The 144,179-nt window shown below is 38.8% G+C and overlaps 2 protein-coding genes and 1 long non-coding RNA gene across 11 annotated transcripts in view; 2 read left to right on the forward strand and 1 right to left on the reverse strand.

Annotated features, from left to right (window-relative positions):
• Positions 1-15,695: 15,695 nt before the first annotated feature.
• On the forward strand, positions 15,696-103,119 carry CPEB4 (cytoplasmic polyadenylation element binding protein 4). Of its 6 annotated transcripts, XM_077137678.1 has the most exons (12): positions 15,696-15,789; positions 26,038-26,267; positions 50,673-50,754; positions 68,131-68,172; positions 69,154-69,204; positions 83,164-83,187; positions 84,918-85,091; positions 91,036-91,125; positions 91,490-91,608; positions 94,145-94,259; positions 95,500-95,681; positions 98,672-103,119. In XM_077137678.1, exons 2-12 carry the CDS (start codon positions 26,205-26,207, stop codon positions 98,897-98,899), a joined length of 1,170 nt encoding a protein of 389 aa, XP_076993793.1. In that variant the 5' UTR covers positions 15,696-15,789; positions 26,038-26,204; the 3' UTR covers positions 98,900-103,119. The 6 variants fall into 6 exon arrangements, with proteins under 6 accessions (XP_076993793.1, XP_076993788.1, XP_076993790.1 ...); XM_077137673.1 differs by lacking the exons at positions 15,696-15,789; positions 26,038-26,267 and adding an exon at positions 30,407-32,963; XM_077137675.1 differs by lacking the exons at positions 15,696-15,789; positions 26,038-26,267; positions 68,131-68,172 and adding an exon at positions 30,407-32,963.
• Positions 16,587-27,670, reverse strand: LOC143664135 (uncharacterized). The gene is made up of 3 exons (XR_013166336.1): positions 27,566-27,670; positions 17,960-18,067; positions 16,587-16,765 (listed from the first exon to the last, which is right to left on the reverse strand). It is a non-coding gene; the product is annotated as an uncharacterized LOC143664135 (long non-coding RNA).
• A 38,018-nt stretch (positions 103,120-141,137) lies between the features above and the next one.
• Positions 141,138-144,179, forward strand: part of C20H5orf47 (chromosome 20 C5orf47 homolog) — a 13,299-nt gene continuing 10,257 nt past the window's right edge. For all 4 annotated transcript variants that reach the window (XM_077137680.1, XM_077137682.1, XM_077137679.1 and 1 more), the window contains exon 1: positions 141,138-141,462. In XM_077137680.1, coding sequence (XP_076993795.1) covers positions 141,153-141,462 — 310 coding nt within the window. In that variant the 5' untranslated portion in view covers positions 141,138-141,152. The remainder of the gene's footprint in view (positions 141,463-144,179) is intronic.

Below are 144,179 nucleotides of genomic sequence, written 5' to 3' on the forward strand. Positions count from 1 at the left end.
AGAGGCTTTGACAAGAAATACAGCCTGAGGGTGTGGGGTAACTGCTTTCAATGGGAGGGATGGGGAATGGAGGGGTGTTCTAGTTTGCTAGCTGCTGGAATGCAAAACACCAGAGAAGGATTGGCTTTCAATAAAAGGGGATTTATTTAGTTAACATACAGTTCTTCAGAGGAAGGGCAGCTAACTTTCAACTGAGGTTCTTTCTTACGTGGGAATACACAGGGTGATCTCTGCTGGCCTTCTCTCCAGGCCTCTGGGTTCCAACAACTTTCCCCAGGGTGATGTCTTTCTGCATCTCCAAAGGCCTGGGCTGAGCTGCGAGTGCTGAGATGAAGTATGCTGAGCTGCTTGGGCTGTGCTACATTGAGCTCTCTCATTTAAGCACCAGCCAATTAAATCAAACATCATTCATTACAGCAGACACACCTTCTAGCCGACTGCAGATGTAATCAGCAATGGATGAGCTTCACATACCATTGGCTCATGTCCACAGCAACAGAACTAGGCACCTTCACCTAGCAAAGTTGATACCTGAATCTAACTACCACAGGGGGTGACATTACATGTATGATATGTAGGAGCCAGATCTAGAAAGATCCAGACTACAGCATTCCAGGAAGAAAGAACACACAGGGCAAGGGTCTGGAGGTGAGAAGTAGCTCATCATGTTTCACAGACTGATTGATGGAAGGGCAGTGTGGCTAGAAGGTTGTGGGTGAGGGAGAAGGGCTCAGGCTGAAGGTAGAGAGAAGTTGGCCACTGGAGATTGATTCGGACACTTGAGTATGGCATGAAGTGACTGAATTTTTTTCTAAGAGTAACACAGAGACATTACAAGTTTTATGCAGGGAAGGAGGTGACATGATCAGATCTGTATGTCAGAGAGATTACTCTTTGCTGCTGTGTGTGTGTTGAGTGGGAGGAAGCCATCCTGGGTGGGGATCACGGAAGTCAGGAAATTCTGCTGTAGTTGCCCAAGTAAGTCTGGACCATAGGAAAGAGCCTGGAGGATGGGGCAGATTAGGGACACACTGAAAAACAAAAATCATCCTGAATTGTCAATGACTTGGAAGTGAGCAGTGAGGGAGAAGAAGGGGTTCAGAAAGGCTCCTGGCTGCAGCATGCAGGTGAAGAATGGGGCTGGCTATTGTCAGGGAGGTTGGAAGAAGACTGTGAAGGCAAGATGCAGTGAAGATCAAGAACCCTGTTGGTTTTGCACACTGGTGTTCATGGTGACAATGGATGGAGGTTGGCCTAAGTATATGACTGAAGAATGGAAGGGGGAACTGTGATGTACAGTGGACTACTGAGTGGCTGCAAGAAGGAATAAAGTTGTGAGGAATGCAACTGGGGGATGAACCTTAAGGAAGATAGGCTGAATGAAATGTCAGAAACAAAAAGACAATTATCTTGTCTCACTCATTTGGGTTAACGATAATATACAAACTCCAAGAATTGAAGTCGAGTGTATAGGTTCTCAGGTTGGAATCAATTGTAAAGGTTTCTGGATTGTAAGCTTTTACAGCAGTCACATATGTTTAGGAGTTGTAATGGATGTTTCTAAATTCTGAGATACTGAGTTATTTGTATTTCTGGTCGTTCCCTGAAACTTTGGGTGTTTATGTAATACCTGAAACTCAAAGTTAGAGCACTGAAGCTATGAAAGTCAGCCTTACCCCATTCAGCAATGGTAAACAAGCTGAAAAAGTGATCAGACTTTGTGTCGAGACACGAATGATACTGATCTGGATAAGACTGAGGTAAATCAGAATACTGGGTAAAGGATGATATGGCCCATATTTTCAAACTTCAACTTCTGTGTGAGGCCAAAGGGAGAGATGTTTATTTGGTGCAAAATTTATTTTTTGAGCAGCACAATATCTAATTTAACTTGTATGGTCAATTTACTTGAACACCATAATTACATAAAATCTTGAATAGGGCATGAGATCTTGTTGGTTTGTACAGGTTAGTGTGATGCCCTGATATATCCCAGAGGAATCTGGGCAGAGAATAAAAAAAGTATTTGCAAAGTCTTTTGGGGGGACTGGAGAGAAAGAAAGAAATATTCAACTTTCCCATCTAGAGAATTCCTGATGTTCCTGCAAGCAGTGGGGACAACCAATTCAACAGGCTGAGCCCTCAATCTTGGGGTTCGCTCCTATGAAGCTTATTCCTGCAAAGGAGAAGCTAAGCCTACTGATAATTATGCTTAAGAGTCACCCCCAGAGAACCTCTTTTGTTACTCAGATGTGGCTTCTCTCTCTAAGCCAACTCAGTAGGTGAACTCATTGCCCTCTCCCCTATGTGGGACATGACTCCCAGGGGTATAAATCTCCCTGGCAATGTGGGACAGAACTCCTGGGATGAACTGGGAGCCAACATCATGGGAATGAGAAAGCCTTCTTGACCAAAAAAGGAATGAGAGAAATGAGACAAAATAAACTCTCAGTGGGTGAGAGATTCCAAACAGAGTTGAGAGGTTATTCTTATGCATTATGTAGATATCCTTTTTTAGTTTATGGTGCATTGGAGTGTCTAGAGGGAAGTACCTGAAACTGTTGAACTGTGCTCCAGTACCCTTGATTCTTGAAGAAGACTGTATAATTATATAGCTTTTACAATGTGACTGTGTGATTGTGAAAAGCTTGTGTCTGATGCTCCTTTTATCCAGGGTATGGACAGATGAATAATAAAAAAAAAGGATAATGCATAAATAAATAATAGAGAGAGATCAAGGGTAAAAATTGGGTAGATTGAAATACAGGTGGTCAATGAGAGGGAGGGGTAAGGGGCATGGGATGTTTGAATTCTTTTTTTCTTCTTTTTATTTCTTTTTCTGGAGTGATGCAAATATTCTAAAAATGATCATGGTGAAGAGTACACAACTTTGTGATGATGTTGTGAGCCACTGATTGTATAATATAGTTGGACTATATATGTGTGGATATATCTCAAGAAAAATATCAAGAAAAAAACAGGAAAAGAAGAACCCTGCTGGGGAGGCTTGTGTCTCAGTCCCTCCCTGCAGTAGCAGCCCTTCCAGCAGCAAGTAGACCCCTCCACCCACAGAGCAGGCAGGTCCCCCAACCAAGATAACAATCCTCCCTCTGCCAGAGCCTTCCGGGAATGCCAGCCAGCCAGCCAGGCCCTGCTGCAGCCAGGACGCTGTGCTCTCTAGATTGGGTTCCTGGAAAAACTGTTCAATTATTGATAAGGAGCCCTTCTGACATCATTGAAAGACGACAAGGCTCTCTCTCTCTCCTCACTTAAGTAATGCCTCGCTGCCTGGCAGATCTGGGTTCTCCAGCTCAGCAGTCAGAATACAGGGGAGGTGAGGGAGAGGACAATGCAACAGTTGAAATACACCCACAAGAAAACACTCAGCACATAGCAATAACGATAATACTGTAATAGCTCACATTTTCTCAACACTTGCTGCTTGCCAGGCAGGGTCCCATGAGTAGGTACACTTGTGAAGAACTCTAAGAGGGATCTGCTATAAGTATTCCCATTTTACAGGTAAGACAACTGAGGCAAAGGAAGGTCATGTATATTGCCACTGGCAAAGCCAGCTTTCAACCCCAAAAATCTGACTCCAGAGTCCATAGTATTTCCTGCTGCTATACATTTTACATATACAGTGTGTATGTGTGTATATGCACATACATATATTTGTGCAGTGAAGTTAGAGAAGTTACTGTGTGCTAACCCAGGTGGGAAATTGGAGCTGGTAGCAGAGAGGGACCTACTTTGCATTTCCTCATTCATTTAAAATGAATTAGTTAGACAGAATGACCTGGAAAAAATTTAACTAAGCCCTTGTCAGGTGCTTTTATCCACCACTTTACTTAATTTGATTTACATAAGCCCCTGTGAAATGAGGGACCACGTCACGCCCATTGTACAGATGAGAAAACTGAGGTAAAGAGAGAAAAGGTTTTATATAAATTGGGCAGCTAGGAAAAGGCAGACCAGAATTTGGACCTTGATCATTTAACTCCAAGGGCAGTGACTTCTTTAACTTCACTGCACATATATGTATGTGTGTGTATATATATATATATACATGTAAAATGTCCAAGTTAATTGAAAAGAATATTGCTGTTTGAACTAGAGTACACACGCTAAGCAGCACAACCGGATGTTGTGACTACCAACTAAACATCTCCATCCCCACAGAAAGCCTAGGGAAAGAGTCACTCTGAAGCTGAAATTAAAGCTGCTTCCCTGTTTCTCTTTCTCTTATCTCAGGTATATGCCTTTCCTTTTGTGATCTTGGAAGAGAGGAAGTTAGAGACCTTGACCCATTTCTTTAATTTCCCAACATTTTGCTGCTTTGAGATTTTCACTTGCTTCTGTTTACTTTCCTGCCTAAAAATGTTTTCACTATTCCTCCTTTTTCATTCAACTGTTCGTTGAGCTCATACTCAGCAGCTGAAATGCTGCAGAAAGCGGGAGTAATCAGGCAGTACACAGAGCCCAGCTCTGCCATCTATTAGCTCTGGGGTCTTGGACAAGTCCTTCCACCCCTCCCAGTCTCAGTGTCTTTGTCTGCAAAATGGACTAATCATATAATTGACTCCACCTGGCACATATAGAGGAAACGTGACCACAGCTGTGAAAGCGTCTGACATGGTGCCTGGCACACAATCTGTGCCCAATAAATATTTGATGGACATTGAGACTTTGGGCTTGTAAGGAGAAAGCAGGACCCGACTCAGACCCTGCCCTCAAGTAGCTCCCTGATAGGAGATATGGCAGAAATTAACAAGGTAGCATGGCAGGGGGTGGAGGGGAGGACATACTGATGGGCAGATAGAGTTCCAAGGGCTACAGGCAGGAGAAATGATCATCATAAAAGTACCTTGAGTTCCGCAGAGCAACCCTAGAAGCACAGTCCTGTCTCTCTCTGAGGGGTCAGGAAGATGTTTTTCTAGGCCAGATCCAAATCTGCCCTGAATCCTCAGTAAAATAGGGCAGAAGGTAATGAGAATGAATCAAGGCGATTCTCCCTGTGGCTGGGGCCAGGGATCTTGGAAGCAGCAGAAAAACACCCTTGGGCTCGTCCTGTCCTATCCGCAGGCAAGAGCCAGGCATCCAGATCTGCCCTCAGTCCCGGCTCAGCCACTTCTAAGCAGTGGCACTTGGAGCAAGTTCCGCCTTCAACCCCCCACCCATCCATCCCTCAACGAAGCCTCAGACCCAACGGCTTTAAAATACAGCTAACAATAGTTACTATCTTCAGAGCCATGGCGAAGACTAATCAACAGCACTAAATGCAAGTTCAAGGGCATATGGAATGTTTATTTCTAAAAGCACCTGTTACCTTTTGCTTTCTTTTTGGTAGGTGGGGATGTGTTTGGGGCTCTTCTAAGACAGATTTTATTGACCGTTTAGAATTTCGGGAGCTTCGTGGTAGAACAATTAAAGGGTAGGCGCCTGGCAATTTTATGTTTTCACTATTCAACAGAGGAAACTGGGAGAAATATGTGTGCCCTGAATTGAGTGGATCAAGCCCAGTGTAAGAAAGCCAGACCCATCCATCAATTTAAAGCTAAGTTCAAGGTTCTGACCGGATTCCACGATGGGTTTTATGTAGCCCGTAAGGGGAGAATATCTGTGAATGTTTAAGTTGGCAGCAGCCATAGAAGCTGGACAAGCTCTGTGAACAGGCCAGCACCATCACAATACATTCAGGGCTTCACAAAGCACACACACACACACACACACACACACACACACACACACACACACACACACAGAGGCTCCACTGGGCTCATTCATGCTGTCAGCTCATGCATATGCATGAAGTAACTGCTAAATGACCAATCAAGTGACGACTTCAGAGGAGGAAAGGAAAAAGTAAGCTCTGCCACTTTCATCTCTCTGAGCCTCAGTTTCCTCAATTGTATGAATGGGGATAATATAATCTGGGTTGTTGGGAATATTAAAATAGAGAAATTGTATGAAAATTTCTTAAGTGGGAGCTTAAGAAATGTCTGCTGAGTTGGAGTCTACTGGGGACAATGGGAGACATAAGATCTACCAAATATTTACTGGTATCCTACAACATGCCAAGGCTTGGTTCAGGTTCTGGGTATACAGAGATGAATAAAACATGTCACAGTGGGTTCTATATATTAGACAGTGGTACAGACATATACAAACATCAGGGAAGACACCTCAGAAGAAGTTAAATTTAAATTGGGTTGGAAGGACTAGAAAGAGTTTGTAGGCAGAGACATTCGTGATTTTGAAAATTTGGCTATTTCTTCCTTTTAATAGTTCAACCATAGAGAAACGTGACATTCACTATGCAGTTCAACTTAGAATTGGCTAGAGATCCCATCCAAAGTGCAGAGGGAAAGAAGGTAATATCTCAGGTTTCCCCTTGGCCAGTCCAAGTCTAGACAATGCCCCACCCAGCCCTCTCTAGCAAGCCCAGAAATATGACATCATCTCTGAGATTCCAAATTTTTCTTTGTCTTCAAATCTCCATCCCCAGAGGGGACAGTAGCCTGACTGTGGTCTCACCTGAGAATCAGGGTACCAGAATCTTCCCTTTGCCATCTAGACTCACATTCTACTCTTCCCCACCTTGACGTGTGCCCTGGGAGGCTGGCCTTGGTGGACTGCATCAGTGGAGGTCCTTTGCACTTTTGCTACTCTGGACGTCTTCAAATAATGGGGAACTGGGCAGGAGATGGGAAGGAGGGAGGAGAGTGAGGACGGGGTATTTATTCCCCTGCTTCTGGCTTGCCAGGTCACTATGGGATGGCTGAGACCCTCAACCGAAGGCCGTAGCACTGGCCCATGGTCCTCTCCACCCAATACTCTTTCTTCCAGGGTTCAGGTCACCTCTCCCTTCAGACCCAGGGGGTGACAGCCCTTGACTATCACCAGCCCCAAGGAAGTGCATGATCCCTTGTGGTTCTCCCACACATTGTCCACACCTCTGTAAATTGCCCTTTTATTAAACTCCTTTCCAATCGCCTAATTTGGGCATGCCATCTGTCTCCTGCTAGACCCCTGACTGACACCTCCAGGTTTTCAGTTTGGAGACTTTTTTTACTCTGTGCATATATTTTTTCTGGGCCAGTGGAAAATAAGCCTGGAAATTTGGCCAGCCCAAATCCTTGTTGTCCCAAATCCTTGCACATCCTCTTTGTTATTTGGTTGGGACCAGCCACAAGAGTCACTTTTCCTCCAAGTTCTTTGGAAAAAGTGGTTTACAGGCCTGATGTGAGATCGGAAACCTCGGAGCTATGAGCGGACATAATTCACATGACACGATAGGGTCTATTCATCTATGACACATGGTGGTTGTCAGGATTAATTTGCAATTACATGCGCCAAGCCCCCAGGAGAACACCTGGCACCCATAGGCACCAGTAACCTTATTTGGTGAAACCTGTGGCTTGGCTTTATTCCCTAATGATTTGCATAGATATGGTCCCAAACATCCACTCTGCTTCATAGCTTTGTCATTTATACATCTGCAATGTGTAAAAGTATAATTCTTGTTTTTCTGAACTCCTACTAGGTACCAGGCACTCATGAGCATATGGTTGGAGGTTGCAGTTGGCTCAGTGCCTAGGAATGCTTACTTCTGCCTTCTATCCATTTACCAGCTATGACCTTGAACCAGTTACTTAACACCCCTGTTAACGCCTCAATTTCCTTATGTGTAAAATGCATATAAACATGGTACCTACCACTTAGAGTTACTATGAGGATTAAATGTGTAAGCACTTATACATGTTTATTATGCTTATGCATATTATCTCATCTTCTACTCATAACAACTCTGGGATGAGTGTGTGTGAGTCGCAGCTTCGGGATCTGCCTGATTCCACAGTCTAATTTCAGCCCACTGTCACTATGGCCTTGGAAGTTATGTTGAGGGCCAGAGTTCAAGAAGGGGTGTAGCAAGTATATGAAAATCAGCCACTGTACACTAGGCCCTTACTATGTACCAGAAACCCTGCTAAGCACTTTACATACAATCTCTTGATTTCAACTCACAATGATGCCTCAAGGAAACAATTACCAACCTCATTTTACAGGAGAAAACTGAGACACCAAGGGTTAAGTTTACAGGCATAGGATCACTCATAGAAAGTGGCTCCTGGCTTCCCTGAATCAGATATATGTGCCGTTAACCACCAGTTAAAGACACAGTCCATGCTTTGCAACTGACAAAATTCAGGGACCCCAGAGAAACCTGTCCAGCTGGGTTCAGCAGTGTAAGCTCCAATGCCATATAAAGCAGGTTGGCATCAGCTGCTGCAGAAGTGAGGAGTTCAGCTTAGCACCGAGGCTGGCAAACACAGCATCTGATGTAATCTATTCCATTACTGAAGGCGCAGTGGCTCATGTTTTTAAAAAAAAAAAAGAAAGAAAGAAGATAAAAAAGACATAGAAATGGTAGGGAGATGGGGTGGTCCACATGCCAGCCAATTGAAAAGCAGCAGTTGGCATCACTGAAGCCATCGGCAGGAAACAGAGGAGGAAGGACCCTAACTTCCCAGGTCATCACTGACCCCAGCCTGCAAGACAACGAAGGGTGAGGCTCTCTTGGACAAGGCCCCCTTCAGCTGAGGTGCTGGACTCCCTCAGCCAGGCCCAGCTGTACAAAGCAGTGTCACTGCTGCAAAGACCATCTGGGTGGCACAACAGCTCCAGTATAGTTTGCCCTGTCTTTGTGTGTGCTCTGTCATGGCCCAGCTCTGCCTCAGTTTGCTGCCCGCACCAGGACAGAGTGACACTTCCTTATACTTCCCTAAAAAGGGTTACCCCAGGAAGAATAGATGAGGCCCGACTTCAATGGGGCGGGGGGAGGGCAATAAAACAATGGGGAAATAAGATTTGATTTCATTCAACACGAAGGTGGGTGGAACAAAGGAGAGCCACGTGTAAAGCCCAGAAAAGTTGATGAGGTAGGGACTCTCCAGAGAGACCGCCAGCAGGCAGTCACCACTGAGGATGTGCTGCAAGCAACTGCTAGAACCAGCTCCATTGTATGTTGACATCTTCTGGCCCCTATGGTTTCAGGGACAGGTGGCCCCGCTGGAATCCATATCCAAGTTCAGTCCCAGGTACTGGCCTACAGCTGCCACGTGCGTACCCTGTGACTCCGCCCCAGCCACGGATGATTGGGCAGGAGGCAGGTCAGCTGACCCAAAATGGACCAATCATAGTCTCACTGGAAGGGACTCACCACAAGGGCAGGGCTCTTTCCTTTGTTTTCCTTATTGTATTCACTCTGTTATCTCAAGTGCTTAAAATAATGCCTGGTGGGTATTAAGTTGATATTTAACTGAATCTTTCTCGATGCTTTGAATCGGAATTTGGCTCCCTGGTCTCTATAGGGCTGGGACTGAGGTTCCCCCAACCCAGGAATTGTGGGGCAGTCTGATCTGCAAAATGGACTGATGGGCAGAGGGAAAAGAAGGAAACCCATGCGGAAGGAGAAATGGAAACAGGAGTGATGGCAGCAGAGAGAGAGTCCCAACAGGCTTCCAGAATACATCCTTGTATCTTTATGATAAGGTTCCCCTTTTCCCTTTAGCTAGCATGAGTGGGTTTTACATATTTGAAATCAAATCATTCTGACCCAAACAGCCTGTCTCCCAGTAAACCTTCTCCAAAGGGACTGGTGAAAATTCCTGTGAACTCCTGAACTATTTTAACTGAGTGCATTTGGAGACCTAAGGGGCAACAGTCTTATCTGGTCCGCCTAATGAGAAATGGAATTCGGCAGGTGGTATGGCTGCCAGCTGGGGAACCTGATCAAGTTCGGGGTCCCAGTTCTCACTCTGGCCCACCCACGGTGCCACCTGGGGCAGTTACCCTTTTGAGCCTTACCTTTTTCCACAAAATGGGCTTATAATAGGATCTACCTCCACTGGTTATTTTGAAAAGGCTAAGTGCTTCTCACAGTTCTTGGAACGTGGTTAGTGTTGGTTAAGTAGAAATAATGTAACCAGTACATTGAACAACCAAGACTCATGACATACAATCATAATGCAACATTATTTTTTTGTCTCCCATTTTCCTTTTAACCTGTTTGGCATGAGCAATCTGCCACCTGCTCCTGAACAAGAAAATAGGGAGGCACGTGACTTTTCTAATCACTTTTAGGTAATAAGAGTCCTGTGGTCACTTTAAGTCAGGAGCATTGCCTCAATTCATTTCTTACACTTTCTCCCCTCTTCTTGTGAGTCTCCCGCCTGCAGGAGCCTGTGGGTCTGCAATTCTGCCCCTCCCTTAACTTGCTAACCTATTTTCTAGTCCATCCAAGGACTAAGTGGGAATAAAGAGGGGTGATAAGGGGAATAAGAAAGTTCTTACTTGGTTGGTAGTGTTAACAGCTGGCTTCTATACTCTCTGAGGCTGACAGAAGTTTTCAGCTGAGTTTCTCTCCTGGATGCTCTGTTGGTTTCTAGAAACACCCCTGCTGGACCAGGTATGATTACAACTCCCTTCATGCAGGTAGCCCTTTCATTTGGCAGGTGGCTTCCCATCCTCCCTTTGGACTCTGCTCTCAGGTGCTTTCTTCTGGAGGAGATGACTTTCACTGCAACCCCTGTGACATTCCTACTGTGGTTCCAAATATGACACCTTCCCCCTCCCCTTTCATCTACCTCTGACCCACCATTATGGGGTCATATCCCTTCTTTTTCCTTTACGCCACCTGTCACAGGAGCTTCCTTGACCATAAACCAGAACCCTGCCCACCATATCCCCCAGCTGCAGGGCTTTCAAAACAAACTCTGAGTGGCCCAGGGGAGCCCCAGTCAGCAGACCAGGGTTGAGCATTGTCCTAGTTTGCTAGCTGCTGGAATGCAATATACCAGAAACAGAATGGCTTTTAAAAAGAGGAATTTAATGAGTTGCTAGTTTATAGTTCTAAGGCCGAGAAAATGTCCCTGTTAAAGCAAGTCTATAGAAATGTCCAATCTAAGGTATACAGGGAAAGATACCTTGGTTCAAGAAGGTTGAGGAAGTTCAGGGTTTCTGTCTCAAGTGGAAGGGCACATGGCGAACACAGTCAGAGTCTCTCTCTCATCTGGAAAGGCACATGGTGAACATGGTCAGGTTTCCTCTCTCATCTGGAAAGGCACATGGCAAACATGGCGTCATCTTCTAGCTTCTTCTCCTGACTTCCTGTTTCATGAAGCTCCCTGGGAGGCATTTTCCTTCTTCATCTGCAAAGGTCTCTGGCTGGTGGACTCTGCTTCTATGACTATGTCATTCTGCTCTCTCTGAATCTCTTTTCTCCAAAACATTTCCTCTTTTATAGGACTCCAATAAACCAATCAAGACCCACCCAAACGGGTGGAGACATGTCATCACCTAATCCAGTTTAACAACCACTCTTGACTAAATCACATCATTCAGGGAGATGATCTGATTACAGTTTCAAACATACAGTATTGAATAGGGATTATTCTACCTTTATGAAATGGGATTTTGATTAAAATGTGGCTTTTCTAGGGGGCATACTTCCTTTCAAATCAGCACAAGGGTGAAGGTGCAAACCCTTTTCCAAATAAGCCTTCCCAGAAACTTCCCTAACTGTCAACACCCCAACCCTTTTCTACTCTCCAAAGAAGTGAAGAGCTTTGAGAAGGGTGCAGCTGGTTTTGGGATTTGTCCTTTGTAACTTCTGCACTTGGTAGAATTTGCCCCTTCTGTGGGATGCTGCAGCTGTGGCTTGCATATTGGTGCTTCAGCAATAGCTTCTCTTTTAGCCTCCTGTCACGTTAACAATAAATTGACATGTACATTTAACCTTTCACAAAATTCACAGAATGTGATCATGTGCCTCATCTCATTTACTCCTTGCAGTAACTCTCTGAGGTGACGGCTCTGCCTTCCCTGTTTTACAGATGAGGAAACTGAGGCCCAGAGAGGTTAAAAAAAGAAAAAAGACCACACAGCTGGTGACTCAGAGCCAGATTCACACCCTGGAGCCTGCCTCCCTCCTTTCCACGACAGCTCATGGCCGGCCAAGGAGGAAGTCACATAGGAGCCTCTGGTTTTTCTCTGCGCTGCCTGGCACTCAGTTCTGGGCCCTTCTGCAGCCCCAGGGACACTTCTGATTCAGAGGATGTCCCAGAGGTCAGCCTGGAACCACACAGCCTCCTTAATCCAGAGCTAAGATATAGATGTGAGACTTCCTTGAAGCTGATCGAGGCAGCCAACCCTGTGACTGGCAGCTGGGTTCAGAAAATCGGCCAAAGAAAAATGCCTTGCTTCCTTTACACATAAAGCATCCATTCTCAGCCATACGCGCTGGCACAGACACTCACAGACCAGACCCTCAAAGGGCCGGACAATGAAACAGACACAGCAAGAGCGAGAGACTTTTTTTTCCTCTCCATATGCAAAACCCAAATAATGCTCAACATTTATACACAATTTTCATAGGAGCTGAAATTTTTCGTAGGAAAGGTAAAAGTTTCTTGTGCCAAAATTAGGAGTGGTGGTGCAGGTGGCTGGGAGGAGGCAATATATAAAGACAAGGTTCTAGCCTGTAGCAACATCCTCATGTGATCAGCACCCGACTGGAAATGCACTAGCCCTCTTTTCACCCCGTCTCTCCTACCATTTTCCTTTCCTTCTTCCTCTCCCTTGGTTATTGGTTTCTTTTAGGGTCCAGCCCTCAGCTAGTTACAGAGATGAGCGATATACAGACCTGCCATCCAGGGGCTCACACTCAAGCAGGGGAGATGGGTAAGGAAAAAACAACAATGAAAATACAGGCTGATAGGACAAAGGTGGAGATATGCACAGAGGGCTGTGGGACCACAAAATGGGCAGGGGGCCAGGGTGTGGGGGGAATCAGAAATGCCTTTCAAAATATTTTACAATGGACAGAGTGATTGTCTGAGCCATCAGGACAAACTCCAGCCTTTACATAGAACTGGGAGAATATCAGTTCACAGTGGAATGAGAGAGAGCTTCCTGGAGGAGGTGTTCCTGAGCTGAGTGATGTAGGGTACCTACATTAGGCAGGAGAGGGAAAGTCCAGGCTGAGGGAGCAGGAAGGGCAGAGGGGCAGGTGAGAGGGTCCAATGGGGGAATTATCTGGATCTCTGTCTCTTATCCTTAAGAGACCAGCAAGGTGCTTGGTTCAGCATGGCCAGCCAACATTTGTTGAATTAATGAAAGAGGGATGAGTGAATGAATGAAGGGAAGGAAGTGTAATAGGGAGTTATAGGCCATGAGGCCAAAAAGCAACAATAAGGCAGTAATATAGTTTCCATTGATTGCAATCTACTTTGTACCAGGTCTTCCCATAGTTTAGATTATTCCATCCTCTCTGTCAGAGGCAGTAAATTACCAAGCTTAGAGGAGTTAAGATATGTAAAACACCTAGAACAGTCCCTGGCCAAAAGTCAGTATTATTTAGGCATTAGCAATTATTATTCCCAAGTTACAGACACACACATTGAAACTCCAAGACACAAGTGAGTACTTTGTAAAGCCAGGTTGGTCTGACACCAAATCCCATCCTCTTAGCCCAATTCCAGCTGCATGGGCACAAGGCCACTTAATTTATGACTTCCACTACTGACACTTGGAGGGGGTGAAAAAAGGTAATTTTTACAACATGGGCCGTTCCTCTCATCAAAATACTCAGTGGCATCTGCTGCCCTGGATGAAATGTGGGACGGAAGCCTGAATCTGACGTTCCCCTTTGGTTGTTTCTATTCTTGTATGCCTTTCATGGGAAAAACATTTCCGCGTGCGGCCAGATTCCTAAATTCAAGCCCACAATTTATTTCATTTGGGGCTTCATCAGAGAAACAGTGACCTGATCCAACAACAGAAATCAAACAGTCATACTCTGCCATGCAAGTCTAATAGGCAAGTAAAGGAATGGTCCAGGATGATTTTTGACCACATATAATGAAGTACCAGGTATCTTTAAAACAGAATACCCCAGTAAGATGCAACTGTGCTGTAGGAAGCTTCCCAGATTAGGAAGTATCAACTGGCCAATGGGTTAAGTCCCTTGGCTAGGCAGCCATCCTTGTGCCCCTTTGTCCTGGGAGGGAGGGCCTGGGGCTTTCTGGGTCTCAGTGGCCAAAGCACGCAGATTTTTATCATAAACACAATTTTCCAGCTTTGGAAACACGGTGCAAATCTAACAGGCCCCACTCTGGTTCTGTAGATACCACCCCTCGTACTCTTCCTAATTTTCTTGCAATTAGGAGCCCAAGACCCTTCTGTACTGAAACGCTGGGCTCCAGAAATGAAGGCTCCATGACAGAAAAGGAAGGTCATCTCCAGTACCAGGAAGGCGTCTCTGAGCTGAGATCTTTTCTCTTGACAATTGTATTGCCAAACTGCGTCGAGTATAGCAGCCATTGCTTGAATCCATATTTGTCAAGTGACCCAGCCTGACAGGCACTAAATAACATCGAAATGTTATCCCACACAGTGTGAAAGAGAGAAAAATATAATCACGCTTCTTCACAATTTGCCTCTCATGAACTCATTTTATGAATATTTTCCTTTAAAAGACTAATCTGCTGAGGATTTATAAAAACGTATTTGTGTGCATTCATTAAGTCTTCAACTTAGAAGCACATTCTGGGACTAATTATTTTCCAACTAACTAATCAGCATGTTTCATTCATAAATTGGGATTTATCAGCATAGCGCATGAAAGGAGAGAACATATTATTATTTTAATTTGGTTAATATGCAAAAACGCACTGTGTTTGTAATGACCTGCTTTCACTGAATAGAGGCAGGCTGAAAATAGTAGCAGCTTCCTCTAATGAGAGTTCTGGCTGCAGCCCCAGCTGTTTAGCAGAAGACACTGTTTTTGCTCCCTGACCTAGCAGTGCCTATGGTCCCCCAGCGAGAAGGCAGGAGCGATTTTCTCACAAGGGGAAGGCCTTGTGTTTATTCTGCAGACAGAACCAGTTACACCCGCTTTGTTAGTGGGAGGCAACAAGCCTATGGTGTGGGGGTGGAGGGCCGTGGCAGTAGCAGGGAGGGTTATTTATTCGCTTTTGCCAGCCCGTACATGTGCACATATACACACACACTCAATCACACCCATTCTCATTACACACACATTCACACGCACTCTCATGTGAACTCACATTCTCACACACACACACTTAGGACACACGGCCACACACACACTTGTGCAGTCACACACTCACACATCCATGCACACACACTGCCTGAACCTGTCAAGACTAAGACCCAACTCCACAAATAAGAGATTCCACTGTAATCTCCTAGTTCTTTTCTTCTCTTGCCCTATTGTGCCCGCTATCCCAAGTGCAGTTTTTCTGCCATGCAAATAAATCCTCTGTTCTGAAGTCCCCTGATAAAGGGATTTATTTATCAGCCCAACCTGCGGATCACATTTTCTCCTGCAGATGAATGGCTCCCTCCTGTCTCTGAATAGTTCTTACTCTGAAAAAGGGCCACAGAGCCAGGTCCCCAGGTCCCCAGCCTGTCAGGGGCCTGGATTATCCCCCCACCACCCTCTCCAAAAACCCAGGCCAGCTTGGAACCAGCATCAGCTTGCCCCTCTGGCCTACAGACTGCTGTGACCTCACTAGACGTGCGGAGGTGGGAGGTGGGGGTGGGGGGGGTGTGGCGCAGGGAGGGGGATGGGGACGAGTCACCGCTGGCCTTTCTGTGACACGCTGGAGCAGGGTCCAGCAGCATTCTTTCTGTCCAGCCCTGGTGCCAGCCTGCCAAGGTCTCTGCCTGGGGACATCCTGATGTGGCACATTCTAGAGCCAGGCACTGCTTTTGTCTTTTAAAGGAGGACATTTCCTCTTCAGTCATTTGTTTGTTTGCTTGTGTTTTTTTGTTGTTGTTGTTTTTGTTTTTTTACTGTAGGAGCTATTTTTAAAATGATAAAAGAAACACACGCATGCTTATTGTGAATAGAATTGATGCCACTGAACTGTACACTTAACATGGTTAAAGAGGCAAATTTTATATATCTTACCACAATTAAAAAAGAACATTAGGACTAGAAAAAAATACATGCATGCTCATTATAGACAATTTAGAAAAAACAGAAAACTATCCATTAAAAATAAAACCGTAATCCCACTACCAAGAGGCAACCAGCACAACAGGGACATTTGGGGTGCTCCCTTTGACCCTTGTTGCCTGTAGTTGAACAGGTCCTCTCACAGGGTGAAAGTAACCTGGGCTTCCCCTATCTGTAAAGCTCTCAGTATAAAGTAATGCTAAAGGGGGACGAAAGCACTGTGCTGTATTTAAAATGTTCACATATAACAATCAGAGTCACAAGATAAATTTGTCAGAGTATCTCTGTGACTCTGTGTAACTGTGTTTGGAATAGTCCTGTGACTATTTGTATGATTGCATTTATAGCTCAGGTCAAAAGTCTGAATTTGAGGCCTTTAAGTGAACAAGAGGCCAAGGTCAAATGGCCCTATTGGTTCTCCACGAGCCTCGTATATTTGCACTCGTATCATATTTGTGATCACACCACCTGCACATTTTATACTCTGACCAGATTAGTTTGTGAACATTTTCAAAAGTCAATAAAGATTCTTCTGTAACATTCTTTTAATGGGCTAACCAGCATTCCAGTATATAAACTTACCATTTATGCTTTCACCCAATTTTGATCATTTCAGACAGTTCCATTCTTTTTCTACTATTATAAATAACACCGCATTGAACATCTTTATATGAAAATCTGTGCGACCATCTGGAGTTGTTGCCTTTGGATGGATTCCTAAAAGGAAAATTCCTAGGTCAAGGGTAGGAACATTTTAGAGTGTTTGTCTCATGTTGCCCAATTTATTTTCAAATAGGTGGTACTGATTTACCCAGAAAGTTAGAACAGTCTCATTGTTTCAATTAATCTTTAATTGCACGTGTTGTTCATGGAATACCCTCTCCCTGTAAAAAAAAAGTAAGGCCTAAATCTCTTTTAATCATCTCCTCTATTCTCTGAACCCCTCAGAGGTAGCCTGTATTCAGTTTAGTAAAAGTCCTCTATGAATACATTTACTTAGTTATCTGTATACATACATAAAATTGTATATTCATGAACCAATAAAAAATTGTATGTCTCTATGACTATAGATAGTATGTTTGAGAGTGGATTTTTTTACATGAATGATGCCATATTATATGTGCATTCTATGATATTTTTTCTTCAGCTGTCTGTCCTGGAGCTCTTCCTGTGTATATATAAATCTACCTTACCCTTTCTAACGTTACACACATTTCCACAGATAGCTGAATGTATTTAGCCATTCCTTAATGCATCGATACTTAGGTTGATTCCAGGATTTTTCATTTTAATATTGTTGCAATATACACCCTTTTACAAAAGCAAGTGATGTGAACAAGTTTTTCTCTACAGTAAAAAGCAAGAAGTAGAATTTCTGGGTCAAAGGATAGGCACATTGTTAATTTTAACAGATATGACCAAACTGTAGAAGACATTTTAAAATGACTTTTATTGAAGAATAGTCTAGAATGCCTTGGATTTAGACTTAAATATCAAGGGTATAGTTCTAAAGTATTCTATTATGTAGGCTGTCACCCAAAATTCTGTTCATGTATTCATTCATTTGACCCTCCATCTCTGTCTCCCCAGTACCCAGCATGGCCCCTGATATGTAGTACACAGTTCATGAATATGGTGAAGTGCTCACCCGTTTAGCAGGCCCCAACCCCGTGGGGCCCCAACCCGACACCTGATTCTTTTCCACACCTGCCAGCACCTGTTCATTTTTCCAGACTGCTCTCAAATTTCCCCTCTTCTTGGACGCTCTCTCTGGAGCCCAGGCTTAGTAACTTAGTCTCAGTTCAGTGTCCCTACAGCACCCTTATTCATTGGCTTGTCATGCAATTCGGTATTTAGTCATCTCTCCCCGTCACACTGTAGAGTCTCAGGGTGCCCAGCATTTGGCATTACCTGATAAATGGTTGTAGACTGTCGACTGAATGATAAGTACACAGGCACGGCTGTCTGTCAGCTTCAAAAGGACGCAGCTTTCTGTATACAAAGTGAAACAGGAAAAGGCTGCAAAAAATTAGAGGTCTAATAATTGACACTTGGTAGTGATTACGATCAGGATTAAAAACAATGAACAATAGGTAAATCGAGTAAATCCCAAAACACCCTTCTATGCAAGAAAAAAAAAAATTGGAACCACATTCACCTTTCTGGAATGTACTTATCACACCCCTCACTTTGATATTTCTTCATGAAATCTAGAAGTCTTTTCATGTAATTTATCTTTTAAAATGCATCCTGGGGAATGACAAACAGCAGCAAGAAAGCTGCTCAAATAGTTGGAATATGGGAGTTTTATTGTCATAAATTTCTGGATAAGATCTCAACTATGAAAATAAATGTATGGAAAAAGACTGACAATAAATATAGCCAAAAGTTTTTGGATTATTTTTTCATGTATATAAACTCACGTTTAATCAGAAAAATATAAACAGCCAAAAACATCTTTAGCAATAAAATTAGAATAAAATTTTAAATACTCCATGATATGTGTACATAAATGGCAGGAGAAAATAATTACAACATGACTAATAATATCAACTATCAGATTAGATACTCGTTCATTCAGTATTAATTGGGTGCCCTGTGATGTACTGAGGATCATATAAGGATCAGAGGATATAGCAGTAATGAGTCAGGTATGTGTCCCGCCCTCATGAAGCTTACAGTCCAGCAGCAACCACAAACTCAAAGAACCACAGAGGCCAGGCAACCAGGAGAAAGTGAAATCCATGAGCAGGCCATGTGCTAACATTTGCTGATCTAGGGAAAGCGTGTAAATAGAGGTCTGCCTATCACAGGTTGAAATATTTACAAGTTATAGATCAGCTAATGAATTTTAGTACTCTATTTTTGTATCTTGACAAATACACCTTTGTAATGACCTGTAATGTAATGTAATGTAATGACCTGTAATGACAGCCAAGTTCACGATTAGAATTCTCAGACTTCTTGGATATCCTTGCCTGAAGATGATGACGTGTGGAGAACTAGTCCTTAGCCCAAGGTTCCCTCACCCACCCACCATCTGCTTCCCTATTTTTCCACACACCTGGCTCCAATTCACACAGCAAGAGGCCTTGCGCAAGTTGGGGGACACCCTGGCCTGTCCATCCAAGTTTCGTTCTCTTCTCCGAACAAAAAACAACCCAGCCTCTCCTTGGCTTCCCTGTCAGGTCCAGGGTGATCACCTGGGCCAGGCTCTGTGCCTTCGGAAGAACTTGCCAAGAAACTTGCATCTGCAGGCTATGGGAGCAGGCTCAGGGCATTTGGGCAAGGAACTCTAGGGGCCCTTCAGTACCATGAGTGTCGTCTAGGAGAGGGAGTGCAGGCTTTGGTTGGGCACGTCCCTTTGTCCTATAGACTGCCCATTGCATGGAGAAGGCCAGAGTGGGGCCCTCTAAAGCATGGAATCTAGGGCAGAGGTCCCACTTGCCTGGGTCGAAAGGCAGTAACATCTGCCATCTGGGAAGGAACGATGTGAACTGGACAGCATATGACTCATCTTAATGAAAGCAGCAGCTACTCAATTCCAGCCCCAAATTGCCACACATGAGAACATGATCCAGATGGCCTCATCTTCCATTTTTTAAAGAGTAGACACAAATCCATGTTTCCATATGAAACCTTTTGGCTTTTACACGTTGGCAAGTAATTTAAAAAATCTGAAATTACTCTGCAGGTCAAACTAAAAATCTCTGAAAACCACCTCTGTGTGACCTTTGTATGGAAGGAAAGAAAATTAAAACTCCACTTACATGTTGCTTGATCAATTGGACCACTGTTTGGTTTTAGAAATATTCATCAATTCATTCATTTCCCTTGCGCCCAAATGGGAGTGATAATATGTATTGTTTCTGCATGTATGTTTGAATATCATGCATCTGTTTCCCAGAAGAAATCCAGTTTTCTTGGTACCTTCCATTACTGATGCATGTCCCCATAAGCCATCAAGAAAGGACTAATGTATGGATCCACGCGTCCTTCTTTCCTGATGCTGACATTCTTTAGGTGTTCCTTCGGTCTGCCATGATCACGTGGGTACAAATCTCTTGCTGCAATTCACATATGCAGTTTTCATTATCTCTTTACATGGCTGCACCCTCAGACTTATCTCTGTATCCCCAGGACCTGCCACAGAACGTGGCACATGGTAGACACTTAGTACATGTTGTTTGATCTTTTCTGAATTTGTTGGTGCTTGTTATTCTGTGCCCACATCATAAATTAATAGTCATCGTAGCTGGCATTTCTTGGGCATTTGCAATAAACTATGCACTGTGCTAAGAGCTTTTAAACAGGTATGATCCCTTTTACTCTGCTCAACACCCTGCTCGGCAATTTTTATCCCCATTTTCAAGATGCAGAAACTGAGGTTCAGAGGTCAAGAAGATCGGCTCACAAGTTATTCAGTTAGTAAATGGCAGGAACAGAGTTTGAACCAATCCTACTTGGCTTGAAAGGTCTGTGACCTTAACTAGTAAGCTAATGTTTCCCAAAATGCATCACTGATAACCCTTGAGATGATTTTAGATAGCACATGGAGGAACTGTCTCTTAATCACTAGGCGTTTGTTTGATTTAATCTGGATTTGAGTGTGTATTAGGAAAAAACAAATGACAGCATCCATTTATGGCGCGTCATATTGATTTTTACATTAGTGATGCAGACTTTTCTTTTTAAACTTACCAAATTCAAAAAAAATTGAGTCCATTTAAAAACAATTTTGGGTAAGGGGAACAAATGTTAAAATAAATTTAATAGATTGAAATGCTAGTGATCAATGAAAGGGAGGGATAAGGGGTATAAAAAAATAGGGAAACAGAATAAAATATATTGCGTAGATGTAAATACTAGCAATCAATGAGAGGGAGGGGTAAGGGGTACTGTATGCATGAGGTTTATTTTTTATTTCTTTTTCTGAATTGATGCAAATGTTCTAAGAAATGATCATGACGATGAATATACAACTATGTGATGATATTGTGAGTTATTGATGATATACCAAGAACAAAATGATCATATGGCAAGTTTTTGTATGTTGCTATGTTTAAAAAAATTAAAAAATTATTTTAAAAAATTAAAAAAATAATTTTGGGTAAATAATAATTACAATAGATTGTACAGTATAGCCAAAATTATGTACCTAAGTACACGGAAAGGACCAAAATTTGAAAAACACAACCTTAAAAACCACCATATATGGATTAAAAAGAAATACACATGCACACACACACTCAAACTAATTTTTACCCTCACAATTGTGCAGAATACTGTTTTAAAAAGTGCAACCCAGACCCTGACTAATGAGGACTCCAAACAGTCTCTAAACTACTAAATTTGAGGCATGTTTATTTCTTTTTCCCCTTTCTATTTTTGGAACTTAAATGGCCGAATGGATTAAAAAAAATTGCCTCTAAATAAAAAATGAGCTAAGGGCCTGGAGCTCTCCTCTGCCTCATTTCAGCTCTGAGCAAACGGTTAGGACTGAATTACAACACCCCTGGACACAGTGGCTCCTAACTACCAAGCTGCCAGGCTTTTAAATAATGGCCGCACAGAAGTGTGGCCATAATGCTACCTATTTTCCTTGCTAAATTATTTATGCATTTATTGTATTTTACATGGGTTGTTGAACATGAAGGTGCTTCTGTGGGGGCCAGGTCATTTCAAGAAGCCCATTACAGAGAATCAACTCAGCTACATTAGAATCTGGCATATCCAATTGTATGGGATATTGCTTATTAATATTATATAATTACTGCCCCTGCAGTTGTTTGGGGGTGGTGATAACTTTGTGTGCATGTGTGTGTGCATGCCATATCATCCAGAGGCTTCAAGGCAATCCACTTCATTAAGAAGCTGTTTAACACTGAGGGTATATCAATAAAGACCAGCCTAATGCAGCGGTGGAACTGCACCTACAATGACTTGGCCAAGTGAAGCTATTACTCTGTGTAATGTGCTTTATGCAAGATTGAAATGGTTTGCTAAGTTTATAAAATTACTCGTCAGGATTTACAGTGACTGATTTGCTATAAGATCAGTGGGGTGGTATAAGTTTTATGCTAACAGTAACTCTGCATATGCTACAAGGAGATTCCTATCTCCTCCCTTTCCCCAAACAAAACAAAACAAACAGCAACAACAAAAATCTAGAGTATCATTTTCAAAATTTTCCAAAGAATGCTTGCTGGTAAATTCAACCTAACATTTATGACTTTGGACTTGCTTGTGACTTGTATATGAGAAAGAAAAAAAGTGGGCTCTTCAACCTTAATTCAACAAACATTCACTAAAAGCCTACCAAACGCTGGGCAGGATGCTGGGTCTTAGGGTTACAAAGGAGAAAAGAAATCCCACTTTAGTGGACAGGATCTAAATAGTCAATTACATAACAGTCAATTATGTGGTCCCAGTGGTTGAGCCAAGCTGGGGGCAGACACCTACTTCTGCGTGGGGGGCAGGAAGGCCAAGAGGATGCTTGAATAGGAGCCTTCCAGGGCAAACAAAGTAGGTGTTTCTGGAAAACAGACTTGGACGGAAAGGCTTACAGAAATTGTGAGGTGAGCATAAAAGATATTTGTTGAGTCCTCTGAAGATGTTCCTTTCTCATTTGCTAGCAGAACACTGATTTGTTCATGTTTCATGATGGGATGCTTGGGTGGCAGGAAAGGTGCGTCCAGTACCTGGTTTGGAACAGGGCATGTAACACAGTTCTGACCAAAAAACATATAACAGGAAGTGTGTTGGAAGGGCCTTTGGGCCCCAATCAGAGGAAAGTTCACTAGAATGTTTCAGTTCTTTGCTGCCCTCTTTTTCTTCCTTGTTCCCAAATGCTGCTATGGGGTAACTGGGGCTGTGGCAGCCCTTGTGCAACCTGAGGAAAAGGTGAAGGACATCTGGAGGCTCCAGACTAAAGTCCTGATATTATTCATCTGCCAATACCAGAAACTGTCCACCTCTAATCCTCTTGGTGTACCAGAAAAATAACCTATAATTGTTTGTTACTGTTACTCAGGCATTCTTTTACTTGGAGCAAATTGCATGCATGACTGTTATAGTTGGACAGTGTCCCCCAAAAAGATAAGTTGAAGTCCTAACCCTCAGTACCTGTAAATGTGACTTTATTTGGAAATAAGGTCATTGCAGATGTAAAGTTTAATATGAGGCCCTGCTGAATTAGGGTGGGCCCTAACCCAATCTGATTGGTGTCCTTTTAAGAAGAGAAGAGACATGGACACCTGGACACTGAGAGAAGACTACATAAAGAAAGAGACACAGGGGAGAAAGCCATGTGAAGAGGGAAGAGGCAGAGATTGGAGTGATGCAGCTATAAGGCATGGAATGCCAAGGATTGTCAGCCATCACAAGAAACTAGGAAGAGGCAAGAAGGATTCTTCTCTAGAGCCACCAAAGAGAGCACGGCCCTGCCAACACCTTGTTTTCAGACTTCTAGCCTCCAGAACTGTGAGAGAATACGTTTCTGTGGTTTCAAGCTACCCAGTTTATGGTACTTTGCTATGGCAGCTCTAGGAAACCAATAAGATGACTGATTTTAAGTTTGTGGAACCTCAATATTTTCAGGATGTCTGGAACAACTCTCCTGGGTAGATGCAAGAGATGACGCTGAAATGTCAGGCAGGTACCAGGTCCTAGAGGGCCCTGGATGCCACATTCAGGAATCTGGCAATGTTATCGAAACAATGGGTCCTTTGAAAATGGGTAAATGAGATGCTTGCAGGTGGCACAAAGCAAAGGGGACAAATAATCTTGAATCACACAATGAGAAATGCACTTGGTTTTCCGATCTCTTTCAGTCTTTCTTATCACATACAGGACTTTCAAAATTGGGCTAATGGATTTTTAACACCTCTCTAACCTTTTTCTTCTTCCTTTTTAACAAAGAAAATAATGCCTCAGACTCAGAGCCTTTGATAAGGATACAATATTTAGGAAAAGTTTAGTCATTATTTTGTTTCCATTGTTTTAATTTTGATAATTCCATTTTGGTTATTGCAAGTGATACTAGGTTATCATTTTGGGTGGTGATATGAATTTCCTTGAAAGTATACTTATTTAAGGGTTCTGAAAAAAATGAGTCAATTGATATGAAAATATTAAGTAATCTATGGTGTAGGAGCTGCACCAATATGGCAAAAATTGGGATGCTGGAACAGAAATTACTCAAGTTTGAAAAACACTGTAAGTGTTTAAACAATGGAGCCATGTACTGAGACCCTCCATTTAGAAATATCTTATGTGCAAGGCCAGGTGTTAGGCCTGAAGACATCTTCTGCAAAAAAATCCAGGTGAAAAATGACCAGGCTTGAACAAAAAGCAAGAGAAGGAGAGAAAGAGGAAAATGCTTAGAAGGGAAAATCAAGAAAACTTGGGGACTATCAACTATAAGAGAATGGAATGATCCTACAAAGAGAATAGATCATGGCACCACTGAGTGAGCTAAAGAAAATGGGAGGAGAACCAAGGCTGGGAGGGAGAGAGATAGGCTCTATTGACCATGTTGAATTGAAAGCCGCTTATTAGGTCTCCCTGGAGATGTCCTGTGGGCCAGTGGTTCTCAGTGTGCTCCTTGCATCAGCATCTCCCATGCACTTGTTAGACATGCAAATTCTGGCATTGAATTGAATCCAATAGTCTGGTCTGTGCTTTAACTAGTCCTTCATGTGATTTCGAGGCATGTTAAAAATTGATTCTCAATTTCTGAGTCAAGATACCTGGGTAAAATAATTTGGTTATTTTAGACAAGGGCTTCCCTGGGCCTCAGTTGCCTCAGCTGTAAAAAGAGAATACTGTTGTGGCTACAAAATCTCAGACAAGCCACTGAACCTCTCTGGGTCTATGTGCTCCACCTCACTAGTGCTAGGGAGGATGAGGTGAAGCAGTGTAACCTGATGGATACAGGTAATGGGTCTGGCAGCCTGGGTTTGGATCCTGATTCTACCCCTGTAGACTGTATGACTTTGAGCAGTTACTTAACTTCCTTGGGCCTCTCTGAGCCTCTCTTTTCTCATTTGATAAATGAATATGACTTAACTCCATGGGATTATTGGAGGATTAACAGAACTCCACATAGAAGTCAATATAACAAGGACTGCTTATTGTTTCCTGAGACCCAATTCCCTCTTCCTTAATAACAGAGCCCCAATTTTTAACTGAGTACATGAGTACTCACAATAAAGACCAGATTTCCCAACCTCTTCTGCCACAGGTATGGCCATGTCGTCAGGTTCGGGAAGGAGAACAGAAATGATGTGTACGTCTTCTGAAAGGTTTCTTCCTTCCTTTGGTCTGGGATATAAACATGATGGCTGGAGCTGGATCAGATATCTTGGATCAAAAGGCAGAAGCCACATTTTGAGGAGGGCAGAACAATGAGAAAGAAGGAATCTGGGTGTCCAATGACATCTTGAAACCATCCTCCTAGACTGACTTTCCCAAATACCTTTTATAGAAGAAATAAGCCTTTTATTTTAGCCATTCTTAATTTTGTGTCCTCTTATATTATTATGAGAAAAACCTCTTTTCCTTATAATTTTACAAGAAAATAGAATCAGGATGTCTTGGGGCAGACCCTGGGAATCTACATTTTGATTGGCTCCCCTGGGCACTGCTGCACACCAAAATCTGAGGACAGACACTTACAGAAACAATTCCTACAATTGCTCTTTAGACCCATATATTTACTCCAGGAACAGGGGAGCAAGAAGTTTGGACAAACAGAGATGACTTTCTTTTGACTTTTTTTGCTGAATGCTTCAGAAACAAAACTCTTTTGGTAGTACAAAATAACGATTGTAAGGAAATTTTGAGACAGCTAGGACCAGTGTCTGTGAGTCCATGCAAAATTGGGGCTAGAATTTTGGTCTCAGATCTTTGGACCTTATGGTATCCTTGCAAGCTTTGTGTGCTCTGCAAAGCAATTCTTTTTCCAGCTTTTTTTTTTTTTTTTGCAGGTGAAAATCCTCCAGCCCAGCCACAGGGTTTGCAGCTGTTCAGCAGCATGGCCACAGTTTTGATACAGGAAGTGAAGTGTGTCCAATCAAAACAGCAAGGGCTAATCTAGGTCAGCAGCCGTCCACATAGGTGGCTGGAGCCACAAAAATATCCCAAGTCATCCCATATGATGCACATCGGGGTTTGGCAAATCAACCCCTTGCTCCAGCTCACCTATATTTTTGCCAAGGTATGGTCGATTTCCAATGAAGCTTGTCTGTGTCCTGCACTTTTCCAAACTATTTATCTGGTAGCAGTGCACTGGAGGAACTGACTTTACTACTCCCCACCAAAATGCTTGTTAACTATAGACTCTATGTTAATGACAATCCCATAAATGGGAAGGAGGGAAGAAACAGTGTTCAAAATGCAGAGGGCCTGCAAAACAATAAATAAAAAGGAGAAAATGTAACTCAGTAATTAACTTAAGAAAAACCATGGTGCTTTCTAAGTAAACATGCACTCTTTCCAATATTGAAACAGGATGAAAGTCAGAGGTGGGGTTTAGTAAAGCGTGCTGTCTAGTTTGCCTTATGGTGATGAGTGTTCAGATATTCTTGGAAAAAAAAAGATACTCCCAAAGTGATTTTACCCTTCTCTCTTCCCCCACCTTCCTAGGACTTGTGTATGAATATTACCATCATGATGATGATTTTCTTAGTTTCATTAAAATACATTCTTCACCAGTACATTAGAATGCTAGTTAATGCTGCCAAAGTAACGGTTGGGTATTAATCTCTCAGGGGCCTGGACCATATTCCTGCCCAGACTTGTCCTTTCATTATAGCTCACCACAACACCAAGGACACTGCGTCCTTCAATTCCATTTCAGAAAGCTCGTGGGCCACCAACGCTAAAAGAACCAGCTGCTTGAAATATTTCTGCATGGAATGAGCATGTGCTCATACAGTTTACTGTAGTATTTGGTGGCTCTTCTGTATGGGTGTCGTATTTGTTTAATGTGCCCCTATATCTCATGGGAATGAATGGAAGCAGGGTCATGAAGTTGCACAACTCCAGGGGGTGTTGTGCAGTCTGTGGAGTCTTATCGAGTGGTGCAGCATAAAACTTGGGCAGCCCTGGGTGGTGGCCCTGATTGCTAAGTGATCAGGCAGGCCCCTGGGGAGTTTGGATGTGGGTTGATGGGAGAGGTCTGACACTATTTGCTTCAAGGGCAGAGGCAGAGGATGTAAGAACCATTTGGGGGCAGAGTTCACCCTATATTATATGGGGTGAGATTTGTATCATCTGCCAAGCTTGGAAAGAGGCTGGTGAAGGAGATATGAAGGCCCTGCTTGCTGGGAAGCTCTGGTTTTGGGGTGTGGTTGACCTCCAACCTCAAAGGGAGTTGTGTGGTAGCCAGCAGGGAACATGCACTCCCTAACCTGCAACTTCTCTGAAGGTGTGTCAGCCCTGGCTGGACAGAGAGGATGTATTTTCTTTCTGCTATTGCCTTTATGTTTGGGCAGAGCTTATTTTCTCTGTTACCAGAAAGCTTCCTGGTGAGCAGGCTTCATGGGAGAGGCTATCTTCTGCCAGCAGTGTTTAAGCCAGCACTCATCTGCAACTGTAGATCCCTTTGGAGTTCCTAACTGGAGCTGCCTAGCTGTTGTCATGGTTACCATGGGGCAGTTTCTGACCAGAATGTTTTCAAGGAGAGCAGGAGTGGGCAGGGTATCTGGGTTTCAGAGTGGGCAACCAACCCAAGAGAATTTCTTCCTCCTTCTGTCTCCCATGCTCCCAGTTCCTAACCAGAAACCTGGCTGATGTCTACAGAGATCATCCTGGTGTTGGTCCAGCCCAAATCTACTGCCCATCCTTGATTTTACCCGGGAAGATGCAGCTGATTTAGCAGCACCCTGACTGTGGCTCTGGGCACACCTCCTTCCTCTATAAACCCAGACAGGTTCCTGGATTCCTTCAGGCACGCAGCTGCTTCCAGGCAAAAGACATCTGTGAAGTATTTTTCTGTTCTTAATATGTTAATAAGGAACTGGCATTTTTGAATATCTCCTGTGAGCCCAGCTCTGCACATGTATCTCCTGTAATTTACACAGACCAACCCAGTCAGGGAGAAAATATCATCCACTTTTTATAGATGAGGAAACAGGGCTTTTGAGGTGGTGCCCAATGCCACACAACTAGGAAACAGCAGAACTGTTCAGAATTGAACTGGGATTCAAATTCAGGTCAAAGACTATGTGTCCTCTTTCCCCCAAGTCATGGCTATGGCTGCCATTTTAGCTACTGAGAACTTGTTAGCTCCAAAACACCCTCCACTATCTACTAAGCCTTGAACATTCATGCAAATTCTTTTTTGCATTTCATAAACAAGTCCTCAATCTGCTCTCTGCCAGACCTCTGCTGGACACTGGGGACACAAAGATAAATCAGACACAACCTCTGCCCTCAAAAACCCACTGATAACTAAAAGTAGTTAAGAAAGAGGAATCCACAAGATGCTAAGGGATCACAGAGGAAGACCACTTATCCTAGCCACTAGGAAGGGGGCATTCAGGGAAGGCATTTTCAAGGCAACGACAACTAACCAAACCAGCTAGATCTCAAGACATGTCCAGCACCCGGGAGAAACAACAGAAGACCTGCTTTCAAGGAACTCACAATCGAGTTGCAGAGAAATGACTGATGTTTGTAATACTATGAAAGAGAGGAGAACAAGGCCCCAGATAGGTGTTCTGCATGGAGGTGTTAAAGGGATTGAGATACTGAGGCATCAGATGTTCTGTAGGCTGGGGCCTTTGGGGCAAGGCTAGAGAAATGAAATGAATGCCACCATTATTTGTAAGATTCTTCTTAAAACTCTTTAATCTCTTCCTCTTTTTTTACCCTCCTAATCTAGCTATAGTCAGTTTTGGCTCTACTCTAATTTCTTTGTTTACATTTTCCATTTCCTGGTAAAGGAAAACATTCACTTGTTCAACATCTTCAGAGACAGTGCTAAGGGCAAAGCATTATCGTGGGGCAGAAGGGTGGTCACAGTGATAGGAATGTACTAAGAGGAACAAGGTCCAGAGTCCTTAAGGAGCAAACAAATAACCAAATGATGAAAATTTGAGCGAACTGAACTCCAAACCAGATGCTATAGGTGCATGAAGAATGAAATAATTAATTCAGACTGGGGAAGGTTCAAGAAAGACTTTACTGTTGCCTGTCTGTTCATTCATTTCTTCAGCATTCCTTCACTGATGCCTCCTATCTCTAAGGTTCTCTCCTCAGAGTCCACAGTGGAATCCAGATCCTGGAGATGGAGCAACCATTACAACGCACTGTGCCAAACAAGAGCAAGATGTTCATGGACTTCGGGGAAGCTCCTCTAAGAGAATTACGGCGACAGAAATGGTGCCTTTGGAGTTGATTCCCTTCCAAGTGGAGAAAAGAGGAAAGGGCATGTAAAAAAAAAAAAAAAAAAAAAAAAGGCTCTGAGGGAATGCACGGAGGAGGTTGGTGTGACACGTTAGGAAAGAGATGAGATGGTAACATAAACTATTCATAAGGAGTTTGACCTTTATCCTCGAGGTAATGGGCAGCCATAGAAGAGATCTAAGCAGGGGAGAACCGTAAGATTTTCATTTTGGAAATGTCCCTCCGTACAGCGTGTCGGGTGGACTAAAAAGGGATGGAGATCGGGGGCTCAGTCACCGACGCCCACAGCAGCTTTATCTTTGTGACTGCGACTACACCAGACAAGAACCTAAGACGAGCTGGGGGAGAGGGATGGACGGAGGGAAGGTATAGGGTGAGTCCCGCGGCAGTTCCGCAAGCCAAGGACAGGGCACACGCACTTTGAAGCACAACACAGCTGCGGGGCAGACCCGTCTCCCCTTCCAGATCCCTCTGGGGCGGAGCTCGGGCCCGAGCACGTGACGCCTTGGAAGCCACCTTTACTGTGGGCAGTCCGCCCGGTCACTTGGGGCTTCACGGGTCCTCACTTCGACGCCCAACACCTTGACTCTTTACCGCAGTGCACGAGGATCCCGTTTTCTTCCGCGAGTCCCCACATGCTCCTCCCGCAAAGCCTGATCAGGGAAGGTAAACATCGATGGAATCCTTTGCCCATACAAAAGATGGCGAACTGCTGCGCTCACTCTGGGTACAGGGAGAGGGTTCCAGGAGCAGGGCCTCACTGGGCGAGGCGTAGACGGAAGGGGCGTCCCTCAAGGTAACTTTTCGACCTTCCTGGGCGGAGACCTGCGCTGAGGGGGTGTGTCCGGGCCTAAACCCTCACAGATGATTGGTCTTCCCGCCGGTGGGTGGGGTGTCCGCAGTACCCCACCCCTCCCTCTTCGAACCGGAAGTGTCTCTCGGTCTATCCAGCTGGTTGTCATTTCACTCGGCTCGGTCCTGAGGAGAAGGACTCAGCCGCGGCTGCGGGACCGGGGCACCGGGAGGCGGTGGCGGCGGCGGCGGTAGCGGCGGCGACAGCCGAGGAGGAAGAAGAGGAAAAAGGAAAGAAAAAGAAGAGCCAGGCGGAGTCCGCAGCAGCGACGGCGGGTACTGCGGAGCGGGGGGGAAAAGCGACCGCGGCGACGACGACGACGGCCCAACAACCGTGAGGAGAAACAAAAGCCTTCTAAATTATAGTTTTTAAAAAATCTGGGGGGAAAGAGAGAGAGAGAGAGAGCAAAAGGGGGAGGTCCTTCTCATTTAGAATAACTGCGGTAGTGGGTGTTCCCCCCCCCCCTTTTTTTTTCTTTTTTCAAAATTTTAATCCCCCTGCGGAGAATCGAACTGAGAGAACTGAACAAACCGCCCCTGGGTCCCATGAGGGAAAAAACACCCGGAGCCGCAGAGAGGGGAAGAGGCAGAAACCGCAGGACCTTCCAGGTCGCCCCCTTGCTCCCCGCACCCGCGGTCCGCCAGCTCGCCCTCGTCGAGTCTCGCTAATCGCTCCTGATCACGAACCGCCCCCAGGAGGGAGAAACGGGTGTTCCCAACCCATTTCATGGGGGAGAGGAGGCCGGGGGCAGCCGAGGATCAGCGACCGCAGCAAGATCTGCACCCGGAGCCTCAGGAACAGCCTCAGAGGCCAAAACTGCACCCTGTGAAAGCAGAAACCTCCCAGCGATCCTCCCTCCATTAGTCAATGTCGATTTCCTCTCCCGCAACCAGGAATTCACCTCCCACCCCAGATAACCTAATATAATCTATATATATAAATATATAATATATAATGTTCTTAAATTATTCCTGATTTTTTAAAACCAAGCTGCCAAGAAAAGAACGTATTTTCCCCTTAGCCCTGTTCTAATTTTTATGTGAGTGAATCTAAACTGCTGAGGAAGACCATATGTGATTGTTAAATTATATATATATATATATTTTTACTCCACGCAATGCTTATTCTTCTACATCCGTAGATGCTTGAGAAGCTGTGCTTTTGTCATTCATGTGCATTTTCCTTTGGAAAAAGAAAGCGCCTATTTTACTAACCAAAGACTTGATTTTTACCCTCTTCATTTTATATTCCCTCTTAGAAATAAGCTCAATTGGATTCATGTCAGTGTTTTAAGAGATTTTTTTAAAATTATTTTTTAGTTTTTTTTTTCTTTCTTTCTTTCCCAGAGACCGGAATTCCAAATCAGAACTGTTTAGGGTGGGGATAAGCTGTGATCTTTGGAGTTAGCTATAAGTAAGACATTTCAAGCAAAACAAAAACAACTTAAATTTTGGGTAGAGGAAAAGAGGTGTGAGAAATCAGGCTGCTGTTTTTATCGTAAGATTCTGATCCTAAAAATAATAAATGGGGGATTACGGGTTTGGAGTGCTAGTGCAAAGCAATACTGGGAATAAATCTGCTTTTCCAGTCAGATTCCATCCACATCTGCAGCCTCCACACCATCACCAAAATGCCACCCCCAGCCCTGCTGCTTTTATAAATAATAACACAGCTGCCAATGGCAGCAGTGCTGGGTCAGCCTGGCTCTTTCCTGCTCCAGCTACCCATAACATTCAGGATGAGATCTTGGGGTCAGAAAAAGCAAAAAGTCAGCAACAGGAACAGCAAGACCCCTTAGAAAAGCAGCAGTTGTCCCCCAGTCCAGGTCAGGAAGCTGGAATACTGCCTGAAACGGAGAAGACAAAATCTGAAGAAAACCAAGGGGACAATTCTTCAGAAAATGGCAACGGGAAAGAAAAAATAAGAATTGAGTCACCAGTGTTGACAGGGTTTGATTACCAAGAAGCCACTGGGCTAGGTACTTCCACTCAACCCTTGACGTCTAGTGCATCGTCTCTTACTGGGTTCAGTAACTGGTCAGCAGCAATAGCGCCTTCTTCTTCTACAATAATCAATGAAGATGCAAGTTTCTTTCACCAGGGAGGGGTCCCTGCTGCTTCAGCTAATAACGGTGCTCTGTTGTTTCAAAATTTCCCCCATCACGTCAGCCCTGGCTTTGGAGGCAGCTTCTCCCCTCAGATCGGGCCCCTTTCGCAGCACCATCCGCATCACCCTCATTTCCAGCATCATCACAGCCAGCATCAGCAGCAAAGGAGGTCTCCTGCCAGTCCCCATCCCCCGCCTTTCACACACAGAAATGCTGCTTTTAACCAGCTGCCTCATTTGGCAAATAATCTTAACAAACCCCCCTCTCCATGGAGCAGCTACCAGAGCCCTTCTCCAACACCGTCTTCTTCCTGGAGCCCGGGAGGGGGCGGATATGGTGGCTGGGGAGGTTCTCAAGGCCGAGATCACCGCAGAGGGCTGAACGGAGGAATAACGCCCCTGAACTCTATCTCGCCTTTGAAGAAAAATTTTGCAAGCAATCATATTCAGCTCCAGAAGTATGCTCGTCCCAGCTCTGCCTTTGCTCCTAAATCCTGGATGGACGATAGCCTGAACAGAGCTGACAATATTTTTCCTTTTCCGGTAAGATTATGTTCCATTTATAGGTTAAGATGAATTAGGAAATAGTCATGGTGTAACCAAGAGATTCCAAATTGTCCTTATTGACTTCAAAGCTCTTAGATAGGAAAGGAGTTAATTACCAGGCATCAGTTTAGCAGCAAAGGAATGGAATTTGGAGCAAAATATTCAGCTCTTTCTTTGACAGTTTGCTGATGGTAGCCTTAATCTTTCCATAGATAATAGTATGAATTGGCCTAACTGTGAGTACCAGGTAGCTGGTAATAGTACCATTATTAACTATATATACCCTTTTGGCCCTTTTGGCCTGGCTAGAGAATTGGGGGATGGTTTATTCATACTTATTTCTGTGATAATAATATAAAAGTATAGATATATTTCCTTGTGGAAACTAATGAACCTTCTATGCCCATCTACAATAACTATGTAATCAAAACAAAAAAGCACTTTTTTTCTCCACTGTTCAGTAGAGATTGGCTGAAAACCAAGATTGAATTAGTTTTCTCATCAGTTAAATTTTAAACCTGGAACCTCCCTGAACCTTAAAGTTTGAACAGTGTGAACTGATCAGTTCAGCACTACCACTTCAGCCTCTTTGCAAATTCTGGCCTGTCTTGTGTTAGTGAGGACTACTAATGAAAGAGAAATCATCTACATCTTCTCTTCATTGCAATTTCTTTTCCAATACTGTGAAACTGGTGATCTGAGAATGACTCTTTTATTATGCCTTTCACCACCCATTTATTTATTTTTCATTGTAAACACTTGGGTATAGAAAATTAAACTGTTCCTAAAAATAGATCCAGGCAAAGATCACTTGCCTGACCTGGGTCACATTGCTTGATGTTTTCGAATTAATGAGCAGTCAGTTTAGTAAGCAGAAACAAGATAGGGAAAATTTTGTGGTTAATTGAATATCACATGACCCACTAAATTTATATATTTTGGGGCCATGAGAATTTTGTAAATGTTTAGGAAATTTATATAGGGTAATGATAGCTATATTGAATCAGTCCTCATAGGGAAGAATTGGTCTTCCCCTTAAGGGAAGAACTATGTTATTAGCCCTATTTTACAGATGAGAAAATTGAGCATTAAAAAGATGAAATAACTTGTCTAAGAGCATATAGCTGCTAAGAGTACAACTCTAGGTTAAAAAAATAAGGATTAAAATACATATGTACGTATGTGTGTTTACATACACGTGTATACCTGTGGTACAGCTATTTTAGAGATCTTTCTGCAAAGGCTAAAGCAGATTACAAAATAGTTGCAATGTTCAAATGTGACGTTGGCACAAGCAGAATTATCTGTCTTAATTAGTTGTTCAGGGAACGTTTGCTAAGAAAACCCTGTATCATTCCTAGGATTTAAATATGTATTCCTTCCCTAAGGATTCAGGTATAGTGGTTAGAATATATGTTCAAGTATTTGGTTAGATTCCATTTTAGTTTTTTTTATATACATTTTTTTCCACAAAAGTAACAAAAAGCTGTTAGCAGTCGTTTTTAGAAAGAGATTTTACTCAAATTGAAGAGCAATTCTTGTGCTTTAGTAGTCAGATTTTTTTTTTACCTGCTTTTGTAGTCAGGTAAAGGCTGTTTAAGACATTGGCAATCCCCGTGAAGTCTCTTATTAAAAAGTTGCTTCTGATATCCCTTTGAACATAAATTTAAAGAAAATTCAGTGTAAAGATGACTCTTATGAATTATTCATATATTGCTAATTTTAAAAATCTAGGATGGCATGCTGTACATTTTAAGTGGATTAAGATATGGCTCAAAATGGAATGCACTTTTCTTTATTTTGCTGCTATACACTGACAGAATGAATTTCTTTTGCCCATTCTCATATTATTGAATTTTGATAAAGGTTTGCTTTGTGGAAAATGAAAATTTTGGAAAAATAAGTAAACCATACTTATTTGCCAATCACTAGTATATGTTTTTTTTCCTCTTGGAGGTAATGGAATGTGTTTTAACGTGTAATCTTTGTGACCAGATAGTATATTTAGAGCATAAACTGATTTATGAAATCAAGTAAGATAGACAAAGATTGATTCTGAAAGATCTTGTTAGAAATTAACTCTTTTTTTTTTTTAGGATTGTTCTGTATTATCCAGAGGTTGGAAAAAGAATGGATTAGTGTATCTGACTTAAATATGATAGGGTTAGGAAAAAAATTGCTGACTTATGCTCCCCACCCTACCCCCAAATTCAGGAATTGAATTCAGGAATTGACGGGCAGGGAGCAGTAGGGGTGGCTTGAAAGTCACGAGACAAATAAGTGATCAGAAAAAAATCTTTTGTGACAAGATGCTCCTAATGCTTTTGAAAAAAATCCTAAGAAGTAAGCTGACTACAGTGGTACTTAATTACATAAATACAATTCTGTTTGTGTGTGTGTTTTAAACAATAATTCTTTTGAATTCCCTTTTTGGCAAAAACTTCCATTTGAGTTGATAAGAGTTACTTGGTTATATTTGAGATGAAAGAATTGAAACAACATTTAACTTGACGGGGAGCCAGGAGGCCTAGGTTGTGGTCTTGGTTCTATCAGTATCATCACCTTGGATCCCCAGTGCTTCATAAAATGTGCAGTGTGGCGTAGGTGATCCCTAAAGTTCCTTGTGATCTTTCAGCAACTGACTGTGAAATTGACTTAAACTGTGACAACCACAATTCACACTCTTCTTTCTAAACACTCTTATGACTTACATTTATTTCCTCAGGAGCTATTAATTTTAGGAAAGAAGGCTTATAGATACCAGCAATTCAATTTCTCTTGCTACTAGAAAGTATTCCTTATAGAGAGCACAGAAATTACAGAACAGAGCTTACATGACTACATGGTAATACTGATGACTTTCAAGCAAAGGCCAACGTGATATTGTATATTAAAAGGAAATAATTTATCTGAAATGTAACTAATTCTGGGCAATGCTTATTTCAATTTTATATGAATCACAGTGATTTTTACATTTGTTTACTGCAGCATTGGGTATATACAGTTGATTGAAATTAATAACACTTTTAATTGAGTTTTTTTTTTTTTTTTTTACATGGGTGGGCACCGGGAATCGAACCTGGGTCCTCGGGCATGGCAGGCAAGCACTCTTACCTGCTGAACCACTATGGCCCGCCCTTTAATTTAGTTTTTTTAGCCAGTTGAAGTTATCTTTACTTAGAGCTTGAATTATATGAATTCAGATGGCATGCCTCAAATCCTGTTTTCAGATACAACTAAAGTAATGAGTATTTAATAATAGCTAACGTGGTTATTGGGTTCTACGTGTTTTACATGTATTAACTCATTTAATTCATTTGATGGCCCCATGAGGTAGAAATTAATATTATTCACATTGTGATATCAAGACACAGATTTGGCTCTTAACCACTGTACTGCACTGCCCTTTCATGTAGACATACACAGCTTAGGGGATGTGGTAAGAAATGCCTCCCAGAAGCACATAAGGCAAGAGAAAAATAATTTTATGGTGAATATTTGATATATGATGATCAAAAACTGATTGTAGGTATTGTTTATGAAGTGGAAAATAGAATATATTTGCTTATCAACTTTAAAAGACTAAACTAACATAATAGTCGATTAAATACCTTTTAAAAATTTTTGAATATATACTCTATTCTAGTCCTGAGGTAGGTGCTTTCACATATGCTATCTCACTTCATATACGAGATTTATCAACCCTGTGAGATTGATAATGCTGTCCTGATTTCAAAATGAAGAAGTAGGGTCCATATTCATGTGGCTAAAGATGTGATTTGATCCAACTATTCCATCAAAGACATCCTGGAATTTGGATGGTCAAACCAAATAACATATTGGGGGACCTGCCAATAACTACATTTGACTCTAGCGCTTTTGGAGGGGTGCCTAGATTTTCTTCTGTCCTTACAGGAAAGTAAAGGAGAATTGCCAAGTATATATGCTGACGCTTTCTTATCTGTAGCTCAATTATGTTACCACCTCCATTAGCTAAGAACTGAGAAGTTAAAAAAAAAAAGGAAAAAAATCTATGTCACAAGAACTGTGTACTAAAACTTATTGATTTGAACTTTAGGTCCTGACTTAGAGCTCTTTTGCTCTTATTTTAGATACTGTCACCACAGATTTGCTAAGTTGTCTTAACTAGGAAAATAATTCATATCACTTTAGTAAGTCTTTTGTTGTCAGTTTATTGATCCTTAAAATTATATGTGGCATCTTATATTTGTCCATAGAAAGTTATTTCATTACTTCAATTCTGAAAGCTGTGGTCAGTTATTAAAAATGATCTAAAATACAACCTCGTTGCATTCATCTCTGAATATAGTCCCAGGAAGGATCTTCGGATAGGAAGCATTTTCTTTTACTTCATATTTATTTATATTAGAAGGAGGAAACTAATTTTTTAACTGTAAAATATGAGTTGAATGGCTCTAGCAGAATTGAGATATTGGAAAAACTTTGGGAAAAGCTACCAGATGCACATTTCCTTCTCTTTGTAAAAAGGCCTTTTAATTAGATTTAATTGCTTTTCTAATGGAATAGAAACTTGAGTGGGGTAGAGTTTTTTTATTTCTATTTTTTATTGTTATTGTCTTCAGAGAAGCCACAGAATATGATCAACACATTGCTACAACATCTTTCAGGAAAAACCTGTTTATTGCAAGCCTAATGAATGTGATCACTGCTAGTTGCAACTAGAAATGTGCTACTTAGTTCATGAATTTAAGCTTTTGAGAGCAATCCTTATTGGCATCCATGAGAAAGAAATAAAGTAGTCTTGTAATTAATAGCTGCCTGGTTGGAATTTTATGTGTATTTTTTTTCCACATAACTTTGATTTATCTCGCTATCAAGAAAATTAGTTTGAATATCCACTATTACATTTTTTCATCTCAGCACTGAATTGTTTTTGGTCTCATCACAGATAAGGTAATGTATATAATATATTTCTTTAAGGCAGGGAGCCTATAACATGAGCAAACATTTTAATTGTTCCCTACAAAAGTCATTTTATTTTATATTTGTTATATTTAAGTACTAGCAGAAATTAAAGTATATTTTTGCCATGATAAATTTAGAGCAATATATAATTTTTTACTTCACATTTACTGTAGATTCTCGTCACATTTTAGATTTTGAAACAGGAGAAGTTCCATTTTCTCATATTCAAAAAAACAAGTGGATGGAAAAGTAAATGTGTAAATCTTATTTTTAATCAGTTTCTGAAGGTGAAGCGTTACTAAAAGTCTATTTAGTAAAAAATACAGTAGAGTGAAGCATAGACTCTGGATCCAGGTAGGCTTAGGTTTGACCATGAACTCTAATTGGCAGTGTGACCTTAAGCAAATCACTGAAATTTGGAAAGACAGTAGTTTATCAGGATAATACCTAACTTGAAGGTTTTTTTGTGAGATACCTTAAGTATGTGGCCAGATTAGGTAACTTAATTATTTTAAAATTTAAAATCTGTTTATCTTCTACATGATTTTTTTGTAAACCAAAAATTTCTCTAATTAAAAAAAATTAAAAATCTAGCTCCCTAATATTGAGTAAATTCATAAAATTAAATTAGTTACAAATATAACTTTGGCCCCTCTGAAAAATTTTGACTAGCCCTTAGTATTGCTTATCTTATTATATAGGCTTTATTTCTTAGGGTATTACCTTTGAACAAGCTGGGTGTAGCCCAGGGCAGATAAAGCATTTACTAATAGAATTACCAATTTTTTTGAAGAGAGGTCTTATAATTGCATGTTTATATATATAGACACACCATTATCAGTAGTTTGTACTTTGAAATGTTATTTTAAGACACGGAATTTAATAGAGATTTTAATTTTAATGAAGAATTTGTGATTTTTTTTTTTGTAAGAGAGAGGAAAAGGTAACCATGGAAATTTGAATTGGGTATATTTTGGTTTTTATCATGGAATTTTTTTGTATTTTAGGTTTTAATATATTTAACATATATTTATTGAGCAACTACTATGTAATGGGCTGGACACAGAGCCAGATATCTCATAAAAATTATTTTGATTTGGTTTATGATGTATTTCTGACCTGGGCTAATAATCTTTGGGTGATACTGAACTTGTAAGAGGGAGTCAGTATATAACTGGTATATGGCAATATGAAGTTAATTTTTTGGGGGGGATACAATGGTCTGAGAGTCGAACCCAGGTCTCCTGCATGAAAGATGAGCCTTCTACCACTGAACCACCCGTGCATCCTGAAGTTGATTTTTAAGTAGAATTTTATAAGCAGACATATCATTTTTTTATTAAAGTCATTGTACATAAATAATATTGTAATCAGGCCAGATGATACTCCCTTTTTCTCAAACACTGCTGAAAAATATTCAGTGATGAACTGATGATATTTTCTCTCTTTTGGTAAAGTTTTTTCCCCATTTCTTTTTAGGTTTTTATACTGGGAAAATGTACACATGTTCAATAGTAGATAAAATTGTGTACTGAACAATTGTCAGCTCATGGACAGTTCTATTTCATTTATACCCCTACCCACTCTCTCCTTTGAGGTTATTTTGAAGAAATTCCCAGATACCATATCATCTGGTTCACTATGTGTTTTCAAAAGACATGGGGACTTTTTTCTCCAAAAATGTTAAAAGTATTTTTCAAGTTGCTTTTTAAAGAAAGTGGTGAGAAGAAGCAAGGTTCCTATTTCTGCTCAGCCTGTTCCACCACTTAACCTGGAGTGATCTCTAAGGAAACCGCTATTGGTCTCATCTCCTTTCTGAGTGGGAGAGAGCGCTGGTGGTCACAAAGGCCACGGAGAATAGAAAAAGAAATGCAACTAATGCACAAAACGTTAGCTAGTGACCAAAGATTTGAGAGTCATTTGTACGGTTTTCCTCAGCCCTCTCCTAGGTTCATGCTTCTGTGGACTTGGGGATAGGACCTCTAGGAGGAGGAATGAGAGAACAGGACAGGGGCTGAGAATTCTTTGGTTGTATTTTGTTTTTGTGTGTGTATTTTTAAAGAGGAATTCAGATGTTTGAGGTCTTTTGAGGGCCTTTGGACTTCATCAAACTTTTTTATTTCTTGGTCTTATTCAACCCACTAATGCTTGATATATTCTGTAGACCATGTGCTGACATTATATGAACAAGGCAGACATGATCCTTCTCCCTATGAAGTGGACAGTCAAGTGACTTTTGTTTTGTGCTGGAGTGTTGTGGAGTGCATTCTGCCTGGGGACGGTGGAAAGCCTAGGAGGGGCATTTTGGGGGGTGGGAGCTGTGAGGGCCCAGGAAGCTGGGGACATGTTGCTTTTAGAGATTGCTGTCATGACTCACAAAAGAGATATCAAGGGTTGCAGGACACAAACCTTAGTTTAGGAGTAACAATTGTGCATTTGAGTCCCTGTTGACTCTGAAACTCTGACAGCCAGCAAGCTGCCAAAGACAGAGGAGTGGCCGGAAGGGTCTTCATGGCTCCATTCCTTAGGGCTGAGTTTTAGTACCGGCTTTCTACTTTATCCTTAAACTAATGACCTCTTGCCCTGAGTAGCTTAGGAGGTATCTTACTTAGCTTTGCAGAGAAGCTCATTCTTATCTCACTGATATTTTGGGGCTCAGAGGCTTTGGGTCATTTTGATTCTTTTTGAAAATGCGCAGAAAATGGTGTGGAACAGCTGAATGATTCAGATACATCCAATTCCTAATTTAAAAGGTTAGTTTTGGGCCATTTTGCCATTGTGCCGGAGAGAGAAGAGGTAGTGGGAGTGTTTATTGAATGGATCTGCTGACTGCCAGGCATTGTGCACATGCTTTCACATTCTTATCTCATTTATCACTCACCACAGTCTTATGAGGGAGGTATTATTATCATCCTCGTTTTGCTCCTACATCCAAGGTTCAAAGATGGCACAGTTTCAAGATCACTTACTTGGAAGTGGTGATTTGAATTCAGGTCTTGTCATAGATTTTAGATTTAATTATTTCTCTCTGCCCAGCAGGGTGAGAATGAACAAATAGTTAACAACAAGAAGTAGGGAGGGGTGGGGGTGGTGTCTGTTGATTTAGTCAAATCTAGAAGGCCTTTTTAGTGTTTTGGATATTTTGAGGTTTTATTTATTTATGTATTTATTTGGATATTTTATTTTTAATACATGTAAAGCAGTGATAAGAAATGCTTATCACCTTAAAGATTTCTAATGCTCAAAATGAGCGTGGCTTATTTAGTGAAGGTGTAATAAAATATGTTTTTCTCTTAAAGGATTTTTGGAGACAGCTGAATCTTTCATTCACGTGAGACCCAAATGGCACTATTGACCCAATTGGGATAATACACTGAAGAAACATTTATTCATTTAGTTATAGTTTATAATTTTATCATTTGGTAGTCTAAATCTGTAAGACGCTTTGCCTTCATTAAAGAGGTCATAATGAGAGAGTAGTAACTGAAGAGGAACCTGCTGAGAAATGTGACATGCTATTAAATGTGGTTCCTCCTACTTCAGATAATTACCTCTTTGACTTCAACCTTTGACACTAGTTCTTTAATCAGGTCATGTATACAATGAAAGATTTCATATCTTGCAGGTGTTACTGGAGTGAATTTTCTAGGTCACGGCAAGACTCATGAAAACTGACCATTTTTCTTAGCTTCTGCTCTGAAATCAGATCTCCGAAGTTTGAATCTCACCTTTCCACTTACTGTGTGACCTTGAGGGCAATTAATTACCTGACTTCTCATAGTTTCATTTGCCAACTGTGGGGTTTATAATAGTATCTGTTCACAAGAAGCTTGTGTGTAGTGAATGTATGTAAATGATGTAATGTATGTAGGGTGCACAATTCAGAGCCAGGAGGAACATTGTAGTAACTTCAGTAATGGTAGTGATGAAGATTATGGGCTTGCTGTGTGCTAAATATATGCTAGAGTCTGTGGCTATGGAGATGAGTGGGTGGAGCTCGCAGTCCGGTGGGGAATAGTTGAAATAGAGGGTGTCAATGTCATGTGGCGTCTCAAAATGCTAGGGGAGCATAGGAGAACAGTGATTGACTGCCTGCGTAGGAATGGGAGGGCCACTTGGATGTAGAATCTTGAAATTTGACTATCTAGTCAACTCTTGATGAATTGTGGGCATAAATATTATCTAATCCAAGAAGAATATTTACATCTTGGCAAATCTTGGATTAAAACTCCCATAGTTACCTTTGATTAATTATGGGCTCTACTGTCATCCCAAACTTCCTGTTTATTTTAGCAGCTGATGCATGGGCATTGACTTTTTTATAACCAAAACATTTTCCTTTCCCTTCTTCACCAAGAAAAGTTTCACCAGAAAGAGAAACTTCTACAGGCTGTTACAGATGCACAGGTCTGAGAGATGACAATCATGGTGATGGATGTTTTTTAAAGAAAGAGAATGAGTGAAGAGTGGAGCTGAATCTTGGCTTTGATTTTTAGTAATGTGATTACATTGAATTTAATTATATTTTGTGTTTTAGATCAGTCTGGTAAAGCCAAAACACACAAACTTCCAAGATAAAAAGACAAGAACCAATTACAGAGTGGTGGTAGAGGTGGGTAGAATGGGGTATACTTCTGATGAGAAAATTAGGCTGAGGAAAGTTACTGCCTCTGAACACAAAATTTAGCTGTAAGCAAGTACAGCAGCCAAGACAAAAATGGCACATAGTGTGTTATGACGCTTTCATTCTCTAAAGAACAAGAGTGAAACCTTTTTTAGAGTAATTTGCCCATGGGTCTTTAACTGTGGGGCATTGATAGATATAATGAATTATCCCTTATAACAGATTTTACAAGAAAATCCATAGATGTTTAACAAATAGCAGATACTTAGTATTTTCTATTTATTAAAATCTGAGCTCAGAGTGCTAAGTTTTAATTCTATAAAGGGAAGCCAACAGGAACCAGAATATACTATATAGGTTTTTGATTATGTAACTTTATAAATAGATAGAATCTTGAGGATTGAGTAATTAGCCTATTCTTTGTTTAGACTTCTTGAATAGAAATGGCCTTCTAGAACTTTTGACCACAGCTTGAAATGGAGGAGACATATCATTAATGAATACCTGAAGAACAGGTATTCTATATTGTTGAATGAAAAGAGATGTATGCTTAAGATACTAGCTATAGAGACATCAAAGGATGATGTTTTGTTGTGAAACTGAAAGCACCAGATATATATTTTGTTTTTAGAGGTGAACCATTCATCTCTTAAGGCTTTTCTCACCGAGCTCTTCTATTTGTAGAAATATTCCAGTTTGATTGAAATCTCTTTCCAAGTTATGCACTTAGAGCTTGAAAGAAAGGGCTTTAATTCAGGGTTTGAGAGCAAAGCCCTTCTCTTCATAAGAAAATCTTAGGGTGGTTCTTGTGGAATTTTTCACTTAAGCTGGATTGCATCACAGCTGATCAACCAGGATGTAGGCCACCAATTACACTCCTAAGTATCTAGTGAAGTTAGTGTTTTAAATGAACTTGCTTAACAAAGTGGTCCTCAAAATGTGGTCCCTGGCTTCACTTGGGAACTTGTTAGAAATGTGAATTCTTGGATCCTTCCCAGACTTACTAAATCAGAAACTTGAGGGGAGGGGGAAGGCAATAATCTGTGCTTTAATAAGACTTCCAGGTGATTCTGGTGCATTCTCAAGTATGAGAACTACTGGGTTATGATTATCTATCTGGGATGTTAAAAAAAACAAAAATCGCCACAAATGATGATTTTGGTTTGTGACTTAAATGACAATTTAGTTGTTCTTCTTGATAGTAATAGACAACAGGTTCATCTGCTTCTGATGGCTGCTTCTGGAATATTATGGAAGGCCATCTCATCAGTAATGGGCTGATACTGGTCTTCCTGTTTTGGCCTGGTAGGCAGATTAGTCAGGTGCATGTTAAAAGGACGGATCCTAGAGCACTGTCCTTTGAAATAGAGATTTGTTTTGTCAGAAGGTTATTTCTGTTAACTTTGATTTTCACAGTATGGTTTTTCCTTTAGAAATTCTCCCATGAAGTAAGCATGACAGAAACTGAAACCACTTACTAACCTGTAACCCAGTATATTAAATATAACAGTTAAGATTACAAACTAAAATGATGTGTAAGCACTGTAATAAAGTTGGCTTTGCGAAGCCTTGAAAATAATTGGTGCTTTTTTCTTTTCATTCATGAGTATTAAGTTCACATGTTTTAGAGTCAGAAGATCTGGATTCAAATTCTGTCTCCTCCATTTACCTGACATTGATTAAGTTATTTGATCACTCTAATCTTTAGTTTCTTCTCTGTAAAATAGGGTAATAACTGAACATACCTAATTGTACAGCATTCTTATGAGGAATAAATGAGATTTATGCAGATAAAGCAGAAGAACTTGATAAATGTTGGCTGATGATACTATTATTATAATTGTTACTATTACTACCACTTCTACCCCTGTAGTAAGCAGACAACCTAGCGATACACCTGGGATAGGCCTCTAATTTGTGTGCCTCACATATCTGTCATCCGAAAGGAAAGAAGGGAGATAAGGCTTCTGTTTCTCTTATGTTTTTCGTATCTCTGACATCATCCTTTAGTACCCTTTATATTTTGTTCATTATTTCATTCATTATATAACATTTGAGTTACTGTTTGCCAGTACAGTCATGCTGTCATGGACCTTAGTGCAGACCGCCTCATTTATTTATATGTATGCCTTAATTCGTGTGGTCTTCTGACTGCCCAGGAATGCATTCTACCCAAGAATGCATCACTTCTTTGGAGTTGGACTTGAGCTTGAGTCCTATGCAGTCACCTGACTATGGAGTAAATGGTGTGGATTTTCCTTAGCCTCAGTTTTTATCATTAAAATGGAAATAGTAAAATCTAATTTGTATGGAAACTTGAGGATTAATTAAAACGGCATGGACATGAAGATTAATTAAAACAGCATTAATAAAGTGCATGGAATAATGTCAGTTACAGTAGATGCCCAATTAAGAGGATTCTGCTTTGCTTACGGTTTCCCTGGCCATAGTGTGTTAAAGCAAATGTTCTCTGTGTGTTTTGCTTTAAATGCGATTCTTTGACTTTTTTAATCTGCTATCAGGACCTCACCCCTGTCCAAAGGAATTGTTTTAAGTAATTTTTTTTCTAAAAAGCGCTTGTATTTTGCATTATGTGTAGATTAATGAAAATGTGGCACTGTCTTAAGACTCTATGGGTCATTGACCCTTGCCTTTTTATGGAAAAAGAATGCTGAGCTTTGGCTAATCATTTTCATTCACAGTTTTGGTTATTGACATAATCAGTGTCATAATTTAAACTATAGCTCTTGGGAAAAGCACATATCTTCTCAGAATAAATAAAGCTAGAATACAAATGTATTTTGGATCTAGGAAAGTGACATGACAGGTCTAAATAAACCCTTCCATTTTACAGATCAGAAAGAGGTCTAGAGAATAAACTAGTCCAAGTTTATTTTACATGGCAGAGTTGGGTTTCCTGGTTTCTAGTGCTCATTCCACTGATTTATGCTGATGTTCATATTTTGGGCATCCACATGAATCCACTCAAAAAATGTTGTCACTTAACCAGGTTTTTATTTTATATTAATTTTCTGGAAAATGGATCCTGAAAAATGGATCATTATTCATAAGTGGTTATGATATTTGGCCCAATTAGCAATCGCAAAGGGAATGATTGAAGAATAAGTATATGGAAATCAAACCATTCCTTTCCACTTGATTTTATACTTTGGTTATTGAGTGGAAAAGCCAGAATTGCTTGTGGTGTTCTAATACCTTGGTTTATTTATTTTGTTCTCCATATCTCTACCTGCTTCCTAATAGCAGAGACACTTGCATTTTAGTTTCTTTTTTTAGATGTTAGAAATGGGCAGAAATGATCATTAACATAGTGAATCAAGAATGATAAACTTTGGACCCTCTCTGAGAATAGATTGTTTACTTGACAAAATATGTAGCTTTTGAACTCCTTGAATTGCCAATGCATTGTACAAAATCAATTGTTAATAAAAATGTAAAGTTGTTTATAATAACTATAATTGCTACTAAGGTTGGGCTTTAGAGAAGAATAAATATTAGAATAGTATTGGCAAGAAAGTGTTACTTGTGCCATTAGCCCTTCTACACTTGGCTGTTACTGTATCTGTCGAGGCACTGTTTCCTCCTGAAGCCGTGAAGAACCTGAGAATCCTCAACACATTGCATCTGAGAGTCAGTACCAATTGAATGAGGTTTATATATTGGTATTTACTTGTTGCTTCTGTATTAAGTCATGACAAAGGAAGAATTACTATCTGTGTAAAAAGATAGAGAGGTTTTTTTTTTACCATTCCACAAATCGTTACTGAAATATTAAAGTTTCATTTGGAATTTTAGTTTTAGTGTACTCTACCAGTTAGATGTCAGTGGTTACTAACTTAGTAAAACAATTTTTGTGTTCCAGGCAATATGCTAGGAGGTTTGAATTCCGGTACCTCATTTGGAAACTTATAGGTAAAATGGAGGCTTTTTGGCTTCCTGGAAGCACTTCTCATGAAGTAAACCAACTAAAACAAAAACATCTGTGTTGTATTCTTTATCAGTTGCTTCTCTTTGTTGCTCTTTTTATTCAGTTATTGGCAAAATGAAAGTTCTAGAAATTCATAGGGTTGCTTACCACCTTTGTTGCATAAGAAAGAATACTAGGCTAAATTTCTTTTTCCCCATTAAGTTGTTTTGGCAAAAGAAAGCCTGCAACTCGGTAACAGGAAAGGGGAAATATAAAAACAAAACTTAAGGAAGTTAAGAGAGAAGAAAATATTTTAAACGTTTTAAAAGTGCTTGAAGGAGTTCATTCATTCATTGATTTAGCAAACATTTGCATGCTTTTTTACCTGCTAGGCCCTGTGTGAGGCTCAGTGATACAGAAATGTAGGACAGTGTTTTTTCAACCTTTTCCACATTGTGGCATACATAGAAAAGGATCATACTGAAACAGACATCATCTGCCAGGAAGCTCCTGCCACAACAGGCCCTTCTGGACAGTATGAGGGCTGAGCGGATGATATCTTGGTTCACTGTAACCTGTCTGAGGCATAGATGTCGGGAACATTTGATGCATGGCATAGTGCCTGCTCTTGGAAATTTCACAATTAGATTACATAGCCAAGTGAATATACAGCAAGAATTAGGGATTCCAAGACTGGTTTTGTTTTGGATGGCCTCATCTAGTTGTGGTTCATAGACTGTTGAAAAAAGAACGAATCCAGATACAATAGAATGAAATATTGTAACTGTTAATTTCTAACCCTTCAAGTTAAGCCTCAAATTCACTTTGCTGTTCCTAAAAATAGGCAATAAGGGTTTTAGTTTAATATAAAGCTTGAGATACGGAAGGATAAAAACAGAACTGTCTCTGTCCTTTTGTGAACACTGACCCTTAGAAAGTCTAATTCTGGCTAGATGTCCTCCTGCCTCTCTATAAATCATGTAGAAGAGATGAGGACAGCCAGGAAAGGAAAGATATTGAGAATAGGTGGGAAAGATGTTCTGGAGTTTGGCAGACCAGTCTTAAGCAGAATAGCATGTTAAAGCATTCTTCCCCAAGTCCCAGATAAAAGCTTGCAATACCCTCTGCTTCTTCCAATATAGGTTTATAACCAAATATAACTGCCCATGACCTCCTCAAGTTGTAAAGGTAGAAAGTTTGTACCATAAAACAACTCATTCAGTGAACTACTGAATATCTCCTGCGGTGGAGTGGGGTCAAGAGGAGTGGTCCCTATTGCCAGGAAAATGGTAATAACACAGGATGGTAAGTAGTATGAAAACACAGAGGAGAGATGCCAGGTTGATTAAAAAAAATGCTTTCAAGTGGTGGAAATGCTCTATCAACCTGAGGATTCTAGAGGTTAGCCAGGAAATTGAAATTCCAACGAGTTTTACAAATGAGATCAAATTAAGAGGTAAAATATTATTAAAAGCCAAAGCTTGAGTTAAAAGTGATGAAACAGAAAATATGATTGAAGGAAAGGTTATATAGCATCCTGCTTGCCAAATTCCTTTGTAAGGTTCTGTTTCTTATACTCTTGCAGTATCTTGCATCTCTATTTCTAACATGGCTTAGAAGCATACATACCTACTTCCTTTCAGAGTTTAATTTTAAAAGATTTTCATCTCCTATTCTTAATTTATCAAGCTAAACTTTAATTTTAGTTCTCTCTAGTAACCTCTATTCAGAACGGCAGAACAGTTTGGACATTGTATATTTTTGGATTCCTCACCCACTGTTTTTTTTTTTAATATTTTTATTGATAAAACAACATACAAATATCAACATTCTCAACATACAAACATTCCATACACGGTGTACAATCAGTGACTCACAATATAATCCCATAGTTGTGTATTCATCAGCATGATCGTTTTTTAGAACATTTGCATTACTCCAGAAAAAGAAATAAAAAGAAAAAAGAAAAAACTCATACACACCATACTCCTTACTCCTCCCTCTCATTGACCAGTAATATTTCCATCTACACAATTTATTTTAACCTTTGTTCCCCCTATTATTTGTTTATTTTTTTAATCCATATTTTTTACTTATCTGTCCATACCCAAGATAAAGGGAGCGCCAGACATGAGGTTTGCACAATCACACAGCACATTGTAAAAGCTATGTACAATCATCTTCAAGAAACAAGGCTACTGGAACACAGCTCTGTAGTTTCAGGTACTTCCCTTTAGCAACTCTGATACACCATAAACTGAAAAGGGATATCTATATAATGTGTAAGAATAACCTCCAGGATAACCTCTCAACTCTGTTTGAAATCTCTCAGCCACTAACACAATTTTTTTCTCACTTCTCTCTTCCCCTTTTTTGGTCAATAAAGTTTTTTCAGTCCCTTAATGCTGGATCCCAGCTCATTCCAGGAGTTCTGTCCCACGTTGACAGGGAGATTTACATCCTTAGGAGTCATGTCCCACGTGGTGGGGGCAGGGTGGGGAGAGCAGTGGGTTTACTAGCCGTGTCTGCTTAGAGAGAGAGGCTACATCTGAGCAACAAAAGAGGTTCTCTGGGGGTGACTCCTAGGCCTAATTTTAAGTAGGCTTGACCTATCCTTTGCAGGAATAAGTTTCATAGGGGTGAACTCCAAGATCGAGGGCTCGGCCTATTGATTTGGCCTATTGATTGCTTGCAAGAGTATCAGAAATTCTCTAAATGGGGAAGTTGAATCTTTCCCCCTTTCTCCCAGTTCTCCTAAGGGGACATTTTAAGTACTTTATTCTCTGTCCAGATCACTCTGGGATTTATCGGGGCATCACACTAACCTGGACAAACCAACAAAATCTCATGCCCTATTCAAGATTCCTTGCACTCATGGTGTTCAGCTAAACTGACCATACATGTTAAATTGGGAAGTGCATGACCCAAAATATAAATTTTGTACCAAATAAACATCTCTCCCTTTATTCTAACATTTAAATTAGAGTTTTAAGATATGGACAATATCATCCTTTACCCAGTCTTCTGATCTGTCCCATCCAGATTAGCTTCATTCATATCTCTACTCGATGTCTGATTACTTTTTCAACTTTTTAAACAGTTCTTGTATGGGGTGCTGCTGACTTTCATAGCTTCAGAGCTCTAACTCTGAGTCTCAGGTGTGACATAAATATCCGAAGTTATGTATTTGTTAATTTTAATAGCAGCAAAATAAAGCCTGACTTTGCAAGTTGAGATTGTAAGAAAGAATCACTGTGTTTGTATATGTATGTATATATGCAAATATATATGTATTTTGTTTGTTTGTTTGTTTTCTCAGCCAGATTCTAACTCTAATCAGTATCCTTTTATCCTTTATTTACCAGAAATAATGATTGGGTTGTTTGAGGACCTACTAACTTGATGCCACGGGAGGGGGATGGGGAATAGAACCTGCTTCATCAGGTTCTCCTGCACTTCATTACTCCAAATTTATTTTTATATTGGGGGGGCGGAATTCACCGGAGGTATTTTTATGTAGATGTTAAGGGGCAAGGAGGGGTTTGTCTACTTTCTATATGGATTATTTGTTTTAAAAATAAATCTTTAGAGAAAATCAATCACTGACCGTCAATGACAGCCTTAGTAGTATAGAGAGGAATAAATCAATGATATATCTTTATTTTTTAAAGAAAGGTTTAATTTGTCTTTGCCGTGATTTCCCAGTGATATTTATTTGGGGATTATTTGGAACTTGGTGTACTTATAAACATTTGATGACTATTTTCAAACCTTGGCTTATAAGAAAATATAACTATTATGACTACTGTGTGTCTGTGCCAATTTAGTAGGTAACTGCTAGAACAAGTTTCGAACGTTTTGCCGGTTATTGCCATCTTAAGTGGCAGGAAAGGATTAAGAATTTTATTTTTACATTTATTAACTAATATAAGAATTAGTTTTAATTATTTCTACTTTACAAATAAAAGTAATGCTTTGGTTGAAATTATTATCATAAATCATTTTCAAATAATACCCTTTGCCGAGCCCTGTGTACTTTTATGGTTTTTGATGTCTTATAGTGAATTGCCACTAAGTAAAAATTATTACTAAGCGATATAAAAAAATTGCTGTATTTTGATCTGTGTCTCATCTAACGCAGCTTATTTTCTTCTTTTATATTTAAATGCTGTTTTAAAAAGTGGTTTGTGACTGTTTGTGTTTACAGGATCGCCCCAGGACATTTGACATGCACTCACTGGAGAGCTCACTCATTGACATAATGAGAGCTGAAAATGATTCGATTAAAGGTAACTTTGTAACTTTAGAAATTCAGTGATTTGCTTTTAGTAAACAGTTAAAAGTGTATATTATTATATAATAAATCTGCTGAATAATTTGAGATATATTATGGATTCATAATATGTGTCCAGTAAGTTCATCAATGTTACCTCTTTTTTATTAAATACTCAAGTATATTTGGACATCCAGAGTAGGCCCATTACAGTGCCGATTAAGAGTATGACGAGAGTATTAATTGCTAAGGATGGACAGTTAACTGGAAAGACATGAACCATACACCTCATTTTTTATCTTAGGCAAACTGCTCAGTGCCCCAAATGTATATGCCTCCCTACCCAGGCCAGTGACTGTAAATTTGGAAGAGCTCATAATGTTGATAGATTTTTTTTTTTTTTTTACCTAGTTTCACATCTCAAAAGTTTCTAAGTTAAAATGAACTTTTGTAATTCTTGAATTTTTTTTATGTTAACAAAAAAGTAATACTATTTCTACTTAGATTATGGTCTCAATCTGTCACTACCTGGGTGTGCTATCTTGAATAAGAATTCAGTCTGACTGAGCCTCCGTTTCCTCACCTTTATAATAAGGGACTTATTATAAATAAGGGATTTATTATGACCTGGAGAGCTTTAAAAATAAAATACAGATGGCTGGGCCCCACCCTGTCCTGGCATAGTATTTTTTAATGTCTCAGGTGATTCTGACATGCAACCAAGGTTGAGAATTACAAGACTAGTGTTTTTTAAAGGCCCTTCCAGCTATGTCATTTTACGATTTTATGAAGGCCCCACAAAACAGAAGTTTTTTCTTCATAAAAATCTCAGTTACTAGAAAGCACTTTTGTTTTTTGTTTTTTTTTTTTAAAAGAAATTGGGAATGCTTGGTATTGTTAATCATCTCACTTCATTCATTCATTCATCATTCATTCAATGTTTATGAACCTGCTTCGTGTCAGACAGAGCTTTGTATTGGGGTCAAACATGACAAGGCAGCCTGTGCTTCAGGTGGTGGCTGGTGTTGCTTAGTTTTCCTTTGAGTTAAATTTACCATATTAGTGATGCAGCAAACTTAAGTATTTTTCAACAGACTAATAGTGCTAACATTTTAATGAGGAAAGCTTTGGGGGATCTGGAAAGATAGGAAATAATCTGTGAAAAAATATGCATCAATTTGATGAGATAACTTTAAAATGAACAAACATTTTAAAGGTCTTTTCTGAATTCCTCATGGAATTCTGATGGATGAGTCTGTAATCCTAATTCTACTGTTTCTGTCGAAAGGTGATGTCTCACTCAGAGTTGACTTTATATATGCCACTTTTAGCACTCTGAATTTAGGTAGTAATTAACCCTTCTTTTTCTCATTAGAAAAAAGGGTTAGAAGTACCAGAAAAACTACACACTGTTCAAAAGTAGCTAGAGGAGAAATCTGAGTAAGGTCTGCAGATGTACCAATGTCATGTCCCAAGTTTTGAACTGTAGTTATATAAGACGTGGGGGCAGTGGGTAAGGTACACGGATCTCTCTATGCTACTTTTTGCAACTTGTTATGAAATTATAATTATTTCAAAATTAAAAGTTAAATGCAAAAAAAGTAAATAAATAACTTAAAAAAATTCCTAATGTATGTTCCTTTCAGCAGTCTTTTTTTTACAGCTTCCTATATGCTAGATACCAGAGATAATAAATAATTAGAATTCATTTTTCATGATAAGTGACTGGTTTTTATCGGAGAAAAATGCAGTTTACAAACAGCAGCAGGTGAAAATGATTTGCTATGTGACTCTTAAGAAAAAAGCCAGTACTTAGGTTAGATACAGTTGTTTATATACATTATTCTGATAGGATTATCAGTAGGGATTCTTTGGTTTATCACTTTTAGAAGGGCATCTCTCTCAGATTTATTTCTTCTATCCTAGTTTGCTTTAAAAATTTCTTCTTACCAAGCTTTACTTAAGTTTCTTTAAGCTGATTCTGTAGGGATGATCAAAAGTTGAGTCTGTCGACAGGAAATATTAAATCTCACTCTCATCTATTGACCCAGACTTAGTCCGGGAATATGAAGGTTTTATAAAACTGTGCGGCAGCATGGCAGAACGGAGTCAGATAAATCTGGATGCAAATTGCCACTGCCACTTAACTTCAGTTTGTGATAGTGTGAGGATTCAGTGATATGATGCATTTATAGCAACCAGCACACTGTCTAGTTCATAGGAGCCATGCAATAAATGATATGTATTATCATTTGGTAGTACATCACTACCAAAAATGTAGTTTTGCTTAGGGGAATACTTCATTTCCTGTCATAAACTCTCTTCTGATTTAAATAAGTGTTTTAGGAACACTATGCTTGATTTTAACAGTGGTTCTATTGTAAGACTTTGTTTAAAGGTGATAATAAAGTTGAATGCCTTAAGAAAGTAATGCATTGTCCTTTTCAAATAAGCATCTAAAATCTGCTTATCCATTTGGAAAATATATAAATAGCCTTTTCATATGCACTGTTTGTCTACAAACAGTTGACAGAAAAAAATGGGCATTAGTTCTGTGAGATTAGTAGAGAACAGTATGCTTTTCAGGGAAAAAAGTATAAAAACTTAATTAAGAGGATGAATTTGAGAGGTTTTTTTTTTTATCTTCCCTCATATGAAGTGAAGGCAACTTATAAAATTTGTTTGGCTTTTGTTTTCCTGTTAAAAATTATTTCATAAAATATACTGAGTGACTCCATTTATTTTTAATCTTTCATTTGCAGTTCTTCACTGATAGGTAGTTTTCTGTTTGTATGTGTTTAAATAATAAAGCCTAAAAATTGATACAAAAACTCCAAGTTGAATAAATTGGCATGGCTACATTATTTATTTACATTTTTAAAAAAGACAAAATTGAATTTACCTTTTCCATTTGGTGGAAAAATAACTTTTAATGTTTAAAAAGTTTATTTTTGCCACCAATAGACAAATGCCTAATATGTCTAGGAACCTTCAAATACAGAGTTTGAGTTTCTTTATGAATAAATGTTTTGCTGATTCCAGCTGGCTTGTTGGAAACCTTTATCTTTTTAAACAAATGCTCAAAAGAATACCTAGACTTCATTTAATAATTTATATATATATGTATTTTTTTCAGTTTATTTTAAAGCTGTTTGCTACAATTTTAAGACTGCTATCATTTTCTTAATGTACTGGGGTTTTCTTATCTTCATGTCCTTTCTCTGGTCAGCTGGCATGTCTGCACGTTATTTCTATCCATGAGATTGTATGTTGTCTTCTCTATAACCAATGTCTATGGCAATCTCAGAAGCTCTTCCCCAGAGACTGATTTCATTTTCTTCACTGCACAGCACACCCAGTTTCTCTCAGGCTCTTGCCTAAGCTAGAGGCTGATTTTGAATTTCCATCTCCCAGGTGGCTACGTGAACATTGCTGTATTATTATTAGGCTTATCAAACATTTTCCTCACCTGGACAGAAAAATCTCCTTTTACTATTGTAGGTGCTGAGATGATTATTTGGGGAATATTGTATCTTATTGTTATTTGTGTTCTTTTCTGGCCTGTGAAATTGGTACTTAATGTTTAGAAGTAGAGCACCATAAAATAGATTAAAACCACGTGCAAATACATCTGTTTTCAGCCTTCTGAAGCACAGGTTGGACACAGTCAAAGGTTCATGAAGTAGTAATGTTCAGTGTATAGTAGGAGAGACCTCTGAAAATTAAAGAGCTTCTTATTTTTTTTCTTTCATAGTTTATGGAATGGTAGGAGAAGGGAGATAGCTCTGGAATAGAGAGACAAAAAATCATGCTTGAAAATTATCATATGTTAGACTGAGTAAACAACCTACAATTCCATAATAGTGGTTGATATTTTAGATCTTATATATGAAAACAATTTAATATCCAACTTGCTTCATTTCATGAGAAAGCGAAAATCGGCCAGTGAGATTATTGAGAAAACGAAGGCACTCTATTAATTGTCAAAATATTGTATTTTTTCAAATATTACCTAACTAAAATGAGTCTAAGTATCATCCTGTTTTTCCTTTGAATATTGTGAAAATGGAATCTTTTCCTCTTAATATTGTAGTCTGTATCTTGCTTTCAATTTTTGAAAGCGGGGTGGGGGGGACTCAACATATCTAGCACAAGCTCTCTATGAGTTTTCAAGCATTTTAAATATTCATTTGAATGTAAGCAGTGATGTCTGCATTCAGAAATGCAAGTTGTTTAAAGTGTCAATCTTTTGCATATCCCCATGATGCCCAGGAAACCTATTGCTAATGTAGAGAAGTAGTGGGAGTATGTTAAAGAAAAAACAAAAACATTATGCCTCACTTGCTTCAAGAATTCATTTAGTAGAATTATTTCAAGTGCTGTGGATCCTCTCCAAAAATGCTGTGTATTTAATTCCTGACTATTGAAGGTGTTGTGACTTTGCATTTTAAAACACTTTTGATGTATTTTTTGTTTCCTTATCTACACATTAAATGTGGGGACTCTCCCCTACTGTTTTTCATTGCTGTGTTTGAATCAAATGCTTAAATGAGTAGTCAAGTGATGATTCCATTTAGCCTCTTTGTGCTAAGCAAATGAATTTATAGTACTCTCTCTAGAAGTAAATCCTTTAACTCAGTTGAAAGTTTAGTTCAGAAATCCTATTTTATTAATTTTATGTAAGATTTTTTAATGTCACTATGAGAGTGGTTATTGAGATAAGTATTTAAATTGTTATCTTTATGGGAAGGAGAAAGTAAATTTAGTGCTACTTTAAAATATTATAATGACGAATAGCCAAGAAACCCTAACTTTTCCTTTGGTACATACACAATGCTTATGGTATTCCTATATTGCAGATTGCAGTCACCCAGTATTCTATGTTAGAGAACATATGTTGTATATGGATATAAGATGTTTTAGAATAGATATTGTATACTGATGGTGACTTTGTGTAGACTTAAAATTCTCTAGAAATCTGCTAGGAGAGTTGCTGGAAATAAGACTAAATATCATGTGATTCACTTATAAATTTGAATTAATTTGAGAATAAATAAAATTTTAAAAATGAAAGGGACTCAAGTTCTGTTGCTAAAAAATTAAAGTGATTTATTTTAATAGACGTGGAGATGCGGTATAATTTCTTACCGCATTTAACCTCTTTTTTCCATTTAAATGAGCTTTCCTTTGGCAATTGGAGAAAGACTACTCTGCAACATGCCCCCCCCCCCCCAGGGTTAGTTGGGCATTTTTCTTTAAGGGACATTTGATGGAGCCTAATACAAAATACAGTAAAGAAAAAATGGATAATGCGAACCAGCTCATTTTACGTGGACTCATAAACAGATTTCTCCTTCCAAGTAAATTACTATTATGTGCTCTCCAGTATCTTCTGGCTAATTGCTGGATCTTTTAACATCATTAGTCTTTAAGATTCAGAGGCAGCCAGGCAGCTACACCGCAGGACTGGTTGGAGTCTTCCTGGTCTGGGCTGGTTCCTTCTTTGTTTGGATGATACCAAGTAGTTCAGAACTGTGTAGAAGGGGAATAGCTCAGGTATCTCGAGATTGAAAAATTGCTTTACTTCTAGAAGCCTCATGAATAATGGTAAGTTACTTAGCAAAGAATACAGTTAAAACTGCCACAGTTAACTTCGTATGTAGAGATTTAGGAATAAAATGTATTTCCCCTCCATCTGTACTCTCCCTTCCTGACGGCTGAAATGGAACATCCTAAACAGTCTTTCTCTTTTCCTTTTGCGTAGTTGTGCCCTATGGTGGGACCTGGGCTTCTGTGTTGAGGTAATTCCTTTTGTGAGGAAGGCAGAGTTGTGGGGTATGATTTTCTTTGTATTATTGGTACAGGGCATATTATTAATCTTGAACAACTGTCTCCTTTCTGGTTTACTTTTGGTCAGGATTTGTGGGATTACTCACGACACTGTGTAGGCAGAGTATCTGAAAGTGTGAGTTTTGAACAGCGTGGCTACATTTTTCAGATAGGGGCTGTTGGTTGCTTTTTTCTTTTTTAATGTGGGGGAGGGGACGGGGAAATGCCTGGGAGAAAAAAATTTCGATGTTTGTGAACACTATTGTTGTGCTCATAGGATTGAAGTGTTCCTTACTTGGCCTCTAAACTGAAACTAATTTAGGTAATACCAATTTAGGTCATACTAAATGCATTCTGGGTGTTGGCCAGATCCCCATCTGCTTTATTTGTTTACATAACATACACTGTTAAGGAGGGAGTAATGATCCCCTGCCCTCTACCCTCCTCACGTTTGTGATAGCATATTTAACTCTTGTTTTTATTTGTGTTGAAAATCATATAAGCTGTTGTCACAAAGGGTAAATTTGTTTTATGCTTTCTGTGATGTGGGTTCTTAATTACTTAAGCAGTCACTTCATCTTAATCCTGAACTTTGAGTACAAGGAATTTTATTTTAGTCCATGAAAATTGTCTAGTCATCTTAAAACATTGTTGCAACTCTTCTACCTGGATGAGAGGTGAGAGTAAAGGGAGGGAGGCAGGGAGTGGGGAAGAGGTGATAGGCCTTTTATGCTATTGGAAAGTTAAAGATGCTAAAAATTTTTTTAAAACTTTATTTTAACTCATAATTTTTTTCTCCTTTCCAATTATGTTAAAACGCACCTATTTTATAGTCATTATGACTTAATTTTGTGTAGACACACTCAGGGATTATTAATGGAATAAACTAGATGTGGCAGTTAAAAATGAGATAAATCAGAAAACAGCAATCAGGAAACGAATCAACAAATCCTTTTCTTTAATGTTTTACATTTTCATGTTAACTATTGTGCACAACTTAATAAGTATAGGTTTTACCATGTGTACAGACAAAATAATATTCTCCATTCAGAAATCTGAATGGCATCTAAGTGGTAAGGTTTTCAGACGTTGTCAACAATTTGTCAGTGATAAATATTAGAGATCTATATGTAGTATAGTATAAAAAGTATAAAGAGGAGAGAGGGGGTCCACAAGATTTATAGAGGTCCATTTTTCTTGTGCTCCACATCCAAATTAATATAATATATTGTGTACCTTTTAATTGTGTCACATTGCTTTCTATTTTCTTTTTCTTCTGTATTGTAAAATTGTATACAGAGCTGACCTGCTATTCTATGTCCTGACAGCTTCTAGGACAGCTCTCTATATAAGTATCTGCTTAACGAAAGACCTTTTGATGATGGAGTAAGACAATAGGGAGTTGTTTCTGAAGGATTTAAGGCCTTCCTTGATCCTGTTATTTAATCCTGGAATATGTTATTTGCTGACTTTGGGGGAGGGGAAGCAACGCCACCTGATTGATAGCTGCAATAAAAATATCCAAGATTCTCTTTGCATACAATTTAGCAATAGGAAGGAGGAAACAGTTACATAATTATGCCACAAAGTTATTACTTCCTGATATGCATGGAATTTCTATCTGAACGCTTTATGCAGTTGATACATTTATCAGCAGTGTAGACTGATTCCTTAAGTTTCTTTACTTAACCTCTCTTTATTTTCCCCCTCATATTGCTGCTATCCTTGCTATTAAAACAAAATGAGGGATAAGAGAGAAAACTTGGTGAATTTGTTGCTGGTTAGCAGTAAAAATTTATAACAGGAACTTTTTAACTAGTTCTAAACCAGTTACTACTCTCTGAATCAGAAATTGAGATGGCCAGACTGCCTTTGGGCTTCATTATTTTGTCTAATTGACTGATTATGAATTCAGTCCCACACCAGTACACTCAGTTCTAAAAGCAAGGCTTTATTTTATTCTGGGTATTACCTGGTAACCAGTCAATTAAGAACATTAGTGGAACTCTGAAGGGAAAGCAGCTCCATGATCTCTTCGGAATCCAGTTGTGTTGATGCCAGTTGCTGTATATTGGGAAAGAGAAGGAGGAATCAGCCAATTAGAAAACCCTTTTTATTCCTGAAAGACCAACAAAAAGTGTACATCTGTAATTCTGAGGCGCCACCATGATTAATTGAAGTATAAAGAGCCTAAAAAAGAAAGCTGACTTGCTGGCCCTAAGTTCTTTTTGCACTTACAATAATACACCAATCCATACTGCCTGGTATGATTGTTTAAAAAGAGCTATTTACTACTCAATCTCATTGTAAACAGAAGTTATTTTACAGTAGATTGACTGAAATGTTAAGAAGTAAAAAAGGAGAGAAACATTTAGGATTGTGTTCAAACCTGGTGTTGCCTGCTGTTTAGTGGCCTTAGGCTAGTCACTTCTCCCTAGGCCTTGACTTACTTAGCTTTAAACAGAGAGGTTGGGCTTAATGATTTTTAAATTGCTGTCTAAAGTTTTTATAGTTTAATGACTGAAAATAGTTACATGAATATCATTTTCATCTGGGTATGGTAGTATTTAATATTTAATGCTTGTAGAAGGGATATAACTAAAGATCATTCAAATTTAGTTGATTGAATGAAGGCTTTTCTTCAGGATTGCATATTTTCTTTTTGAGGTAGGCCAAGAAATAGTATGCAGTTTGTTTAAACATGGCCATGGGAAATATTTCTGTTCTTAACCTGTGAACCGTGGGTCTCTTCAACCTTGGGAATTATTTGATGGGGTCTCTGAACCTGTAGTGATCAGCATTCCAGTTTAATGGTAAAATGCCTCTTATATATGCGTAATTATCTTCCAAATGCCTATGAATGTTGTTATTGCAATTAAAATAGAGTTAAAGATGTTGCTCAATTTATAGTAGCCTTTGTTATTAGGTTTTTTATTGTTTTTCTTGTAGTATTCAGTGGGTAGGAGTTGGGGGCCACAGTTACTATCATGGAGAGGAGCCTGTATGAATTATTTTGACCAAAGTTAGGTCTTAATAATTATGAAAGGTTGTGAACCCTGTCTGCCTTAGAGAGAACTTTTCTAATTGTTTTGCTTCAGGCTCTTGACATCAAAATGTTCCCCATTACCATAAGGTATATAACAAATAGTGAAAAAGAATTTAATAGAGGAAATAGAATGAGTAGGAGGTCAGAGAGAGGAGTGGGGAATTTACTTACCCTATCCTAGATTGCCATCTCCACCAAATAGCGTTTTGGAGCTTCATCTCTGTTATTGGAAACCATCTCTTTGCCCTTTAAAGCAGGGTTAGGAGTGTGGGCTGTTCAGGCTCTATCTTGCACAGTGCCTGGGTCAGGGGCGCCATATGAGGAGAGGTATATACCCCGGAGCTGTTCACATGGCAGCCCTTGTTAGGATGGGGAGACAGGTACAATTAGAGCCTTCTTTAAGCCACAATGGTTTGGAATTATCTTCTTAAGCCACAATGTAAGAATTATCTTACATTTTAGACTTCTGTTTATACACTAGTTCCACAAATATTTGCACATATTCCATGGACCAGGTAGTAAATCACAGAACACATTTGAGGCTGTACTGCACTTTCTCTGTTTGAGGTAGACCTGAATACTTTCTGTATAGAAAGCAGTGTTAACTCCAGTTCCACGAGAAAGTGCCTCTTCTGAGCATTATCTCTAACTCAAATCCTTACTATAACTTTTTATGTGGGTTTTATGATTTCCATTTTACAGTTGAGGAAATTACATTTCAGAGAAAAGCAATAGCTTCTGTAAAGTCACTCAACTAACTGGTATCTCATGGAACAAGATAGGAACACATAGCCTCTGGCTCCTGATTTAATAGATTAGGTATTTATTATCTAGCCTTTAAGGGGGACAAGCATCATAAAAAATCTTTTTGTCTTACTTAGTATGCTTTTGATAAAGGGGTAAGCATTAAAATTTCTACACCGGGTATAGAATATAAATCTATATTTTATCATAATCTATCAAAGATTCAGGTCTCACTCCTGCTGGTTTCCTATTAAGAGTGCCTCTTTTTGGGTGGAGGTCAAAACAGAATCACTGAGGGAACTTTTCCAAGTCGGCTTGTTATCTTCCCTGATTTTGATTCATCAGATTGTCATGGGACTTAAGCATATATGTTCCTTAAGTGAGTCACATTTACAGTTCCCTTCCCTACCCTCATCTTCATTCCATTTTGAGAATGAGTTTAGATATATATGTATAAATTCTAAAGCTCTCTGAGGCCACTCACAAAGCAAATATTGACCATCATCTATGTGTCAAGTGGTATTTTAGGCAATTGGAATACATCTGGGAATGAAATAAAAACAAGGATCCCTCGCCTCAAGCAGCTTGTCCTCCAAATAATTAGTAGATATTTTTGAACAGCCTGTTTATTAAATTCGTTTTGAACGCTGTTAATAGGAATACCCAGCGCTTTAAGTGTATATAGGAAAATATAGTGGTTGAGCCTCCCGAAAAATACAAAAGGTGAAATTCTCAGCAGAGATATGAAATTCAAGCACATTCTTCACTAAGCCTCAATAAAATCATAAGAATTTATTATAAGTAAGTAATGAGAGTTGATGATAGGTATGTATGCAGAAAGCCAACTAGTGCATTTGCTGATTGTTTTGTTTGAATAGGGGGTTGGACTTCAGTAACCAGTTTTGAAGATGACTTTTTATCAGTGTAGTGGGTAGTGTTTGGTTTTTTAAAGTAATGATTATAAGTAAGGGCATTACTCTTGGTTCTTTTTACATTCTACAGTCAGTCATAGAAAAGTCTTTATTATTTTTAGGATATGTATAAATCTGAGAACTTTAAAAGTTCTGTTATTTACAAACAGCTTAGCTTATGGTCCCTAGATATTTGGTAAGTTGTCTTAATATTTTACGTCTATGTTAGTATAGAGAGCTATTTCTCAAAATCACTTTTACCTTGGTGCCATTTCACAATTCTTTGTTTATTCACTGGTTCTTTTAGGAAAATGCACCTCTTATAATGCATGCTTTTTCTTTTCTTTTTTTTACGATTTTTTAATTTTATTTTTTAAATACCAAAAAACAACAAACAAATGCAAACATCCCTATTTTGATCATTCCGTCCTACATATATAATCAGTAATTCACAATATCATCACATAGTTGCATATTCATCATCATGATCATTTCTTGGAACATTTGCATCTATTCAGAAAAAGAAATAAAACAAAAACAAAAAAAATTATACATACCATACCCCCCCCCTTTTTTTTTTTTTTGTTTTTTTACATGGGCAGGCATCAGAAATCAAACCCGGGTCCTCTGGCATGGCAGGCAAGCGTTCTTGCCTGCTGAGCCACCATGGCCCGCCCCATACCATACTCTTTACCCCTCCCTTTCATTGATCACTAGCATTTCAAAGTAAATTTATTTTAACGTTTGTTCCCCCTATTTATTTTTATTCCATATGTTCTACTCGTCTGTTGACAAGGTAGATAAAAGGAGCATCAGACACAAGGTTTTCACAATCACACAGTCACATTGTGAAAGCTGCATCATTATACAATTATCTTCAAGAAACATGGTTACTGGAGCACAGTTCTACATTTTCAGGCAGTTCCCTCCAGCCTCTCCATTACATCTTGAATAACAAGGTGATATCTACTTAATGCGTAAGAATAACCTCCAGGTTAACATGTTGACTCTGGAATCTCTCAGCGATTGACACTTTGTCTCATTTCACTTTTCCCGCTTTTGATTGAGAAGGTTTTCTCGATCCCTTGATGCTGAGTCTCAGCTCATTCTAGGATTTCTGTCCCACGTTAGTGCATGCTTTTTCAACCAAAGTTGCAAGTTAGGAGAATTTTAATTTATTACTTGACTTCTTCCCCCCCACCCTGGATTTTTTCCCTCTAGACTACTTCCCTATGGATAACATTTTTACCACCCATTTGTCTGTTTTTCCATTTTTCTTTCCATGATGTTATCCTTCTTTATTTTATTTTTTGTTAACTGGCTTTGGCTTGGTTTAGTTTGAACAAAAGCTATGTCTAGTTTCTGAAAGCTTAAAAATTGCCATTAATCACTGGTATCATAACATCCTCTTAAGGCATGTTATCTTGTTGCTCTGTCCTCTAAATGTAGTATCTAGAGTCAGAGGCTTCTGGCCTGGATAAAAATAGCTTTCCTGCCTGCTGGTTTGTTGTTAGGTTTACTGGCAGTAGGAAATCTTTTGAATTCCTTAATTAGATCAGCTCCTTGATAGATTTTCTCTAGACATTCCCTTCTGTCTGAAACTTTTAGATCTTCAACTTTGCACCTGCCCTGAGTTATAGTCAACGCAATCCTTCCTTTATATTAAACTGTTGCCAATCTATAGGAATGTATCTCCCATCCACTTTACTCATATTATAGATAAATAATGTTTTTTTTTCTTTTGCCACCATTATAGTCTTTTTCTCAACTGTCATCACAATTAAAAAATTAAATTTGAGTTTTTGATACAGAAGGAAGATCCTCCCTGGTTTATGAAAAGAAAAAAATTTAAGTTGAATTTTCTAAAGTTTTCATATCCTAAAAATCCTTCTGGAACTTTGCCAGTTTGGCTATTATAAAGAAGTTAGGCTTTTCTCTTCTCTCCCCCAGAGAAGAACTACATCTCTGTTTGTGACTCAGGTCTTTTCTCTGAAGCTGAAAAAAAAATTCCCCAGATTGCCTCTCCCTTTCTTTTTCTTGCATTGGAAAATTGTTGACTGTCTCTGGGGGAGGGAAAAGGAGGAAAGAGTTCATATTAATTGAGCATCTACTGTGTACTGGGGGACTTCTCTGTGCATTTTATGAAATGTTATCTTTTGTACTTCTCTCAATAGCCCTATGAAGTAAATAGAGACATCTCTGATTTACTGTGGTACAGAGAAGCTAAGTCATTTGACCTAGGTTACGATTGGGATTGGTCTGACTTTCTGCCCTGTTGTATTTTTAGGGGTAGAGAAGCTACCAGTCACTGGCTTTGTTTCATTCATTCATTCCACAGCTATTTATTGAGGATGTTTTTCTGCTCCAAGCTCTGGGATGAAAAGACCTCAAATCTGTCCTTGAGAGCTTCTTGCCCTAGAGGAAATGATAGCTTAGAAACAATCAATTTAAATACAGTGAAATGCCTGCCATGGCATTTCATAAATGGCATGGCATAAAAAGTTATCTGAATTAGGGAGGGGATCAGAGAGACTGCACATAGGATGTGTGATGTCTAAGGGAATCTACCTGTGTAAAAGGGTAGAGGCCTGTGTGGTAAGACACTGGGACCAAAGAGAGTGAGAAGCATTCCAGAGGAAGTAAGCCTGAAACAAAAGGACATTATGGGCCTGCAGTTTTGAAAGACTGGGGGGCCTATTGGGACAGGGAAAGGCAATGTGGAGAGATGGTGAGAGCAATGAGTTTTATAATTCTGGCTTTTAAACTGAAGGTCATATTTGTCCTAGAGAAGGGTTTTACTTAACCTAAATTACTGTATGTATTTAATGAATTTAAGTGGCTCTTTGGGAGGAAGGCAAGACTCTCCAGTTGATAAAACAGTCCCAGTCAGTTCCTTCTTTGAGATTTGGAAAGAAATGTTTTAAAAGTTGGTTGTGCCACAGATAAGTCAGGGTGGAAAAGAGTGACTGATCTTCCTTGGGGGAGTTATTTTTAGGTCAATGGAATAAATACTTAAAAATAATTACCTTTATGTCACAAAATGATAGAACATATTGAGCAAATTTTTAGTAGTGATATGCATTTGTATAAGTATAAAGTTGATATTCAAAAACTGAATTACTTCTCTTTTTTTTAGCCTAGTTTTTTACATTGTCCAGGTCCCCGCAGTGCCATCTTGCTGCAAGTCTCGGGCAGTGCTGGTAAAAAAGAGCAGATGGAGAGCCTGGAGGAGCACCTCCTTTAAAAAAAAATATGGCAGTATAGCCTTGATTTATTTAGAGATGAACTAATTAAAGTTAATATGAGCAGAGATAGGAGGAGTACCTCCAGGTAAACAACAACAACAAATATATGTATGCATATGAATGTATACTTGGGTGTATATGTGTGTGCATGTATAAATCTTTGACCTGCCTTAGAAATGGGCCTGAACCCATACTCATCTTTCCCTGTTAGAAATTTTCATGGTGTTCACTGAAACATTCCCTCTCCCCTTTTGTGGAATATCTAAGTTTTTATATTGATTCCCTCTCCCCTTTTGTGGAATATCTAAGTTTTTATATTGAGTTGGTCAAATAAAATTTAATTTAAACTTTTATGCTGCTGGTCACTTATAGGGCTGCATGGTTTTATCTTAGACAACTCTGCAGAGTTATCCCCTATTATCATTTCTTGGCTTTTACAAGTCACCAAGAATGCTGGCATGACTGAAAAAGAGAAGGTCATGGCATGACATCTAATAGCATTGTAGAGCATTTGATATTTTTCAGTGTTTGTGTGTTTGAAATGGCAGCCTTTGTTATAACATTTCCTACTGAATCATCAGTAGCGATAAAATTTAGGTGACTTTTTAACAGGAATTTTTATTTTATGTAATTGTGAATACATATACCACTAATATATTGGAATATTTCTTTTTAATCTTTTCAACTTTCATCTCTTTGACTAGGTTACTTTAGTTAGTGCCTTAAAGAAATAGTGATTACTGTTCTTTTGAGTACTTCCTGCCCCCACCAATTCTACCTCAATCTGGTTAGTAAATATCGATTCTCTCCAACTCATAAATGCTTAGTATAGAATTTCCTAGTTGAAAAAAAACAAACCAAAAAAGAATTTCCAAGTTGGAGTATGGATCTTTTCCAGGCTGTAGAATTTGGTAGTCTAGTTCCCCAGAGTCACAGTGTATGTACTAGTTGCCTATATTTGGCTAGATTGAGTCATGTCACCAGATATAGACTATGCCTTCTGCATGATGTGTGCCAGGCTTCTGACTCCAAATGCCACAGCTGGTCCCTAGAGACCACTACTTTCCTTGTCATAATATCCCTTAAGATTAGAGCTCTAATCAGGCAATGTTTCTTTACATTTATAACATAATCAATATCAAGAGCCTTCAAAGATTAAATTTTAACCACAAAATAGGTTCACTTGCTTGAAACCCTAATGCCTTCTTTCTCCCTTGAGGAATTTGATTCTAGGTGTGCCAAAACCTGGGTTATGTTTATAAATAGACGAGTTATCAAAAACCAGACAAAAAGAGAAATCACAAGCACTGGGCTATATTCATATTTCGATACCTTGCCTATTTTTATTTTGCTACACTTTATTCATTTGTAAAATGCTGGTGTTTTAAATTCAGTGGATTGAACTCATTGAATGGTCACCTGGTGCACAAACAGGAAATTCAAGATGCCTAGGTAAAAAAGCTCTAGGTCCTAAATGGGGGCTATTATGTCAAAGTGATAAGGAAGTTGGCAGTAGCTAAAATGATTATGAAAGAAGGTAAGCTATTGGTACCAATAACTAGGAGTAAAATTTGGTGAGTTAATTTTAAATGGTTTTCCTTTTGGGGAAAGATGTCTCAGAAAAAGGTGCATCTGAAAACCAGATTTGAAAAATTCTTTTCACTGTAGATGTGAAAAGAAGGTTGCTGCTTTTAGTGGGGGAGTGTATCTTCTATAAGCTAGCCATGGAACAAAATGCAGAAATATTGGTATAAGCTGGCATCCATGGAGCAGAGAAGATATTAGAGCAGAAATGAGAGGAGAACATGAAAAATGCAGTATAAATCCCATGGCACTGATGATGGCGGCTCTCAGAACATTTCCCGAAAAGAAGTGATATGTGTTATCCCGTAAAAAATGTCATGAATCAGTGACTCTTAGCTGTGAAAAGTATTTACAGAAGAGTAGACAGGTTGGGAAAGCATTATGAAAGCCTTTTTTTTTTTTTTTAAAGTTTCATTGTTTCTGTTTTAAAATGGGAATCGAAAGCAATACTGATTGTTAAACAAAACATCACAGGTGTTTTTACTGCTCAGAGGCCAAACTTAATTCTAGCCATATCACAAAGCCAGGTCAAAAAATTAAGAACAAGTGTCACTTTAACAGAGTTAGCCAGTGAACTTTGCCAATGATTTTTCAATGCTGAATTGTATCTTAGCTGAGATGTAGAATTACAGTGTTCAAAAATCTAAGGACAGAAAAAGGCCAAAGGTCACCTACTTTGTGGGTGAGGTAAGGGGATCTCTTCAGGAGGTTTGTGCTGAGGCAAATTTTAAGAACTGAGTTAGAAGGTTTCTTTGTGCCTGTCAAGTTGAAATATTCTCTCACTCAAAAGACATTTAAAAGGTCAGTTGTGATAACGTGTAACTTTTGTTAAACTGGGCTAGCCCGTTTAGTCATTTGTCTTTTGGGTTCCTGTTAATTATTCTTCCCTAGCATCAAATAAGATATTATAGGTTGTATAAAACAGCAGTGGTTTCAAACCATTAGGATGTGAGCATTAAGAATTTTTAGAATATCTTAGAAATGATAATAGTTTTAATCTTTAACTTCAATTAATATAATTTAATGTTTTTGTTCCTTTATTAACTTGCATCAGTTTTTAAAAATGATTCATGATAAATAAAAGTGCTATGTATATTAGCTCTGTAAGTTCATTTACTAGAAGGTTTACAATTATGAGATTGATATGTAGGTTCTATTACAGAAAATCCACTGCTACTTTGTAAGTTAAGTGATTCAGAAACAGAACTCTTCCATCCCATGTTTTTGACAGTTAAGGTCATGTACTTGTTCCTAGCTTCTTGAGTCTATCCTTTTTAAAAAAATACTTATGATAAGTCATAAGATTCAGTTTTGTAGTTAAAGTAATCACATGAAATTCGTTGGATTTGGATACTTGGCTGTGTACAGTAGCATTAAAGAATGAAGCCAGTTTTTAAGAAGAAAATGAAATATCAGGATTAATTTGCACTTCCTTCTCCATCTCCATTTCTATGCTCATTCTAGACAAGAACAAGTTGAAATTTTAAGAACAGTGACCAGCTTAATTAAAAAAAAAAACTTTGTATTTGGTTTTAAATAGTAGGAAAATTTTACATTCAGATTTTATTTCATATTAGACTCCACAGTTTCAATAAAGATTAATTAAAGCTGCTGGTAGTAGAGAAAAGTTTTTTCTTTTTGTAGTATGAGTTCATTTTTTTTGGAGATTATTTCAAAGAAGCAGGATTCTGAGACATTGAAGGATTGCAGAGGCCTAAGATCTCCTCTTAAAGAGTTGAAAACCTGGGGCTGTTGAATCATTAGGACCACATATAATCTCTGATTCCTGTAGCATTCATTAGAATGAGGTAGAGACATTTTGGAAGGCTTTCCCAAGCCTCAAGGCATAGGAGAACCTTTTTCCATAGCCTTTGAGAGTCTGCAATGGTTCTGTGGGTTTGTAGTTGAGACTGCTGTTTCCTAATAGAATGTGTGTAATTCTGAGTCAGTTTTAAATTCTCACACTACTCCTGTTGTAGAATGCTGGACTACACTAGATAATTAATAATCAAGTTCCTCTATCCATTCCCTAGATGAGCAAGACTTGTTGAGGGTTTTCCACCACTCTTATGAAGGTGGGTGCAGATGGACATGTGGGGTATGGAGACTTAAAAATGTTGCCATAATGATTTTAATAACTTATAGCATAGAACTAGGTACATGGTATGCACTCAGTAAGGATTTGTGGTATGAATACCTCAACTTACATGTAGAAACTTTTCCAAAACAGAAATGTAATTATTGTAAGTTAATGCCTTAAAAATGGAGAAATCCCAGTGCCATTTCCTCCTTATTTCTGGCTACCAATTTGGAAGATGGCTCATCCTTCAAAAATATTAGTACCTTCACGATTCTATTTTGAGAGATATCCTGGGTACAATTAAATTTTGAACCACTTCAAAATTTGAAGGAAACTATTGACCCAGCACTTATTGAGTGCCTACTGTGCTCTGGGCACTGTGCTAAGTGCTTTGCTGTATTTTGTCATGTATAAATACAATGAAATGTTTTTCCTTTATCTTCTGTACTTATTCCCCAAACTGTGAACTTAAACCCATCAGTGTGTCTCTACATGTAGGCATAAGCCTGGTATTTTTGTTATAAATCATATATAAAATATTGTTGCTATTTACTTTGAAGAAGCAACAGAAAGTTACATAAATGAAAAAAATTCATATTTATGGGGCACAAAATAATGGTATTAGATTATGGGTTGCATTATCTATATATGAATATAATGATATGAAGAATACCATGAATATAATGGTATGAAGAAAAGTACTTTAATAGGAATTTGGAAGTTAAAATGACCTATTAGTTAAATATGAGGGATATTTATTTCCCATTTTCAAACTTTCCCTCTTTGAATATTTGTGAACATGTTATGTTGATTGATATGTCCACTGACTCATTGTGTTCATTAGCACAGCAAATTTTTGTCCCATATATTTAAAATACCTTGCCTATTAAAAATGATCAATTTAGCTCTGTTATTGAATACATTTAAGCCATCTATAAAGAAAATAAATTTAGTAACGGCCTTCTTTTACCTTCAGGTCGTCTAAACTATTCATATCCAGGATCCGATAGCTCTCTGCTTATTAATGGTAAGTGCTAATTGATTTTCCCTAGTGAAGTTCACAAAATTAACTTAGTAGTTAGTTCTAGGTGAGAAAATACAGTAGCTTTGCCTTTGACAAGTTGACAAATGACGTTAGTTTGTTCTGTAGTAACTACAAGTAGTTAATAATTTATCAGCTGTTTTAAGAATAATTAATTCTTTTTCCTCTAAATTGTGACAGAAATTTTTTTTAAATTTGAGACCAAATTGATTCTCTGTCCTGAAATTGGTGACAATGAGAATAAATGAGAATCCCGTAATGATGGATAAAAAATGGCTTTCTATAACATTAGCTTCTGTAGAGTGACCTTTGAAATGTCAATATAAAAAACATTTCCATGTAGTGGGAAAAATGTTCCAGGAGAGAAGGAGAGTAATCAGAGAGCTAAAACCAGAAAAAGCAGCCTGAGACCACAGTGCTTGCCATTGCAAAGGACAAGGTTATTTACTCTTTGTTTGCTGTCTAAAGAGAATAAGAAAAATGAAGTTTTAGTGACTATTACAGTGCCTGTGGTAAATTTTCCTTACCTCTTCTAAATATTACTAAGGTGCTGTGGAATTCTCTTTTTATGAACATATGCTGAAGCAAGCTTAATTTCACAGGGAAGGGGGCCATCCATGCAGAGAAGGAATTAAAAAAATTTAAAAGTACCAATTTTTAGTACCATAGTCTACAATAATTGGAGTATAGAAGCCTTGTTTATTTTTTTCTATGCATTTAATGTTGAATGTTTATTTCACTGACTTAGTACGTTGAATTTTGTGTTGATAATGCCTTCCATTTGCCAAAACTCATTTTAAGTCCCACTTCTAAGAAGTATTCTTTTTTTTTTTTTTTTTATTTTTTTTTTTAAGAGAGAGGGAGGAAGGGAAGGAAAGACAGAGAAGGAAGGAAGGATAGAAGGAAGGAAGGGAGGAAGAAAGGGAAACATTTTTAAACATTTTCTTGTTTTATTATATTTTGTTTGTTTGTTTGTTTTTTACATGGGCTGGGGCCGGGAATCGAACCGGGGTCCTCCGGCACGGCAGGCAAGCACTCTTGCCCGCTGAGCCACCGCGGCCCGCCCTAAGAAGTATTCTTAACTAAATAAATATATTCTCTTCATTGCAAAAACAAAACCAATTTTTAGAAGTGTCTACACCTTATTTATGGTATATGGTAAATGGCGAATTTAAAATTATTTTTATGATTGGAGCTCCTTTTGGGTAGTGTTTGAAATCAAAGTGCTGTAGAATATAGGATCATTGAGCCAAGACAAGTTAAGAGAGAAGGAGATTTGATTTATGAGAGAGTTGCTTGGGTATACAAGTTTTACTTGAGACCATAAAGTTTATAAAAACCGCACTCATTCATCAGACTTTGGCCTTTTCATGCTATAGCTGCCAGAAATAATGCCACAATATAATATTCCAGCATAAACGTGTGTAGTTTGTAAACCAAATCCAATGGTGAAAATGGCATGGGGCCAAGGGGATCTAATATATGGGATGCCACATGGCAGGGTTTGCTTTTCCTTTCCTGTGGAACAAATTCCAGATCAAGTCCATGCACTGGAAGTTGTCATGAACCAAGATTCAGAATACTGCTCTGTGATTTTAGGCAAAGTGATCAACTTTTCATTGTCCTATTTCCTCCTGAAGTGGCCGAATTAGTTCAGTAACTCCTGGGACATGTTTGTTGAACTGAGAAAAAACACTCTCTAGTAGATTTTTCTTAAAACTAAATTCACTTAATGAAAAGAAATTTAAAAAACCCTGACCATTGTGAGATAGTCCTTCATTTCTTATATCTTCCTAATGTCCTTTCTTTTATGAATAATTTTGTAATGACCTTACTTGGCCAAAAATCAAAAAATAACTTTTTCTCCTAATACTTATTTTTTGAAATTTTGCTGTACTGTAAACTTTAGAAGTTTACTGTTGCATACGTGGAAATTGTGTTTAGTATAAAGGTATATTGGCTGAGATTAACATTGTCTCAAACTGAAAGATAGAAAGATAAAGACAAAACAAGAAGAGACTTTTCAGAGAGGAAACTTGTGAGCTCCTCAAGCAAGATCCTAGAACATGGGGTTATCACTGCTATAGTCTCAAGTCAGGTATTCAGCTTCATAGAACTCCAGACCTGGGTTTTGTCAGAATTGATCAAATCTTGTTAGTTCATAATGACCAACCAACTAGGACCAGATGCCCCTTTATTCATTTATAGTGAGAAAAAAAATTTCTAGGTAGATCAGATGCTGGAACTAACTGATGTCTCTTCATAACAAAGTCCAGATTATAGCAAGATATGTGTTGTGTGTGTGTGTGTGTGTGCGTGCGCGCGTGCTAGTGCATATGTATGTGAGCAGGTGGGAGGGAGGGATTTTGAGACAATGCATTAGTCACCTTGATTTAGGTGTGGTCATTGCCAGTTCTTTGTAGTCATATTTATGAAACATCTTCTAGGGTGGGTTGTTTCTATAGGTAAATTTATCTCATTCATGTGTTGATTCTTAGTATCTTTGTTCTAGTGCAGGTTTTTACAGGTTCCAGTTGAAAATCTACTATAATGAAGTAATTGTGCTTAAACGGTTTTAAGTTTTGAACGTTCATTTATTCAATCATCATTTATTGAGTACTCAATTACTATGGGCCAGGCAGTATATTAGCACATAAATCTGTGTATAATCTCTATAGACGTTGTAGATTGAAGGGAAAATGTAGAATCCAGAAGGAACCCAAAATGGTGAGTTTTCTGTAGTGTTATCTTTTTATTCATCCTTCCTCAACAGCTCTCTATGTGATTAGAGTGAAAAGTTATTTAAAGTTAATGTAGTAAAGTAGTCATTCCCCATTGAAACTGAATATGGTATAATGCTATACTTTAAGAATGTAATTTCTGTTTTTTTCCCCTAACATTTTTGCTTTTCCTAATTATATACTAAGTTCTCTAGCACTAAATTATCCCTATTAACTAACCTGTTAACAGTCTAACTAAACAAAATCACATCACATATTATTCTTTTAATTGACTTTGGCCCTTTATTTTTTTTTTTTGGCCTTTTTATTTTTTGGATTGCACTTAACTTTCGATGTTAAGCAGAGGAGAGGGACAGTAGCTTTGACTCTGGATTCATCTAGAATGTGGATTCAAATCTTAGTCATATTACTTTTTAGCTGGCTGACCTGGAGAGAGGTACTTAGCCCCTGCCAACCACAGGATCCTCATTTGTAAAATGTGAAAAGGTATATAGCCCATCTAGTAGGTTGTGGTGAAGCTTCAATGTGTATAAATTGCTTAACATAACACTTGGCATATAGTAAACCAAATTAAAATTATTAGGATGTCAATTTTTTTTTGTTACAAATATTAATGCTAAAGACTTGTAGCAGAAAACATAACACCAAACAAGGGATTCTGTTGAGTTTATAAGAGGTTGTCCGTAGCTGTTGAACATGGTTTCTTTGTCTGTTATTAGAATATGTAATTAAAAACTTAATTATATTCACTTTTAAATGCAGTTATTTACATCTTAAATCCATCCAACCTTTTTCTTTTGGAGGGGGGTTGGGGAGACAACCATTCAACCTCTTTTAAAATAACTGCAAATAAAAGCCTAATACATTGTATCATTTTATATTTATTATCCAATTTTAAGAATAAAAGGAAGTATTAGGAGCTGATCTTTGCTGTACATAAATAGTTTATTCAGGCTTTTATGAAAATTTAGAAAAGTAATTATAAGCCATCATTATTTTTTTTCAACTGTAGCTTGTAGGGCTTTTTCTTCCAAATCTCTCTTGAGTTGAAAGCCATTTCTTGTTTTGTTTGGATAAAAGATGAAAGAGCTGTAACATGAACATTGTAACATGAACATTTGAGTTTGACTATGTGATTTTTATTTATAATTTGTTTTGAAATTGTCAAGAAATCACGAAGCTTTTTGGTAAAAGGTAGAGTAGAAATCCTAACAGTATAAAAAAGGAAAAAAAAATTCAGAGTGTTCTGCCAGTTTACAGCATTTATTTTGGAATAATATTGGAATTTGCATAAATAAGGATAAAAAGGGCTTTACTCATTCATGGGACCAAATTACCTTTTTTTTTTTCCTTTGCCATGTGTAGCCATTAGTTTTCATCTTACACAATGACCTTCATATGTCACTTGTGACTTTTAAAGGCAGTGTCAATATAATTCAACAAATAATGACTGATAATTGTGCTAAGAATGTTGTAGTACACATTATTGTGAATTAGTTTATTTCTGCCATACTAGTTGTAGAGATTTTTTTAAGGGGTAGTATTGGGAAATCCTGGGATTTTAAATGTATAAAACCCCAAAGTTTTCAAACTACCTTTGGGATTCCTTTTACTGGTAAATTTAGTGAAATAGGAATATAATTACTATATCCATTTTATGGTTATGAAAAATAAGCCTAAAGTTCACTCAGTTTTTCAGCTGTGCATAACTTTTAGAAGGTAGTGCTAAGTAAAGGCCAAACTTATGTCTCTTTCTTTGGTGTGTCTTGATCAGATAGGCATCAGATTAAAAGACTGATAGGTTTTTGTATATGAAAACTCTATTATGTAACCACTACCACCACCACCTCAAAGTGCTTGTTCATTGAACTTTTTTTTTTTAACCTTCCATTCCACTGTGTTTGCTCTTAAGATTAGGTGCTTCAAAAATGAACCTTTGTGGGGCAGGCCATGGTGGCTCAGCAGGCTGAGTTCTCACCTGCCATGACAGAGACCCAAGTTTGATTCCTGGTACCTGCCCATGCAGAAAAAAAAAAAGAACCTTGTGGCAGGGAAAAATTATAGAACAAAAACATATTATATTTTAACTGAATCATGAATGTATTTTCTTTGCTCTAAGGATACCTGTGCACTTTGAAGCATTAACTAAATATGTGCTTGTCCCAGAGAAGAAATTAGTAAGTGATCTTTTATAGAACAGCATCTCTTAATTATAGTTCTTTGGACTGAACAGAGGAAGATTGTTTGCTTACATGGTGTGGGTGTGGGGCAGAAATCTATAAAAAAGGGTATAATTTTTAGTAGATTATGGTTCTAGTTGCTGCTGGATCGTATAAAGAACATGCAGAAAGATCCCTTCCATGAAAAAGGTCACATGAAGACATAATGTAAACTCTAAAGTGCTCAGCAATTGTTAGCCTTAGAATGGTAATGGAGAGCTGAGAGTTTAATTTTCGAAGACCAACTTAAGAAAACATACATAGGAGTTTGCTTTTGAGGAAGGGAAGAAATTATTTATCACGCATCTGTCTGTCCACACATATTAAAGTATCTTTTGTTATTCTGTCTTCAGCTCCCCATTTTTATTAAATAAGTTAATTGAGGATTAGGGACATTCAGTGACATCTGTCCTTCTCTAATATAGCTTTTACACATAGTAGTATCAATTCTTTATCATGTCTTATCAACATTGTTTGAAATTGTTGTACCAACAGGCTACTATAAACACCAGTCACTGTGACATAGGAAATATCTAAAGTAATTTTATTAACAGTGAGCCCTTTAAAAATACAGAATCTTTTAGCTTCCACTTTTTGATTTATATCCTTTTTAACTGGCTTACCAGTTTGGCTAGTTTCCCCCATGCTGCATTTTTTTTTTCCTGTTTGAAAAGGCAGGAAACTTTTGATAACATCTTTTAATCCTAGCCTTCCCCACCCAGCCCAGATAGAATCACAGTCTGCTTTGTCAACATGGGGGCAAGGAGAAAGAGGTGCAGGTAGATGGAAAGCCTGAGGCAGGCCAGAGCAGCCTATGATCCCTTCTTTCACAGCCTCCCAAAACTGTGTATTTTATCCGTATTCTTCACAGAATTGATTCGATGCTCTCATGTAGGAAAGGATGCTTTTCCTTAATATGTTAATTGTTTGTAATATAAATTCCCAGAAGAAAACCAAAAAGGGTTGATCGACAAGCACAGTAATAAAGCATATTTAATAATAATTAATTCAAATAGTGTAGAAAGGGGTAAAGGAAGATGTAAAAGCCTCTTCCTTTCACCATACCAATTCTTCTCCTAAAGAATTATTGTGGTTGTTTCTGGAAAAAAGTGTCTGTGTGTCCTCACAAATTTTTTTTTATTTTATTTTTAAAATTTACTCAACAGGTATCATTAGTACATACATGTGCCTCACACAAACTGCATCTTAGTGACTTACATATGGGCACGTGAAAACGCACCAGTTTTTCAAGGGCTGCATACTAGATATTTCATTTTATGAATGTACTGTTATTATAGATACTTTGTTCCTTTTTTGACAACTACAAATGCCACAACAACACAAGAAAGATACTTTTTAAGAGATAAATGATATTTCCATTTCTTTGTTTAGTCCTGCCTAGTCTTTCCATACTTCCTTTGAAAGTCTAGTATAGTAGACTAATGGTATATTTTTTACTGGAAGAAATTTGATGACCAGTGTAGGGCTACAAGGATGATACTTGTAAGCAATCCTGTAAAGACATTTTGGAAATAAAGTGTCTGTTAGTCAATCTAATAACTGCATGCATCCAGAGATTATAAAAATTTATAGCCATAATGTTTCACACCCATTTCTAACTTTCTTTAAATCATGTATGTCCTGAATATTAGATTATTGAGGAAATAATAAAAATAAAATTAGATAAACATCTAATATTTTAGATGTTTATATTTTAGATAAAATAGTTAATACTGTTTACTCTGATAGGTATTGGAAGATATTTATTCATTGATAGTAGTGCACATTTCAGCAGACTTAGCTAGAAATGTTCTAAAACATAGATTTCCTTAAACATAATTAAAGCGATTTTTTTTTTGTTTTCCAATTCTTTGGCCATCTTCAGCATTCTCAAACGTCAAAAAACAGACAACATTTGATAGATGAGATTAGAAATGTAATGTTTTTCACTTGAAAGTGATGTTGTTGCAAAATATTTAATCAAATCCTTGGGCAAAGTATAATTTGAAACACATGCCAAATACGTCCCTCATTTTGTGTGGGATAAAATGGTACTATTTAACATTTGTTAAAATCACTTTTACCTGGGTTCTGATTACATAGATATACTCACTCTGTCAATTCATTGAACTGTACGCTTGTGATTTGTGTACTTTTCTGTATATCAAAATTTACATTTAAAAAAATAATATATAGTTAGAAACAGCATTGTAAGTGGAAGTCAAAATTTTAAATATTCTTATTATTCTGTGTTCTAAAATGTCATTTTGCATTATTTGTTTTTTCAGTGTTAATTTACATTAATTTTTCCATTTGGCTGGACATATTTTATTGTTATAAGCACTATATAACTATAACCTGTTTTGAGGCTATAGAAATGAAATGTCTGGAAAATGAAATATGGGAAAATTAATTCAGAATTAATCTTGGAATTTAAACTAGATTCTTTTATAATAACCAAGTTAGTTTTGTGGTATAAAGGTCAGAGTTTAAAAGTTTGAGGGTTTTAGGTTTTACTTCTAGATCTATAGCCTTTTCGTTTTTATCTTAAAATTATTTGTCTTTGAAATAGTGGAAGCTATGAGAATTTTTATGTTAATTTATAGCTTTAAATGTCTTCTGTTTTCAAGTATCTGTTTTCTCAGAAATGCATGCTGCATTAATCAACTTTTTAAGATGGATGGTTCCAAGATTTTCAAACCATTAATTGTTTCCCTAACCTCCCTTGTTTTAAGCAAGTCAGCTTTTGTGGTATCTTTTGTCTTTCTAATCTTTGTCAGATTGATTTAAGAAAATACCTTCCCCACCACCACACTTAAGAACTGTAAAAATGAAAACCTGACCACTGCAGAAGGTTTTATGATTTCTTTTCTTTTTTTTAGGTTTTTATTTGGGAATAATTTCAAACTAATAGAACAATTGAAAAAATAATTCAAAACCAATCTCCATATATTCTGTCAAGATACTCAGAATTACCAGCTTTTAACATTTTGCCAAATTGTCTATCAGTTTTCTGAAGATTTGAGACCAGTTGCATACATCATGCTTTCATGTTCCTTGAACACCAAATACTTCCATATATATTTCCTAAGAACAAGAATATTCATTTATGTAACTTCATTAGTACAATTATTAAGTTCAAGAAATTTAACATTGATAGAGGGTATACAGTCTATATTCCTTTTTCGATTGGCTTAATAATGTTCTTTTTGGCATATTCTCCTCTATTATGAGAGCCATTTAATTGTCTGTTGTCCCTGTAGTATCTCTTTTTTTTTTGTTTGTGGAAGCATATCTACAATATTAAATTTACCATCTGAGCTACTCCCCAAGCATACAATTCAGTGGGATTAATCTATTGTGGTAGGTACCCCCTCACCACCATTTATTACCAATACTTTTTCATTACCCTCAACAGAAATCCTGCACCCATTATGCAATAACTCCCTATTTCCCTCCTATACTCACCCTACCTCTGGCAACCTGTACTCTACTTTCTGTCTATATGAATTTGCATATTCTAGTTATTAATATTATCGAAATCATACAATACCTGTCCTTTTGTGTCTGACTTATTTCACTCAACATAATGTCATCAGTGTTCATCCATATTGTATCATGTATCAAAATTTTATTCCTTTTTATAGCTGAATAATACATCCTTATATGGACAGACCACATTTCATTTATCCATTCATCCATCAGTGGATGCTTGGGGTGCTTCCTGTTTTTGGCAATTGTGATAATGCTGCTATGAGCATTGGTGTACAAATCTCTGTTCAAGTACCTGCTTTCAGTTCTTTGAGGTATGTATCTAGAAGGGGGGTTGTATATGGATCTTATGGCAGTTCCATGTTTAGCTTTGAGGAACCACCAAACTGTTAAATAGCAGCTATACCATATAACATTTTACCAACAATGTACTAAGGTTCCTATTTCTCTTCTTGTCAGCCTCTACCATTTTCTATTTTAAAAATAATGGCCATTCTAAATAAATAAGGTAACCCATTAAGAAAAAATATATAGCCGTTCTAGTGTGTGTGAGGTGGTATCTCATTGTGGTTTTGATTTGCTTTTCCCTGAGGACCTATGATATTAAGCATCTTTTATGTGCTTATTGGCCATTTGTGTATCTTCTTTGGAAAATGTCTGCATGCTTCCTTTGCTCATATTTTAATTGGATTGTCTTTTTGTTGAGTTGTAGTTCTTCAAATATTCTGGATGCTAAGCCTTTATCAGAAATATAGTCTCCAAATATATTCTCCCATTCTCTAAATTATCTTTTCACTTTCTTGATAATGTCCTTTGTTGCGCAGAAGTCCTTAATTTTGATAAAATCCAGTTGATCTTTTTTTTTTGTTGCTCCTGCTTTTGGTGTAATAGTTATGCTATTTTAATCCGTTTGCTTATGTACTTTCATGAAATCCAGTGAGTCTAGTAGTGGTAGAAATGTATTTTGTTATAAGGTATATTTTCGGTTTTAAAACACCTGGCACTTCTGAGTTATATTTGTTTAACATTTATCTAGAGAACTAAGTATTAAAACCCTGACCAGTTTGTGTAGCGACTTCTTACAAGTCCTATACCTTCTAACTCAAAAACCTATCCTAATGCACAAGTGGCTAAAGAAGCTGTGGAATATACATACCATGAAATATTATGTAGCTGTAAGACAGAATAATGTCATGGAGCATGTAATAATGTGGATGAACCTTAAGGACATTATGCTCAGTGAAATTAGCCAGAAACGAAAGGACAAATACTGTATGGTCTCACTAATAAGAACTAACATTAAGGAATGAATTCTGAAAGTTAAAGTTAAGAACAGAGGTTATCAGGAGATACAAAGAGGGTAGAGATTGGGCATTTGGTGCTGAAGGAATACAGGTTGTGCAACAGGACTGTAAAAATTCAGAAATAGCACAATATTCCCTGATGGTAGCACAGTAGTATAAGTACAGAATGAAGCTAAATATGAGTATGGTTGAGGGAGAAGGGCTGGGGGCATATATGAAACCAGAAGGAAGACAGAGAATAAAGACTGAGATAGTATAGCTTAGAAATGCCTAGAGTTGACAATGATGATTGATGGTTAAATGTACAAATATAAAATGTTTTTTGCGTGAGGAAGAACAAATCAATGTCAGTATTGCAAAGTGTTGAAAATGGGAAAAAGTACAATCAGTGCAAGCTAGGGTCTACAGTCATCAGTTACATTGTAATATGCTTCCACTTATGTAACAAAGGCATTATGCCAAAACTGAATGTCAACAGGTAGGGGGCTTAGGGGAGGGGAGTAGATTCTTTGCAGAAGAAAAGGAAATGTCTTCATATAGATTATGTTGGCAAAGGTGTGTCTATTTATGCAGGTTTGATTGTATGATGTATGAATAAAATTGTTTAAAAGTGCTAGAGAAAATGTAGAGAAAGAGATGTGCCTGTTCACTGCTGTTAGAGAAACTGAGAGGTGCAGCCCCTCCAAAGGGCAGTGTGGTGGTTCCACAGGAGGCTAGGGGTGAGGTTGCTGTATGATCTTGCAACCCAGTTGCTAGATATATACCTGCAAGAACTGAGAGTGGGGACACTAATGAACATTTGGACACTGGTATTTATTTGCAATGGATGGAGGTGGCCTAAGGGTACAATGACTGAGGAATGGGAAGGGGAACTGCGATGTTTACATACAATGGACTACTGAGCAGCTACAAGAAGAAATGAAATTGTGAGGCATGCAGTTAGGTAAATGAACCATAAGGACAGTTGAATGAAATGTCAGAAACAAAAAGACAAATATCATCATACCTCACTCATATGGAATAACTATAATATAATAAAGTGGAGAGTATGGGTTATCAGGTTAGAGTCTATTGTAAAGGTTCCTAGATTGTAAACTTTTACAGCAGTCACATATATTTAGGAGTTGTAACTGATATTGCTAAATTCTGAGATACTGAGCTATTTGTATATAACCAGGTTGTTCCCTAAACTTCGGGTATTTATATGACAAGTGAGACTCAGAGTTAGAGCACTGAAGCTATGAAAGTCAACATTACCCCAATCAGCAACTATTAAAAAAGCTGAAAAAAGTGATCAGACTTTGTCTGGAGATAAGAATGAAGCTGATCTGGATAGGACTAAGGTAAATCAGAATACTGGATGATATGGCCTATATTTTCAAATTTTAACTTCTGGGCAAGACCAAAGGGAGAGATGTTTATTTAGTGCAAAATTTATATTTTGGGTAGCACAATATCTAATTTAACTTTTATGGTCCGTTTATTTGAACACCATAATTGTGTGGAATCTTGAATAGGGTGTGAGATCTTTTCATTTTGTACAGGTTAATGTGATGCCTTGACATATCCCAGAGGAATTCGGGCAGAGAATAAAAAAGTCCTTGCAAAGTCCTCTTGGGGGATTGGGGCGAAATAAAGAAATATTCACCTTCTCCAGCTGGGGAATTCTTGATGTTCCCATAAGCAGTGGGGACAATCAGTTCAATAGGCTGAGTCCTCAGTCTTGGGGCTCATCCCTATGAAGCCTATTCCTACAAAGAAGAAGCTAAGCCTACTGGTAATTATGCCTAAGAGTCACCCCCAGAGAACCTCTTTTGTTGCTTAGATGTAGCCTCTCTCTCTAAGCCAACTTGGCAGATGAACTCACTGCCCTCTTCCCCTACATGGGGCATGATTCCCAGAGTTGTAAGTCTCCCTGGCAACAGGGGACCTGACTGCCAGGATGAGCTGGAAACCGGTATTATGGGAATGAGAAAGCCTTCTTGACCAAAAGGGGAAAGAGAGAAATGTGACAAAGTCTCAGTGGCTGAGAGATTTCAGAGAGTTGAGGGGTTAATCCTGGAGGTTATTCTTATGCATTATACAGATATTCCTTTTTAGTTTATGGTGTGTTGGAGTGGCTAGAGAAAAGTACCTGAAACTGCTGAACTGTGTTTCAGTAGCCTTGATTCTTAGAGAGAACTGTGTAACTATGTAGCTTTTTCAGTGTGGTTGTGTGATTGTGAAAAGCCTGTGTCTGATGCTCCTTTTATCCAGGGTATGGACAGATGATTAAAAAAAAAAAGAATAAAATAATAAAGAAATAATTGGGGGAAATAAAGGGTAAAAATTGGGTAGATTGAAATACTGGTGGTTCGTGAGATGGAGGGGTAAGGGATATGGGATTTATGAGTTCTTTTTTTTTTTTCTTTTTACTTCTTTTTCTGGAGTGATGCAAATGTTCTAAAACTGATCATGGTGAAGGATACTTAGCTGTGTCATGATTTTGTGAGCCATTGATCGTATAATATGGTTGGACTGTATGTATGGAGATTTCTTAATAAAAATATTAAACAAAACAAAACACATAATGCTCTAACATAGACCACAAAAGTTTCATGTGCTAAGTTTACTTTCCTGAAAATCTATAACTTATAACCTCCAGAGAGTTCCTAGGCCATATAAGTTCTGAAACCCAGAGGGATTAGCCTCTCCAAAAACATCAACTAATTCTACCCCCTAACCTATATTGTTAACACCCCTTTTCAACATGAAAAAATTAGACTGGGCATAGGCCAAAGATCCTTATAGATTGGGAGTAGAATCAAAGGAGAAGGAGGAATTATAACAGAGGAGATAAGATTTAACAAACAAGGATGACTGCTGAATCACCATGATATTCTTTTAGCTTTCAGTGTTTTGGAGCAACTAGAAGGAAGAATCTGAAAATGTGCAATGTAACCCATAACAAACTTTGAAATCTGTCCTGTAACTACTTGTTAAAATGTACTTTGAAAAAGTGTTGCGTTTTTTTGTATGTATATTTCACAATAGAAAATGTTTGAAACAAACAAACAAACAAAAACCTATCCCATCTTCCTCTTTCAGTCTTATCCCCAGCGCCATCTCTCCGCATATTCCATATGCTTCCATTCTGGGTAGCTTTCCCTGAACATTACAGCTTCCTGAACTGTGGCACTGCCAGGCCTGAAATGCCCTTCCCCTAATTTTTTGTTATAGTCCATATCAAATGCCACACCTTCCTCTCTGACTCTTTAATCAGAACCAGTCATTCTTCTCCATTCATTCCTATTGCCTAATGGGTAACTATCACAGCAATAGGCAGGTTACATTGTCGTTATTCGCTGATGTGGCTCTTTTGCATTTAAAGCTGTGAGTTCTTTGAGGTCAGAGTCATGTCCTATTTATCCATAGTGCTTAAAAAGATCAGGCATTCAGAAATATTTGTTGAGTAGAATTGCGATGTTTGAACAAGCTGAGCTTACACTGTGCCAGTTTGTTTCAGGGAAGATACTTTCTTGAAAGTTTATTGATTTAAAGTTTATACTGTCAGTTCCTGAGTATTCAGGTATATATGTTCCTGGTTTGTTGATTACCTCGTCTTCTCTCCTTGGCTGCAGCCTACTTGGCAATAAAATGCCAAACTTCTTTTCAACATTAGGTGGAAGTTTTGATTAGGGACAAGAAACCATTGGCTAAAAAAAGTTTATAAATTGCCTAAAGATTTCATTTGTTATGGTTTTCTTTTATTAGGGATCAATCAGTAAATACCATAATATTGCTTTTTATCTGGTGGCAGTGAAAAAGTAATGAATTAAATATTGGAATATCTACTAAATTGTGCTTTGGCATGGAATTCTGGGAAAAAATAAGATTGCTATGGTAATAGTTGGCTTTTAGGTCATATTACATACTGCCTTAGTTTCATAATAGTTTGAGCCTTGGGTCACAATTACAGTAAAAGTCTTCTTTAAAGCAAAACAATCAATAAAGCATTACTGTGTCCTTGAAGAAGTTAAAAAAAAATGCATTAAATTGGTCTCTCATCATCCAAATGATTTGTTTTTGAGATACCAGGAAATGAAAAATAAAGCAACATTTTTCAGTTTCAAAAAACTGGTAGATGAAACCACAGTTGATTCTTTTGACAGTGTTTGAAAGGTTGTTTTCTTTTCATTTGACATGCAGCAAGGACATATGGGCGAAGGAGAGGTAACAATTATTATTTCTAATTTATGAATGTGTCAGTTGTATTTGGAGAGGACACCAGTTGGCTGAATTTCTAACCCTTATCCAGGATTGGGAAAAGGGGAATGAAACCTGGTTTTGATCTGTACATGGTTTATGTGTTATAGTTAACATATTAGGCATTCTGATTTGAGGGAGTTAAGGAGCTCGGCAGAAATAATCAGAATGATAAAATTGGTATTTCAGTTAAAATAATTTCTCTATACTTTATTTTAAGCTCAGTGTCTTTGTGTGTACAGATTTGCCTCTTATTTTCCTTTTGGAAAGGAATTTCTTAGAAGAAAAAAAGTTCAGAATCTTTAAAAAGGAAAATACAGTCAAACTCTAGTTCCAAGATAACATTATTTTGGAGGCTCAATTATATTTGAATACCTTATTTCTGCTAAGCATAATACATTTGGTTTAAAATGAGATGAGCTAAATAAATGATTAAGCATATAAATTTCAAACACTGGAGGCAAACTCTGGGAATTTTAGATAATTTTAAAGAATCATTTCTTAGAGGTGCCCAAATTAACCTGAGTTTAAAAGTTTGCCTCCTGTAATAGTTTTGCTCTTTTATAAGAAAGTGAATTAGACAGCCAAATAACTCAAGTTTAAATGTAAGTGATTTTTAAAGATTATTCAGGAAATAACCTCCAATATAGTTACTTTTTATCTTCATTATATAACTCTGAGATGTGCTATTATAGGATAAAATCATAGCACATGTACTGTGTTATTTGTGTTTGGTAATGATTAAGTTTAAAGAAAGATAAATGTGACAACAAAAGGACATTGGAATGTCTCAATAAAGGAATTACACTGGAGATCATATTTCTAAAGGAATCCATTAACAAATTCCTTACATAATACATAAAAGTGAACTGGTAGCCTGAAAAATGACAAAATAGTGCTTGAGAAATTCTACAGTTATTTGTAGCTCTGTGTTGTGCTCATGATTTAGAAGTTCCTATTTTTGCTCTCAGGTAAATATTCCCCACATTGGCATCTCTGGTCTTTTCTACTTATATATTCTGAATGATAAGGTTTTCAAAGAGCAAATTTAATAACTAGTTTTATTATTAGATAGTACCCTCAGCAGACTGATAATTACTCCACTGAAAGAAAACATCTTTAGCATGCTAAAAAACCCTAAATTTTTTATGCCCAGACAACAAAGTTGGATGCAGCATTCAGTGACTTTTGATCACATGCTGTTAGTTGAGGTCAATTAAGATGAGTGCTCACTTTAAAAACTGACTTGTTCATTTCAAATACATTCTTAGAGGAAATTGCACAGACTACATTATTGGATGTTTTAAAAAATTTTCACTGCTCTAAATGTGGCATTTGATAGCCCAGTTTAATATGTAGTGCAACGTCTAGGTTACTAATGGTCTTGGGACTTGCCAGCCAGTGTAGTCTGCTGCCAGCTGCTTTCAGAAGCAGCTCTCTCCTGCTGGACTTCCATTTCACCTTGCTCAAGTTTCTGAATTCCAGTGAGATTTTTGAGCAGCTCTCTATTTAACCATGTACCGTCTCTCGGACCCAGTGGGAATTCAAGAGCGTATCTAAGTAATCTTATTTATTATTTGTTGAGAAAAATAAAAGCAAAAGTTTTATTGAATGTGCATTTTCCTTGTTTCTTATGCATGATAATCAGTATCAAGGAATATTTTCTGTTAGCTTTTTTTTCCTGATTTCAATTCCAGGTCAGTCTTCACTGTTTCCAATGGAAGATGGATTTTTGGATGATGGCCGTGGGGATCAACCTCTTCATAGTGGCCTGGGTTCACCTCACTGCTTCACTCATCAGAATGGAGAAAGAGTGGAACGATATTCTCGCAAGGTGTTTGTGGGTGGATTGCCTCCTGACATTGATGAAGGTATGATGAAGAAAGAACTATTTATAGCACGTTGCCCAGCCTATGACACATATTAGTAACACATAGATAGCAGTTGTGGTTATTAAAGTAACAATCTTATCTGGTTCCAGGTGTTCAGTCTTGATACATTTTTTTTCTTCCTCTTATCTTCCTATCATAGCATATAAGATTACTTCACAGAAGGAAGGGGAACAGGTGAAGTAAGGGATTGGACTAAATGATTTCAATGTGTGTATTTTCCTGTTTCTTTCCTACCTTTTATGAGTGTTCCATAAATGTATAGTTAAATGTTTAAAGTTTAAAATCCTAGATTAAGCATGAACTTCTTAAAAATATAGTGTATAGTTGTACCACAAGACAGGATTATGTCATTTTGTGAGTTTTTTTTCATTTATTAAATATTTATGTGCTTTCCAAAGGCCTGCATTGTTCTTGGGCTTGCTTACAATGATAAACAAGATACAAGGTCCCAGTTGACAAAAACTTTACATTCTAGTGGGAAGTCAAATAAAAAAACAATGCCAGCATGCAAGAAAGTATCAGAATAAGTGTTCAAAAGAAAACAGGGTGATGTGATAGAGAGACTAGGGTTGGTAGATTTGGTTAAGGAAAGCCTTTTAAAGAAGTGATATTTGAGCTGAGACTTGACGATTGTGGTGGAGTCAGCCATACTAAGAATTTTCTTAAGGATATTCAGGTGACCCTAATAAAAATCAAAGTAGCAGACCTTAGAACAGCTGTATATCCTTTGTTGCTTTCTTTTCCTAATTTATTTTGTCTTGGGTTCCAAAATGCAAATTATTCATATTATGGAGAATAAAAGGATTTTTTCTAAGTATGTGTAAGGTCTAAGAATGCAGGATTGGTGTTTAATACTTCCCATTTAGACTGAGATCAAGCTTATTTGAAGGAACTTCATTTTCCTTTAGATGATCAATATCTTGGAGGTTGAGATAAAAGGTTTCAAAAAACCAAAGATTATTAACCATTTGTCCTGATAGCATATACTAAATTATACATATATTCCTATTTAATGTAAAATTCAAACTTCAGTAAATATTTGATTCATGTATTTTTTAAAAGCCAGAAATTGAAATAAACAGGATTTTTGGCCAACATAAAGTGTCTTGCTGAAATTTCAGTCTAGACTGACTCAAATTCCATTCTTTCCTCAGAGTACGTTGCTTATGTATAAGATATTGGACCTGGGCTGCCCCTCTTGGTCACAATATTGTCCACTGTAGTAAGCCTCTGGGTGTGGCCTTCTCCTTTCTTTGCCTGGAATCCTCATTTTATTTACTATTGTGGATTTTAGGTTTTTTGGCCCTTTAAGATCAGATCTTCTGCACTCCTGAGCTCTACATGGTATTTGATGAGTAAATTTTGTGTTTACACACAAAAAACAAAAAGAAGACTGAATTTTCTGTTACCTTGCCTGAGATCAAGTTCTCTGGTCTAGATGGTCTATCTTTTCGGAAAATTAGTGAGCAGTTTTAAATGATATAAAGGATATTTCCTAAAATTCTCAAAGGAACAGACAATTTTGACTAATTTGGCAAAGGTGGTTTAACCTGAAGCAAAATTAGTGATGTGATAGTCTTCTTACTTTTTCCTTAAGACTGAGTATACTAAGTGTGCTGTAATTTAGGTATGTAGGACTTTCTACTCTAATATGAAATATGCATTCTTGTATTCCTATATCCTACAGTATTGTGCACTAAATATTACAGGATTTATCGGGAAAAGAGTGTTAGAGGCAGATCACTTAAAAACTAATGAACTCTGCACCCAAAATGAGAATTGTTACCTTAGAATAACCTAGACAATTCAGGCAAGCAGCTCAGCATGGTAGGAGGCTGCCTCAAGGAATCTTGAGAATGTACAAAGCCAATTGAGTAGAAATGCTGGCTTACATGCTTGAAGACAATGCTGGGGGAAGTGGACCTCTGAGCTCCTGAAGGAGTGCAAATAACCCAGAGATGAGAGTCCTGCAAGGCTAGGTGGATGCCTCTTTGGTAAGGAAGCCTTAGTTGCTGTGTTCATTTTTAATTTTCTTAAAACAGAGCTGAGAGGGCTTTCATCTGTGTACAAGCTGGGGGTTTGTCCTTTACTGATGAAAGTTATAATTCTACGCCCACACCTTGCTTAGGTATAATCATTTATAAACCAGGACAACATCCACGTTATATTGACAGCATTCCTTTATTTACCAACCTCACTTAAGCTGAAAGGTACTGGAGAAACACGTACTGAAGCAGAACATAGTGTTTTGATTTTGTTTCACAGCCTAGGAGAGATGAAAAGAGTTCTATCAGAATGAAATTTGAACATATTCCCTATGTCTCTTTTCTGTCCCTCTGCCCTATACTACTCCCATATCTGGAGTATACATGCTTTCTTATACTTACTCTTCTTGGAACTCTCTTGGAAATTTATTTTCTCATAGTATACTCATTAGTTGTCCAGATACATAATGTAGCATAATTAGTATCATCTAAATTAATAGTAAAATATGCTCAAGCTTTCCCTTCCAATCATTCCTTCCCTTCCCATTTCATCTTACTTTCCTTTTGCTTCTCCACTAGGTTCAGAGATATTGGTGTTTAAGGAAGTGGGTGGGCAAGCGGAAAAGATGTCAAGTGGAAGGAGTATGTATATTTATGTATGTGTAAGGGCCCACTCAGTCCCTTCAGCTATTACATGCACAGTGTCCAAGAAATTAGAGCAGCAAGGGTCTGGACTCAGAGGTAGAGGGTGGGGAAGTCTACCAGGGTAATTGAAAGATTGGTTATTTTGAGCAGATAAATAAATATGTTGAGAATAATAGAAGCCAGGTTTCTCACAGTGAGTAGGGAATTTACAAACAGAGAAAGGGAAAAAGCTAGAAAGAACCCTGAAATTTATCTGTATTAACTCTTTGTCCACACACACACACAGATGTAGGAATAGTTATAAATATATGTGTATGTACATGATTATTCATATATTTCCTACCTTTGTCCACTGAAAGACTTAGAAATAATACGCCTTCATCCAAATCTTAGTTTTTCAATATCTTCTACCACTACAAAGAACTAGGACTTACCGGAAAAAATATGTCTGCTTTTAGGGCTAGTGTAAGGAAAGACAAGATGATACTGAAGTATCTTCTTGGGCCAGAGAATAAGGAAGTGCTTAAAAGATTGATGGGACAAGTCAAAAAGCTAGTATGAAGAGTCCCACTCACCAAATCAGGGACAATTTGAGGGACAGTTTGAGCATCAAGATAAATAAGGAGAGAATCATGTTACAATCTATTAAATAAAATAGGTCCATACTGAAATATATAGGTAAGTGAGTAAGTAGATGTGAGGGAAAGCTCTTCCTTACTGTAGAATACTAGTAAATGTAGAAGGAATGATGGAAATTATCACCACTTTCAGCCGTAGTTGATATAAGCAGGAGTCTTCAGTCAATACCACAGCTGATTGGGAACAGGATATTGGTGTATAAGAGAATATCTACAAACACACACACACACACACCGCCCCTACAGAGTGTGTTAGTTAGATTCAGTTGTCAACTTGGCCAGGTGAGTATACCTAGTCTTGTTGCTGCGGACATAAGCCAATGGTACCTGAACCTCATCTGTTGCTAATTACATCTGCAGTCGGCTAGGAGGTGTGTCTGCTGCAATGAGTGACCTTTGACTTAATTGGCTGGTGCTTAAATGAGAGAGCACAATGTTGCACAGCCTAGCAGCTCAGCATTCCTCATCTCAGCACTAGCAGTTCAGCCCAGGCCTTTGGAGATGCAGAAAGAAGTCACCCTGGGGAAAGTTGTTGGAACCCAGGGGCCTGGAGAGAAGACCAGCAGAGACCATCCTGTGCCTTCCACGTAAGAAAGAACCTCAGTGGAAAGTTAGCTGCCTTTCCTCTGAAGAACCAACAAAATAAATCCCCTTTTATTAAAAGACAATCCGTCTCTGGTGTGTTGCATTCTGGCAGCTAGCAAACTAGAACAAATTTTGGTACCAGGAGTGGGGTGCTGCTGCGGTTTGCATATACCAGACCTGTTGGAACGGTGTTTTGGATGGCTAAGGGGAAGACTTTGGAGGAACTGTGAAGAGATTGATGATGAAGTCCTAGAGTGTTTGAAGAGACTGTTGGTGTAAATGGAACTACTATCAATCTTGACAAAGGAGGACACAAAATGGAAAAAATTGGAGTTTGCAAAGTGAGAACCATAGAAGCTCGGGTCTGAAGCCAAGAAACCTCGGCCAGGAGAGTGGACCCACCCATATCCATGAAGAGGGTGAGTTTACCCTGAAGGGCAAGGATGAGTCTCCCCTGTCATTGCAGTGGAAGAGTTGTGCAGCCTCGGGCCTTGGAAAAGGCGTAGCATGCTCCTTGGGGGACTGGGAAAGCCTGGCTGCCACCATGTGGAGGGGTTGAGCATGTGCCCCAGAAATGACAGAGAGCCCAGGGGTAACCCTGATGCCTGGAGAGAGTGGACCCCAGAGGTGGTCTCCTCGATGTTCCCCGAGGTTGATTTGGAAAGAGGCCGGCCACTGCATAGGCCCTTGGAAGGGGTGGGATTGCCACTTTCTACAGCCAAAGGATAAATGACTTTCAGACTTTGAAATCCAATGGTGTTTGCCTGCAGGTTTTCCTTCCAGTTTCTCCCTATGGATTCTGTGTTTATCCTCCTTTGCATATAGGCACCAGGTAATTTGTTTTGAGATTCACAGGCCCACAGCAAGAAGAGAAGTTTTGCACCTGTTTAAAGTGATTCTTGAAGTTGCCAAGTTGACAAGGGGTGGACATGTGTTAGATAGATTCGGTTGTCAACTTGGCCAGGTGAGCATACCTAGTCTTGTTGCTGCGGCCATAAGCCAATGGTACGTGAATCTCATCTGTTGCTAATTACATCTGCAGTCGGCTAGGAGGTGTGTCTGCTGCAATGAGTGACCTTTGACTTAATTGGCTGGTGCTTAAATGAGAGATCGCAACGTAGCACAGCTAAGCAGCTCGGCATTCCTCATCTCAGCACTTGCAGCTCAGTCCAGGCCTTTGGGGATGCAGAAAGAAGTCACCCCGGGGAAAGTTGTTGGAACCCAGGGGCCTGGAGAGAAGACCAGCAGAGACCATCCTGTGCCTTCCACGTAAGAAAGAACCTCAGTGGAAAGTTAGCTGCCTTTCCTCTGAAGAACCAACAAAATAAATCCCCTTTTATTAAAAGACAATCCGTCTCTGGTGTGTTGCATTCTGGCAGCTAGCAAACTAGAACACAGAGGAAAAACAAGTTTCTTTTTGGTGAAGAAACGGTGACATTCCTGCTAGAAATGCAGTGTGGATCTGATGATGAGGAAACAACAGACCTGTGTTGAGGGTCATCATACAGAATGAATGGCCTGTACCCTTTAAGACTGTTAAGGGCACAAAAGTTAGGAAAGAATGAGGAGCTGTTCCAAGTCAGTAAAGGCTGATGCCCTTGGGCATGACAACTAAACTAACTACAGCATGTGTTCTGGATAGGATTATGGATCAGAAAAGGAAAAAGAGATGTCGAGATGGTTTGAAATTTGAATGGAGTCTGTGCATTGGTTGATGGTGGTGTATCAGTGTTGATTTCCTTCTTGGGAGGGTTTAAATGGCATTATAGGGGAGTGGTCTTGCTTTGAGCAGGAACAAACAGCTGTGTTTTGGGGCTATGGGATGTCATGTCAGAAAAAGATTGATTGATTAATGTATACACACTGAGAGGGAGGAGGGGGATAGAGAGAGAAAGAAGAGCTAAAGGAGCAATGTGAGAAATGTTAGTAGGTGGATCCCAAATGAAGGGGATGCAGGATTCTTTGTATAGATCTTGCAAATGGCAGGTTTGAAACAATTTTTTAAAAACTATTTCTAAAAAAGTAATCATAAAAATATTCCAGTCTACTTTTTTTGTTGTTGTTCATTAGATGAAATCACAGCTAGTTTTCGTCGCTTTGGCCCTTTGATTGTGGATTGGCCTCATAAAGCAGAGAGCAAATCCTATTTTCCTCCTAAAGGTAATTCTCATGTTTCAATATACATGTACTCCTGTCTGTATAAAAACATTGTCTAATATTTAGCCTTTTCATAAATGTTTGTCTTCATTGTGAAACTTTCCATTGTGTTAAACTTAAATTTTCCAAAGGCCTCTTTAACATTTCTGCTTATTATACTTTCAATTCAAATTTAATTTTACACTAAAAGATGTTTCAGTAATATGCTATTATCAAATTTTTTTGTGAATATTGTTTTTTTTTATTTTTGTTTTCATTTTTCCTGCTCCCTTTACCATACTGAGTTTCAGCTTATGCTTCCTTTCTCTGGAAGAATTGCAAAAAAACTTGAAAGCATATAAATAAACTTTTTTTTCTTTTTACTCAGGCTATGCATTCCTGTTATTTCAAGATGAAAGCTCTGTTCAGGCTCTCATTGATGCATGCATAGAAGAAGATGGAAAACTCTATCTGTGTGTATCAAGTCCCACTATCAAGGATAAGCCAGTAAGTAAAGTCTAGTTATAAAATTACTTTTGTTTTTGCCTCCATTCAGCTGCTTTGTTTGAAAAATCCATAAACATCTTGATGTATCTGGTGTACTTAATTGACAACATTTCAAGTAGAATCTAAATGAAAACTTACCAAGTTTATTGTTTTTGTTAAGCTCTTACTGTTGACATTCAATTTATTATATACCCTCCATTTTGAAATTGACTTTTTTACCATTAAACTATTGGTAAATTGTTACTATTAAAAGACTTCACTTATAATGCATTTGGTAAGTAACTGAATTTCCTCTGACAGATAGAACTTAAATCCAGATATGTATGTCGTCTTATGTATGTTCCTCTCTTTGACCAAGATTTTACATAATAGTATCCTTAACTTTTTGTATGTGGTACTGTCCCAAAGTAGAATGAAATATGTGTGTATGTACATGTATAGGTATATTACATACTATAATTTTTTACTTTTGAAGAAAGTTTATCATAAAATTTAGTCTTAAGGAAGAGTAGTACCTGACCTGGTTTGCAGAATCTGGCAAATCAGCAATTTATTATCACTTAGCCAGCACCTAGTGGTGAGGTATAGCACAGAATAGAGTCATCTATGGACATAGTTCAAATCATAATTTGTGGAGTTCCTCTTGGTATTTTAGGGTTATCTAGGTCAGGAACATTCTTTCCAGTGTCTCTATGGACTGTCTCTTTCCACTTCACTTATTTATATTCCCTCCTAGTCCCTATAGATGTTTGAATTTGGGACCTCTGGCCTAGGACTCCATTGGTATGCCAACTGGGAATACCCCATAGCAACTTGTAGACTTTGGGTGTGGTTATTTGTAAAAATGAATAAATAGAAATGATTTGAAATGAGGTTGACTGGACTAATGGAAAGACTGAAGTATGTGTGATAAACAAGACAACTTCTGTAAATATTATCAATATTTATACTTTAAATGCTTTTTTGAACTATGTAACAGATTTGTTAGTTTGGAGAGTATTTTTTATTTCCTGTACGTAGAATGATTGGACACACTACACTAGTTTACGTAGTCCTGTAGACTATTTAGCAGAGGATACCATGCCAAATTTAGATTATGTGGATGTTGGGAAACAGTTGGGTAAGGTAGAGGCACAATTAGCTGAAAAATACCTAATTAGTTTTTAGATAACTAAGTACATGCTGATTGAGTGATTTGACTTATAATAGGCAGTTCATTTGAACTTTCCTCCCTGGTTCAATTTGTTCCTTTAAAGAAACAAAGGATTGGAATACACATTTTTTTGTGTGGCAGTGGGGGGGTGACACATCTTTTCTAGCTTTACAGCTTTATTAATTTATAATAATATGGGTTATTATTCTTAAAAGTAAAATATTTTGCTATAATTTTAAACTCTTTTTCCTATAAATTGTATTGAGAATGATATATTGTTTTTTAACTTTTTTATTGTATAGTATAACATATATACAAAGCAAAGAAATAAAGTCATAGTTTTCAAAAGTGGTTACAGGATAGATCCCAGAGTTTGTCATGGTCTACCATATGATCCTCTCATATTTTTCCTTCTAGCTGCTCCAGAATATAGGAGGCTAGAGGGCTTAAATAATTTTTTATCATCACAGTTGATTTTTTCCTTCTTTTTTTTGTGAAAAATAACATATATACAAAAAAAGAAATAAATTTCCAAGCACAGCACCACAATTAGTTGTAGAGTGTATTTCAGAGTTTGACATGGGTTACAATTTCACAATTTTAGGTTTTTACTTCTAGCTGCTCTAAAATACTGGAGACTAAAAGAGATAAGTTTAATGATTCAGCATTCATATTCATTTGTTAAGTCCTATCTTCTATGTATAATTTCACCATCACCTTTGATCTTTCCATCCCTCTCATTAGGGCTATGGGCTATAGCAATTCTAAATCTTTGATATTGAAAGGGTCTGTCACTAATATGGGTTAGGGAGTTGGAACTAGCTGATGTTCTGGAGAGGCTGGGCTAGGTTTCAGGACTTATCTGGCCCAGGGACCCATCTGGATGTTGTAGTTTTCTGGAAAGTTACTCTAGTGCCTGGAACCCTTGTGGAATCTTATAAATTGCCCTAGGTGTTCTTTGGGATTGGCTGGAATGGTCCTGGTTGGGGGTTGGCAGGTTATGATAGGTAGCAAGGTCTACCTGAAGCTTGTGTAAGAGCAACCTCCAGAGTAGCCACTCGACTCTCTTTGAGCTCTCTCTGCCACTGATACTTTATTAATTATACTTTTTCCCCCATTTGGTGAGGATATAATTGTTGACCCACCATGTCAGTTCTGGATTCATTCTTGGGAGTCATCTCCCATGTTGCCAGGGAGACTGTCACCCTTGGATGTCATGTCCCATGTAGGGGGCGAGGGCAATGATTTCACTTGCAGAGTTGGGCTTAGAGAGACTGAGGCCACATCTGAGCAACAACAGAGGTCCTCCAGAAGTAACTCTTAGGCATGTCTATAGGTAGTCTGAGCTTGAGAATGATACGTTTTGTTTTACACACTCCCTAGGTACAGATTCGACCTTGGAATCTCAGTGACAGTGACTTTGTGATGGATGGTTCACAGCCACTTGATCCACGAAAAACTATATTTGTTGGTGGTGTTCCTCGACCATTACGAGCTGGTATGATTAAACAAACAACCCCCCAAAAAACCTACTTACCTTTTAACGTCAGAAATATAAAAGTTGTCAAAATAAATTCTGCATAAGCATTTGAGTTAATGCCTAAGAGTGAGTTCTAGAATCAGTGTCTGGGTTTGAATTTTTGTTCTCTGCTCCTAGATTATAGTTGAGTGACCTTGGGCAAATTACTTAATTTCTCTAATTCTTCATTTCCTCATCTTTCAAATGGAGTAATGAGTGTATCTACTTCATAGAGTTGTCTTGAGGATTAAATGTGATAACCAGTGCAAAGTACTGAGTGTAGTGTCTTTTAATGCTGATCATCGTCACTTATCATTGTTGGGAAAAAACCTTTCAAGAATAAAAAGATAGTTAGAGAACTACAGATTTATTTTCCATGTCTTCATTTGTTCAACAGCAGTTTACTGAGTTTTGAAATATAATGTCCTCAGGAGTGCATCATGTTTTTTAGAGTAGACTTAGAAGAAATTACAGCCTCAACTTTAAATAATTTGAGATTTAATAATAGAACTGAAGTAAAAAGCATAAAATGAATAAGAATGTAGTTAAGTTCTGTAAAATTTCTTGGAAAAGAGGATCTATTCATTATTTCAAGCATTTATTTGAAAAATTGATAGTTAGACTCTGGGAAATGGTAACAGAAGTTTGATAGAAATAAGCTGGGCAGGCCCCCAAACAGAATCTACCAATCAGTTTTCTTTGGGGTGAGTGAATCGACTTTTGTGTAAAAGAATACAATACTGCTATTCAAATAATTATTTATATTAAACAATACATTGTTAACTCATAAATATCTGGCAGCAGCATGGTATGGAACCAACAAAACTATGGCCAAGCCCACCATTATCACTTAGCAATCTGACCTTGGTCGGATTGAGCATCCTTTCTACAGGTGCCTAAGTTTCCTCAGGATTTTACTACCTACTTCATAGTTGTTTTTGTGGTGATTAGAAGAGACAGTAACTGTAAACCTACAACTTCTCTAACTAAGAAAAAAAATACATGTAAAACACCTAACAGAGCTCCTGCCCATAGTTAAAAGATTAACACAGTGGTCAATGGTTGTGATGATAAGTCTGATTTTAGTATTCATTTTAGTAGTCATCATAATGAAGTGAGCTCAGTGGCAGTACAGATGAACTGCTTTTGATGAACTCTTTGGTAAGCCAGATGAATTTTCCTAATTTCAAATACTCTCTCTGCTCCTTTCTTATTTTAGTGGAGCTTGCAATGATAATGGATCGGCTGTATGGAGGGGTGTGCTATGCCGGGATTGATACTGACCCTGAGTTAAAATACCCAAAAGGAGCTGGGCGAGTTGCATTCTCTAATCAACAGAGTTACATAGCTGCTATCAGTGCCCGCTTTGTTCAGCTGCAGCATGGAGAGATAGATAAACGGGTAAGTTCTAAACTACATACTGGGAAGTTCTAGAAATGGTCCTCTAAATGTATCACTACTGAGATTGGAATGGTGAATTTTATATGAAAGTCAATTGACAGCTGAGAATTATGCATAAATGGCCAAGTATTTGCTCTTTGATTCACACATCCTTTGAATTTCTTCCCTCTCTTAGTCTTTGAATAGCAGTAGCTGTTTTGTTTTGCTAATGCTGCCGCAAATGCAATATACCAGAAATGGGTTGGTTTCTATAAAGGGAATACAGCCATAAAAAAATGTTCAAACTAAGGCATCCAGAAAAAAATATCTTGACTCAAAGGCCAGTGATGTCTGGGGTTTCTCTATTAGCTGGGAAGGTATCTGGTGAAGTCTACTAGCTTTCTCTCCTGGCTTCTCATTTCAAACAGCTTCCCTGGGGCGTTTTCTTTGTGCATCTCCAAATGTCAGCTCTGAAGCTTTTTTTCAAAATGGTTCCTTCTTAAAAGGATTCTAGTAAGTGATTCACCTTGAATGATGGAGATGCACTTCCATAGAAACCACCTAATCAAAAGGTCCCATGCACTGTTGGGTGGGTCACATCCCCATGGAAACAAATGGATCAAGAGATCCCACCCAAAAGTATTGAATGAGGATTTAAAAAAAAGCTTTTCTGGAATACCCAACAGTTTCACACTGGCACAAAAACCTGATAGAACACTATAGTCAATTTACTTAAGGGACAATTAAATTTTTCTTAAGTTATCTCATTCATTCATTCATTCATTCAATCTATCATTCTGTAAATATTTACCAAATCCTTTGTATCATGTTATATTGGGTATACAAACATGCATGCCCTTAGATTTCTTGACCTTTATTTATTTTATTGTGTTATCCTGAACCATCATGAATACTTCAGCAATACCTGTTTTCCAATGTACATAAGATTGAATAAATTCCTTTCCAGGACTGAATCTTTAAGAAATCTTTCATTGAACAGATCAAATAAAAGAGCTCAAAATATTTTCATTGATAAATCTTTTCTACCGGCCAAAATTAGGTGATAATTAGTTAGCATCATTTTCAGTACTTTTAAATTTCTCTTTTAATGGATTTATCCTCTGAATCACAAGGCTAGAGAAAACCCCAAAGACAGACCTTTCCTGTTTCCAAGGTATTGCATTTGAAACTCTATTCCATTATGTGTCTTATTTCTTTGTATTTGCAGATTTATTTCTTCTCTTTGTGTTCCATGCACTCAAAAAATGTTTTAGTGCCTACAACAGACCAGGCGCTTTCGTAGCTTTTAGGGACTAAGACTGAACAAGAAGTCCCTGTCCTCATAAACTTAGGTTTTAGTCGGTAAGAACTGTATCTTATATAGTGCTACTCAAAGTGTGGTGTATGGACCAGTGGCTACATACTGCAAACTGTTTGTTACTAGTTTGTGGTGAGAGGAGAAATTTATACCAGAATATGACCCAACTTCATTACTAAGTACAATGTTTAGTTCAGCTGACTTATTTTTCACAGAAAGACCTTGTTGAAAGAAGCAGTGCGTTGATTTATATTCTGGTGTAAGCTCCGTGTTTCATGGCTGACTGGTACTTTCATTAACACTGACTGTGATTTCCAACACTCTGAGGCATTGTGCTAAAAATATTCTTTATTGATTGATTTCATTCTGCTGTTCTCAATTCAAGATATGGAAACTATCAAGTCAATAGTAGTTTATACTTAACGCTAATGTTTCACATCATGTATATTCTACTTCAGTGGCAGTGAAAAGTTTAAGATCATAGTAGTCATCCTATTATACTCTAAATGTACTAAAATATATTGTATTATAAGCATGTGGTGGGGGAGGCAAGATTACTTGCAGTATACTTTAAGAAGCCTACTTGTTTTTTATTCATTCACACTAAAAAAGTCCACGTGAGTAAAGAGTTCCTTCTGCCTTGCTGCTTCATTCCATCATGTTTCAGAGTAGTGAGGTCAGTCATTAGAAACCCAGACATAATCAGTGTTTCTTACAGTCGAATTATTTGATCAGTGTTCTGGCCACTCTGCAAATGTTATGGAGTTGCCAAGGGGCCAGAAGCCTAGTGCTCTAGTTATCCCCTCTCTTCCTTGGCTTCTGTGTCACTCTTCTCTTTTTATTCCTGGCTAACCTTTGTCAGGACTCCTTGTCAGGATTAGCTGGCATTGGTGATATTGATAGTGGTAGAGGAAGTTTCATCCATGAGTCTCTCCGAGACTAAAAATAACCAACTCTTTTCTAGCTGGTGAACTAATAAGCCAGGTTATTTTTAATGCTTGGGTGGCTCAAGTGACAGGTTGGCCTATTGAACACTGGAACAAGCCCAGTTGTATAAATTCACCTCCAGCTTGTGAACTCAGTAATCCATTCTTAATGAAGGAGAATTAAAGCAGGGTTTTAGATTGTGAGTATATGGCTACATCTTGTTTTACCATAGCCCAAGAACTGCACACTGCAATGGAAACCATAAGCCAGGCTTTATCACTACCCAGAAGCTCATGACACAGAAGTCAAGCATCTACCCACCTTTTAGAATATTGAATTGTGGTATTTTGTGGAACTGGGAAGCTCTTAAGTTCGTTTTATTTAAGTAATAATTTTACTTCTGACAACTCTGATCCGCTAATTTAAATGATGGGGTTTGTGTCTGTGAAAAATCATCTGTGGGCTTAATCTTATAATGTTCTAGTCTAAACAGGTGGCTTAAATCTGTGATTTCTCGTAGAATCCTTTTTTTTCCTCTCCTTGGAAAAGTGTTAACTAAATAAAAAAAAAAAAAAGGTAAAATGATGGGCATAAGAGTTTTACCAGGTCCTTAAAAGATGTATGGTCTCAATTACTGACCCTACCTTTTTGGGCACCTTGACACAGATTCATTTAGACAGGATGGAAAAGTACCCAGACACTAAGAGTTGCTAGGAGATCCAGTCACTGAAAAATGTAAACTCCCTTCTTTTATTTTTGATTGCAGGTGGAAGTTAAGCCATATGTCTTGGATGATCAGCTGTGTGATGAATGTCAGGGGGCCCGTTGTGGGGGAAAATTTGCTCCATTTTTCTGTGCTAATGTTACCTGTCTGCAGTATTACTGTGAATATTGCTGGGCTGCTATCCATTCTCGTGCTGGCAGGGAATTCCACAAGCCCCTGGTGAAGGAAGGCGGTGACCGCCCTCGGCATATTTCATTCCGCTGGAACTAAAGGAGAACTACAGTGCTCATTTTCAGGCCTCAGAATAAGTGCACTCTTCTGTTAATTCTGACCCCTTCCTCAACCTCTTCACGCTGGCATGTCCTTTTGTAGCAAGCTGTAACTTAACAATAGTATAATGAAAAGAATGACCTATAATATAGGTGTTTTGTAGATTCTTGTGTCGCTGAAAACAATATGTATGAACTCCTTTTCGTATTGCCATCATGTTGCATGGAAGTTTTATTCTCTTGTGCTGGAGACCAAGAGGATCCAAACTTCCTACAACATTTTCTTAGAGGAGAGAGAGAAATATTAAAAGAAATGAAACAATAGAGTATTTTGGGTTTTTAATTAAATTATTATTAATAAGATAGCATATAAGAATACTTTTATTAAAATAACCATGCCACAATAACAATAACACTATCAGTCTATCCTGACAGAGTTTTTCCCCAGGGAAGTGCTTTTGCCTTTTCCTTTTTCTTTCTTTTTGTTCCTCTTTTTTGTCCCTCTCTTTTCTCCATCCCCCTTTTTATACTTTTAACAGCAGCAGAGGAAGTTAACAATTATTAACAGGAAAGAGCATGTTAAAGCAAACAAATGCACGAGCAAGATTGAAGCAGCATTATAATTAAATTTAAGGGTTTTGAGGCTGAATCTTCATTATGCCTCAAAGGTACTACCATGTCAGAAAAAAGAAACAGTGAAATAGGCAGAGCTAATTTTATTTTCATTTAAGCAATTTTAAAAACCTAGAATGTAAAAATTGGGTAAAGTTAAGATTGAGGGAGTGTGCGTATATATTTTTAGACTTAACTTATCTGGTCACAGCCCCAGGAAACCTACCAAAGCTAGAATTAAGGTCAACTGGTTGAAAAACTAGCATTTCCTCTCCTGAAGAACAAATGTATACATTTTATTTTTGATGTTCTATATAAAGTCTATACCCTAATTTACTAATGCTCATCAGGTGTCAGCCTTTGCTCTCCATTTTGACATTAAAAAACAGACAACAGATTTGGAGATACCTCAAGGATATCATTTTTTATTTTGCAACATAGTACACTTGAGCCAAAACGGGAAGACAAAACTAATATGCAAATTGGCTGCTGATTGGCTTACTTTTAAATTTAAAGTTACTTTGGGTATCCTGTAATTTAGTTGTAACATAGAAAATGATAAAAATAAAAAGCTTAAAAAAAGTTAAGTAGTTGCAAAGTGTTTTGCACTGTTGAACTAAGTAACTGTGTAAATCTGTGCAAAGGTACGTATGTTTATCTTACTCTTCCTATTAAATAAAATAACATTACAGTTTCAGAATTTAGCATGGGACATAGTCAGTGTTTGAAGTGCCAACTTCATCAAGTAAAATGCATGCTTTATTATAAATAAAATTCTAGCTTTGAAAGGCGTTACTATGTGTTGAACAGTATGCTTCAGGGGTAAATCTAAAATAATCTCTTGAAGGCCTGGCCATGGGAGTAACTTTTATTTTAATTGACATTCTCTTATTAAATGCCCTGTTCATCATTGAAAGGATTATTGTCAGTGTGCAGAACATTAAAAAAAAAAAAAAAAAAAAAGGAAAGAAAAATCCAATGGCAATCTTGCCAGTTGTGCTACCTAACAGTACCATCTTGAATCCTTCAAAACCAAAGACTTGTCCCGGCACTGCTGTGGAACCACCTGGCTGATGACCCCCTACTGATTGTCTTTAGGAAAAGCAGTCCTTTATTTTTAATACAGGCTTTAATGAACTATACCTGTTAAGTTCCAAAGGTCAAAATGGAAGCATTTGCTGTCTAATAGTCAAACACAGAAAGGGAGCTGCTTTTAAAGAATTCCCTGCAAATATCAAAAGCAGTCATGCGAACGGAGGATGCTCTTATGTAGCTGGTCAGGGACTTTTGTTTTCTTTTCTCTTGAACTACATAATTCTAATTGGAATGTTCTTTTGCCTCTTTTATTCTTTTAAATGCTTGTAGGTGGCTTGGGGTGTGCTATTGTGCTGTTCCTACTCAGTAAACAGGTGTGATGAGTTAACATTACCAGAAATAACACTGTTTGAGAACTAGCTTTGAATAATAATTTTTCCCTTTGTACATGACCTGCTGAATTTCGGTACAGTGTTTTTGTAGCTAACTTATTTTGTCATGCACATAATGTATATTTGTTATGCACTACTTTTGTATATCTTGTTTTTCCAACAGTGAACATTTTTAGGCACACTTTTCACTGACGGGATATCTCTTTATGCAATACCTCAATTTTTCATATTGCAAAGAGTAGCTTTTTGTACTTTTATTACTGAGAGATCTTCATATACTTCATTTTTTAATATAAATAATTTTAATAAATTTTATTTTCTTATATTCTGCTTTTTATACATTTCAGTGCTCTGCATACATTTTAAATTATGAATGTTGTGCACTGGCAATGCTATTTTAGAGTCTGCAGAGAAGAGAAAGCATGTTGCTTAAACATCCTATCCCAGCACCAGCTATTGGTGTACCTATAATTTAAGAAATAGCCTATGTAAAATCACAAATTAATGAAAAAAAAAATTCGCATGAAAATGACAGATAACACTGTAGTTCCTAAAAAAATAAAAAAATAAATGCGTAAGTATAGGGTAGAAATTTAAAATAACAAAATTGTCTACAGCTTCTTACTAAGTTTTTAAAATTATTCATAATGCAGACATTTTTGGTGAATGTTTAGCCATTTTTAATATTAATAAATTGATGTTAAGTGTTTGATTCAGAGATGTCTGCTCTTTTAAATTATATATAAAGAAAAAAAATAGCCTGCCGTGGGTCAGGTGTGTAATGTTAGTATGCATGACTAATGTAAGAAATTGTTATTCTACTAATATTTACTTGTGATTGTGTGACAGCGTGTTTACAGATTATTTGGTTACACTTCAATTTACAGGGCATAAACAATTATTAGCTATTACTCTGAACTTTCTTGATTACATGTCCTTCAGATTACATGGGATTGTAGTTGGGAGTTACCATGTAACTCAAAACCTAATTAACATGTAATTAGTTTACAGATTGTAGGGTATCACTTCAATTTACCAAGCATGTAGCTCCAGCGCACTAGCATGGCACTGGCCGTGTACTTACAATGTAGTTACAGAGTAATTACATGGTTATTTTTGCAATGTAAAATAAAGTGTTTCTGATTATTTTCTATGTCAAGGAACCCTCCCCTGGCCCCTTCTGGTCCCCACGCTTTGGTATAATATATCTACTTCTCCATACACAGACCTCTGCAGAATGCAAAATAAAACTTGCAGTGAATGAATTTAGCATTTTATGAGAGTGCTGTTGGAAAGACTTGATAATTCACCCCTTTTGTTTTGAAGAGTTGAATCTTCTGTTAAAAGGTGATTTAAAACTTGAATGTGATGAATTGTGGCAAGTTAACTTCAAGTTATGTGCAATACTTATTTCAAACTTTTGAAAGATCTTTGCAGTGTAATTCTTTGTTTTTAATTGCAGACATTTAAAAATGTCATTTTCTACTGTTAAGAGTAATCCTCTTTCTTGCTGGTGTTTCTAAAGAAAAGAATCATAAATCAATCTTTCTACTAATGTAAATTTGAGATTATTTTTAAAAATGGAATAAAAGAGGTTTTGGTCATTTGCTTTATTTTATTATCTTATTTTAAAGCTACTGTGATTGATAGCATTGTAAGAATTGGGACAATATTGTATTCAACTGTTTTATTTTTTATATTTTTAAAATTTAAAGTATAATTAGTTTTTATAATTTTCATCAGATTTTTGTTATATTTTTTGGAAGTGAAACTTTTAGCAAGTGGGTGTCTAGTTTTTACTAATCCCTAATGTTTTTTTTCCAGTGTATTGCTCATATTATCAGAAGGAAAAGTTATTTAAGTATGTCAGTTAATTGTACTACTTGGCTGAATTTCCATATAGTTTTTACTGTGTATGGGGAGGTTGTAGTATTTATTATAGCATTTTAAATAAGGGTAATTCATTTTTTATTAAAGTCATTTTCACGTTAAGTTCCTATTTTTGTATGTTCTACTCTTAAGTTATATAACACAGTTCCTTTTTTAAGAGTTCATTTGTTGAAGTGCTAGTGGAAAATTAATGTTATTAAATAGTTTGCAAATGACTATTTATACCAGTATGCATATAATTTTTAAATATTTGTAATGTGAGATGTTGAATGAATAAAACTTTTAACTCAGATTTCTTTTAATATATTTGTTTGTTTTCAACATAAGGAATATAATGTTTCAAAAGTATTAGGAATATACTTTTGGGCCAATACAGTACTAATTGATATGAAAAAAATGTAAAAATGTTCAGTCATGTAAGTACTAGTGGCAAATGTGTGTTGCTTCTCGAAGCTTGTAAATGTTGGTAGGCTGCTGTGTCTGTGGCCCAGACTCTTAGTTCACATGCTGCCTGATGGGGTTCTGTTTGTGACCCCTTTCAGTATGTGATGGGGCTTAAGCCCAGGCTCTTGAGTGTTCAGTCATCTGCTTAAGGCCACATGTGGAATAAATGTAAGGGAACAAACGTTTATTTAATAATGAAAGGCAATATCTTGGAGGTTTGGCTTTGGGTCTTTGTCAGTGAAGAGCCTCAGTTTCTGACCACTCCTCGTGAGGATCTTGGTTGACAAGGCTCTTGAGTTTCAACCCCCAGTCCCTCCCTAGATCCAAACTTTGTAGGATGTGGCCTCTGGGATTAGAATCGCTCTAGCATGTGAACTAATTTTTAGTTTTGATTTGGTCTGCTAACTGGATCACTGAGTGCTGTAATGTGTTAATATTTATATTTTCAATTGCATTTTCTAACTTTTAATTTAAGGTTTATTATAACCTAAAATATAATGCTGCCTCAGTAGATCCTGTTTTGTCAAATTCAAATTCTGCTTTTTTTTTTTTTACCATGGTGTAGTGTTCTCAGGACTAGAAGAAGCAGTTCTCGTTCTGAGATACATAGCATATACAGGTCTTTTGCTTCTAAACTGTCCTTCACAATTGCACTGTGTTCAGAAGTGAAGAGAGGGCCAAGCCCCTGAGTAGACTCCAGAAACACTGGAGATATATATGGGTGGCATTTGTTTTTCACCTCCTCAATACCAGTAGGTATTTTGGAATGGTTTTAGTATTTTAAAAGAAAAAGGAGAAAGACAAATAGATTTGCTTTTTTACTGTCCTCATTTCAGGATATATTTATGTAGTCAAATGATAGGTCAAGTATACCATATCTTGAAATACCAATGCTAATATATAACATGTAGGTACAATACTTCAGGTGTTTAAAATCACAGAATGGTGAATCTGGAGACAGTTGTGAGAGGCTATTGGACATGCATTTCCTTGCTTCACTGGCGGTTCACTGAAGTCCACCCAGTAAGAAAAGTTCTCTGCACCATTCTTAACAATCAGGTTATTTCCTAACCTCTTTTGGTAATGGGTTTGCGTCCACACCCAGTTCAGAAATATTCAGAATAATATTTTTAGGGGGCTTTTTTGAAGTTGAGAAGTATTTACTTAAATTCTGATAAAAAGTCATGAAAAAAGTAAACTCCTGATTTAAAAACTAAACATTGAGGATGCTGATGAAATAAGTTAAAAACATTTGAAGGATTTTTTTTTATCTGAATCCTCTAATGACAGAATAACAAATGTGAAGAATCCCCTAATATGCATCTGCCAAATAGTAATCTTCAGGACACAATTTCCACAATAAAGGACAAAAAAATGAAAAAAAGGAAAATGAAAAGTTAAAATTCAGTCTTCAAATACGCTTAGAAAGTGAGGCATCCTGTTTCGTGATGACAAATAGGTTTCTTTCTTAAAAGTCAAACTATGCACATTAACTTACTAAAGCTTTGAGAAGTTCTACAGTGAAAAGTTCCACAGTACTGTTTTAAATACTCCCCTACCCCCGGTTTTTTTTACTACAGACTCACTTGACAGTTAACACAGGAGCCCATGGAACGCCAGTCTAACGTTTTAGAATGTTTGTTCATATCAGGAAGCCTTAGGACTCCAGTTTGCTTTTTGTAATCCGAACATCCATTCTTCTCCAAGCTCTCCTCGGCACTGCCCCATCTTGGTTATATCCAGAGCTGTTTCCATTGTCCATACTTAACTTGCTGGGGTGCTAGCCAATTGCCTAGCCTCTAGCTCCTTTTCCATTTGCTATCCATCTCTTCTGCAATTATTCCTCCCACCCAGAAGAGAAAAAAGAAGTTGTTCTTTAGAATGAGCCATCATTTTCTAAAGCTGCTTTGGTTATGCCACTCACTGACTTATACCAGCCATTATTTCTCATGACTGCCACAATTACCATTTTAGATAAGCCAAGTAACCTGTGCTTTGAATCTGTCATTCAGTGATCTGCTATCTTTTTGATGATTCATTTTGTTTCCTGCCTTCAGAAATTTTCCTTTGAAAACTTCCCTCAGACCCCCCATACCAACTTCCCTACCACTGCCATCCCATGCTCTGAGGATAGGAACTGCAGGCTTTGAATCAACTCTAAGAATTCCAAAAATGAATATTTGTGCCCTAATTTGAACTATCTAGCAGCACCAATTCAGTTTCTCAGAACATTTTGTTTTGGCAGGATATTTTAATCTTGTCAGGATATTTTAAGTTCTAATCTTTTTCTAGTCAAATTAAGTGTCATTGTTGGCTGTCTGGAAAAAAGTGTCTTATGTGATTCAGTGTGGTAATCAGAGCTGGAAAAGTACAGTTTATCTCGAGGAAGATAAAAATGAACAGCAGTGTCCAAATCCAGTGTGTGAGCAAACCACCAGTGCTTTCTATTGCATATAATCTGATGAAGTGTCAGTGAAAATCCATTCCTGGGGAGATGGGGGGTGGAGGGTGGTGAATCAGTGAGTACAAATGCCAAAAGCTAAGCTTGAGCTTTCTTTATCCTTTTCATTGGATTTCCATTTCAGTAAGCAGGGCTTTGATACCATAAAAATGTCAATGTGATCAAGCAAATGTCACCATCACCATTTTAAAGAGATTATTTTCAACTCTTCGCCCACTCTCCTCCAACACCAAAAGAGAAGAAGAAAAACAAACATACCCAAAAATGACTCTCCAGAACCCACTAAAGGCCATAGTGATTTTTTAACTTGTTCTGAAATAAGTGTAGTTACCCAGGAAAATAACTGGAGGGGGAGAGGATATAAATCCGTGAAGCTGCAAAAAAGTTTTTAGGTGGAATTTAGTGCAGACCTGTAGTTTCTTTATTTGAACCCCTCATAATTGAGGGAAAAGTGAAGTGGCCACTAATGTGTGTAACTGCCAGTGGAAGGTTTGATTCTAACTACCAGCAGTGGGGAATGTGGAATGGCCTCATCTATCACATGACTTTTCAGCACTCCTTACTGCAGTGACCCAATGGCTTGCTTCTGAAGAGGAAACGAGTAACTGCCGATGACCTGTTGTTTGCTAGGCACTGAGAGACCTTAGCCAGGTTAGCCCACAACACCCTTTTGAGGTGTTAAACAATGCAGAACTGTTTCCTGGGAGAGCTGACTGACTGGCCCAAGGTAAAGCCTGGATTCTGGTCCTCATTCCCTACATGCCAAATCCCAAATTCTCCCCCTGAACTTCACTGCCACTTGATTGGCAATGGACAGGATTTTAAAACATAGTTGAATTTTGTCCTAAGCCTAATCCTGATGTAAGGTATCATATTTGAAAATAAATAAGGTCAGTGGGGTACAAGGGTAGTTCAGTGGTAGAATTCTTGCCTGCCAGGCAGGAGACATGGACTATGCACCCTGCCTCCCACGAAAAAAAATCAATAAATGGTGCTGTAATAACGGATGCTCACATGGAAAAAGAATGAAATTTGACACCCCCACCCCCCATATAGCATATTACTACTACTACTAATAATAATAATAATTTCAAGAAGCAAGAGAAAAACATAAGTTTTGACTGTGAGTCCTAGAATGAAGTTTCTTTTTTTTAGAATGAAGTTTCTTGCTCCCTAAGAACTGACTGTTGGTTAAGCAATGAGTACGAGGTCATGTGGTTGGTGAGTGGCAGCCAGGTAAGGAGGTCAGGTTCAAGGCTTTCAGTTCTACCAACCCCAGGTGGCGCAGGTCAGCCTTTTTGGCCTGCCTCCCCACCTGGGGCTGTGTCTCAATGGCAAAACCTGGGCATACATTTTCAGGAGTAGTCAGCGCATTTCCATTTCACCTTGCGGTACTACAGACTCAGTGCCTATCCTTTCTCTTTGATTCGACCACCAGGGGAAGCCACACATCAGCTTGGGGTAGGATACAAGGAAAAATGAGGGCTCTTTTTCCCAGTCCTGTGAACCCAAGAATTACTGAAGGAGTTAGTGCCAGGTGTAAAAATAGCAACAACAACAACAATTAGCATTCATGGGAAACTTGCAAAGTCCCAGGCATTGTGCTATAGGCTTCTCCGCTTTTCAACCTCCTCACAACCCTATGAAGTATGTACTGTTATTATGCCCATTTTAAAGTGACCAAGGTTCAGAAGGGTTAACCAGTCTGCAAAGCTAGCATTCAGTCCCAGGCATGCAGACGCCAGGTCCTGTTGCACCTCACTCCTTATAAGTTTCCAAATTAAAAGGATAAATTTCACAAAAATTCAATTTTTCCCCTGCATTGACTAGGAAATCACAAGAAGATATATTGAAAGGACACATATTTTACAAACACAACTAAAAATTATTTACTTTTTTTTTTTAAACAATGATACCCTTAACAATCCTATGATAACCACTCTTAGTGGTAGCTGTGGGTCCCCAGTTGTCAGGTAATTGGTGCCAAGAAAAACGGATGGATGGACAAATAGCTAAAGATGATAGACTGATAAAGATCTAGAGATAGGCAGATAGAAAGAAAGATAGATAGTTACACACACACAAATACATCAGATTTCAAGGAAAATTCTACCAAGGAGAATGCACTTTACTTCTTTTATAGTACCGTAACTGAACATTGAACAGCAGGGTTTATGTAGAAAATCAAACCACTTCTCAGGCTTCTCATCCTTTGATACTCTGCACAGTCTCTTCAATCTCAAAAATAGTCCTGAAATTCAGAGGGAAGGAAGGCTTTCTTTCTGACGTGTCCTGGTGAAGTTTTAAACAGCACTTAAATATTTTGCTTCTGGACTTGGATGTCAGAGCATTAAAATAGATTTCTGCAGAGAATTAATTTTCCTCACACACACACACACGTGCACACACACACACATTTTTAAGAAAGAAAAGGAAGGAGTATTTTTAGAGTGGAACCCAGGAATGCACAGCTTTGATCAGTGTCACAGCCTGAACAGCTGTTCTTGAACAGATGTGATGCTGTACAGCCTGGGAGAACCAACTCAGGATCTTTGAACATTGATTTTCAGCAAAACCTCTTTCTGAGGGAACCACTAAGGCCATGGCCAAATACAGTTATCAGCCACTTCCTTTTCTTTTGTCACTCCCAAATTCGGATCTAGCAAGACTGAACCTGAAATTCTGTTATTCGATGAGATGCAAATGGGGACTCAACTCTAGTCCCCTAAGGTGTCCTACTTAAATCATGATCAGTCGTGCTCCCTAAGGGGTGTCAGAGGCAGGGGTGAGAAGGGAGGGGTGAGGTGGAGTGGAGAGGGTATGGGGAGGGTGGAGGAGAAAAGGCAAGTGGAATTCAATGATCAAATGCAATTGTGTCTGCAAGCCAATAGCCACCTTCCCCCAACAAGGCCTTTCATACACCTGACCCTGGTCCCACCCCCCTTCCCCACAAGGCAAGGCAGTTTTGCAGTGATGAAAAAAGGGAATCTTTCTTGGATTTCCTTATTTTGTGATTTAATGTATCTGCCTTTGAATTACAAATGGAAAATGAAGGGTCACAGTCCTCGGAAGCTGGGGTCTCTACCCCTCTGAATCTGGTTTATGGCTGGGGAGAAGTACCTGGTGATTTTGTAACTATCGTAGCCCTTTCATAATGCCAGGCAGGCGGCAGAGTGGGCCACACGCCAGGGTCCCAGGGTTACGCAGTCACTGCGCCTCGGAGTAGGGACACGCTGATGCCGCTTCCCCTGGTTATTGTCCTCCCGGGTACTCTCACGCGTCCCACCCTTCTCAGCCTCCCACGGTTGCCACGGTGACAGAGACAGCGCTGTGCCTGCCGACTACCGCAGTGCCCCGCTCTCAGGCAGCAGGGGCGCTCCGCCCACGGGGGAGCAGCAGACACTGCCGCAGAACAGAGTTCTGCTTTTTGGAGACTTCTGTTTGAGCCAAGAATCTTTTTCTTTAGGGAAAGAAGCACGGGGTGGGGTGAGGGGGCTGGAAATGAGGCCTTGTGTCCCTCAGCTGACAGTGCAGTTATGCTGCCTTTGAGGAAATATGATTCTCAGTTCCTCAATTGTTTCCCCTTTTGCTTTTATGGACAGTGAACCGCAGGTGAAGGTGGACCCCGGCACTCTGTGCCTTCGTAGCAACTACTTGGGTTTTGGAGTCAGGGAAAGTTGGGCCTAAACCCCAGAACAGGTATCCTTGTAGCTAGGGTTCTGCAGAGAAACAGAATTGACAGGTGTTATATATATTATATTATTATAGGTATTTAATATTATATAATAATATATAAAACATATTATATATACAGGTATATAGATGTGCGTATATATATATAATGAGAGAGATATTTTTGATGAGGAATTGGCTCATAGAACTGTGAGGAATAGAAAGTCCAAACTTTGTAAGCAGGCCTTAAGCTGGAAACTCTGATAAATGTGATTCTGAAGTCTGGCAAGTCTGTATTCCCCAGGGGAAGATGGCAGATTGAAGTTGAGGCAGAAATTATTATTTGGTATCTCTAAAATCCTCAGTTCTGGCGTTTAAGCTTTCTCTCTCAATCAACTAACTGTAGATACAAATCTATCTACAAAATACCCTTGCAGGAACAATCAGGCCAGTGCCTGCTTGACCAAACAACTGGAAATAACCATAACCTGGCCAAGGAGACATAAAAGGTATACCTATGGTGCAAGACTGCCTGGGTTCATGTCCCTGCACCACCCCTAACTGAATGGCCTTGACTCCACTAGGTAATCTCCACGAATCTGTCAGAAGGGGCAAGTGTTAATATCTACATCTGGGGCTGAGATAAGGATTAAATGAGGTAATCATGGGAAAAGATCTAAATAGCCTCTGGCCCTCTAAACAATGGCTCCCAATTATCACTAGCATTATTGTCCCAGATCTGACAGCTGCTGGCCACACTATCTTGGGAAAGCTCCTTCACTTCTCTGAGATGTTACATACATCACCCATCCCCAACCCTGCTCTCTGTACAGAGGGGAGAAGGACACTCACCTCCCAGGATGGGGATGAGGATCAAATTAGGGGACTGCCTTGGACCCTGTCCACCTGGCACCAGAAACCTACGGACCATCATCTGCCTGCCACTCTCACGGGTGGTTGCAATGCCTTCTCCCCCTGGAAGCCAGAGTGAAACACAAATCTGGCCATGCCATTTGCTTGCTAAAACCCTCCAGCAGTTTCTCATTGCCTTGGAAATAAAAGCCTTTAAGGCCCTTCAGGACCTGTCTCCAACCTTCCCCAACTTCCTCTCCTATTCCTCTGTCTCTTGGTCATACCCACCAGCCCCTCCCTGTGGACCTCTTTCAGTTCCTCTAAAGCAAACCTGTGGTGGGGATGCCTCAGAGGCTAATTCCTTGGTGATGCTATCTACCCATCCTTGCTGCACACCCCCTGCCTTTTCCACTCACCTTAAAATGGAGCTGGCTCCCCATGAACTTCCCAGATCACTCTCTCTAAAGCCCACCCTATCATCACAGTTTTTTGTTATCTCAGGACTCCACTGGTTTCTTCCTTACTGGCTCTTATTAAAATGTGCAAATATCTTTATCTATAATTTGTCCACCTGTTTTTTTTTTTAGGGGGGGCAGTTGGTGGTAGCGACAAACATTATCTTGATTTTATGGGTGTCCTTAGGTCCATCATGTGCTCCGCACATAGGAAATGCCTAATAAATATTTGCTGGCTGAGGGACTGATGGGATCTCCATGATCTTTTCCCATACCTCTTCTCAAAATTGCCTCCAAAATTCAAGGGGAGGACCTGGCAGCTAATGGGGCATTTCACAAGCAAAGTAAAGATCAGGGTGCCTGATAAAGGTGGCTAGAAGCACTCAAATACCAACATGCAATACAGATTCCGGTTCAGGAGCTCTGTGAGTGGGGGGCAGAGAAGCTGCATTTCTAACAAGCTCTTAGGTGACGCTGAGACTGCTGGTTGTTGGAACACACTTGAGCAGCCAGAACCATCTTTGGACTGTGGGATAAAAAGAGGACAGGGTCTATCTGATATTTTTCTTTCTGGAGCAATGAACATGGTCTAAAATTGAGTGTGGTGATGATTGTACAGCTCAGTGTTGATTCTGTGAGACACTGTATACTCTGGATGGATTATATGGTATGTGAATATATTTCAATAAAATTTGCAGTTAAAAAAAAAGCTCTGGTTGGGCAGGGACATACAAAGGTACTGAGGCAAAACTGAGCCTGATATATTCAAGGAAAAGTAGCATTGTTGAGCCCAGTGAGCATGGGGGAGGTCCAAGGGGCCAGGTGAGGCAGAGCCTTGTGGGCCAAGGTAGAGACTTTGGGTTCCTTTGTCAGTTAGATGGAGAACTATGAATATATATATATATACATATATAGCTGCAAGACAGGGACACGATCCAATTTGCTAAAATGCATGTTGAATATTTTTGTAGGTGAGAATAGATTGTAGGGGAGCAAGAGTTGAAGCAGAAAAACCAGGCAAGAAGGGATGGCAGTGGTTTTTGTGAGCGATGTTGGAGGCTTGGACCAGGACGGTGGCAGCAGGGTAGGGAGAGGTGGCCATATACGGGCTGCATTTTGGAGGGAATTTAGGAAGCAAGGAAGAAAATCCCTCAGGTTATACCTTGGTTATCAATACAATTTACAAATGAATACTCTTCTTTTTCCCTTGGAGCACTTCAGCAGGCAAAATCTTTGGGAAATCGGGAAGAAACAAGACCTGTTCTGATTCTGCCTAGACACAGAGTCTTCGAAAGGAGGGGATCGATTATAAAGAAAGAGGCGTACCCCAATCCCCTCCCTGTCCTCTGAAGTCTCATTGAAATTCTTTGCTTGCTTGAAAGGGCACAAGGTCCTGCTTTAACAAGTAACGATTCATTGCCTGGTTGTAATTCAGATTAAGCATAACCCTAATTTGGAGGGGGGTTGTAGAAGGAAGATGATGTAGGAGTGATAATGCAGGCAACTTAATACTATTGGAGGTAGGTCTCAGAAAAATGGGTGTGTGTGCTCGTGGTGGTTTAGTGGTCAGAGACAGCAGTAGAGGGGAAAAGTCCTCAATTTTCTTCTACCAGGGCTAGAGAACAGTCTTGCTCATTTCCCCTAGGCATGGGGTCCTTCCATCCATCTGACTTCTGCAAACCAAGTGTTGGGCAGGGCCCCCTGGGGCTCAAGGTCCCTCAATCACACAGGGCCACAAATGGAGACAGATGCCATTCTCTCTCAGTGACATTATGCAATAGCCATAGAGACCCACAGACAGGGACAAGAATAGAACTGATCCACCACAGATACACCTTTAAACATGGACCTCACCATCACAACCCTTGCCTGGAACACAGAAAAAGCCTTATTTTAAAAAGAAGTATAAGCACAAGTTATATTATCTTCTATTTGGAGGTGGGGGGTTGCTTAAAAACATTTGTTTGTTTAATGCAAATATTTTAATGTATCAATTTCTTCATATGAAAAAAACATAGCCCTCCCTCACCCCTGCCCATTGAATTAGTCTGGGCCTCTTTCCTTTTCAGGGGAATCCTGAGGTTAGCTTCTGGAAAGCTTGGGAGGCTTGGGATCAAGCACTGCCCCAGTCTCCCCACCTTCTTGGAATCATTCCCCTTTCACTCTCAGGGAGGAGGTAGAAGCTGCCAGAAGTGTGTGGCAGAAACCGCGCAAGGTGAAGGAGCAGCACTGCGGGCACAGATGAGGTGGGACAGCCCTTTTCTGACAGCCATCCGAGGACATCCCCATGCCTGCTGGGGCTGAATGGAATTCATGACAAGGGATATGTATCCTTGGGGTGGCCTCCCAGTGCCTGCAGCTGCTTAGTGAGGGGTGGGGGAGGGAGGCTGGAATTACGTCCTACACAATTGATCCTGGTTTTCCTATGCCACGTAGCACCCAAGTACTCCCTGCATTTCTCCACACGCCCTGGCACCAGCAGCCCAGATCACTGGTCGCACCGTGCTGAAGGATTTGAAATCCACTTCCTCCAAGTGCCATTTCCAAAAAAACTCAACCAAAGAGTAGTGTTTTGAATTCAGGCTGCTTACTCCTTGGGTAATAATGCAAAGTGAGTTTTTTTTTTTTTCCTTCCTTTCCTGTTTTTGAAGGACAAAACAGGAAAGGGGAAGGGGAAAAAGAGACTAGTTTATCTGGGAGCTGTGACTGCCACCTGGTGGATAATGTTAGCTGAGCAACTAAAAAGCCTCCTTATTTTAAGAGTCGCTCTTCTGTTCAACTGTCTCTGCTCCGGAGACCCTTGGTCTCCGGGAGGGAGAGACGACTACAGAGGCATGTGATAGTGTGATAGATGTTGTGATGCGGCCTGGGTTTGAGTCCCAGCTGCAGGACTTCTCTGCTGTGACCTTGACTGAGTTACTTAACCTTTCCTGTGCCTTGGCTTCCTATTTGTAAAATGAGGTTAGTGACAGAACCCCTTGTCGATTAACAGTCCCTATTTGAGAGGATGGTTGTAAGAATTAAATGATAGGCTCCATGTAAATGCTTAGGGCAGATCAGGTTCACGGAAAGTTAGTGAGTGGTACAGAGGAAAGAATGGGGCTGTCGGGAGACCTCCCACACAAGGGCAGAAATGGAGGCACCTAGAGACAGAGCACCTGGTTCATTCATTTGGTAAATGCTGCTTGAGGACCTACTATGAGCCAGATGCTCTGCTGAGCATTGGGGATATAATGGTGAACAGAAAAAACAAAAACACTGTCCCTGACCTCATCGAGATCAGTGTCTGGAGACAGGTATGAGCAAGTAAACAAAAATATGAAGAGCAAGGAAGACATGGTGCTTGCCTCTCTGGCACTCAGTTCAGTTGGGGGAGTCAGACCTGTAAATGGATGATTATAATTTGTCCTGTGCTATTCCAGGATGCTGTTCAATGCCATGGGAGCACATGGGGGTGGGGGTGGGGGGAGGGATGGAATTACCCCAACTGGGAGAAATAGTATATGGGGCTGGCTTTGGGACAATAAGAAGAGAGTAGTCAGCTAAGGTAAGGAGAAGGTGATTCCAGCCAGGTAGAAGGCTGTTTGCAATGGCTCAAAGATGAAATTAGACGCAACACCTTAAAAGGGTTCAGTAGTGCTGAGGCCAAGGGCAAAACAGGGAGGAGTGGGGAGAAGCAGATAGGGACTAGATCCTCTGAGAGTCCTAAAGGCCCATTAGGAGGCTTTCATTTTGTCCTCAGAGCAATAGAGAGCCATGGAGGGCTTTTCAGTAGCAGGAGGAAGGGCTGGAAGTGGAGAAGGGCCACACAGCATCAGCGGAACAGTGGAGGGCACACACCGGTACTGAGGGTTGGTTACTGGCTGGTGGTAGGAAGAAACGCTGGATATGTAAGTGGTGAGAAGAACCAGTAAGCCCTCTCCCCGCTTTATCGAACAGTAGAGTCAAAAGGAGCCAGTGGGAGCTGATGTGGGGAAACTGGTGCCATCCTGCAGAAACACAGTTAATGTCATGTCTGGTTTCTTTTGAAATGGCACAGCAAGGTGGAAGAAGGGACTGGAGAAGACTTCTTAAAGGTCAGACCCAAACCATGGTAATAGAAGAAAGAGCTGCTTCTCCACAGGAGCATGGCCTATACACAGCCAAAGAAAATTAATATTTACCCTTAGTAGGAGATATAGTAAAGAGAAACAGCTGTGCTGATGGAGAGACCCAGCTGGAACTGGGACATTCACATTTGCCTTCATTCTCTGCACTCACATCCAAACACCACCTGCCCAGCAGTGAGGCCCAGCAGAGAAGGCCTCTGTCTGCCTGGTAAATGCCAAAGGCAAAAGAAGGCACCAAGTGGCAAGTGGGTAAAATTCTCTGAGGGAGAGGATGGGGCCTGAGGAATGTGAGCAAGCGTCCGCACGTGGAGAAGGGATGGAGCTGGGAAGAGTGAAAAGGTCAAGAATGGAGGAAATATGCTTTTTGCAAAGGTCTTGTATGGAAAAGACAGTACTTGTGTGATAGAAGAGATTTCTTTAACCCTTATTCCGTCTACACTTATCCTTTTGTAATTTGTATGGCCATTTATTTATTAGTTCATTTATTTGACAAATGAATGTGGGCTGCTGTGTGTGACAGGGGCCCCATCAGCTGGCAGGGTATATACGGTACAAAACAAAAGGGACAAGGCCCATGCTTTCATGCAGCAATTGTGGGGGTTGGGTGGAAAGGGTGACAATAAACATTAAACCACTAAGTTAAAGAGATCATTTCAAATCATAGAAAGGATGATGTGTGAGGGAGGGACTGGGAACAGGGGTGCTTTGGAGAGAGGAATCCAGGATGGATGTTGGCTCCTTATGTCTCCCCAATCGTGCTCTTGTGGCTAGGGAAGCTAGTTCGTATCAGATTTGCTCTCTTTCCTGCCAAAATAAACTAAAATACTGATTTAAAAAGAAAAAAAAAAAGTTCAAAAGAATTGGACAGCTGCCAAGGTGGTAATACTGTGAAAGGCCAAGATTTCAGAGAGAAAAAAAGCACTGAGGTGACTCAAGTTTCAGCACAGCTTTTCCCTATCAAGCACTGGATGATTTGTGAATGTCAGCCTAGAGGTTGAGGAGTTATCAAAGCTTTAAGCAGTCTTAAGGGGATGAAGGAACTAAAACTGAGTGCAGGGACATCCAAGGAGGGCTCTAGTAAATGCCCCAGACTTTTTACGCTGGGACACTGAAGAGCTGTTCTTTCAGGACTAAGATTAAACAGGATAAATGCCAGCCTTTATATAGACTGAAGCCCAGCTATAAATCAGCTCAATTCTAGATATGCATAAGATGGACCTCCCCTACCTTAACTGCCTGCCAGAAACAAAAGTAGATTTTCTCTGGAGAAAGATAATATCATCCAGTGCCTCAAATAAATCTTTACAATTTTTATCACATAATATCTGGCATTAACTAAAAAAACCTCAACACATTCGAATTAAAAAATGACAAAAACATTGAGAAAAAATATTGCAGTTACTATAAAGGGATTTAAAATAACTCTGATTACTATGTTGCATAAAACATTATGAATTAATTCTGAAGAAAATTCAGCAGAATGGAAATAGAAATCCAAGAAATGAAAAATATAGTAACTGAAATTAAAAACGCAAAAGATGGCAGAGGCTGAGGAACTGAGAGGCAGAAAGCTGGAGCCTGGCGTGGAGGTGCGGAGCCTGAGGGAGTGCATGGACAGGAACCCGGGACTAGGAAGCAAGACAGGCTGCATTCCTGGGCACACTACCCTCACCAGCGCAGCCCTGCGACTGGTGAGTCACCCCACACCCCATGCACATGAACCCTGTCACCTTCTCCCATTCTCTGTGCTCCAAGTGCTCCCACGCCACCAGCCCCCAGTGCAAGTACCTGCCGCACACCCCCACCCCAAGTACAGCCCAGTCCACCTCTCCTGTCCCCGCCCTGAGCACTGCCTCCCTCTTGTTGTTCCCTCCAGGCTGTTGCCAGTGCATAAACGCTGCAGGCACTAACCTCCATACCTAGGCTACCCCTGTCCCCCTACCTATTGTGTTGCACAGCCTCACTCTGCCCCCCTGAGCTCTGCACATCCAATTATGGCACTCCCAAAGCCACACATGTGCATGGATCTCCAATCACGTCATTCAGCTCTGAGAACTGCACTTCACAGCAGTGCTAGAACCAGGCATGCGCACAGCCCTCAGTCTCACTTCCCAGCTCTGAGAAAGGACCGACCTGCGCAGCCAGGTCACATCTGCCCCCAATCCATGAATGCATAATACCAATCTATTGCTGCAGCTCTACACATGCACACAAAGGGCACCATGCCTTAGACCAGCACATTTCAGGGATATATGCACCCTGACCAGTGCACCCGCACAGCTACATCCTCCCTGGCTGCTGGGCGCCTATGTTCACAAGCATTAGCATAACATACCAAACCTGCACCTACACCTGCCCTGAAAAAATTCACTGTACTGAGTGCCCCACCCCTTGTCCTGCTCCCTGCTATACAACCATCCCGCAAACACAAGGCCTTAGACTACTAAAAGAAATCAACTCCCATAGTAAATCAATCAACATATTTACATGCCATGAAAACAGCAAAAGATCACTAAGCGTATCACAATGCAGACAGATATAGCCCTGCCTAATGACCAAATTAAAATGACCCGAGGAGACAGACTTTAGAAAAACTAATCAAAGGTATTCATATAACTATACTAAATAAAATCAAAGGGATGGCTGACAACATAAAGGAGATTACAAAGACAGAAGAAGAGGGCGGGCCACGGTCGCTCAGCAGGCAGAGCTCTCACCTGCCACATCAGAGAACTGGGTTCAATTCCCGGTGCCTGCCCATGGGGGGAAAAAGACAGTAGAAGAGCATAAGGAGGAATTTGAAACTTGAAAGTTGGAACAACTAATCAAAGATGTTTATACAAATCTACTTAGTAAAATAAGTAGGAGAGCAAATGACATGAAAGAGACCAAGAAGACAGCAGAAAAGCACAAAGAGGAATTTGAAAGAATAAATAGAAAAATAGCAGATATCACAGAGATTAAAGATTCTGTTGACCAAATAAAAAACATACTAGAGGCACACAATATCAGATTTGAAGATACAGAAGAAATAATAAGTGATATAGAGGACAGGATAATTGACTTAGAAGACTCAAAACAGTAAATGGCAAAAAAGATGGAAAAAATGGAATTGGAACTCAGGGAAGTAATAGTCAAAACAAAGTGCACAAATATAAGAATTATTGATGTCTCAGAAGGAGAAGAGAGGAATAAAGAGTTAGGAAGAGTAGCTGAGGCTACAATAGGGGAAAATTTCCCACCCTCATTAAGGACATAAATATACAAGTCAAAGAAGCCCAACAAACTCCAAACAGAATAAATCCAAATAGGCCTTCTCCAAGGTACATACTAATCAATCTGTTAAATGTTGAAGAGAAGCAGAAAATCCTGAAAGCAGTAAGAGAAAAATAATCTACTATATACAAGGGAAAACACTTAAAACTGAGTTTGTACTACTCAACAGGCACTATGGAGGCAAGAAGGCAGTGTTATGATATATTTAAGATCATGAAAAAGAAAGACTTCCAGCCAAGAATTATGTACCCAGCCAAACTGTCCTTCAAAATTGAGGGAGAGATTAAAGTTTTCACAGACAAAGAAGTCCTGAAGGAATCTGCCAACAAGAGACCAACCATACAAGAAATACTAAAAGGAGTTCTGCTGGCTGACAAAAAAAGACAGGAGAGGGAGGTCGGGAGGAGGGCACAGAATTGAAGAGTACCACTAAGGGTATTTTAAAGAATATAAAGAGAAAGAGGGTAAAGACTATATAGATCTGGCAAATAAAATAAAAAACATAAGATGGGGGATTCAAGAAACATCTTTTCAGTAATAACTTTGAATGTTAATGGACTAAATTTACCAATTAAAAGATACAGATTGGCAGAATGGATTAAGAAACATAATCCAGCTATATGCTGCTAACAAGAGACTTATTTTAGACACAAGGATACAAATAGATTGAAAGTGAAAGGATGGAAAAAGGTTTTCCATGCAAATTGTAACCAAAAGAAAGCAGAAGTAGCTATACTAATATTGGACAAAATAGACTTTAAATGTAAAGACATCATAAGAGACAAAGAAAGACACTATATACTAATTAAAGGGTCAATTCACCAAGAAGATATAACAGTCATAAATGTTTATGCTCCCAATCAAGGAGCTCCAAAGCACATGAGACAGACATTGGCAAAACTGAAGGGAGTGATAGATGTTTCAACAATAATAGTAGGAGACTTCAATACACCACTCTCCTCTATCGATAGAACAACCAGATAGAAGAGCAACAAGGAAATAGAGAAATTAAATAACTTGATATATCAGTTAGACCTAATAGACATACATAGGTCATTCATTGCATCCCAAAGGACAAGGTTATACATTCTTCTCTAGTGCTCATGGAACATTCTCTAGGTTAGATCATATGCTGGGGCACAAAATAGGTCTTTATAAATTTAAAAATACTGAAATTATTCAAAGCACTTTCTCTGGTCACAATGGGATGAAGCTGGATCTCAATAACCACCAAAGAATGAGAATATCCGCAAATATATGGAGATTAAATAAGATACTCTTAAACAACCAGTGGGTTAAAGAAGACATTGCTAGAGAAATCATAGCTATCTGGAGATGAATGAAAATGAGAATACACCTAATCAGAAGTTATGGGATGTGGCAAAGGATGTACTGCAAGGGAAATTTATTGTCCTGAATGCCTATATTAAAAAACAAGAAAAAGCAAAAATTGAGGGCTTAACAGCAAACCTGGAGGAATTTGAGAAACAACAGAAATATAACTCCAAAGCAAATAGGAGAAGAGAAATAACAAAGATTAAAGCAGAAATAAATGAATAGGAGAACAAAAGAACAATAGAAAGAATCAATAAAACCAAAAGTTGGTTCTTTGAGAAAATCAATAAAATTGATGGGTCACTAGCAAGTCTGACAAAGAAAAGAAGAGTGAGGATGCAAATAAACAAAATCAGAAATGAGAAATCATAAGAGGATACTATGAGCAACTATATGCCAACAAAACAGACAATTTAGATGAAATGGACAAATTCCTGGAGACACACAAACAAGTTATACTGACTCAGGAAGAAATAGAAGATCTCAACAGACCAATCACAAATAAAGAGATTCAATCAGTCATCAAAAATTTTCCTATAAGGAAAAGCCCAGGGCCAGATGGCTTCACAGGGGAATTTTTTCAAATATTCCAGAAAGAACTAACACCAATCCTGCTCAAACTTTTCCAAAAAATTGAGGAAAAATGAACTCTACTTAACTCATTTTATGACGCTAATATCATTTTAATTCTAAAACTGGGTAAAGAGGCTATAAGAAAGGAAAACTATAGACCAATCTCCCTCATGAACATAGATGCAAAAATTCTCAATAAAATACTAGCAAATCAAATCCAACAGCACATTAAAAGAACCATGACCAAGTGAGGTTTATACCAGGAATGCAAGGATGGTTTCAACAAAAGAAAATCAATTAATGTAATACAGCATATTAACAAATTGAAGGGGAAAAATCACATGATCATCTCGATCAATGCTGAAAAAGCAGTCAACAAAATTCAACATCGTTTTCTGATAAAAACACTCCAAAAGATAGGACTCAAAGGTAACTACCTCAATATGATAAAGGGAATATATGAAAAACCAATAGCCAGCATCATATTCAATGGAGAGAGACGGAAAGCCTTTCCCCTAGATCAGGAACAAGACAAGGATGCCCACTGTCACCACTGTTATTCAACATTGTGCTAGAAGTTCTAGCTAGAGGAATAAGGCAGGACAAAGAAATAAAAGGCACCCAAATTGGAAAGGAAGAAGAAAAAATTCTCATTATTTGCAGATGATATGATACTATATCTGGAAGATCCTGAGAAATCTAGAGCAAACTTACTTGAGCTAATAAACAAATTCAGCAAGGTGGTGGGATATAAAATTAATGTGCAAAAATCAGTAACATTTCTATACACAAGCAATGACCTAGATGAGGGGTCAGTTAAGGAAAAAATTCCATTAAAAATAGCAACTAAAGGAATCAAGTACTTAGGAATGAACTTAATTAGGGATGTAAAGGACTTGTACACAGAAAACCACATAACATTGCTAAAAGAAATCAAAGGATCCAGATAGGTGGAAATACATTCCCTGCTTATGGATAGGAAGGCTAAATATAGTTAAGTTGTCAATGCTCCCCAAATTGATCTACAGATTCAACACAGTACCAATCAAAATTCCAACAACCTACTTTGAAGATTTGGAAAAGCTAACTACCAAATTCATCTGGAAGGGAAAGAGACCCTGAATAGCTAAAAACATCCTAAAAAACAAGAATCAAGTGGGAGAATTAACACTCCCTGACTTTAAAACCTATTATAAAGCCACAGTGGTCAAAACAGCTTGGTACTGGCACAAAGATAGAAGCATTGACCAGTGGAATCGAATCAAGAGTGCAGAAATAGAACACCAAATCTATGGTCAACTGATTTTGACAAGGCCCCCAAATCCCCTGAACTGGGACAAAAAAGTCTTTTCAATAATTGGACATGGAGGAACTGGATATCAATAGCCACGAGAATGAAAGAGGACCTCTATCTTACACCCTACACAAGAATTAACTCAAAGTGGATCAAACACCTAAATATAAGAACTAGCACCATAAAGCTTCTAGAAGAAAATTTAAACATCTTCAAGTCCTAGTAATAGGAGATAGCTTCCTAAACTTTACACCCAAAGCACAAGCAACAAAAGAAAAAATAGATAAATGGGAACTTCTCAAAATCAAATGCTTCTGCACTGCAAAAGGCTTTGTCAAAAAGGTGAAGAGGCAGCCAACTCAATGGGAGAAAATATTTGAAAATCGCGTATCAGACAAAGGTTTGATTTCCTGTATATACAAAGAAATCATACAACTCAATGACAAAAGAACAAACAACCCAATTATAAAATGGGCTAAAGATTTGAATAGGCATTTTTCTGAAGAGCAAATACAGATGGCTCAAAAGCACATGAAGAGCCATTCATTTTCATTGGCTATAAGGGAACTACAGATCAAGAGATACCACCTCACACCTATAAGAATGGCTGCTATTAAACAATCAGGAAACTATAAAGTTGGAGAGGATGTGGAGAAACTGGGACACTTATGCACTGCTGGTGGGAATGTATAATGGTGCAGACATTGTGGAAGACTGGCAGTTCCTTAGGAAACTAATACCGAGTTGCGCTATGACCCAGCAATAGCTCTAGGTGGTATATAATAGAAGAGCTGAAAACAATGATGCAAGCAGACATTTGCACACCAACGTTCACAGTAGTATTATTCACAATCACCAAAAGATGGAAACAAACCAAATGCCCATCAATAGATGAGTGGATCAACAAAATGTGGTATATACATACGATGGAATATTATGCAGCAGTAAGACAAAATGACGTCCTAGAAGCACATAAGATGGATGAGCATTGAGGACATATGCTGAGTGAAGTTAGCCAGACTCAAAAGGATAGATAGTGTAAGATTCCACTTTTATGACCAGCATAAAGGTATAATGAGAGGCTTATAATACAGAATATAGGGGACTTAGATATACATAGAAGCTAGACATGAGTGAACCATTAGCTAATGAGGTTGAACTCCAATGTAAAGGAATAGGTAGGAGTGAAGGTGGTTCTCTAGTGGGTAATACAGTAATATTACCATGTTTAAGATGAACAAGATTGAAAGGGGCTGTATAGACTTACATGTCCCACTGATTAACACTAGAAATATGAATTAGTTCTCACAAGAATTACTTGAAAGATATGATTCTTGCATAAAGAGTGCTTTAAGTCCAGGGTACAGGGGAAAAACTGCTATTGCATGCTATGAGCTATGTTCAGAAGGAAAATCAGCACTACTACAGCAACAGCAGAGGCAAATCATGGGGGGAGGGAGAAGAATTAAGAGGAGACTTAGATTTCCTATTTGGCAAGGGTGTGTTTATTGGTTTTCTGTCTTTTGGGAAAAATGAAGTTATCTAAAATTGAGACTGTTGATGGACTGTGGACTTTGGGCCCTCTACATGATGCCCAATGAATGCTGGTGGCTGAAGGATGACTGACAGAGAAGTAGAGAAGTTGATGGACTGACAGAGAAGGCAAATGATGATGTATACTTATGAATGAAGGTTGTGCTGCTACAAAAGCAAACAATGTTGTGAAGCATGCAACCATGTGAATAAACATGTGAGACATTTGGTGGGACAAAATAAGCCAGAAATAAAAGAACAAGAATAGTATGGTCACTTTTAGAAAATGCTTATAGGAAAACAGGGTCCTATATTGTAAGCTTTTAGAGCAGACACATTAAGCCCAGGAGTGGTGATTATTATCTCTGGATTTTGAAAGGGTGTTTTATATATATAACCTGATATTTAGAGATAAGAATGAAGCTGAACAGGTTGGGGTTAAAGTAATTCAGAACGTACGGGTAAGGAAGACAGTATCTATATTGTAGAACCACACATACTCATTGAGACCAATGGAAGAAAGATTTATTTGGTTTGGGACTGAAATTTTCTGTAATGCATAGGCTAATTCAACCTATATGTACAGCTTATTTGAACAACTGAAATACAGAGAGCACAGAATAAGAAAGAGATCTTTTAATCCTGAATAGATTATTGTAATGCCTGGATACATCCTAGAGTATATTAAGCAGATAATCAAAAAAGTATTGGCAAAGTCCCCTGAAGGATAGGAGAAAAATATGGAACTATTAAACCTTACCATCACCCCTGATACTGTGTCATACTTTAGGGACACCTAAATCAATAGGCCATGCCCTCGATCAGCAGGTTTAGTCCTGTGATGCTTATGTAGGTAGTGGAGAAGCTTAGACTACCTATAGGCATGCCTAAGAGTTACTTCTGGAGGACCTCTTTTTTTTTTTTAACAATGATATGACACTTTAATTTGCAGTCCATGTTGCAATTTTTTTCATGGTGTCTTTTTATATCATTTTCCTCTTTTTTTCATTTTTTTTATTAATTAAAAAAGATTAACTAACAAAACATTTAGAAATCATTCCATTCTACATATACAATCAGTACTTCTTAACATCATCACATAGTTGCATATTCATTGTTGCTCAGATGTGGCCTCAATCTCTCTAAGCCCGACTCTGCAAGTGAAGTCAATGCTCTCCCCTCTACATGGGACATGTCATCCAGGGGTGAAAGTCTCCCTGGTGATGTGGTAGATGACTCCCAGGGATGAATCCAGCCCTGGCACCATGTGATAAACAATTCCATCCTGACCAAAAGGGGGAAAAGAAGTGTAATTTAAAAAGCATCAGTGGCAGAGAGAGTTCAAATAGAGTTGAGAGGCTACTCTGGAGGTTGCCCTTACACAAGCTTCAGGTAGACCTTGCTACCTGTCATAACCTGCCAACCCCCAACCAGGACCATTCCAGCCAATCCTAAAGAACAACTAGAGCAATATATAAGATTCCACAAAGGTTCCATGCACTAGAGTAACTTTCCAGAAACCTACAACCTCCAGATGGGTCCCTAGTCCAGATAAGTCCTGAAATCTAGCACAGCCTCTCCAGAACATCAGATAGTTTCATCTCCCTACCCCATATTAGTGACAGACCCTTCCAATATGAGAAATTTAGAATTGCCATAGCCCAAACACCCCTAAAGAGAGGGATGGAAAGATCAAAGGTGATGGTGGAGTTATACATAGAAGATAGGATTTAACAAATGAATATGATTGCTGAATCATTAAATTGATATCTCTTCTAGTCTCCAGTATTTTAGAGCAGCTAGAAGTAAAAAGCTAAAATTGTGAAATTGTAACCCATGTCAGACTCTCAAATATATTCTACAACTAATTGTGGTGCTGTGCTTTGAAATTTATTTCTTTTTTGCATATATTTTATTTTTCACAAAAAAAGGAAGGAAAAAAAGTCAATTGTGATGATAAAAAAAATATTTAAGCCCTCTAGCCTCCTATATTCTGGAGCAACTAGAAGGAAAAATGCGAGAGGATAGTATGTTAGCCCATGACAAATTCTGAGATCTGTCCTGTAACTACTTGTTGAACAGTGCTTTGAAAACTATTGCTTTTTTATTTCTTTGCTTTGTATATATGTTATACTATATAAAAAAAATATGTGCATGAAGATCATGGTGATGAATACACAAGTATGTGACAATATTGTGAGCCACTGATTGTACACCACGTATGGACTGTTTGTGTGTGAAGATTTCTCAATAAAAATATTTTTTAAAAACTCAAATGATAGGTTTAATACCAGATTAGATGGTACCAAGGAGACTTGGTGTAGAGATCAGTAGAAACTAACTAGACAGAAGCATCAAGTGAAATAAGGAAGGAAACTACTGAAAAGAGCATGAGAGATGAATGGAGCAGAGTAAAAAGATTTAGCATATGTGTAGTGGAGTCTCAAAAAAAAAAAGAGAGAAAGAATGGAGTAGAATAAATAAGTGAAGAAATAATGGCTTAGGGTATACCAGAACTAACAAGTGATATCAAGTCACACATTCCAAAAGCACTATAAAGCCAAGCAGGATAGATGCAAAGAAAAACATAGTTATATCCTGGTGAAATCATGAAAAAACAAAGACATAATGAAAATATGAAAAACAGAAAAAAAGATGCATTATTTAAAAGGGAAACTAATATAACTGAGAGCTAATTTCTCCAAGTCAAAAAAAAAAAGATATATTAGATAAACAAAAACTAAGAGAATTCATCTTGGTGGGATCCATATTACAGTAAAAAGTAAAAGCTCTTCTTCAGGTAGAGAGAAAATTATCCCACCTGGAAGCATGGATATATAGGATGAATGAAAGTAACGGAAAGGATAAATATGTCAGCAAATTTAAATCAACATTGGTTATATAAAACAATAATAATATTGATGCCTCATGGTGCTTAAATATTATAAAATTGCAGAAAAATGTATTGCTGATTGCTTAGGAGTGAAGTCACCAAGATGACAGAGTAAGATACTCTGAGTTTCCATCCCCCTACAGAATTTTTTTAAACAATAAGCAAAACCTGGCAGAACATTTTACTCAGGTTCCAGAAAACAGTAAAGGGTTACAGTAACTGGGAGAGCACCGAATCAAGAAAAAGGCAACTTAAAAACAGTAGGAAAACCTTATGGCACTTTGCTGGCCTTTTCCCCACAACCTATCCAGCCTGGTTTGTGGCAGGCCCACACTCCCAGTGCAGGACCCTGGTCCTGGCTCTGGAGGGAGCAGAACATTCCTTAAGTGCATACTGGGGGGCATGCATATCTGTACCATTCTGCCAATTGGCAAATAAAACACTGAATCAGGATAGTTGTTTCTAACCCACCAACCCAGAACTTGCTCTGTACATAGAAGCAGTTCACTGTGAATCTGAAACAGTATATGAAATCTATCAAATTGGAACTACCTGGGGGAAAGGATTATTGGCTTTAAGACATACAATATATTGTCTGAGACTGGGATGAAAGACTATTTCTTATAGGAAGAAGGACATTTGGATCAGTGTAAATGGGCAGTTCATAAGGTCATGTGCACATAAGATAGGATAAAACACATGTTCAGCAAGGACAGGAGAGGGTCCTGGGCTTTTATCTCAAACTGTTCATTAGGCTCATCATTAGTCTTGCTAAAATATAAAGGAGAGCCATAGACTTGGGATCTCTGAAAATCAGATTCAGAATCTTATTGTTAGAATAGCAACTTTACAACATAAATGGAAATCTCAGTCTTGCATAGTGTCTGCCATTAAAGTGAGAGCATTGATTTTGAAAGGAGTGGGACCCTGAAAAATGGGATGGTGGCATATGAATTGATATTGATAATGATGTCTGTGGGGAGGCTGAGAACCTAAGTAATGCTGAGTCTTCTCTAGATAACCCTGTAATAGTTTGCCCTGAGGACATAGCCACCCTACCTCCAGTCTGCCTTGAGGAGTTGGCCACCCAACCTCCACCTGAAGGGATTAGCCCTAGAGTGATTAATCCTGTTTCACCAGATGAAATGGCAAATGCATGCCCTGAAGCAAATGACTTGGAAGAGACTTTTAATTCTTTTCACGACCCACCTTCTCTACCTCTCATTTCTTCCAGACCTATAGCTAGACTAAAGTCCCAACAGACCCCTAAACATGAGGTACAAAGCATCACACATGAGGAGCTACATTATACTCCAAAAGAACTGTGTGAATTTTCCAATTTATATAGACAGAAATCAGGGGAATATGTGTGGCAGTGGATTTTAAGGGTGTGGGATAATGGTGGGAGGAATATAAGGCTGGATCAGGCTGAATTTATTGATATGGGCCCACTAAGCAGAGATTCTGCATTCACTATTATAGCTTGAGGGGTTAGAAAGGGCATTAACAGTTTGTTTGGATGGTTGGCTGAAACATGGATCAAAAGGTGGCCGACATTACCTGAGGTTGAAATGCCAGAACTGCCCTGATATAATGTAGATGGGGGGATCCAGAGGGTTAGAGAGATTGGAATATTAGAGTAGATTTATCATGCAAGGCCTGCTTTTACACCCCAGGAATGTCTGGAGGATGCACTTTTTACCAGAACAGTGAGAAATAAATTTGTGAGACTAGCACCATCATCCCTGAAGAGCTCTTTAGTTGCACTTCTCTGTAGGTCAGATATTACTGTGGGAACTGCTGTCACTGAGCTGGAATCCTTAAACACAATGGGAATGACTGGATCCTGAGCTGGCAGAAGCCAGGTGGCAGCACTTAATTGCCAAAGACTGGGTGGATGTGGCTATTATAAGAGACAGCAAACTCAAAGCAGGAGTCACAATAATCTGACTCACAGAGATTTGGGGCATTGGCCAGTAAATCATGGGGTACCTAGAAATACAATAGATGGGCAGTCTACTAAATTCTTGTTTGAGCTGTATAAACAAGAGTTCTAGGTCAAGTGAACAGAAGTCTAAATTGAATTACAAAAACAGAGTCACGGCCCCTTAATAAATTTCCAGACTTGAGAGTTTACAGACCCAGAGCCCCTTGAATGAAGGGGAAGCCAGGGCCCTTTGGGGGAGAACCCTGTTACACTGCCACAAATCTATACTGTTAATTTTCCTCCAAGCCTTCCCCAAGGAGACCAACAGCTTTTTCCAGGGTAATGGTGAATTGTGGAAAAGGAAATGATCAGATATTTGGGGGATTATTAGACACTGGTTCAGAAGTGACATTAATTCCAGGGGAGCCAAAACGTCACTCTGGTCCACAAGTCAGAGCGGGGGCTTGTGGAGGTCAGGTGATCAATGGAGTTTTAGCTCAGGTCCATCTCACAGTGGGTCCATACACATTCTGTAGTTATTTCCCCAGTTCCAGAATGCATAATTAGAATAGACACACTAAGCAACTGGCAGAATCCCCACACTGGCTCCCTAACTAGTGCAGTGAGGGATATTATGGTGGGAAAAGTCAAGTGGAAGCCACTAGAACTGCCCCTACCTAGCAAAAATAGTAAATCAGAAGCAATACTGGGTTCCTGGAGGGATTGCAGAAATTACTGCCACTCTTAAGGACTCGAAGGATGCAGGGGTGGTGATTCTCAAACATCCCCATTCAACTCTCCTATTTGGCCTGTGCAGAAAACAGATGGGTCTTGGAGGATGACAGTGGATCATCGTAAGCTCAACCAGGTGTAACTCCAACTGCAGCTGCTGTTCCAGATGTGGCATCATTGCTTGAGCAAATCAGTACATCCCCTGGTACCTGGTATGCAGATATTGATCTGGCAAATGCTTTTTTCTCAATAGCCATTACTAAGGATCACCAGAAACAGTCTGCTTTCAGCTGGCAAGGTCAGCAATATACTTTCACTGTCCTATCTCAGGGGTATATCAACTCTCCAGCACTATGTCATAATCTTGTCTGAGAGACCTTGATCATTTCTCCCTCCCACAAGACATCACCCTGGTCCATTATGTTGATGATATCATGTTGATTGGACCTAGTGAGCAAGAAGTAGCAACACTCTAGACTTACTGGTAAGGCATTTGCATGTCAGAGGATGAGAGATAAATCCAACAAAAATACAGGAGACTTCCACCTCAGTGAAATTTCTAGGTGTCCAGTGGTGTGGGGCATGTCGAGATATCCCTTCTAAGGTGAAGGATAAGTTGCTGCATCTGGCCCCTCCTACAACCAAAAAGGAGGCACAACACCTAGTTGGTCTCTTTCGATTTTGGTGACAACATATTCCTCATTTGGGTGTGCTATTCCGGCCCATTTATTGAGTGGACAGAAAAGTGCTAATTTTGAGTGGGAACCTGAACAAGAGGAGGCTCTGCGACAGGTCCAGGCTGCTGTACAAGCTCCTCTGCCACTTGGACCATATGATCCAGCAGGTCCAATGGTGCTGGAAGTGTCAGTGGCAAATAGAGATGCTGTTTGGAGCCTTTGGCAGGCCCCTATAGGAGAATCACAATGCAGACCCTTAGAATTTTGGAGCAAAGTCTTACCATCTGCTACAGATAGCTACTTTCCTTTTGAGAAACAGCTTTTGGCCTGCTACTGGGCCTTAGTAGAGACTGAACGCTTAACCTTGAGCCACCAAGTTACCATGAGACCTGAGTTGCCTATCGTGAGCTGCGTGTTGTATGACCCACTAAGCCACAAAGTTGGGCATGTGCAGCAGCACTCCATCATAAAATAGAAATGGTATATACAAGATAGGGCCAAAGCAGGTCCTGAAAGCACAAGTAAGTTACATGAGGAAGTGGGACAAATGCTCATGGTCTCCACTCCTGCCACATTACCTTCTCTTTCCCAGACCAGAGCTATGGCCTCTTGGGGAGTTCCTTACAGTGAATTGACTGAGGAGAAAACTCAGGACTGGTTTACAGATGGTTCAGCACAATATGCAGGTACCACCTGAAAGTGGACAGCTGCAGCATTACAACCCCTTTCTGGGGTGTCCTTGAAGGACAGTGGTGAGGGGAAATCCTCCCAGTGGGCAGAGCTTCGAGCAGTGCACCTGGTTGTTCATTTTGCTTGGAAGGAGACCTGGCCAGAGATGCATTTGTATACTGACTCATGGGCTGTTGCTAATGGTTTGGCTGGATGGTCAGGGACTTGGAAAGACCATAATTCAAAAATTGGTGACAAAGAAGTCTGGGGAAGACATATATGGATAGACCTTTCTGAGTGGGCTAAAAACATGAAGATATTTGTGTCCCATGTGAATGCACACAAGAGGGTGACTTCAGCAGAGAAGGTTTTAATAATCAAGTGGATAAGATGGCCCGTTCTGTAGATACAAGTCAGCCTCTTTCCCTGGCAACTCCTGTCATTGCCCAATGGGCTCATGAACAAGGTGGCCATGGGGGTAGGGATGGAGGTTATGCATGGGCTCAGCAACACAGATTTCCACTCACCAAGCCTGACCTGGCCACAGCCACTGCTGAGTGCCCAATCTGCCAACAGCAGAGACCCATACTCAGCCCCTGATATGGCACCATTCCCCGAGGTGACCAGCCAGCTACATGGTGGCAGGTTAATTACAATGGACAACTCCCTTCATGGAAGGGGCAACGATTTGTTCTAACTGGAATAGACACATACTCTGGATATGGGTTTGCTTTCCCTGCACATAATACTTCTGCCAAAACTACCATCTGTGGGCTTACAGAATGCCTTATCCATCGTCATGGTATTCCACACAGCATTGCTTCTGATCAGGGAACACATGTCACAGCAAATGAAATGTGGGAATGGGCACATGCTCATGGAATTCTCTGGTCTTACCATGTTCCCCATCATCCAGAAGCAGCTGGATTGACAGAATGGTGGAATGGCCTTTTGGAAATTCAATTATGGTGACAACTAGGTGGCAATACCTTGAAGGGCTGCGTTAATGTTCTCCAGGAAGCTGTATATGCTCTGAATCAGTGTCTGCTGTATGGTGCTGTTTCTCCCAGGGCAGGATCCATGGGTCCAGGAACAAAGGGGTGAAAATGGGGGTGGTGGAAATGGGAGTGGCACCACTCACTACTACCCCAAGTGATCCACTAGGTAAATTTTTGCTTCCTGTCCCTGCAACCCTGAGCCCTGCTGGTCTACAGGTTTTAGTTCCAAAAAGGGTGCGATTCCATTGAACTGGAATCTAAAACTGCCTCCTGGTCACTTTGGGCTACTCATGCCCCTGAATCAACAAGCCAAGAAGGGGATTACATTTCTGGCTGGTGTGAATGACCCTGACTATCAGGGAGAAATAGGATGGCAAGTACAAAATGGAGGTAATGAAGAGTTTTCCTGGAATATAGGAGATCCCCTAGGGTGTCTTTTAGTACTACCATGCTTTGATTAAAATCAATGGAAAACTGCAACAACCCAATCCAGACAGAGCTACCAATGGCTCTGAAACTTCAGAAATGAAGGTTTGGGTCACCCCACCAGCTGAAGTGCTTGCTGAGGGTAAAGGGAACATGGAATGGGTAGTGGAAGAAGGTAGTGATAAATATGAACAATGACCACGTGATCAGTTAAAGAAACGAGGACTGTAATGCTGTTTTGTTCATGTTATATTATTTAAGCTACAAGATATCAAGTTTAAGAATGAATATTACCCAAGGACTTGCACTCTATTCTGGGGAGATTTAATGTATTTCCAGTTATATGCAGGACAGTTGAGTATTGTTAGGTGAGAAAAAAATGTGTCTTTTATTGTTTTCTATTTAGAAGTTAGGTATGGTTTAAGGTGATGAGTCTAGCTGCCAAGTTGACAAGGGGTGGACTTTCATGGTCAGGTTCATGTATCAACTTGGCCAGGTGGTGGTACCTGTATGTCAGGTTGGGCAAGTGCTGGCCTGTCTTTTGCTATGAGGACATTTCATAGAATTAAATCATGATCACGTCAGCTACATTCACAGCTGATTCCATTTGTAATCAGCCAAGGGGAGTGTCTTTGTTAATGAGTAAAGCTTAATCTAATCCCTGGAAGCCTCTTAAGGAGGATTCAGAAGAGAAAGGTTCTCTTCCTGCTTCAGCAGGTGAGCCTTTCCTGTGGAGTTCATCCAGACCCTCCATTGGAATCGTCAAATTCACCACCTGCCCTAAAGATTTTGGACTCTACATTCCCACTAACTGTGGGACACTTTTATAAATTTTGTATTTATGAATATTTCCTGTGGATTCTGTTTCTCTAGAGCACCCTAACTAATACATTGTTGAATGACAAAGGCAAAGACAGAGAACTGAAAGATGTAAGAGAGAAGCTATGTGTTACACACAAAAGCGCCTCAATAAGATTAGGTGTTAATTTCTCATCAGAAACCACAAAGGTAAGAAAGCAATGGTATGACATTTAAATTGCTGAAATAAAGAAACAGCCAAGAATCCAATACCTGGTAAAACTGTCCTTCAAAAACAAGGAAGAGATTAAGACATTCCAAGATAAACAAAAGTTGAGGGAGTTCATCCCCACTGACAGCCCCTACAAAAAATGCTAAAGGGAGTTCTTCAGATTAAAAGGACACTAGATAGTACACTGAAGCCGTACGAAGAAATAAAGATCTTCGGGAAAGTAACCATATAGGTAAATATAAATCCCAGTATTATTGCATTACTGGTTTGTAACTCTACTTTTTACTTCCTACAGGATCAAAAAAGAAAACACAGGGCGGGCCACGGTGGCTAAGCAGGCATGAATGCTTGCCTGCGATGCCAGAGGACCTGGGTACGATTTCCAGTGCCTGCCCATGTAAAAAAAAGAAAAAAAGAAAACACATAAAAAGTAATGATATATCTATGGCTGTGGAAACTCAATCTATAAAGATATAACCTGTAACAGGCACTACAAGGGGTAGGGGATAGAGGGGTACAGGGATATAGATTCTGTATGCTGCTGAAATTAAGTTGGTATTAAATTAAGAGTGATTGCTACAGATTTAGGATGTTAATTTTAAACCCCACGATACCACAAAGAAAATATCTGAAAAAAATACAATAAAGAAAAAGAGAAGGGATTCAAAATGGTACAACAGAAGAAATCAAATAAATATGTAAATAGACAGTAATGGAAGAATTCATGGAAGGGAAGGTATATGACTTACAAAGACCAAATAGCAAAATGACAGAAGAAAGTCTTGCATTATCAGTAGTTATTTTAAATGTAATTGGGTTAAATTCTCCACTCAAGAGGCAGAGATTGCCTTAATGGATAAAAAAAAGCATGACCTAACCTTATACTTTTACAAGAGACTCACCTTAAATTAAAAAACACAGGTAGGTTGAAATTGAAAGGATGGAAAAAAATATCCCATGCAAATAGGAATCAAAAGAGAGCAGGGATAGCTATCACAGAATCAGATAAAATAGAATTTAATTTAAAATTTTACAGAGGAAAAAGGACAGTATACATTGACTAAAGGGTCAATTCATCAAGAAGATATAACAATTATAAACATATATGCATCTAACAATAGGAGCCAAAATATATGACAGATCTGAAGGGAGAAATAGATGATTCTAGATGAATAGCAGGACAGATTTAATACATCACTTTCAATAATGGGTATAGCACTTAGACAGAAGATAATAAAGAAATAGAGGACTTGAATGATACTATAAACCAACCAGACCTAACAGACATATATACAATATATCAGCCACCACAGAATATACATTCTTCTCAAGTGTACATGGATCATTTTCCAGGATAGACCATATGTTAGGTGACAAAACAAGTCTCAATAAATTAAAAAATAATGAAATCATCAAAGTGTTTTCTCCAATGATACAGAAATAAAACTAGAAATCAATAACAAAGGGAAAAACAGAATTTCACAAAAACGAAGGAAACTAAACAACACACTCTTAAACATCGATGGGCCAAGGGAAAAAAAAAATCACAAAGAAAATCAGGAAATATCTTGAGAGAAATTAAAAACACAATGTTCCAAAATTTATGGGATGCAGCAAAGGCAATGCTCAGAGGGAAATTCATAACTGTAAATGCTTATGTTAACAAAAGAAAGTTCTCAAATCAGTAACCTAACCTTATACTTGGAGAAACTAGAAAAAGAAGAGCCCAAAGTGAGCAGAAGGTAAACAGTAAAGATTCGTCAGAGATAAATGAAACAGGGGATTGAAAAAGGTTTTTGAAAAGATCAATAAAATGAATAAACTTTTAGGTAGACTGATTAAGCAAAAAAGACAGAGGATGCAAGGAATAAAAACCAGAAATGAATTAGGGGACATTTCTACTAAACTCACAGGTATCAAAAAGTTGATAGGAGAATAGTATGAGCACTGTAAGCCAACAAATTACAGAACTGAAATGAAATGGAGAAATACCTAGAAATACAAAAATTACCTAAATTGACACAGATGAAACAGAATGTCTCAGCAGACCAATAAATAAAGAGATTAAATCAGTAAAAAAAAAAAACATCCTGACACAGTGGCAGAGAGAGTTAAATAGAGTCAAGAGGCTACTCTGGAGGTTGCTCTTAAGCTTCAGGTAGACCTTGCTACCTTACATAACCTGCCAACCCCCAAACAGAACCATTCCAGCCAATCCTAAAGAACACCTAGGGCAATATAAAAGATGCCACAAGGGTTCCATACACTAGAGTAACTTTCCAGAAATCTACAACCTCCAGATGGGTAACTGGTCCAGAAAACTCCTGAAACCTAGCCCAGCCTCTCCAGAACATCAGATAGCTCCATCTTCCTACCCCATATTAGTGACAGACCCTTCCAATATCAAAAATTCAGAATTGCCATAGCCCAAACACCACTAAAGAGAGGTATGGAAAGAACAGGTGATGGAGGAGTTATACATAGAAGATAGGATTTAACAAATGAATATGATTGCAGAATCATTAATCTGATACCTCTTTTAGTCTCCAGTAATTTAGAGAAACTAGAAGCAAAAATCTAAAATTGTGAAATTATAACCCATATCAAACTCTGAAATGTCATACAACTAATTGTGGTGCTGTACTTGGAAATTTATAGCGTTTTTGTATATATGTTATTTTTCACAAAAAAGAAGGAAAAAAAAGTCAATTATGATGATAAAAAAATATTTAAGCCCTCTAGCCTCCTATATTCTCTAGCAGCTAGAAGGAAAAATATGAGAGGATTGTATGGTAGCCCATGACAGACTCTGGGATCTGTCCCTTAACCACTTGTTGAAAAGTGCTTTGAAAATGATTGCCTTTTTAATTTCTTTGCTTTGTATATATGTTATACTATACAATTAAAAAAGTTAAAAACAAAACATCCTGACAGTAAAGTCCAGGGCCTGAAGGCTTCACTGGTGAATTTTACCAAACATTCAAGAAGAATTCACATCAATCTTTCTCAAACTCTCCCTCAAAACTTAAGAGGCAAAACACTTCTTTAAAAATTCTATGAAGACCGCATCACCATAATATAATAGATTACAATATCACAAAAAAAGAAAATTACAGCCCAGTATCTCTTATGAATATCGACACAAACATCCTCAAAAAAATAGCATATTGACTCCACCAGCACACAAAATAGGATTGTACATTATGACCAAGTGGGATTTACCCCAGTAATGCAAGAACGTTTAACATGAGAAAGTCAATCAATATAATTAACAATATGAAGGGGAAAAAAATGATCATCTCAAGTGATGCAGAAAAGGCATTTGAGAAAATCTAGCACCCTTTCTTGATAAAAACATTCAAAAAACTAGAACTGGAAGGGAACTTCCTCAATATGATAAAAAGCATATATGAAAAACTCACAGGTAAATCACACTCAATGGTGAAAGATGGAAAGTTTTCCTCCTAAGATCAGTATCAACACAAGGATGTCTACTTTCACCACCACAATTCAACACTGGAAAGGAAGAAGTAAAACCATCTGTATCGACATATGACATGATCCTATATAGAGAAAATCCTGAAAAAATCCACAACAAAGCTACCACAGCTAATAGACAAAGTCACAAATTGGTGGGGTATAAGAGTGACATGCAAAATATCAGTGGCATTTCTCATTAACAGCAATGAACAATACAAAAAAGAACTAATAAAACAATTCTATTTACAATAGGAACTGAAAGAATCAAATAGGAATAAGTTATGCATAGAAAACTATAATCGCTGCTAGAAGAAATTTAAAAAGACCCAAATAAAGGGAAAGATGTACTATGTTCATGGATTGGAAAACTTAATATCATTAAGATGTGAATACTATCCAAAGTGTTCATAGTTCACAGATTCAATGCAATCCCAATCAAAATTCCAACATCCTACTCTGCATAAATGGAAGAGCCAATAATCGAAAATCATATGGAAGGGTTAGGAGCCCTGAATATCCAAAAATATCCTGAAAAAGAAGAACAAATTTGGAGGACTCATAACTCATGATTTAAAAACTTATTACATAACTACAGTAAGCAAAGCAGACACAAGGACACACATACAGGGCAGACATAGAACAATGAAATGGACTTGAGTGTTCAGAAACAAATCCATACATCTACTGCCAACTGATATTTGACAAGTGCACCAAATACACTCAATGGAGAAGAAAATCTCTTCAACAAATGGTGCTAGGAAAACTGGATACCCACATGCAAAAGAATGAAAGTGAACCTCTAACTCACACCATATATAAAAATTAACTTGCAATGGATCAATAGTCTAAATATAAGAGCCAATATTATAGAACTATGAGATGAAAGCATAGGGAAATATCTTCAGGACACTGTATTAGGCAATGGCTTCTTAAACTTGAAACCAAAATCAAGATCAATAAAAGAAAAAAAGACCTCATCAAAATTTAAAACTTTTGTTTATCAAAGGATATTACCAAGAAAGTAAAAGGACAACGTATAGACTAGGAGAAAATATTTGGAAACCATAAATCTGATAAAGACATAATATTCAAAATATCTAACTGCTTATACAGCCACAACTCAACAACAAAAACCAAATAAACTAATTTAAAAATGGGCAAAGAGCTTGAAAAGACATTTCTTCAAAAAAGAAAAACAAATAGCTAATAAGAACATGAAAAGATGCCAACATGAATAGCCACTTAAGAAATGCAAATCAACACCTAATGAGATGCCACCTCACACCAACATGATGGCTATTATTAAAATAAAAACAGAAAACAACAAATGTTGGCAAGGATGCGGAGAAATAGAAACTCTTGTACATTGGGTGCATCTGCTGTGGAAAATAGTTTGGTGGTTCCTCAATTAAGTTAAACATAGAACTACTGTTTGACTTGGAATTCCCACTTCTGGGTATATACCCCAAGGAACTGAAAGCAGGAACTTGAACAAATATTTGTGTATCTATGTTCATAGCAGCATTATTCACAATATCCAGAAGGTGGAAGCAACCGAAATGTTCACTAGCAGGTGAACAGATAACAAAAATGGGGTATATATATATTTATAAAGGAATATTATCAGCTATAAAAAGGAATGATGTTCTGATATATGCTACAAATGGATGAATCTTGAACTCATCATGTTGAGAGAAATAAGGCAGATACAAAAAGATAGATATTGTTGATTTCACTTATATGAAATAAATAGAATATGCAAATTCACAGAGACCAAAAGAGTTCATAGGTTACCAGTGGTGGAAGTAGGGAGGGAATGGGGATTTAATGATTATTGGGTACAGTTCCTGTTTGGAATGATATAAAATTTTGATAATGGATGGTGGTGATAGTTGCACAATACTGTGAATGTGGTTAATATCACCAAATTGTGAATTTAAAAGTGGCTTAAATGGGAAAATATATCTTAGATATATGTTACTACAATAAAGAAAAAACAACGATGAGCAAATGCAAGACATGATCTCACACTGGATCTAATAATGGAGGAGAAAATGCCCCAAAGGACATTATCGGGACAAGTGAAAAATTTAGACTACAGACTGCATTCTTTATATCAAGTTAAATTTCTTTAACTTGATAAATGTATTTATTATGGTTCTATAGGTGAATATCCTTGTTCTTAGGAAGCATGCATGTGTTGGAGAAGCCATAAAATATCCCTAACATGGCTGCCATGGCTGATGCAAGGTAACACAAAATGGCTGACCTGAAATCTGCCCTCCGCCCTAACAACAACGGTGACCAATCCCAGAAATCTGCCCTCTGCCCTAGCAACAACGGTGACCAATCCCAGAAATCTGCCCTCCGCCCTAGCAACAATAGTGACCAATCCAAGAAATCTGCCCTCCGCCCTAGCAACAACAGTGACCAATCCCAGCCTGACCCATGTCCCTGCATGCTCCCATCCTATATAAGCCTGTGCACTTCCTCAATAAAGCAGATGCCTTCAACTCTCCCCTGAGGGTTGTCTCCTGAGTCGTGTGCTGTGTGCTCTGTGTCAGTTGAACTGACTCAGTACGGCCACTTACCCCCAGCCTTCAGCTAACCAGCCATCAGCTACCCCACATGCATGGAAATACTGTTTTAATGGAGCATTATGTAAGCAATATTCTCTTAAATGTTTTGAAGATAGACAGAAATACTTATCAACACACATACATAGCAAATGTGGCAAAATGTTAAAAATTGTAGGTATCTGGCAGGAAGTACATTGTCATTCTCTGTATTTATTATTTTCATTATTATTATTACAAGTTTCCTGTAAATTTGAAATTATTTCAAATAAAGTGTTTTTGCATTATATGCTACCTACAACAGTTATCATAAACATAAGGACACAGACAAGTTGAAAGTAAAAAAAAAGAAAAAGGTATGCCATGAAATGCTTATCAAAACATGTTATAAGATCATCAGAGATACAGAGACATACATCCTAAAGATAAAAGCGTCAAAGTACTGGAAGATATAATAATTCTAAATATCTAGGCATCTAATACAACATGTAAAACATATGAAGCAAAAATTGACAAAATTAAAAGGAGAAATAAATTCACAGCAATAGAGATTTTAAGCACATCCCTCTCAGAAACCAACAGAACAAACCTACATCATTTAACTGATGGCACCAACAGACTAAAAAAATCAATACAGAAAATTTAGACAAGATCTTTACAAATTCGATCTCATTGGCATATGTAAAACACTGGATCCAACAACTACAAAATATACATAATTTATATATTCATAAAAACTGTAATTAAAATCAGAAAATATTTTGAACTATATGATAATGAAAATATGGCATATAAAATTCATGAATTGCAACTGAAGTTATGCTCAGAGGAAAATGTATAGCTTTACACATCTATTTTAGGAAAGAAGTAAGGCTTAAAATCCATTATTTAAGTATTCATCTCAAGACATAATAAAAGGAATTAGAAACCAAGAGTGATTCAACAAACCCAAAAGTTAGCTCCTTGAAAAGATTAATAAATATGATAACATCTTGTCAAGAATGAATCAGAAAAAAAGGAGAATGTATAAATGATCAATACTAGGAATAAAAAAGGGGATACCACGACGTCTCCTACACATGTCAAGATGATAAAATTATTTTTACCTTTGAATTTTTTTTCTTTCTTTTTTTTTCTGCATGGGCAGGCATGGGGAATTGAACCTGGGTCTCTCGCATGGCAGACAAGAATTCTGCCACTGTGCCACTTTTGCGCCATCCCCATTTCTTTTTCTTTCTTTCTTTCTTTTTTCTTTTGCATGGGAAGGCACCAGGAATTGAACCTGGGTCTCCAGCATAGCAGGTAAGAACTCTGCCTGCTGAGCCACCATGGCCAGCCCCCAACTGAATTTTAAAATACAGAAGGAATGGAAAAATTCCTAGAAAAACACAAAATTACTAAAACTGACCCAAAAAGAAATAGAAAATACACATAGTCCTACAACTACTAAGGAGCTTCTTGCGCGCGCGCACGCACGCACACACACACACAGACACACAAATGTATGTGCACATGCACACACACATAAAACTCTAGGCCTGGATGTCTTCATCAGTGAATTCTACCAAATACCTAAGGAAGAAATTATAGGCCATTCTATCTCATGAATGTAGATGTAAACAATTTTTATATTTATCAATCAAATGCAGAGATATATCAAATATATAGATTGATAATATGTCATAAGGAAGTAGGATTTATTTCAGAATACAGGGCTGGTTTCATACTAGAAATCAAACCATGTAATTCACCATATTTACAAAATACAGGATAAAAATTTCATAATTCTCTTAACAGAGGAAAAACACTGGATAAAATTTAACATCAATTTATTGTTAAAACTCTTAGCAAAGGATGAGAGGGGACTTCCTTAATGTGATAAAAGATATGACAAAAAGCAAACCTACAGGACACATTATATTTAATGGTGAAATACTGAAACTTCCCTTTGAAATCAGAAGCATGACCAGGATATCCACTATCATCATTTGTACTTAACATTGTGTTGGAGGTTCTAGACAACGCAGACTGTATATCCAGGTGGAAAAAACTATTAATCTTGATCCCCTACATCATAAATTTTCATAAAATCAATTGCTGGTGGATTGAACATTAAATGTGAAGATAAACCAGCACAGCCTCCAGAAGACAACAGAGGAAAATCTTTGGAGTAGGTAAAGATGAACCAAACTCTAAAAGTGTGATTCTATAGAACTAGATAGAAAACACGGACTACGTTAAAATGAAAAACTTTCATTTATCAAGAAGCCATCGTGGGAGTGAAAAGGTGAACCACAAATGAGAGAATATATTTATAATGCATACAACTAACAAATGACTCACATAAAGAAAACAAAAAGACTTGGTGATGAACGAAAAAAGATGAGCACTCCGCTGAAAAAATGGGCAAGACATTTAAACATAAAAGAGGATATGTACTGAGGAAACTGAGGCTCAGAGGGAAAGCGGTTTGCTGAAATAACCCAGCTGGTCAGTACTGAACCAGGCCTGGCCTTGGTGCATTCTCTCTCTTAGACGCGTCTCTCGAGGCCCTCGACCCACCACCAGCATCTGCCAGCGGAAGGTCCGAACCGGAACCTCTGGCATTCAAAGATTCTCCTATGTTCTGCCACTGGTCGACAGTCCAGGGTGGGCAAGCCCAGGGCTGGCTCTCAGCTGGAATCCCCCGACCCCCAGCCTACTCACCCCAGCTATGGCCTCCCTTTCACTTCCCTGGAAGAGTCTGCTTTCCCACGAGCGAGCCTGCCTCCGAACTCTCACCCCACTTTTCTGCAATAGTCCGGCACGAAGTCGAGCGCGCACGGCCCCCCAAGCCCCGCCCCCGCCCTCCGCCCGACCCGGCCGGGAGCGCAGCGCGCGCACGCGGGCGGCCGTTGCGGGGCCGGAAGGGCCATGGCGGAGAGCCGGGAGCGGGAGCGGGAGCAGGACCTGGCGCGCTTCGTCTACGTGACCCGCTTCGGCTCGCATCGATGCGGCAGCGTTTTGCAGTTGGGCGGCCGCCGGGCTCGGGGTCCTTGGTGCCCTGGGCTCGGGGCCGGCCGCATCGAGGAGGCGGCGCGGGAAGCAGCGGAGGGGCAGCCGGGCGGCGGGGAGCTGCCCTCCAGCTCGGGCGCCTGGACCCCCTCGGCCACCGCCGCCGCCGCCTCCCGGCAGCGGAGGGCGTCGAGGGCGCAGAGCGGCCCCGGGCCGGCGGCGCGTGCAGGTGGCGCGGCGAGGGGCGCGGGGCGGAGGGAGCAGAGGCCGGCTCTCGGGCGGGGGGTTCCCGCCAGCCTTCCTGTCAGTCGGCCTCGCCGTCGGCCAGTCCGGCCCCGGGGCGGGGCGGGCTGAATCAGCCATCTTGCTCGGCGTCCCCGCTTCCCTGTCAGCCACTCAGCCGCTCCGACTGCTTCCCTGTCGGCGGTGTTGCTCCGGAGGCAGCCCCCCGCATTTGCACCCACAGCCCACCCGTCATCCGCGCCGTCCTCCTGTCAGGTGGCCGGCTGGTGGCCGCCCTGTCAGCTGGCGGCTCATCAAGTCCGTCCTTCAGCTTTCTCTTCGCCCGGCCCTCGGGGCGCAGCCATCCCGTCAGTGCGAGGGGCGTGCCCGGGGCAAGGTAGCTGCCGTGGAAAGAGAAGGTTATAGGGAGAAGCCGGAGAACCGAGAGGAGAGGGTATTGGATGGAGCCGTCTAAGTCCCTCCAAAATGACGGGGGACTCGGCGTGGAGGAGAGGATGAACCAGATCCCGACGTCTCTCGGGATCGTGGGCTAATGGCTGGGAGCCGGTGGTGGATCACAATGCGAACGAGTAGGGTGGAGACTGGATAGCAGACTCCTCCAAGAGGAGGGGTTTGTACAAACTGCAAGAACGTTGACCAGAAGTGGGGTTTGGGAGTGAGGAGGATGCTGATACGACCACCCAATCTGAGAGAGACTTTGGGGTTGAGCCTTCGACGAAAACAGCAAGGGTTTTGCAGGGGAAGGAGATTCCGAGTATAGGGAACAGCGTGTAGGGAAGTCACAAACTTCAGATGGGGCGCTTGCTGGGAAACCAGGTCTTGAAGGCTTTGGTACCTTTTCATCTCTGCCTACCAAACTCCCATTATCCTGAGGAAATGACGAGATTATTTTTAAAAAATTAATTGTGAACTAATTTTATACGTATAGAAAAGTTGCCAAAGTGATAGTCTTTCCATACATCGCTCACTTTGCGTCCTTTAATCTCTTATGTAACTGTCCTACAATGATTAAAAGCAGTCGATTAACATTGGTATATAGTGCTATTAATGAAGCTATAAATCTTACTTGCATTTCACCAGTTTTCCCATTACTGTCATTTTTCTGTTTCTGTATCCTATCCAGGATCCCACATTGTACTTACTTATTCCTCCTTTGTCTGACTTCAGTCTGTAAAGTTTCTGTCTTTCCTTGTCTTTCATGACCTTGAAACTTTTGAAAAATACTGATCAATTTGTTTGTAGAATGTACTTAAATTTGTTTGAGGTTTTCTCATGATTGGAGTGGTTATGATTTTTTTTTGGCAAAAATGCGACAGAAATATGTCCTCAGTGCATCGTATGTTCATGATATTGATATGTCTTATTACTGAGAAGTGACCCTTAAAAACTTGGTTGAATTGGTTCTGCTGGGTTTCTACCTTGTAACGTTACTATTTTTCTCTTTGTAGGTTAATACATATCTTGGGGGAGATACTTTGAAATTATGCAAATCATTTTAGTTCTCAAACTTTATTATTTATATGACATAAAATAGCTTGCTGGATTCACTGTATTTATAAATTAAGTCAAACTGACTTCTTTAAAGTGTTGAGTCTTCCCATCTAAGAATAGAAGATGTCTTTCCATTTGTTCAATCTACTTTTGTATCCTTTGGGAAAGTTTTAAATTTAAAGTGGTCCTAATATAGATTTTGCATATTTCTTGTTATGTTTATTCCTAATCTTCTTTGCTATTGTAAATAGGGTTTTCTTTTTAGCTGTTATGTCCCATAAATGTTTATGGTTTGTGAATATAAACCTATTGATTTTTTAAAAAGCAACATTATTGAGATTAATTTACAGGCATTTAGTGAGATTTGACAAATTTATACACCCTAGTAAGCACTGCTACAATTAAGATATAGAATATTTCCATCACCTCAGAAAGTCTTTGTCTGTTTTCTTCATTTTTTTTGCAGGGGCGGTCTTGCCTGCCTTTTAAATCATGCATAAAATAAATACAAGAGTCCCATGTCCCATATACCCTCCTATTATTAACATCTTGCATTGGTGTGGTACTTTTGTTAGTTGATGAAAGCACATTTTTAATAATTGTGCTATTGCCTAAAGACTACGGTTTAACTTACGGTTCATTGTTTGTGTAGTGTAATTTCTTGGATTTTTTTTTAAAGTTGTTATTCTATTACCATATATACAACCTAACATTTCCCCTTTTAACCACGTTCACATATATATTTCAGTGCTGTTAATTACATTCACACTGCTGTGCTACCATCGCCACCATCCATTACCCTGTACATTTCCTGGGAGGTTTTCTTTTCCTTTTGGCTCCAAAAAGAAAAATATCAGATAGACAAAAAGAAAACCCTAAATACCCCATATCCCTATGCCCCCATTATTGACCCCTATTATTGGTGTGGTACACCTGTTGCTATTGATGAAAGAATATTAAGATATTACTATTAACTATAGTCTGTAGCATGCAATAGATAATTTTTCCCATATACCACTCTATTATTTAACTCTTTGTACAAGTGTTGTATATTTATAGTAGCTTGTACAAGAACTTGTTTATATTTTTAGTATTAATAGGTGACATACATAACTTCAAACAACCCCTTTCAAGCAAGTTCATCTACAATATAACACTATTACTTATAATTCCAATAATGAGCTATCCTCACGTCTATCCATTCCAAAACAT

Source organism: Tamandua tetradactyla, chromosome 20, assembly GCF_023851605.1.
Source record: "Tamandua tetradactyla isolate mTamTet1 chromosome 20, mTamTet1.pri, whole genome shotgun sequence".
NCBI classification, from domain to species: domain Eukaryota; kingdom Metazoa; phylum Chordata; class Mammalia; order Pilosa; family Myrmecophagidae; genus Tamandua; species Tamandua tetradactyla.

Coding starts and splice junctions, on each gene's coding strand:
- CPEB4 (XM_077137673.1), top strand. CDS start 31,839: ATGGGGGATTACGGGTTTGGAGTGCTAGTGCAAAGCAATACTGGGAAT. Junction 85,092..91,035: donor GCCTCCTGACATTGATGAAG/GTATGATGAAGA, acceptor GTTGTTCATTAG/ATGAAATCACAGCTAGTTTT. Junction 95,682..98,671: donor ATGGAGAGATAGATAAACGG/GTAAGTTCTAAA, acceptor TTTTGATTGCAG/GTGGAAGTTAAGCCATATGT.